Here is a 144,179-nt window from a genome sequence, read left to right on the forward strand (position 1 = left end):
AAAAGCAGACGAGGCACCACAGACCCTGTTTTGGGAAAAACCTCTGTTTTCCTCATGAAACCCCAGGAATTGGAAGTGGATAGATAGATCCCTCTCAAAGTCTAAGGCTTTGTTCTCTTTTGCATTATGTTATCTGACGTTTTTGATTTTGGGGGTTATCAGAAATTACTTTGCATTATGAGAGAGCTTTAGTGTGTAATAACTAGGTAGGAAATATGGTTTTGGGATGGGCTGATTCCCTCTTTTTTGGGGATCCAGCATCTGGTATAAAAATGGGACCCTTGGCCGGGTGCGGTGGCTCTCACCTGTAATCATAGCACTTTGGGAGGATGAGGCAGGCAGATCACCTGAGGTCAGGAGTTCAAAACCAGCCTGGTGAACATGGCAAAACCCCGTCTCTACTAAATATACAAAATTTAGCTGGACATGGTGGCAGGCACTTGTAATCCCAGCTACTCGGGAGGCTGAGGCAGGAGAATCGCTTGAACCCAGGAGTTGGAGGTTGCAGTGAGCTGAGATCATGCCACTGCATTCCAGCCTGGGCAACAGAGCAAGACTGTCTCAAAAAAAAAAAAAAAAAAAAAAAAAAAGAGGACCCCTAATTTTTGGAGATCTGTTTTTCCTTCCAACTGTGTTTGCTTATTAGGCCCTAAACACTGCATACTTTCCTGACCCTGTTACTCCAAAGGCTGCACCCTAAAGTCAGTAATCCAATTAACGAACTGGTGAATGAAAAATCTTACAACTACTGGATCTTGTTCTGTCTGCCTGTGTATTTATATGTATTATGTGTATGATGTTTATATATGAAAGAGCTTTAATTGGCTTAAAAATAATAACCAATTAAGTATTTTGTGAGAAAAGTAAAAAGTGTAATGCCTTTTGGTTCACACGGATTTAGTAATCTTTGGGAAATAAAAATAGTTTTAAAGATTATTGGTAAAAGTTGCTAAGAATTAACATTATACCACGTAACTGAGACTACTGAAGAAACAGTTTTACATGCAAGGTATGTAAAGAAAATGAAATGTGTTTTTGTAAAAGATTATAAGAAGGCATGGAAATGTGGATTTTTTTTTTTTTTTTTTTTTTGCCTAGATTAAAAGGTTAAAGGATTGTTTTAAGTTAGATAGAATAAAGCTGAAGGTTTGAGCAAATTGTGAAAAGTTTGTGAAAAATTAATCTTGTAAAAAAATTCTGTGTGTGAACATACCGGCTAAAGCTAAAGGGGTATTACTCAGTTTTTCCATAAATTGAGCCGTGGACTAAAAGCACAACAAGGTTTTCTAAGAGTACTCATCTGCTCTTTATGAGAAATCTGTAAAGGGTTATAGAAGGTTTATAAAAATCTTATCTTATGGTCAAACTGATTAAGATTGGATAGATTTATGTATAAAGTTTTATTAAAAATTGGAGTTTAACATTAATAGTACACTAATGTAAAGGTGAAATTTGGCTTATTTGGTATAAAAGTCATACAGGAAGCAGTGTCAAATATGAAATGATGTTTGCTTTTCTTTGGGCTGTATTTGTATAAATGTGTTATTGGTCTGTGTTCCAAAATTATGAGAAACTCCTATAAATCTGATATGGCTTAATGTATGTTATTAATAATTATAATTGTTATATAAAATTGTTATATGCCACAGAAGTAACCAATATTTCCTTTTCAACTGTGGCTTTAATAGCAGCTCTCCTAAGACATTTTATCATCCATAGACAACTGTTGTCTTGTTTTGATCCTTTTTAAAAGCTGGTTTATAATCAGCCATAGGACTCTAACAGGTGTTATTAAATGCAGGTTTCTGATAACTTTGGTGATTGTGACATTAGAATAGAGAAAAAAACTTTCAGGGCTCTCATGGAAAGCCAGAATGTTCATGACTATCAAGCAGAATTGGAGTTAACTGAATGGACTAATGGAAGACTGAATTAACATTTTTTTACTTTTTGCTTAAAACGTTGCTGATCCTTCGCTCTGTTTTTCAGAGTCAAGAAAACTTTTATTTTGAGCTATTTCCAGCTCGTAGCAATTGAGTAAAGTATACTCCTGTGAACAAAATTTGGAGCATATTTGTTTCTCTCTTTACCTAATTTCTCCAGAATTTGAGAACTATTTGTGAGTATTTTTAACTTATGGCAATACAGTTCTTTGTATAAGTGCAATAAGAATCTGTTTCCTTTTGCAACAGGGCACAATTGGAGAAACTGGTTATTTTACAAAGGCTTTGACTGGAATGGCATGCTCACAGGATTCCTCAAGAATCCTGTGTTAAGTAAGGGACCTCAAGAGAAAAGGAATTTACCCAACTCACAGGTATTTGAGGGTACAAACCCACGGTTGGGCTTGACTTTAAAAAAGTCTTATCTAAAATTCCTTCTATGGAACAAAGTTCCATCAAAGCCAATTTAAAAAGCCTATGTGAAAAATAATTATTCTTGCTGCACTTTATACAAATAATCAGGCCAAGTATAAAACTAAGGCTTATATTTTCAAACAAATCAGTTCTATTATGATTTGCCTTTAGCAAAAATGGGAAACTGGAGAGAAAAAGTTACGTTTCAAGAACTATGGTACACCTGTTATTAGATTCTAGTTTTATCAGTTTTTTTTTAAGTTTTTTTCCTGCTTTTTAGGCTGACCTTGAGTATTCCTGTGAAGTAATCAGTGATCTCTGGCTGCTGCTGAAAAGAAACAAGAAAGATGGGTAATGTAAGAATCTGAACCAATATTCTAATTCTGGGCATATTGTAATCAGCTAGCAACTCTATAACAGCTTGGTTCCAACAGTAACCCAGTTCATAGAAAGCCTTCTAATTTAGTTTACTTGGATAATTTTACTTATTTTGCTTTACTGTTGTGGAATATATTGCTGTTGTACTCTATGTGTAGGAATGCAGGATAAGCTTACTCACCGTTTTCTTACATTGAGCGCTTATTAATCTTCCAGATATCACCTTTTGTCAGAACTCAAAAATTATAAGTGACCCTTGCCAACCATGGCTTTCTGACTGAGCTCCTTTCTATCCTGAATACAACAGACCCAATAGTTAGGTAGGAATATTATCACCCTTGTTCAGCATGAAGAAGTTACAGAAGACGGATCTTTGTCTCTCTACAACCCCTAAGATTAAGAGTTCTCCTGGGAGGTGGAGGTTGCAGTGAGCCAAGATTGCGCCACTGCACTCTAGCCTGGGTGACAGAGCAACACTGTCCCGGGAAAAAAAAAAGAAAATTCTCTTGTAAAAGAGAGGGGGGAATATGTCAGAGGCGTTTCAACCAGAGCAACTCCATCTTGGGTAGGAGGTGGGTAAAATAAGGCTGAGACCTACTGGGCTGCATTCCCAGACTGTTAAGCATTCCAAGTCACAGGATGAGATAGGAGGTCAACACCAGATATGGGTCATAAAGATCTTGCGGATAAAACAGGTTGCAGTAAAGAAGCCGGCCAAAACCCACCAAAACCAAGATGGTGATGAGAGACCTCTGGTCATCCTCACTGCTGCACTCTCACCAGCACCATGACAGTTTACAAATGCCATTGCAACATCAGGAAGTTACCCTGTATGGTCTAAAAAGGGGAGGCCTGAATAATCCACCCCTTGTTTAGCATACAATCAATAAACAACCATAAAAATGGGCAACCAACAGCCTTCAGGTTGCTGCCTATGAAGTAGCCATTCATATTATTATTATTTTTTTAGACAGAGTTTTGCTCTTGTTGCCCAGGCTGGAGTGCAATGGTGCGATCTTGGCTCACCGCAACCTCCGCCTTCTGGGTTCAAGTGATTCTCCTGCCTCAGCCTCCCGAGTAACTGAGATTACAGGCATGCGCCATCAAGACTGGCTAATTTTGTATTTTTAGTAGAGACGGGGTTTCGCCATATTAGCCATGCTGGTTTCTTGGCCAGGCTGGTCTCGAACTCCTGACCTCGTGATCTCCCTGCCTCGGCCTCCCAAAGTGCTGGGAATACAGGTGTGAGCCACCGCATCTGGCTTTATACATGAATTTTATCATTATCCTTGAGAATTTTAGCATCCATATAGAGATTTTACTGATATCCTTTCTTGGCATGATTTTGCTTCTTCTAAAAAAACTGCAACTGACACTAATGGTTAGGATGTGGAGAAAGAGGCAGAAAAGGAAAAAAAGGGGAGCAGGACCTCATCTCAAAGTTGTGATCTGAAGAGGTGAAATCCTTTTTGGATTGGTAGCAGAATTGACAACAGGCAAGTGGAAACCTGTTAAAGGATAATCATGTCTAGACAATTTTATCAAAAGTATCTAAAAAATACCTTCCCCCAAATGCACCATGAGCCATCCATCCCCAAATTAATACCTGATAGAATGAATTGGACAATCATGGTCAGAGTTTGGTTCAAATAGGTTGTAATTAAAGAGTGCCTATAATTATGGGGCCTCAAATAATCTAACATTGCATTTTTTTACAGCGTAATTGACACTTTGAGGTCTGCAGAGATGAGATGCCAACAGATGTGTTTCAATGGCTTCCAGGAATTAGTACGGGAGTGATAAGCCCCAATAGAGCTAGATTTGAAACTTAAGAGATAATGAGATGATGACAGAGTGTAGGTAAATGTTATCAACTAGGAAACCTGATGAAGAACTGGCATTGAGAGTGAGGAGGATGCTGAAGGAGAATGGGCACTATTGAGCTTCGTTAATCTCATGAATCAGCTGGGACAAAAAAATTCTTGACATGTTTACCACCATATTTGCTTTTCATGGCTAGGCCCATCTTTAGTAATCAATTATAACTTAGTGCCCTGTTCAGCATGTATGGGGCTTTTGAATGAATCTCTTTCAATCCAGCAAGCCAGGCAACTCAATCAATACATTAAAAGTGACATATAAGATAAAAACCCATTTCTTTACCTTAGACTAGATTATATGAAACAACCTTTACAGCATTAAAATTCTTTCATGTTTAACATGAAAAAAGTCTCAATGAGTCTTTCTCTGCTTTAGGAGATGATACAGACTGTAGCATATTATAATTAGGCCACTCACATGAAATTATTTCAAGTTCCAGAAAAAAAAGAAGATACAGACATTTGCTATCTTCAATCCATTTTTCAAAATTTTAAATATAGAAAACCGAAAAAGACATTTAAATTTAATTTTGTCAAGAGGAACGGGAAATTTCATTTTTGACATGTCTAACCACCACATTATCAGATATATAGATTTCAAGAAACCAACATTCAATTTTATGAGCTTTTTTCCTTTTCCATATATGTCATGTTGTAAATCAATTTTGAAGATATAATGAAAGTTGTTTTTTTTTCAAGATTTCATTGGATTTTTCTGAAACCAGAACCTAAATCTAGCTTTGAAAACAAAAGTAGTCTCAAAACACAAGACCAATTCTTCCCTCAAAGATCATCTCCATTTCTCCTCTTTGTACTGACAGAATGTGGCACTTTCCAAATTATCCATTGTGTTGGAAAATTGTACAGCAGGGGGGACACTTATTTGTTGTTGTTGTTGTTGTTTTAAAAGCTTATTAACCTGTCTTGAATAATTTTGCCACTCCTGATGACACCAAAGGTTGAAGAAATGTAAGGTAAGATACTAACGTTATGAATTTTATTCCACTGAACAATATTGAATAAACCAATATTGAATATATAGTTGAATTCTACGAAAATCTGATTGTCACACTTTTTTGTGTCATTTTACACTTTTAAAAATATACTCTTTGCCCTCTTCACAAATAAAATTAATGCTCCATGTGGAAGACTTGGAAAGACAGAAAACAAAGGAGAAAAATAATTCATATTTCTTTCACCCAAAGTTTCCAGGCTTATTATATTTCCATGTTTTGTCCTTTTTCCTCCCTCCCTCTCTCCCTGCCTGCCTATTTCCTTCCATCCTGCTGGCCCCATGAACTATCCATAGTTATTGCTTCTGTTTTACCTCCAGCACCATACTACGAAAACTATTTCCACAAAAAATGTACATCCCTTCTTTATAAGTTTTTAACATAAATGTTACTGTGAAACAGACGGTGCAATTTGATGAGATTTATAAATGTGTACAACCATGAGACCTACATTAAAATGCAGATCTAGAACTGTCCCACCTTCCAGTTAATTCCCAACACTAACCCCAAGATAACTAATGTTCAGTTTTTTCTGTTCTTGAATTTACTTAAATGGAATCATACAGTGTGTAGTGCTTTTGATTTGGCTTCTTTTGCTGAACATAATGCTTTTGAGATTTGTTCATGTTGTTGCACTAAGTAGTTCAATCTTTTTTTATTGCTGAGTAGAAATTTATTATATGACTATTCCACAATTTGGCTAGGTTATCTGTTCTCCTGTTGATGAACGTCTGAGTTATTTCCAGTTTTTGTCTATTTTGAGTGAAGCTGCTGGAAACATTTTAGTGCAAGTCTCTTATAGATATATGCATGATTTTCAGTGGTCACACAGTATACCACTGAATTTGTATGTTGTATATACTTAACCCAACCCCTGGTGTTGCTCAGTAAATTATTTTCTGTTTTAACAATCAGAAACAATGCTATCTTGTAAATCTGTATGAGCTTTATATTACTCTTTTTAAAAATAAATAAAATATAGATAACATAAAATTTACCAGTTTAACCATTTTAAGTGTACAGTCCAGTGGCATTAAGTACATTGTGCAACCATCACCACTATCCATCTCCAGAACTTTCTTGTCATCCCAAATAGAAACTCTACACTCATTAAAAACTCCCATTCACACCTCCCTCTAACCCCTGCTAACTACTATTTTATTTTCTGTCACTACGAATTTGAGTATTCTAGGTACCTCATGTAAGTGGAATGGTACAAAGTTTGTCTCTTTGTGTCAGGCTTATTTCACTTAGCATAATGTTTTTATTATTCATCTATTTTATAACATGTTTCAGAATTTTATTCCTTAATACTTAATATATGCATACAGTAATTTTGTTTATCCATTTGTCTGTTGATAGACATTTGTGTTGATTCTACTTTTTGTCTATCACGAATATTGCTGCTATGAACTTTGATGTACAAATATCTCTTCAAATCTCTGCTTTCAATTCTTTGGGGTCTTTATCTAGAAGTAGAATTGCTGGACCATATGGTATTTCTGTTTAATTTTTTTGAGAAGTCTTCATATTGTTCTCCATAGTGGCTACACAATCACATTCTCACTCCATGAAATGCATGAGGGTTCCAATTTCTTCACTTCCTCAACAGCACTTACTATTTTCTGTTTTGTTTTATTTTCTGATAATCATACTGGGTGTGAAGTGGCATCTCATCATGATTTTGATGTTGTGAATTTTTGTGCCTAACTTTGAATATATTCCTGATTATGTTTTAGGCAACATTTCTAGAAACATTGTGTGTCCAAAGTTATGTCCATTACGGTCCCATAATATGCAGAGCCACATTTCATTCCAGAAAGAGTATGCTACTTTATTCCATCAGCAGTGATATGAATTCTTTTTAGCTTGGTATTTCCTTTCTTTTTTGGACAACTCTAAATTATTCTAAACCATTTTCTTGACGGTTTCCAGTATCTGGGTATTTTGCCTTCATTGTGGCAATTATCCAGTTACTTGGAAATATTTTCATATTTTGCTTACTGGTGATCACCAATGTTTGTGCTAATGGCCACTAATTAACTATTATCTATGAAGAACTTGAAATTTTCTCATCAATTAACCTTTTTTTTTTTTTTTATGGACAGAATCTCACTATGTCATTCAGGCTGGAGTGTAGCAGCATGATCTCGGCTCACTGCAACATCTGCCTCCTGGGTTCAAGTGATTCTTTTACCTCAGCCTCCTGAGTAGCTGGGATTACAGGCACCTGCCATCAAGCCTGGCTAATTTTTGTATTTTTAGTAGAGACGGGGTCTCACCACGTTGGCCAGGTTGGTCTCGAACTGCTGACCTCAGGTGATCCACCCGCCTCAGTCTCCCAAAGTGCTGAGATTACAGGCGTGAGTCACTGCTCTCGGCCATCAGTTAACTATTATTAATCAATAATTTGTACATTGTGCTTTACTTGTTTCCCTGTTCTCCATATAGTACTTTGTCTTCTTAAGGGATCTTGCTATGGTCTGAATGTTTGTGTCCCCCAAACTCATATGTTCAAATTCGAATCCTCTAGATGATTGTATCAGAAGGTGGGGACTTTGAGAGGTGATTAGGTCTTGAGGCAGAGCCTCATAAATGTATCAGTGCCCATATAAAAGAGACCTCTGAGACATTCCTCACCCCTTCCATCATGTAAGGACACACTGAGAAGATCCCATCTATGAACCAAGAAATGATTCCCCACCAGACACTAAAGTTGTTGGCACCTTGATCTTGAACTTCCCAGCCACAAGAACTGTGAGCAATGAACTTCTCTTGCTTATAAGCTGCCCAGTTTATGGTATTAGGTTATAGCAGTCCAAACAGACTAAGACAGATCTTCACAAATTATAGTAACAATAATTATTTCTTGTATTTGCATACTGTTTTAACTATTTATGCTCTGTATTATTTAAACTCTTTCACACACATTATATTTCTAGAGTCTCATAACATCCCCTCTAGGAAGGTAGGAAATGTACTACTGTTATTATAGGTGAAGAGAGAGATGCAGAGAAGTTAACTGTAAGGCCAGCAAGCTAGTTAGTGACAGAGGCAGAAGTAGAGGCTGACTCTTCCAACTCCTATTTAAAGATCTTTCTTGGATACTATACAACCTTCCATAAATATATAAAAGGAGTCTTTTTTAAAAACACCATATGTATAACATTTAACATAAAAGAAGCGAGCTCAAATAGAATTTGCCACTTTGTCAGGCTCAACACACATAATTTTGATATGATGCCAGGATCTAATGAGGATAGGCATATAATTTCATCATTACACTGAAAATAGACATTTTGAAGCAAGCACAGTGGACAAATTAGCTCATCATGGACAGATGATAGTTGTTATTTTCAATTACTTCATGAGTATTTTTCTCAATAATGTTGTACAGTTGCAACTGTCTCATTTTATTTGGCGTCCAGTAAGACATGTGGCCTCTAGGGCAGGAAAAAAATCTCTGTGATGCTTTTTTAGTCACAGAAAACTTATTAATATGAAAGGGGTCATACCTTTAAAAACTAAAATATGAGGTTAAAAAACAGAACCGAAATTTTAAAACATTTTTTAAATAAAAAAATTAGAAATGATCACAGCTGAACAAAAGGCGAGAGTTTTCCAAACTCTGAGCCTAGCTTCCTTCTGTAGGAATGACATTCCTGCACAGGTGTCTGCCGACTCAGTTTTGGCTTTATACTTGGAAACCCTGCAGAGGTAAATAAATTCCTAGCTCATGGCTGTCAAACTTATTAAATCATTTTTTAAAAAGGAAGTCTTTATGGAATTCCAATGTAGGAAACTGAGAAAAGTGGAGCAACTCTAGTTAAAACACAGAGAGAGTTAAAGCAAAGAGAGGAGGCTGCGTCCCTATGCACCTCAAGATTTGTATTATTTCATATCATTGAGTTCTTGCTATGCTTGGTGATGGGGACCTACTGAAGGACAAAAGTAACAACGTCCCTGCTTTCATGAAACTTACAATCAATCAGTCTATTAGAGGAGACAGATAATCAAATTATCATGACATCAAGCATAAAACTACAACTTTGATGCTTATGCACAGAAGATGTGCACAATAAATTATAATGAAGAACATGGCCTAGTTGAAGAGGTCAGGGAAGTCTTCTCCAAGGAGGTAGTACTTGGGCTTGGAGCTGAAAGATTAATAAACATTTACTAAGTGAAAAGAGGAATTAAGAATATACTAAGAAGGGGGAAATGTATGTTATGAGAAAAGGCCTGCACCCAAAGGTAAATAAGAGGAATTGAAAAATTAAAAATTGGGCCTGGGCCAGGCACTGTGGCTCACACCTGTAATCCCAGTACTTTGGGTGGGCCAATGCGGGAGGATTGCTTGAGCTTAGGAGTTCAAGATCAGCCTGGGCACATGGCAAAACTCCATCTCTACAACAAATACAAAAATTAGGCAAGTGTAGTGGTGCATGCCTGTGGTCCCCAGCTTCTTAGGAGGCTGAGGCTGAAGTGGGAGGATTGCCTTGGGAGTGGGGGGTGCGAGGCTGCAGTGAGCCAAAGTCCTGCCACTGCACTCGAGCCTTGGTGACAGAGTGGCACACCTTGTCTCAAAAAAAAAAGGAAGGAAGGAAGGAAAGGAAGGAAGGAAGGAAGGAAGGAGGGCAGGCAGGCAGGCAAGAAGGAAAGAAATAAAGAGAAAGGAGACAGAAAAGAAAGACAGAAAGAAAGAAAGACAGAAAGACAAGAAAGAAAGAAAGAGAGAGAGAAAAAGGAAGAAAGAAAGAAAGAAAGAAAGAAAAAAAGGCAGGCAGGCAGGCAGGCAGGCAGGCAGGCTGTATGTGGGGAAAAGAAAGGAATGTATAGCACAGTAGAAGGTGAGGCTAGAGGGATAGGTACAGCTGAGCTATGTAAAGAGACGACTGGCTGTGTTAAGGAGTTTTGTCCTTGCCATAAAAACAATAGGAGGGGGCCGGGTGCTGTGACTCACGCCTGTAATCCCAGCACTTTGGGAAGCCGAGGCAGGTGGATCACGAGGTCAGGAGATCGAGACCATCCTGGCTAACACGATGAAACCCCGTCTCTACTAAAAATACAAAAAATTAGCCAGGCGTGGTGGCGGGCGCCTGTAGTCCCAGCTACACAAGAGGCTGAGGCAGGAGAATGGGGTGAACCAGGGAGGCAGAGCGTGCAGTGAGCTGAGATTGTGTCACTGCACTCCAGCCTGGGCAACAGAGCTAGATTCTGACTCAAAAAAAAAAAAAAAAAAAAAAAAAAAAAGAACAACGGAAGGTTAGTGAGAGTCAGTGGCATGGCTCAATGTGCGTTTTGAGAGGATCACTCTGCTGTGGTATATAGAGCACTCTGGGAAGGGGCTGACAGTGGATGGGAGTAGACAAGTCAGTAGACTAGTGCTGTGATCCAGGCAAAAGAGGATGAGTGGATGGATTATGCTTGTTTAGGAAGTAAAATTTGCAGGACTGAGAGGATATTAAGAGAGAGTCATGATAGGGAGGAAGATGTTATGTTAAATGCAGGATTTTGGCTGGTGTAATAGATAATGCAACTGATGGGGGATAATTCCTTTAGAGCAGGGGCCAGCAAACTGTGGCATATGGGACAGATCCTGCCTACTGCCTGTTTCTGAAATCCAGTTTTATTGGAACACAGCCATGCTCATTTGTTTATGTAGTGAGTATGGCTACTTTGTGCTGTAAATGCAGAGCTGAGTAGTTGCGACAGAGCCTGGCTCACAAAGCCTAAAAAACTTATTATCTATGTCTTTACAGAAAAAGTTTGCTGACCTGGCCCTAGAGAGAATATGTGTGTGTATGTGTGTGTATGTGAGTGTATGTGTGTGTGTGTGTGTGTGTGCATATATATATATATATATATATATATATATATACACACACATACATATTTATTTGATCCTTGTGATGGGCCATTCTTGCATTGTTATAAAGGAATACCTGAGACTGGCTAATTCATAGAGAAAAGAGGTTTAATTGGCTCACAGTCCTGGAGGCTGTATGGGAAGCATAGTGCCGGCATCTGCTTCTAGGGAGGCCTCAGGAAGCTTATAATCATGGCAGAAGGCAAGGGGGAACAGGCATCTCACATGGTGGCAGTGGGAGCAAGAGAGAGTGGGAAGTAGGTGCCACACTTTACAATAACCAGATGTCAGGGGGACTCACTCACTATCACGAAGACAGCACCAAGCCATGAGGAATCCACACCCATGACTCAAACACCTCCCTTCAGGTCCCACCTCCAACATTGAGGATTAAATTTCAATGTGAGATTTGGGCAAGGACAAATATCCAAACTATATATCAACCCTTGAACAACACAGATTTGCTGTGTGTGTGACATTTGATATGTCAAGACCAGCCTCTCCTTTTCTTCCTCCTCCTCAGCCTACTCAATGCAAAGATGAGAAGGATGAAGACCTTTATGAAGATCTACCTCCACCTAATGAATAGTCAATATATTTTATCTTCCTTATAATCTTCTTAATAACATTTTCTTTTTTCTAGCTTGCTTTATTGTAGAATACAGTATATAATACATATACAAAATACAAGTTAATTGTTTATGTCTTTGGTAGGCTTCTGATCAATAGTAGGCTATTAGCAGTTAAGTTTTTGTGGAGTCAAAACTTATATGTGGATTTTCAACTGCATAGGGGGTTGGTGCCCCTAACCTCCATGTTGCTTAAGTGTCAACTGTGTGTGTGTGTGTGTGTGTGTGTGTGTGTGTGTAAACATGAGATTGGGAGATAATGAGTTTGGTTTTGTTCGTATGTGTTTGAAGTGCTCTGAGAAAGCCAAGGGATGAAGTGAGTTAGGCGGTTACATATAGGACTTCAGAGGTGTTATCAATGTAGAAGTCAACTGTATGAAGGTTGAAATGGTAGTAATGAGTACAGATTAGACTACACAGGGGGAGATTAGAGTGAGAAAAAGAAGATGGCTAGGACAGAGCCTGGAGAAAGTTCATCATTTAAGAACCAGATAGAATAGTGATCAGAGAAAGTGTGAGGACAAAAATGTGGCAGTATGGAAGTCAAGTACATTTGTTTCCTAGGGCTGCAGCACCAAAATACCACAACTTAGTGGCTTAAAACAGAAATTTATTCCCACACAGTTCAGGAAGACAGAAGTCTGAAATCAAATTATCAGTAGGATTGGTTCCTTCTTGGGAGCTTATAAGGAGAATGTGAGTGCATTCCATGTCGGATTTAGCTACTGGTAATGCCATCAATCCTTGGCATTTTTTGGCTTATAGATACATCACTCCAATCTGTATGTCTATTGTCACATAGAGTTTTCCCTATATTCTGTCCCTGTGTTTCTTCTCTTCTTCTTATAAGGTCACTAGTCATATGGAATTAAGGACCCACCCTACTTCAGTGTGACCCTGTCCTAATTAATTGCATCTGGAATGACTCTATTTCCAAATAAGGTCATATTCTGAGGCTCCTGAAAAGGACATGATTTTGGGGAGACACTATTCAACCCACTACATTGGAGGAAAAGATAATTTCTAAGAGGAAGCAGTGTGAACAGCATCTGATGCTGTGGAGGTGTCCAGAGAATAGTTTTAAACTCATCCTGATTTATTGGAAAGTAGATACCCAAAGATGGAATTTAAGCAGGTTATACTTGCATCTGAATGTGCAGATTCCCTTCCTGTTTCCAGTCATCTGCAGTTTTATTGATGACTTGCATTGGAGAGCCTGTCTTAATTTTTGAGAGATGTCCCAGTTGGTGTCCCTCATGTGGCATAGGGGTCTTGGCTCTGGAGCAATGTGAGAGTAGACATGCCACCTTTGGAATTTCTCTTTTTGATCTTTGAAACCACTTTATTTCCCATGGAGATCTTTCCTTAAGTAATATCCAAGCCTGTTCCTATTTAGAGTGCACAAGGGCTAATGGGATCACTAGCTGAGGTGAAATGGTTGCAGATGGTAATGTGAAGACTAATTTATTTTCAGAGGCTTTTAGGAATTCATGTACTTTTAATGATAGCTTACTATAACCACAAATCCCTCATTTTCATTTTTTAAAGGGAAAGGATATTGCCCATTATTAACAACACAGGAAGACAGAGTAGGCAGCTAATTGACCCAGCTAAGCTAACACAATTGTGGTGGGGTTATGAAAGCCGAAGAGCTTTACTATGGTCCTAGGACTTTTGTCTCATTTTTTACATTGACTTCTCTGACCTCTCTACAAGCCATTTTCACCTGCTCGTCTCTTTTCCTCAGTCGAGCTTCCATCTGGCAGGCCCACAGTGAGGTCTGTTGGGTAGTGTTTTCTGTGATCCTTTCTTTTTTTATCAAAAAGCTGAAGCTGCCCGTGCCCCTGCCAATAGGATGGTGACTTTTTCTTGGAAAGGGCGAAAAGGGGTGGGATTACATCTTGTCCATCACTCTGCTCTGGGGTCCTATTATCTGCTGCTTCTTAAACCAAAAGGTGGGAATGACATGTTGGCTGACACTAGCCTGGGAGAGAAAAGGAGGGAAAAAGGAAGGATGGGAATAGAAATTATATATATATATATATATATGCGTGTGTGTGTGTGTATAAATATATATATATACACACATATATATGTGTATAAATATATATATACACACATGTGCATATATATATATTTCTTGACATGAAAGGAAAAAAATTAAGTCTTACATAGTCATAAATTGTTAATTCCAGGGGAGAATATATTAATTCCTTCCCTGGTGTTTGAAGAGAGCTGGATTGCTGATACTATAGATCTATAAATTTATAAAGGCCAGAGGCCTCCCAGACAGTCTGGCAGGGCTGGAGTTATCCTTTGCTGATCGCTTCTACTCCTTCTGCTCCCATCTCTTCTGATACTGGACTCTTGGCCCTGCTCCCAAAATTTAGGTCTGTCTCTGATGAGTTGTAGGCTTATTCTTAGTCTTTCCAGGTATTGAGGCTTGGGTTTTTTGGAGGGATTTTAACAAGGGTTGCACTCCTGGCTGTTATCCATGGCTCTATACTGCCTCACACTCCACCCATCCCACCCAAAAAAGCCCGATTGCTGACACAGGATAACAGTCTGGGTCTGAAACCTAGAGATCTTCATGGTTTAGGAAATGGCACATAATCATTCATGGTGGGAAAATTGTGGATTTTGAAGTCAGGCCCACCCAAGATGAAATATCAAGCTGTGATCACTTTTATTTTTACTTAAAAAAATTCCACTAAGTACATTCTAAAAACAATACAACAATGTTTATATATAAAATATACATCAAAAAACACGGGCTGAAGAATATGCATACAATGGATGATCGTTATTGCCCTGAGGTGAATCTGGAAACCAGGTAGTACAAGGCAGGGAACAAAGGAAACTTCAGGTTTTTCAGTAACAACTTAGGTCTTTTCTTTTTTTAAAAAAATCTGAAGCTATTAGGGCAAAAAGTTAACATTATAAAAAATTCTGATCTTGGGTTATGTTATTCTCTCTATTTTTCTACGCTGAGCATCCTTTCATAAATTTGTTTGCTGTTTTTGTTTTTCTATGAATTGTTTGTTCATAATCACCTTCTGTTCTTCTATTGGGCTGTTTATCCTTTCCACATTGCTTTGAAGTTATTTATATCAGTTGAATATGTGTATTGTAGCATCTGTCTATGGTTTATATTGCCTTTTGTTTTTCGAGTCTTTTGACAGGCGGTGAGTGATAGAAGAGATAACAGAAAATAACTTATTAAAACTTTTCCTTTATGCCTTGAGCTTTTGGTGTACTGCTTAAAATTCCTTCTTACCTTAAGTTCATAACGTTTGCTATTTTCATATGTTTTCTTCTGATAGAATTAAAGTTTTGTTTTTCCTATAAGTCTCTAATCAGTCTGGAATTAATATATTTTTGGCATGAGTAATTTACAGATTTAGTTTAATTTTTTTCTATTTGGAAGTCCAACTGTCCTAAAACTATTTAATGTTTGGTTACAGGAACACTGTTGATTTTGCATCCAAAATCATGCTGAATTCTCATACATTTTAACAACCATAGATTTTACTCAATTTTCCACGTAAATTAACCCCTAGTACTGCAAATAATGACAATTTTGTCTATTAGCCTCATATATCTTATTTCCTTCTCTGGCCTTATTGTAATATCAGAATCTCTAGTACAATGTTAAATAGTAGTGAAGATAATGGGCATCCATATCTCATTCTTGACATTAATAAAAATGCTTTCAAACTTTTACTACTAAGTAGAAGCTTGCTATAGGCTTTTGTTAGATATTCTTTTATCAAGTTAAAGAAGTTCCCTTATATTTCCAGTTTGCTGCAAATACATTTTTAAAAAATTATAAATGAATAGGACAAAGTTATGTCTTTCTTTCTCATGATGTGAATGCTTTAAACTGGTTGTTTGAACCTGCTTCTCCTTGAGGTCATTGAGGAGCCCAAATAACTGCTTTGCCTTTCCTTAGACCACTGTTCTCATTGGGGGAGCAGAGAAGAAAGACTTGGAGGAAGCATGAAGATCTGAAGACCCAGGCCCCAAAGTAGCATACAAAAATACTATTCTCATTCCATTGGGGGAGAATTTAGTCATAGGGTTATACATAACTGTAAAGGAAGCCAGAAATTGTAGTGTACAACCATCCCTGCCTAAAATATATATATCTTTTTTATTTTTTAAAAACTTTCTATTTCTAGTTATTTTTACTAACATCATTGCTTATTTGTGTTTATCAGAGACAGGAAAATACCAAAGTGTTTCTGATACCAGATGTGTAGGGGCTGTTTCCCCACACACCAATCAATTATTTAGCAGATCCTAGCTGGGCACCCTTTAATTCAAGTCAGTTATGACACCACATACCCGGAAATAGCATTAGGTCCCATGGGTTGAGTTCAGTTCCATGACTGGGCCCCTCCAGATGCCATCCACAAGCCCCCAGTTGTGATCTGTTCTTCTGACCAACCAGCTGTAAATCAGGGTTTCCACAATCCCCTTCCTCAGGTTCCACTAATTTGCTAGAGGGCCTCAAATAACTTAGGGAGACATTTTACTTATGTTTGCTGGTTTATTAATAAAGACTATAATAAAGGATAAAGATAAGCAGAGATACATTGGGTGAGTCTGGAAGGGTCCTGAGAGCAGGCATTTCTGTTCCCATGGAGTTGGGATGTGCCATCCTCCCAGCCCAGGGATGTGTTCACCAACCTGGAGGCTGTCTGAACCCCATAGTGCAGGATTAATCACATAGGCATTATCAATTATTAACTATTCACACCCCCTCTCTTCTCTCTGAAGAATGTGAGGGTGGGGCCAAAATCTCCAAGCTTATTATCATTGCTTGGTCTTTTTAGTGACCAGCCCTCAGCCAGGTGCCCACCAAGAGTCACCTCATTACAACAAAAGATGTTCTTATCATTCAGGAAATTCCAAGGAATTTAAGAGCTCTGTGTCAGATGCTCCTATCATTCAGGCAATTACAAAGACCTTAGGAGCTCCGTGTCAGGAATCAGGGTAAAAGACCAAATATTAGAATAAAATATTCTCCTAGCATCCCTGTCTACAAGGGTATTAGGAATTCTGTCTCAGGTACTGGGGCAGAGACCAAGTATTAGAACATTACAGGTGTGGTGACTCATACCTGTAATCCCAGCACTTTGGGAGGTCAAGGCAGGTGGATCATTTGAGGTCAGGAGTTTGAGACCAGCCTGACCAACATGGCGAAACCCCATCTCCACTAAAAATACAAAAATTAGCCGGGCATGGTGGCATGGGCCTGTAGTCCCAGCTACTTGGGAGGCTGAGGCAGGAGAATCGCTTAAACCGGGGAGGCAGAGGTTGCAGTGACCTGAGATCGCGCCACTGCACTCCAGCCTGGGAGACAGGATGAGACTCGTCTCAAAAAAAAAAAAAAGAAAAGAAAAGAAAAGAAAAAAAAAAGATTCTCCAGCATTGCTACAACTCAGGAAATTATGAGGGCTTTAGAAGCTCTGTGTCAGGGACTGGAGGACTGGAGACAGAGACATATATATATATATATATATATATATATATATATATATATATATACACATATATGTTTCTTATAATTTTATTGCTATTTTCTTCATGTATATAGACACATATGGAGAGAGAGAGAGAGAAAGAGAAAGAATCTTGCTCTGTTGCCCAGGCCAGAATACAGTGTCACAGTCACAGCTCACTGCAGCCTCAACCTCCTGGCTCAAGCAATCGTCCCACCTCGGCCTCCCAAGTAGCTAGGACTACAATCATGCACCACCATGCCCATCTATGTTTTTTTAAACAAATTTATAGAGGTGAGGTCTCACTGTGTTGCCCAGGCTGGTCTCAAACTCCTGGACTCAAGCAATTCTCCTACCTCAGTCTCCTAAAGTGCTGGAATTACAGGCATGAGCCACCATGTTCAGCTTCATTACGTTTTTTTCTCGATCAGTTGTTAAAGTTTTTTTTTTTTCCTCTTATAAACTCTGACAGTGAAAAAACTGACAAAAATCCAAACGAAGCCTGGAGTTTAGTTAATAGTAATACATACCAAAGTTGATTTCTCAGTTTGAAAACTGAATCATAATAGTGTTAGATGCTCACATTAGGGAAAACTGGTTGAGATACATAATTTTATCTCTGCAACTTTTCTCTAAAGCTAAAATTATTCCAAAATAAAATCATTCTTTTTAAAAAGCCTTCAGTTTTGTTGATCATTACTACTCTAGTCTTGTTTTCTTTTTCATTGATTTGTGTCTCTCTTGGTACCACCTCCTTCTTTCTAATTGCTTTGGGCCCAGTCTGTATTTCTAACTGTTAAGTTTGAAGGGGTGGGTCATGTTGCCTAAAGGCTGCTACTTGAGCCATATGAACTGTCTCAAATCATGTAATCTCTCTTAACCTGTTACTCCCTCTTTATATGAGTACCTATAAAATAAGGTAATAATGCCTTCCTTCTAAAGTGGATACAAGGTTAAATGAAAGCATACATTTAAAACACTCATAACATAGTAAGCAGTTAATAAATAATTGTTGCAATCATCATCATCATCATCACCATTATCATCATTCTTACAAGGAGAATCCATGACAAAGTGTTTTGGGTGTTTTGAACACATACAATGAAATTTGATGGGGTTAATTTTTGGGTAATACTAGTTTTATTACCTGCATGAACACATTGTTTATATTTTATTCACAATTCTTGTGCCATAAAATTCCTTAGAATGCTAATCAAAACTGATGACGAGTTATGTGAAGGGATGCAGAAATATGTTTGTAGGAAAAAAATAAGTAAAGAAATTGTATTTGCTTTTGGTCTTGTATGTTGTATTGGACATTCTCTATTTATCTTTCCATCCCATGCTCCACCCCTCTATACTTCTACATCCTGTTCTGCCTCCCTGGGAAGCTAATCCCTATTGACTGAGTCAACCGGATTCCCTATTCTTTCCCAAGGAGAGATGTCAGTAGGAGATTGGAAGGTGAGAAGAAGGAACATGTAGAGTGTTTTTTTCCCCTGGCTCCTCTGTTGAAGACCACAGCTCCTTTCAGGTAGTTCTCCTTACAATTACCACTATAGATGTCTCCAAATTCAGGAAACCTATTTTTTCCTTATTTCCTCTCCACTGGCTCTTCAGACCTGTGAATGATAACATCCTAGAGGTTGCTAGTATCAGGATATTTCATCCTTCCTTTCAGGTTTCTCTTAACCTTGCCAACACCTTTATGTTGAAATTATGAAATCACCCCTTCACTAAACTCTTCTCAGTTAACCTGTTTAAGTGTGCTACCAGTCTTATCACTAATGCATGTTTTTCACTATTTACAATTCAATTTGCCACCATAGCTGAATTTTGAAAACTGTTGTTAAAAACGGCACCCAAGGTCCAGAGGAAATTAGTCCAATATACTTACCTGCAAACCTGCAATTCCAAATATTAATAAATGAAAGCACTGAAGTGATGACCGCCTGCACTCATCTTTAGATATATTGACTTTTTTAAACTACTATTTCAATGCCTATTCCCAAGGATAATACAGGGTGCATGAAGACATAATTTAAATAGTCAACATTTCCAAGCATTTGCTATATTCCAGGTGTCCTTCTAAGCTATTTTAATCATTGAAATTGCCCCATGAGGTAGTTGCCACTAGTATCCATTCTGTTTTATAGATGAGAAAACTGAGATGTAGAAAAGTTAAGAAATTTGTTTAGGATCAGATGATAAGCAAGTGGTCAGGATGTGATTTCAACCCAAGCATTTGGATTCCCACACCAGCACTTGGAACCACTGAGTTGCAATTGGCCCAACAATGTAGTTGTGAGATGACTTTCAAGCCAATTTCAAAAGGTGCCAGTCAGAGTTTCAGCGTGAAATAGATGGCATACTGAAAACTGGCTATTTGAGGAGTATTTAATAAAGATCACATTACAGGGTTTAGGGAGACCAACAAGCGATGGTGCAATGCCTCAGGGCTAGTAATAGTGAGGAAATGTTACCATACCTAGTCCTAAAAGGACAAGAGGAGGAAATGAATGGTTGTTGGAATCCGGAATAGTTACTAGTTGTAGCTTTAGCTATAAGAGAAAGCTGCCAAGCAAGAGCTATGGCATTTGACTGAAAAATGCAGCCAATATTGCCATGACCATATAATGAAGGAGCCAGGAGAAGAAATACTTCCCTCTCATTTCTCTTCCATCTACCCATCTCCTGCTGATCTCTCTTACTGTTCAAACCCATTGTAAACCAGAGAGCCAGGAGCCCAAATGATATAATCTATAAAGCTTTCCCTCCCAGGGGCCAGAGGCCAGAGCAGGGTGGAGAATGGTATAGAGGGGAAACAGAAAATACCCAGTAGGGTGAAATTTTCTAATGAAGGAAATATTTTTGCTCCTGGGATAGTTTTATACAAGACTGAAATCTAAAATAAAATGGTCATATTCAACAAGGTGTTAACAAAGATTCCTTCTCCTCTTTATTTTAACTGCTTTTGAAAAGGAGTTAAGCTTTTGTGAATATCCACACATACTGTTTGTTTAGTTAAGTCTCTGTGGCAAAAATGTTTATATGTCTGTGAGTCTGTAGATATAACCCAGTGGATAGAAGCCACAGTTCGGTCTATTATCAACTCAGGAATAGCGATTCTCCTTTAGGCTACTGTGTAGCATTGTCACAATACATAAAGAAGTGCTATAGGCTAGAATAATTTAAACTCATTCACGTCTTTAATGCTGGAGCTTGGTAGATCCAATCATAGAAGTTTTCTGAAACTTCAGCAATGGTATGAACTTTCTGGATTATCTGTTTTAACTTCCCACTCATGGAGGGAATACTGTCCATAAGAAAATTCTAAAGGATCATTTTCCAATCTATAAATCAATTTTCCAAACCATGAACCCACAAATCAAGGAGACAGAACTTCCTGAAACTCTATAACACTACTGATCTGCAATTCTCACCTTTTTCAGAATGGGTTTTTTTCCCTCTCCCATTATTTTTTCTACCATATCCTACTTTACACTTAATTTTTTAAATTTTTCTTTAAGTTATCTATGTTTTTCGATAAACAGCAGTCAGACTACAGCAATGTGGAATGGAAGAGTGAATTAAAACTCTGTTCACCTATCTAAGCATTTTTCAGAGAAACAGAAAAAAAGTTAATATCTTATGCTTGGTGCAAGCTAGCATATTTACAAGGAAAGGCTTATGTGTATATCAGGGATTGTGTATTACATGCTTCATTTGACTTACACAATAAGGTAGATACTAACATGTCCATTTTTACAGGTATGAACATTAATTAATTTCCTATGAATAGACAGCTAGACCCAAGCCCTAATTCTGTCACTTTAACCAGTGTTTCTGAAGGAAGTAAAGAGAAAGAAGGAAAAATGCCTCTGGAGGGGATGCTTGAAAATATTTGTGGGCATTTTTTGAAATGTCACAATAATTGGGGAATGCTATTGGTGGCCAAGGGCAGCCTTAAGTATCCCGCAATGCTCTGGACAGTCTAACACAACAAAGAATTCATCTACACAATCATGCTCAATTAAGAAACACTGACCAATATCACCCTAAAATAAAATGGAAGAACACTGAAATTGTTTGTTTTTGAGGTAAAAATTAGAATGTTCCAGTATTTATTATCTTATGGAATTTGATTATGTATCTATGTCTTTTAAAAAATGTGATGGGGGAAGAAGTTAGATTTTCATAGAGAAATCTTATGAACATGGATGACGAAAGTGAAAGCTGAAGGAAAACTGTTATACTCTAAAGCAAATAGACGGCCATGTGACTGTAAAGTCACATTCTGGAAGCCTCATTTTACATCATGGTTAAAATTGGTATGAGAAAGGAAAGAACTATTATGTAGATTGACAGTATTTATTAGTGTTTCAGGCAATACTCTGTAAGCAGTTGAACTGGCTCTTGAAAAATGTTTCTGGGAAACCTTATTGTTAGCTCATCTCTTCTTTCCCAGTGGATAAGTTATGCCTCAGCCATTGGCTCGTGTGCTTTTTTGTTCATGTCAGATAAGGTAAATTGCTGGGAAAGTGGCGAACATTTTGAACTTGCTAAGAGGGCCTCCCTTTTGCTCTAATTAGAGAGGTGCAGACAAGAGAGGGATCTTCTTCAATGATTCAGCCGCCATAAATCTTCCCATTTTCAGGCCCTTCCTACTTCACGCCCACCTCCACACATGCAGGGACTCTCTACCACAGTGATTTTAAATTTGTATTCAGTGGCTACCACACATTTCCTTGGGTGTAGGGATTGGGGTGTAAATGAGGGGTAGAGGGAGTGTGGACTCCAGGCAGTCTGATTCCAGAACACCAGAGTGTATATCAGGTTCAACCCTAGCTCTACCACTTATTAGTTATGCAGCCTTCAGCTAGTTACTTAGCTTCTCCATACGTAAATTGGAGAGAAAATAGTAGCACTTACATCATGGAGTTGTTGTGAAAATTAAATGAAATGATGGGAATAAAAGTATCTGACCCATAATAAATAGTCAGTAAATGCAAACTATTAGTATTAATCATCTGACCCTATCCTATCTCCACAGCTTCAACTCCTTTACATTTCCTCGCCGTATACTTTGATTATATCAGATTAACTAGTTAGCATTTCCCAAATGTATTAGTCCATTCTCATGCTGCTAATAAACATATACCCAACACTGGGTAATTTATAAAGGAAAGAGGTTTAATGGACTCACAGTTCTGCAGGGCTGGGGAGACCTCAGGAAACTTCAGGAATCATAGCAAAGGGGAAGCAAACATGTCCTTCTTCACATGGCTGCAGCAAGAAGTGCAGAGCAAAGAGGGAAAATCCCCTTATAAAACCATCAGATCTTGTGAGAACTCACTCACTATCATAAGAACAGCAGCATGGGGGTAACCGCCCCTTCTATTCAATTACCTCCCACTGGGTCTCTCAGACGACACATGGAGATTATGGGAACTACAATTCAAGATGAGATTTGGGTGGAGACACAGTCAGACCATATCACCAAACTACCTTTCTGCTGTGGCTCGTGCTGCACTTCTTGTAAGAAATACCACTCTTCTCTTTGGGCACAACCCCACTGTCTTTTTAAGTTCAGCTAAAATGTCCACTAGGTTCACTTATCAGAATGAACTGCACTCTCTTGGCTTCTGTGTTAGGCACACAGCAAATATTCAGTCCCCAACTCCTCTTTTCTGACATAGCCCGACTTTGAGGCCCAATATGCCAAGCCCTAGGAAGGGTCATGCTTGCTTTATAGCAATTATTAGGTTGGTGCAAAAGTAACGCAGTTTATGCCATTAAAAGTAATGGCAACAATCTGTTTTCTCTGTTCCCAAACCCCACTGTACCTGAGAGTGCTCATGTGACTCATTTCTGACCAATAGGATATAAGGGCAGGGCGCTGGGACAATCTACCTGGAAACCTTTGCTTTCCTCTTAAAGAAACTGGCATGGCTGCAGTGCTTCTCACACCTCCCTTTCCTCTTTCCTTCATTGGAGATGGTAACTCCATAGCAGCAGTGGCTGTCCGTGACAATGGGCTGTAAACACGAGGGAAAAGTCAAGACAATTGATGAGAGGTTGGCTCGAACATGACTGAGTTGTTAACCAAGACTTGAAGCCACTTACCCTCATATTTATAAATATGTGAGAAGATCAGGCTTTATTTTTAAAAACGGTTGAAAGTCAAATTTTCTATTATTTGCAGCTAAATGAATTTCTACTTAAAGAAAAGTAAAATTCCTTAAAAATCAACACCTCAGATATTTTTCTGTTAATAAATATTATATATACTCATAGAAAATTTGTGAAGTACAGAAGGGTCTTTGGTAGATTATTTTTCTAAATATTTTGGGTCTCTCCTTATAGGGGGAATATGGTTCCTCCTCAAGAACATAGGATTTGGCAGTGTGGCTTGTTTTGATCAATGAAATGTGAGAGAAGGGACATGTGCCACTTTCAAGAAAAAGCCTTTATTTTATTAAACCTCTGTTACGAGACTGCAGTATCCCAAATCGAGGCGTATCCTTCAGGCATGAATAAGAGAGAAGAGAATGTAGAGCTGTTATATCCAGCCCCACAGTGGACATGAAGATGAGACAGAAATAAGATTTGGGATGATTTCTTTTTGAATCATAACTGAACCTAAGCTGACAGATTTAGAACAAGAAGAAGAAGGAGAAGGGGGAGAAGGAGGGGGAGAAAATGTGTGATTCCCCTAACAGGAAGCAAATACTATTAGTGATTTTCTTCATTAAAAATTACTGTTAGTAATTTGGTTAATTTACTAAGTTACTAATAGAAGCTATTATTCCTATTAGTACTAAATTACTATTAGTAATCTTATTGCATATTTTAAATATTTGAGATAGGCCATATTTTTCTCAAAAACCTATATAATTGTTTTCCCTTGCTATTAAAAATCTGTAGATTATACTTAATGATAACTTAATGTCTCATTGTTCAGAAACCCTTTTCACAGACCACAAAGAGGGCATTTGTTTTATCACTATTCGTGTGAACATAGAGTCCTCCCTAGAATGCCTTATTTATTTATGTAGTTAAGAACCCAGCAGAATACCTGTATATACGCTCTCAAAATTCTTTCTTTGAGAGAAGTAAATAAGAAACGAACAAAAATCATAAAGCAGACAGAGATACAACAGGAGGCATGGAAAAAGTGTCAACAATACATACCACATTTTGCCTGGTTCCCTGTTTCATTTTGGAGTTAATCATTTATAACTTCTGGGTCTATATTCCCATTATAGCCCATTTCTCACTACCTTGTGAATATTCATGAGAAGATTCCAGAGAACGAAGTGCTTAAAGGAGACTGGTTTTTGTTCATGTCATTAATTAAGTAATTTATTCATATATTTAGAGTAAATGCCTATTATGTGCCAGGCCATGTTCTAGGTCTGGCAGATACAGCAGGGAATATGACAGGCAAGATCTCTGCTTTTTGGAATTTTGCATTATGCTAGTGGTGGAGGGGAAGCAGAAAACAAAGAAGTTAAGAAATAAATGATGAATAATTTTGTATAGAGATAAGTGTTATGAAGAGACTAAAACAGGGAGTCATGAGAGCAAATGGGGAAGTAGGAAGGGAGTGGGTGGCTTTAGCTTGGGTGGTGAGGAAAGTCCTCTCTCAGGAGGTGACAATCGAGTTTTTGGCCTGCATGACAAGAAGTATGCAGCTACATGAAGATGTAAGGGATGAGTATGCCAAACAAGGAACAGCAGATTCACCCACAAAAAGAAAGAAGAATAATGTGATGAGTGAGGAGAGTAGGAAGAGATGAGCTGAGGTGGCCAAGAGTTCCCAGAGTTTGAAAGACCATGGTGAGGACTTCGGATTTATTTTAAGAGGAATGGAGAAGCCAGTGGAAGGATTTATGCATTGGAGCAAAATCAGAGTAAAGTCTGATTTGTATTCTAAAATGTTCACTTGGCTGCTGCATGGAACATGGGTTGCTGGAGAATAAGAATGGAAGCAGATAGACCATTTGGAACCATTGTCATTCTCCAGAGAAGGGACGATAGTGGCCTAGACTAGGGTGATGGTGGTGAGATGGAGAAAAATGAATGGGCTGGAAACATGTTTTGAAAGTAGAGCCAGCAGAACTTGTCGGTAGATTATAAATGTGTTGGGTCTCCTTTGTGATTTGTGCAGTGTTACTGGATGTGGACATTAGTGTCAAATGTCTCTGCTGGAATCCTGGCTCTACCACTTAACTAAAATTGGGCAAGTAATTAAACTGTTCTTCAGTTTGTGTATCTGTGAGAAACTTCATAGAGTTGAATAAATGCGTTAACGCATGTGAAATGTTTAGCACCTGGCCCACAGGCAGCATTTGATAAATTTTAACTATTACCATCATCATAGTTATTATTATTAAAACTGTGCAATCTATAGATTTTTTTATTCAGAAACAAGTGTACCTAAAGCACTTAGCTTTAAGTGGGTAGTGAATAGAGGACATGGAACAAGTAATGCAGATTTATCTCAGGAGACTCATGTCTCTCAAAGGGATAACTTCTCCAATTTTTCTCTACACTGAATGGATGGAGACTTATTTTCCTATGCCAGTGATAAGTCAGTGTGGGATATAAAACCTGTTCAGAATGAAGCATAATACTTTTTTTCATCTTTGGTAATTCCCCCTAAGATCTTCCTCTTTATTCCTGCACATTATTCATCTGTAATATAAAGGAGATAATATGGAAATTAAAGTGCTAATTTCAATTGTTATGGGAATCAGACCACAGTATGGGGATTAAGAAACAAAAGAACAGAAAACACACACACACACACAACACACACACACACACACACACGCACACACACACACCACCTTCCCAGAGAAGTTGCTTTGAGCCTGTGGATTTTTACGAACAATTTTCACAGCATTGAGTGGAAAAAAATCCCTTTATTGCTAAATTTCTTAACACCATAAGGTTTAGTGGTACTCACAGTAATTTGTGGTTCTATTCCTGGGTTTCTTAACCAATAGACTATGAGAAATGTTGGAGGCAAGGTATATACTTTGAAGTCTGTCTTATTGTTAGATTTTTTTCACTAATAGTAAAAGCTACCATATGTTGACTACTAACCATGTGCCAGACACTGTGCCAAGTTTCCCACATATCCGATCTTATTTAATTCTTACCATAACCCTGCAAGATAAAAATTGTTATTCCCATTTTGGAGAAGATAAAACTGAGGCTTAAGAAGTTAAGTAACTGGCTCAAAGTTACTCACAGTAGGTTGTAAAGCTGGGGACTTGAACCTAGATCCATCTCTAAATGCTATGCTCTTAACCACTGTGTTATAATACCTATACCTGCCAAATGTTTTATTGAACTTTATGTAAATTACATATGTGTTTTATGTGAAATAAAAATTCATGAAAATAAAAATATAGCTTTTTAGAGGAGTAAAGGCAAACAGATTTACATATGATAATTCAGGTTGCATAGGATACCTTGTTAGTAACTCAATTTTAGAATCACTATCTTAAATTGCTTACCCTGTGGTTTAAGCACAAATGTGTAAAACTTTATTCTTTTTTTCTAAGTTAAAAATCACTTGTCCTGCAGTTTGAAGACAAGTGGACACGGGAAATAAACCTTGAAATATTAGATTCACGTATGGCTTGGTTTTGTCTTCAAATCACTGTTCTAATCACTTCTGACCATGAACCTTGTCAATTTGACATTTTATTTATTTCAGAAAGAAATAATATAGACTGAAGTCATAATGTCAGGAGAGTGTATAAAAATCCTCCCCTACTCCATCTCATCCCAAGGAAAAGTGCAATAGTATTACCTTTCACAGATTAACTCCTTCAGTTCATAAGAGGAAAATATCCTAGGACTGCACTCTCCAAGATGGTAACATTAGCCTCACAGGGCTATTGAAATACAGCTAATCTGAACTGATATGTGCTCAAAAGTGCAAAATACACACCATATTTTGAAGAATTATAACAAAAAAGAACATAAAATATCTCAATCATTTGTATTGGTTACATGTTGAAATGATAGATAATACTTTAGAAACAGTGAGTCAAATAAAATAGATTATTAAAATTAATTTCACTTACTTCTTTTTCCATTTTTAATGTGAATACTAAAGAAGTGAAAATTTCCCATGGAGCTCACAGTATTTTTCTGCTTGATAGTGCTGTTCTACAGTCCTATATTTAGCATATTTATTTTGAAACCCATTTTGGAGGTTAATGAGGGAAGAATTCACACCTTCAGATACACAAAGAGAGCTTGTATAATGCTCCAATTCTGATATGGTGTAAAATCAATACCAGATCCTCATCTAATTGCTGAGGATAATAAACTCATCCTTAAGTTCCACAAAGCCAGATACCTTCTTGGAAACCCATGTGAATTATGGAAGGCATCTAGGCCTTGCAGTTAGGCAGGCTTGATTTGAAGTATTGAATAGTCATATGACCTCGGGCATTAGCCACCTCTGTGCATCACTGTATGTCTTCCTAGCCCCACCTTTTGCTACAGCCACTGCCGTCCTGGCCATTTCTGCACAGGCTTCAACCAGCTTTGCACGGATCAAATAGGTCAGTGCCTGCCTGACTCCACTCATATTTCTAGCTTCCTACCCTAGGGTTTAGACATGGGGTTCCCATGGGAACACTTTTGGCATTTGTACATGCAAATTTCAACGTGCAAGAGAGTAAGCAGCTGTGGGGCCACCTTGACCAGTCAGAGGTAGAAGACTAAAGATCAATGCTTCTCCCTTTTCTAATCCAGGTGCACAGTTATGTGCCACATATCACAAGCCGCCTAAGAAGGGATGAAGCTCTGTCACCTTCAGAAGTGGGCAGCTTTATAATACATCCATGTACTGGCTTTTCCTTCTCCCTGGTTCCTTTCCCTTTGTCCTGCTCCCTGGATCACATCCCAAATAAACTACTTGCACACAAACCTTGTGTGTCAGGCTTTGCTTTAGGGGGACTTAGGCTGATGTACTTTGGGAAAGTGCACCTTGGAAAATTAGGATATCAATTTTCTCGTATGTAATTGGGGATAATAATATTTATTTTGAATAATTGTGGGAATTAGAGATAATGTATAAAGCACCTAGCAGAAATCTTTGGTATCCGTTATTATTGTCTCCCTTGACATTTGTTAGGGTAAAATTTCACATCAATGGCAAAATAGGGCCCTGTATAGATAGATGTTCTTTCACGTGAGCCTTAGGAATGGCAGGGATTTTGAAGAGTTTTCTGATGGGAGTCTCTGCTTTACATTCAAAGATAACCTAAGTGTATTAGAAATAGAAATATATTCTTAAGGTAAAAAGATATGCTTGGGAAACTCCTCCATGTGGAAATGAAAGGGATAAGGAAATGATGACTTCATGGGACATGGCTCTGATCTGGGGTCTATCACCCTCCCCTTCTGTCTCTGAAGTATGAATATGGGAAATATAAGCACAGGAGAGATCATACACTCCCAATGGGTTTAGAGAAAAAAGTTGCTCTTGCTAGTTTGTTTTTAAAAAGTGTGAGAGCTTAATGTGCGTTAAATATAAATATCAGATATTTTTTGTATAAATATACCTAATTTTTATGTGTGGCCCCCAACTACTGATATTGGAAAATTAGTGTTAGTCAGTTCCAGGGAAACTCAGTTGATCTGGTGTTTTCTGTTTTTTTTTCTCCTTGATGTTATATCTAAGTTTATCGGGGGAAAGGAAAGGGAGCCAGGCGTTAAATATCACAAAGTCACTGGGGTCAGGAGAAAAGAGGATGTCTTGTGCTTGGATGTCACATTTCCATGCTGGCAGCTGCTGACATGTACATAGGTGTCCCTGGTACCTAGTTTTTCATTCTCACCCGCTGGTACACTGTATAAATCTCCTGCTGTATTTTCCTGAGTTTGATAGTATAAACTCTCTGGGTCCTTCAATATCTCATGCCCTGGCTCTGCTATTCTCAACTTCATGAGGAAAAACATTTTCTTATTCCCTGTGATGCCGTGGGCATTCTGTGAAGTTGTGCCAGGCATCACATACAGCTGTGGTAGTAAGAATAATGACCTCCTGAAGATGCCTATGTCCTGATCCCTAGAATCTGTGAATATGCTATGCTTCATGGCAGAAGGAAATTAAAGTTGCACATAGAATTAAGGTATTTAATCACTTGACCTTAAAACAGGAAGATCATCCTGGATTATCCAGTGGGCCTCATGTAATCACAAAAGCACTTAAAAGTGGAAGAGGGAAGCAGAAAAGTCAATGGTACAGTGATTCAGTGTGAGAAAGACTTGGCTGGTTATGGTTGACTTTGAAGATGGAAAGAGGACGACATGAGCAAAGAAATATGGAAACCACCAGAAGCTGGAGAAGGCAAGAAAACAAATTGTCCCCTAGAACCTCCAGAAAGGAATGTAATTCTGCCCACACCTTGATTTTAGCTCACTGAGACCCATTTTTGTCAACTCTGGACTGGGGAAAAACAATAACTCTGACCAGTTACATACTCTTTCAGATATACTAACTATGCCAAGACCCCTGCAAAATCCTCTTTAGCTGTATTTTCCTCCCCCAAGTCAGAAAGTTTGGAATGCCTTAGCTGCTGCTTGGATAGGAGAAGTGTCCAGAAATTAAAAAAAAAAAAAAGCAAAACAAAACAAAGATCCTCCAGTTAATAGATACACAATATTATTTTATTATATCAGCCAGTTATTATTTAAAATACTGTTTTGATTGAATTCAATGATTTTCATTTTGAATATGGATTGTATGCGTGTATGTGTGTTTCTATACAACACACAGAGGTGCAAATGTGCATATACTCATAAACAATGAAAGAAGGGGAGAGGAAGGGCAGGTAAGAGCAAGGCAGTGAAAAGAAGATAGAAGGCAGGAGGAACTCGAAAGATGACAGTTCAACAGGACAGAGAGAAAGAAGCAAGTCAGTGAGTGAGGATCTGCTAAACAGCTGCCCAGAGACACCTGCGCAAACCAGAACCAGACAACTCCTGGCTGAGGATAAGTAGGCTTCCCCAGGGTGTCCTCTAGGAAATAGTGACTCCCTCTTCCCACCAATTCATATGAATGCCTTGATATTTATCTTTTTGCTCAGATTTTCTACCTGTCTTCATTAATTTATTTTCCATAGCTTTCTAATCTTTATTCCCATTACTAAAATTTCCTAGGTATTCCACTGGAATTTTATAACAGTTGTCAACATTTAGGAAACATTTACATTTGTTGAACACCCCGTATGTGCCAGGTGTAGTGTTAAGTAGACAGTGGAGATGAGACACATGCTAATTTACTAAGTCAAGTAAGCAATGATAATTGTTTTTCTTACTAAATTCCTGTAAAGGGCAGAAATAATAATATAAATAGTCAAAAGAGACATAGAGCTATTTATCCCAGCATTTTTGCCACATTCAAAAAATTTATAGCTCTTTAATAAAGAAAATTATAATTTATTTATGCAATGTGACATATAGGTGAAATGTCTGCATAAGGGTTTACAGTTTATTCTATACAGAGTACTCTTACCAAATTTATGAGCTATTATTATTATCATTTTTCCAGTTGTGCAATAAAGAAAACTGAATCTCAAAGAAGTTAAATGTTTTGACCTGAGTCATTTGAAGCTGGGGCTTGAACCCAGGTCTTTAACTTCAAATTAGATGAGTATTTTACCATACCATATTACTATATCATATACCAGATTACTAAATAAATGTGAATTTTATTATGTACTGTATTTTATATTTTTTATAAGATGTTGAATTTATGTACATAGTTCATTCAGTAGCCATTATGTGTTTGGTAGTAGTTTTTACACAGACTGGAGCACTAGAACTAGTTTTAATGCAAAAGAGTTTACCTTTCCACATTTAATTGATAACAGATGCTCTTTCATTGGGTGCAAGGACAATTTCAAAGTTTTCCTATGTAAAATCTTCCACAGTGCAGAAGTGTGGATTGTCCTATGTCAAATAGTAAATTCCAAGCCTACTATTAAAAGACTAAAAATGTAAAAGCCACTGGTAAGATAGGGCCTGCGAGCAACCATTCTCAATGTCAGAAGTTTTCTAATTTGTCTTCATTGATTATATTGAAGAAAGAAAAATTTTATGAGAAAAAAGTGTGTACTTAAAAACTTCTGCATAAGATTGACTGATAGATTCATAACATTAAAAACTATAAATATTAAGAACATTATTGGGGGGTGGAGCCAAGATGGCCAAATAGGAACAGCTCCAGTCTACAGCTCCCAGCATGAGTGATGCAGAAGCCATGTAATTTCTGCATTTCCAACTGAGGTACCGGGTTCATCTCACTGGGGAGTGCCAGACAGTGGGTGCGGGACAGTGGGTGCAGCACACGGTGCGTGAGCTGAAGCAGGGCGAGGCATCGCCTCACCTGGGAAGCACAAGGGGTCAGGGAATTCCCTTTCCTAGTCAAAGAAAGGGATGACAGATGGAACCTGGAAAATCGGGTCACTCCACCCTAATACTGCGTTTTTCCAACGGGCTTCACAAACAGCACAACAGGAGATTATATCCCGCACAAGGCTCGGAGAGTCCTATGCCCACGGAGCCTCGCTCATTGCTAGCACAGCAGTCTGAGATCAAATTGCAAGGCGGCAGCTGGGGGAGGGGTGCCCGCCATTGCTCAGGCTTGAGTAGGTAAACAAAGTGGCCGGGAAGCTCAAACTGGGTGGAGCTCACCACAGCTCAAGGAGGCCTGCCTGCCTCTGTAGGCTCCATCTCTGGGGGGCAGGGCACGGACTAACACAAATAGAGCAGTAACCTCTGCAGACTTAAATGTCCCTCTCTGAAAGCTTTGAAGAGAGTAGTGGTTCTCTCAGCACACAGCTTGAGATCTGAGAATGGGCAGACTGCCTCCTCAAGTGGGTCCCTGACCCCCAAGTAGCCTAACCAGGAGGCATCCCCCAGTAGGGGCGGACTGACACCTCACATGGCCGGGTACTCCTCTGAGACAAAACTTCCAGAGGAATGATCAGGCAGCAGCATCTGCGGTTCACCAATATCCGCTGTTCTGCTGCCACCGCTGCTGATACCCAGGCAAACAGGGTCTGGAGTGGACCTCCAGTAAACTCCAACAGACCTGCAGCTGAGGGTCCTGACTGTTAGAAGGACAACTAACAAACAGAAAGGACACCCACACCAAAAACCCAGCTGTACATCACCATCATCAAAGACCAAATGTAGATAAAACCACAAAGATGGGAAAAAAACAGAGCAGAAAAACTGGAAACTCTAAAAATCAGAGCACCTCTCCTCCTCCAAAGGAACGCAGCTTCTCACCAGCAACGGAACAAAGCTGGATGGAGAACGACTTTGACGAGTTGAGAGAGGATGGCTTCAGAAGATCAAACTACTCCGAGCTAAAGGAGGAAGTTCAAACCAATGGCAAAGAAGTTAAAAACTTTGAAAAAAAATAGATGAATGGATAACTAGAATAATCAATGCAGAGAAGTCCTTAAAGGACCTGATGGAGCTGAAAACCATGGCACGAGGACTACGTGACGAATGCACAAGCCTCAGTAACTGATGCGATCAACTGGAAGAAAGGGTATCAGCGATGGAAGATGAAATGAATGAAATGAAGCATGAAGAGAAGTTTAGAGAAAAAAGAATAAAAAGAAACAAACAAAGCCTCCAAGAAATATGGGACTATGTGAAAAGACCAAATCTACGTCTCATTGGTATACCTGAAAGTGATGGGGAGGCTGGAACCAAGTTGGAAAACATTCTGCAGGATATTATCCAGGAGAAGTTCTCCAATCTAGGAAGGCAGGTCAACATTCAAATTCGGGAAATACAGAGAACACCACAAAGATACTCCTTGAGAAGAGCAGCTCCAAGACGCATAATTGTCAGATTCACCAAAGTTGAAATGAAGGAAAAAAATGTTAAGGGCAGCCAGAGAGAAAGGTCGGGTTACCCTCAAAGGGAAGCCCATCAGACTAACAGCTGATCTCTTGGCAGAAACTCTACAAGCCAGAAGAGAGTGGGGGCCAATATTCAACATTCTTAAAGAAAAGAATTTTCAACACAGAATTTCATATCCAGCCAAACTAAGCTTCAGAAGTGAAGGAGAAATAAAATACTTTACAGACAAGCAAATGCTGAGAGATTTTGTCACCACCAGGCCTGCCCTAAAAGAGCTCCTGAAGGAAGCACTAAACATGGAAAGGAACAACTGGTACCAGCCACTGCAAAAACATGCCAAATTGTAAAGACCATCAAGGCTAGGAAGAAACTGAATCAACTAACAAGCAAAATTACCAGCTAACATCATAATGACAGGATCAAATTCACACATAACAATACTAACCTTAAATGTAAATGGGCTAAATGCTCCAATTAAAAGGCACAGACTGGCAAATTGGATAAAGAGTCAAGACCCATCAGTGTGCTGTATTCAGGAAACCCATCTCACGTGCAGAGACACACATAGGCTCAAAATAAAGGGATGGAGGAAGGTCTACCAAGCAAATGGAAAACAAAAAAGGCAGGGGTTGCTATCCTAGTCTTGGATAAAACAGACTTTAAACCAACACAGATCAAAAGAAAAAAGAAGGCCATTACATAATGGTAAAGGGATCAATTCAACAAGAAGAACTAACTATCCTAAATATATATGCGCCCAATACAGGAGCACCCAGATTCATAAAGCAAGTCCTTAGTGACCTACAAAGAGACTTAGACTCCCACACAATAATAATGGGAGACTTTAACACCCCACTGTCAACATTAGACAGATCAATGAGACAGAAAGTTAACAAGGATATCCAGGAATTGAACTCAGCTCTGCACCAAGTGGACCTAATAGACATCTACAGAACTCTCCACCCCAAATCAACAGAATATACATTTTTTTCAGCACCACACCACACCTATTCCAAAATTGACCACATAGTTGGATGTAAAGCATTCCTCAGCAAATGTAAAATAACAGAAATTATAACAAACTATCTCTCAGACCACAGCGCAATCAAACTAGAACTCAGGATTAAGAAACTCACTCAAAAGCGCTCAACTACATGGAAACTGAACAACCTGCTCCTGAAGGACTACTGGGTACATAACGAAATGAAGGCAGAAATAAAGACGTTCTTTGAAACCAACAAGAACAAAGACACAACATACCAGAATCTGTGGGACACATTCAAAGCAGTGTGTAGAGGAATGGCCATACTGCCCAAGGTAATTTATAGATTCAATGCCATCCCCATCAAGCTATCAACGACTTTCTTCACAGAATTGGAAAAAACTACTTTAAAGTTCATATGGAACCAAAAAAGAGCCCATATTGCCAAGTCAATTCTAAGCCAAAAGAACAAAGCTGGAGGCATCACACTACCTGACTTCAAACTATACTACCAGGCTACAGTAACCAAAACAGCATGGTACTGGTACCAAAACAGAGATATAGACCAATGGAACAGAACAGAGCCCTCAGAAATAATGCCGCTTATCTACAACTATCTGATTTTTGAGAAACCTGACAAAAACAAGCCATGGGGAAAGGATTCCCTATTTAATAAATAGTGCTGGGAAAACTGGCTAGCCATATGTAGAAAGCTGAAACTGGATCCTTTCCTTGCACCTTAAACAAAAATTAATTCACGATGGATTAAAGACTTAAACGTTAGACCTAAAACCATAAAAACCCCAGAAGAAAACCTAGGCAATACCATTCAGGACATAGGCATGGGCAAGGACTTCATGTCTAAAACACCGAAAGCAATGGCAACAAAAGCCAAAATTGACAAATGGGATCTAATTAAACTAAGGAGCTTCTGCACAGCAAAAGAAACCACTATCAGAGTGAACAGGCAACCTACAGAACGGGAGAAAATTTTTGCAACCTACTCATCTGACAAAGGGCTAATATCAAGAATCTACAATGAACTCAAACAAACCCATCAAAAAGTGGGCGAAGGATGTGAACAGACACTTCTCAAAAGAAGACATTTATGCAGCCAAAAAACACATGAAAAAATGCTCATCATCACTGGCCATCAGAGAAATGCAAATCAAAACCACAATGAGATACCATCTCACACCAGTTAGAATGGCGATCATTAAAAAGTCAGGAAACAACAGGTGCTGGAGAGGATGTGGAGAAATAGGAACACTTTTACACTGTTGGTGGGACTGTAAACTAGTTCAACCATTGTGAAAGTCAGTGTGGCGATTCCTCAGGGATCTAGAACTAGAAATACCATTTGACCCAGCCATCCCATTACTGGGTGTATACCCAAAGGATTATAAATCATGCTGCTATAAAGACACATGCGCACGTATGTTGATAGCGGCACTATTCACAATAGCAAAGACTTGGAACCAACCCAAATGTCCAACAAAGATAGACTGGATTAAGAAAATGTGGCACATATACACCATGGAATACTATGCAGCCATAAAAAATGATGAGTTCATGTCCTTTGCAGGGACGTGGATGAAGCTGGAAACCATCATTCTCAGCAAACTATCACAAGGACAGAAAACCAAACACCGCATGTTCTCACTCATAGGTGGGAATTGAACAATGAGAACACTTGGACACAGGAAAGGGATCATCACACACTGGGGACTGTTGTGGGGTTGGGGGAGGGGGGAGGGATAGCATTAGGAGATATACCTAATGCTAAATGACGAGTTAATGGGTGCAGCACACAAACATGGCACATGTATACATATGTAACAAACCTGCACGTTGTGCACATGTATCCTAAAACTTAAAGTATAATAATAAAAAAAACTGTAAATTTTAAAATGTAAAATCTTTTCCAAAAATTTAAATTTTACTCTGAGTTCTCAACACTGGTCATCTGCAGACATCCTCTGACCCTGCTGAGGGAAGTGTTATGCCTGTGATGTTTTCCTCCCTGGAGAACTACTGGAAAACCCCTACTTTGTCAGTTACTATATCTAGGTCTTAGTCTAATCTCAGTCCCAATTTAGCCACGTGACTGTGAATGAATTACTTAATGTGTCTGGGACTCAGTTTCTTTATCTAGAATTTAATTTTGAGAACATATTTATTGAGCCTTTGTACGACTCTCATTGCGCTCTTACTATGTACCAGAATATTCTAAGTGCTTGATATGTGTATTTTTTGATTTCCAAAACACTGTGAGTTATGAGCTGTTATTATCATTTCAAATTTACAGATGAGGAAACTGATGCCCAGAAAGATTAAGTCACTTGCCCAAACTCACACAGCTAGTAGAAGTGCTACAACTAAGACTTGAACCTAAGAAGTTCAGCTCCAGCATTTGTTCAGTTAACCATCTCATTACATGTCAGTTAGGGTGGGTACAGCTGCAAAAAATAGGAAACTCAGCCAGAAGAAAGTTTACGATTAGAATATTCATTATCTTACAAGATTGAGATTCCAAAGGCTGGTGGTACCAGGGTTGACTTAATTGTTCCATGATATATCATCAAGGACCTGGACTATTCCCTGTCTTCCACTCTGCTTCCCTCAGCATGTTGGCTCTTGTCTCCCAAGCTTGACTCTTTCTGTTCAAAGGATAGCTAGTGTAACTGTAGGCACCACAAACTATTTTTACTGGGGAGGAAATCTTTCCCAGAAGCCTCCAAGAGACTGGTCAAAACTGGGTTATATGTCCATCGTTAAGCCAGTCACTAACAAAGGAGAATGAGATTATAATTTTGCTTACACCATTTAGGGTTAACCCTTGGGTCTTGGGCAGTGCCTGTCTTTATTGAGCACTTTTTCTCTGTGAGGATTTTATGAGTAAGAAGGGGTGAGATGCTTGGCTATTGGGTAGGGATAGGACAGTGACTGCCACTGTGGTTAAAAGCCAATTCCCATGTTCATTGGATTTACTATCTTCTCTCTTAGCTTCTTTCACCTCCTGGATCCAACAGTCACCAAGTCCTAATCAGACTATCCTCCAGATTTGCAAACATAGTATAGTTCTTCATCCACTAAAACATGAAGTCTAATCTTAAGAGAACACAGAAGGCCTGTCCTGCCTGGGTCTACAATCCCTTTACCTTTCTAGTAACAACAGTTTCGCCCCACCATGGTATATATAGCCAAAGTGGAGGAGAATTGCTTGGAGTTCCCTATGCACACAGAGACGCTGTATGTTTGTGTCTTCAATTCATACTGTTCCTTCTGCCTTGACTACCCTTCCTCTTTTGCCTCCCTACCTAACGGTTTGAACTGCTACCTAACGGTATCGTGTACAATTTAGTGAGAGATAGAGACTTTGGGAACAGGACAATCCATGTGCAAAACAATTTTTTATCATCTGAGAGATAGGGTGGGGAAGTGGATCCAAAAGGAGGTTTTATAGTACTCCCCTCCTCATCTGCAGTTTTGCTTTCCAAGGTTTCGGTTACATACCATCAACCATCAATCCAAAAATATTGAATGGAAAATTCCAGAAACAACCAATTCATTAAGTTTTCAATTGTGTGCTGTTCAGAGTAGCATGATGAAATGTGTCCTGCTCCACCTTTCCTATAACATAAATCATGCCTTTGTTCAGTGAATCCATGCTGTAGATGCTGCCTATCCATTAGTCACTTAGTAGCCTGACTTGATTATCAGATGGACTTTTGCAGTATTGCAGTGTTTGTTTTCAAGTCACCTTTATTTTGCTCCATAGTGGCCCGAAAGCACAAGAGTAAAGACCCTGGCAATTCAGCTTTGCCAAAGGGAAGCCATTAAGCGTTTCCTATAAGTGAAAAAGTGAAAGTTCTTGACTTAAGGAAAGAAAAAAAATTGTATGCTAAGGTTGCTAAGATCTACAGCAAGAATGAATCTCTTATCCGTAAAAAATTGTGAAGAAGGAGAAAAGAAATTTATTCCAGCTTTGTTATCACATCTCAAACTGCAAAAGTTACAGTTATGGTGTGTGAGAAGTATTTAGTTAATATAGAAAAGGCATTAAATTTGTGGGTGGAAGATATGAACAGAAATGTGTTCTGATTGACGGCAACGTGTTGTGCTAGAAAGCACTAGGCCTGTGTGAAGACTTAAGCAAGGGATCCCCTGAAATGAGTGACACCAAGCCATCTGCTGCAATTAAGAGATGGTTACACAGATTCAGTAATACAGAAGGCCAACTGGAGCCTCATGCTACATCACAATGCCTACCTCATTCACCTCACATCATCTCATCACATCGGCATTGTATCAGCTCACATCATCACAAGAAGAAGGGTGGTACAGTACAGTAAGATATTTTGAGAGACAGACCACATTCACATAATGTTTTTTCACAATATGTTGTTAGAATTGTTCTATTTTATTATTGTGTTGTTAATCTCTAACTATACCTTATTTAAAAATTAAAATTTGTCATAGATGTATATGTATAGGAGAAAACATAGTATATACATCCAAAGTTTCAGGCACCCACTGGAGGCCTTGGAATGTATCCCTTAAGGATAAGGGGGACTACTGTGTATTAAGAAGAATTTGCTGAATTAAAACTGACAAGTAGGAGGAAAGTGTGAAATTTGGTTGTCTTGGAGGATGGTGAGGCCAAATAACCAAATAGAGAGTGGACATGGAGGAAGGTCAGTTCTACTACGCACGTCTTGCAACTGAAGTAATCGTGGGACCACTGGGAGGAAATTGTCCATCAAGAGCTGAATGAGAGAATGTGAAGCTCAGAAGATAAGTTTGACCTAATGATTTAGAAGTCATACGATATGGTTTGGCTGTGTCCCCACCCAAATCTCATCTTGAATTCTAGCTCCCATAATTCCCACGTGTCATGGGAGGAACCCGGTAGGAGGTAATTGAATCATGAGGTTGGGTCTTTCCCATGCTGTTCTCATGATAGTAAATAAATCTCATGAGATCTGATGGTTTTATAAATGGGAGTTCTCCTGCATAAGCCGTCTTGCCTGCTGCCATTTAAGATGTGGCTTGCTCCTCCTTGCCTTCTGCCATGATTGTGAGGCACCCCCCAAGCCATGTAGAACTGTGAGTCAGTTAAACCTCTTTCTTTTATAATTACCCAGTCTCGGGTATGTCTTTATTAGCAGTGTGAGAACAGACTAATACATCATAGCATAGGTATGATAGATGGAGCCATTTTTCTGATTTTCTTCTCTTTACAGAGAGGATGACAAAAGTGGGCGTGTGTGAGTTCATGGAACTAGGCCAGGACATAGAAACAGCCCTTAGCAGAAGCAGTGGAACATGAGTCATTGGACCAGAATGGAAACTAAGATTAGAGAACAGCAAGGCCTGGTGGAAGAGTTAAGTCTAAAGTAGTTTAGAAAAGTTGAGAAGATAATAGGTCATTGGATGTGAGATAAAAGTGAAAAAAAATTCAAGAAGGGTCTGAAATGAGTATTGAAAGATGAAGTGTGAAGTTAAATAAAAATTGGAGTGCTAAGAAATTGAAATAAAGGAAAAAGAGTTTATAACATCAGGCAGAGGTAGTCTGAGTGACGTTGGCTTGAAGACATGGCCGGCGCCCACTGTAGAGCTTTGCCATTCTTGTTTGTGGGTGGATGGGTCAGGATTATTTCGAGGAGCAGAACTCATACAGATGCACAAGCAGGAACAATTTGGAAGTTACTCCTCAAAACTTGATAGGATAAAAAGAGAAAAAGAAAGAATACAAAAACCTGATGAACAACACACTTATAAGGTAGGCAAAAGAAGAAAAACCACAAAATATCCTAAAACAGGTCAATCACCATGTAAGAGAAAAAAGGTGGAGGGAAAGAATAAGATAGTATCTATGATCTCCTCTGGCTCTGATATTGTATGATTCTTACCTAGAAAGAGTTCAGAAAAAAAAGATTTAATTCATCTAATCCACTTATTAATTTATGGTTATCAGTAATAGATTTGGGGAGAGCAGGCATAGAGACATAATACTCCCTTTTGAAACCAAGAAAGAAATATGATCTGTAATTCTGAGCTTTTATGTAAAACAAAAATATCCTCAAATTTAGTATTTCTTCCCTGCTTCTCCAATGAGGGATAGCATGAGTGCTTGTTCTCCAGTGATAGTAAATAAAATGCTGGAATTCAGGGACTCCAGTTAGCAGCTCTAACTGCTTGTCTGCTTCTTCTGTAGGAAGGGAATTGGTGACATCTGTCTCAGTGAGCATCTGGTGACAGCCCAAGAACACACAGGCACTGAGAGGGACCACATCCTTCTGAATCCCTTTGGATTGAAGAGCTTGCCTCTGAAGGCCTTGGGAGTCAGAATCAGCTTGGAAGATTTTTATGAGGTAAAATGGCAGGCAAGTTTGGATGAATTAAAAGAAAGAGAATTTCACATGCCATGAAAACTTTTCTTTAAAATAACATATGACTTCATCATATGACATACCGTTGCATCCTGGTTTGATTCACAAACTTTGAAGAATAAGCTAACAGAGGGAGTGGCATAAATTTCTGGAAAAGGCTTCCCTGATTCCTCTCTGGCAGGGCTGCCTTATGACTTAGGTGGACCCCAGAAACATCTGCCTTCATGGGACCCTTCTGCCATTAAAAAAATAGAAAAATTATACTTTACAGCTGTGTTAGTATAAAGGCAAATCTAATACAGGCTGGGTTGATTACTACATATTCATTATTATTAGTGTCATTGTTTTTCTTCCGTGAGAGAAATAACAAAAGATGTTTGTGGATGCCTAAAAGTATTGGTGCTGGCCTGCTGTGCCTGTTTGGCCCCTGGGTGCCAGCCCGGTTGCTAGGAACACCTTTCTGCTTTTCCTGACCATGCTTGAGTCCCACTGCCAGACCCTGTTTCTCCACGGAGCCCTGCTTGACTGATCCTGCCTGTGGGAACGCCTTCAGTATTTATTGTCTGTCTGATTCATTATGCAATTAGTATAGTCTGTGATCTATTAGCATTTATCTTTTATGTATGAGTCCTTTTATCCCAAATAAATTTTAAGTTGTTTGAGCCCAGGGACCATGGCTTATACCCCTTCTTCTCCTTGGTATTTACCACATTCAGTGATAGCTGCCATTTATTGAGCACATGCCATGTGCCAGGCATAGTTCTGCTTACACATGGAATTATTCTCACTTTCCAGAAAAAATGCAGCTAATGGAAGAAAAGAAGCTTGCTCCAGGTCTCCCATCCAGACCCAGAATGTCAATCTAAGTTTCTCTGGTTCTGAAGTCAACCATTTTTCTACTCAATAATCTCCACGTGTGGGTTGTGGTGATGATGACGAAGATGAATGGGGGTGGGGAGAAGGGAAATAATATGAAATCAGTGTAAAATCTCAACAGGTACTTAAATTCTGTATAGTAAAGCAAATTTAAAGTGCAACTTGTTCAGCTCTAACAATTTTTTTCATAACTTACTTGAAATCTTTATTCTAAGTGTTTTTGATAAGAGGTATTCATTTACCACAGTGACAACAATGGGATAAGTCACTTGTCTTTGCCATAAGGAAATCCCTCATTTCAATATCTTGAAGTGAACATTTCAATATCTTGTCTCCTTCCTTTATTTTTTAAAAAGAGAGACTAGAAATAAAAGTAATTTCTTCCCAAGGACAATATGATCAGGTACTAATTCTTCCTTTAATACGTCATAATCGCACCCCATGTTTCAACGAATGTTGGGTGATGTCAGAGTTAAACCCAAAACATCTATTCCAGTAATTCCAAATTTGAAGCAATCAAACATCAGTATGTTCATATCTTATCTGCTTTCATTATAATTCATGGAGAGGCCTATGATCTTGCCATTTTGTCATGATGCCATATAGTAGCCAATGAATACTAAATTGTATGCTTCTTAGCTATTTTTCTACCACAGTTTCAAGTGGGAACAGATTTCACCCATGTGCTGCAGTTTGTCCATTTAAAATCTTACCTGCCTAGAATGTGTGAAATCACAGAAACCCAGAAGAGAACACTATTTTTACATACGCAAAGTTTGGTGTCATAGAAAGAGGATCCAAGTACATTTGGCCTTGGATCCTTCCTCTACCACTTAACGCTGGTGTGGCCTCAGGAGTGTCACTTGATTCCTTTTGTTCATAAATAAAGTAGTGATAAAAGTGTTTACCTTTACATGTTAATGGTAAGGCTAAGAGATTTGCTATGGAAAATACTTTGCCCAGTCTTTAGCATGTAGTAGGTGCTTACTAAATGCTAGTTCATTAATATCATTGCTATTATCATTACCGTCTCTGAATGGTGCCAAAGGACTAGTTAGAAAAGTTAAGATAAAAACAGCTCTTGAATTTATTCACTTGGGCCTTGATATAGACTGGGCCTTTTATGTTGCCAAAATAGCCAGGGAAATATAAGTGTAAAGTCACATTAAAATGTTTCATGCAGGGAAAAATAAGTGGTCTCCTAACTTGATTTTGCTCATTTATTTTTCCAGCAAGCATTAAACCATAATCAGGCCCTTACAACTGGAAACATCACATAGCAATTAGAATTTCACATGTCACAACTGAGGTCTTTGGGGAAAGAGATGCTACTGACATACCAGCCCATTCTGTCCTTTGCAACCTAATGTCCCCGTTGTTACAACCAGCATTTTGTAATACACTTTTACTATCCTGAAATGAAACTCATAGATAAAATAACCTATCTTCTCATTGGAGTTTTTAAAAAAAAATGCCCTAAGTATCTATCATTAGAGGAAAAATAAAAGGAAAGTAATATACAATTTAAAATAATCCAAAATGCTATGGCACAGCTACATTGGGGAACTTAATAAAGTTGTCAGACACTTTTGCTTAAAAATAATATCACCTTGACTGCAATATCTACAAATACAGATTGACACAGATGGCTGAACTGGCAACTCAGACACCAAGAGCTATATTGCATCTTTGATGCTATTTTCTAGAATGGTGAATGACTCTTGATAAGTTCCAAACACAGCAAAGCATGATCTTTCCTTAATTTATGTAATTGTGTCCCTGGAAAATTTAGTATGTATTAAAACTGTGCAAAAATATTTTGTGTTATATGTATATATGGAGTTAGGCTCTATGCCAAGACAGTTACAAAGAGGTTTTTCATTGACAAAAATGCCTGGAGGGACATCCCTAACTTGTCCAAACTTGAACTTGGGACAATTTTTCATTGTGTGCAATTGTCTTGCCCATTGCAGAACATCTAGCTCAGTGGCCCTTTATCATTTTAAGGCTAATAGTGCTTACTAATTACTGGGACCAAGAAAATTCCACAAAAATTTTTCAAAACATCCCCTAGGGATGTCCTGCTCCTGTTGAGACTACCGCTATAGTCATACTAAGCACTTGCAATTCTCTCAACAGCCAGCCTTTGCTTATTCTTTTTTTCTCTGCAGGAGATGCTCTTCCTCTACTTGGCCTTGCTATTAATGACTTAACCCTAAAGACCCACATCAGGTATCTCTAGTCTAGGAAGTCATCTGTAAAGCTCCAGTTGCCTTCCCTTTGTGTTCTCATAAGACCCTCTGCTTAAGGAATTTCGACTTTGATTGTACAGTATTATTTGTTTTCCTACATCATCTAAGAGCTCCTGAAGGCAGAATAAATCAGTCAATTTATTTTTCTTTATCTTTATTTACTTATTTTTACCTCTTTAAATTTAAATGTATTGGTTTCAGCCTGCTAGCTTTGAAGAATACAAGAAGTTCGGGCGAGGAGGGGTTCCCTGCAGCACAGCACAGCTGCCTTGCCAGATCATGGCCAGACTGCTTCTTTAAGCGGTACCTCAATCTATTCCTCTTCAGTGGGCAAGTCCTCCCTGCAGGGGCTTCAGCCACACAAGCAAGGGTTCTACAGACAAAGTTCTGATCTCTCCCTGGAATGAAGCTCACAGGGGAAGAGCAGCTGTCATCTCTGCAGTTTGGTAAACTCAGCCATTCCAGCCTGCCAACTTTGGAAAATACAAACGGTCCAGGCAAGGAAGGGTCTCCTGGCACCTACTCTACCAAAGGGCAGCCAGAGAGCTTCTTGGGGTGGGTCCCTGATCCCATTCCTCCCGAGTGAGCGGGACCTCCCAGCAGGGGTCTCCAGCCACCTCCTACAGGCATGTTCCCTCTGGCAACAGGTCAGTGCATCCCTGGGATGGGGCTTCCAGAGGAAGGAGCAGGCTGCCATCTTTACTGTTTTGCAGGCTTCACTGGCGATACCTCCAGGTACAGGGAAAAACTGAAGCAACTAAGGTCTGGAGTGGACCCCCAGTAAACTGCAGCAGCCCTATGGAAGAATAGCATAACTGTTAAAAGAAAAACAAACAGAAAACAACAACAACATCAACAAAAAAGACCCCACAAAAACCCCAGTCAAAGGACAGCAAACCTCAAAGATCAAAGGTAGATAAGCCCACAAAAATAAGAAAGAATCAATGCAGAAATCCTGAAAACTCAAAAAGCCAGAGTGCCTCTTCTCCTCCAAATGACAGCAACATCTCTCCAGTAAGGGCACAGAACTGAGCTAAGGCTGAGATGGCTGAACTGACAGAAGTAGGCTTTGAAAGGTGGGTAATGATGAACTTAGCTGAGCTAAAGGAGCATGTTGTAACCCAATGCAAAGAAACCAAAAATCATGAAAAAACAATACAGGAGCTGATAGCCAGAATAGCCAGTTTAGAGCAGAACATAACCAACCTGATGGTGCTGAAAAACACAGCACAAGAACTTCACAATGGAATCACAGGTATCAATAGCAGAATAGGCCAAGCAGAGGGAAGAATCTCAGAGCTTGAAGACTATCTTTCTGAAATAAGACAGGCAGATAAGAATAGAGAAAAAAGAATGAAAAGGAATGAACAAAACCTATGAGAAATATGGAATTATGTAAAAAGACCAAACGTACTACTGATTGGGATATCTGAAAGAGATGGGGAGATAGAACCAAGTTAGAAAACATACTTCAGGATATCATCTAGAAGAACTTCCCCAACCTAACAAGATAGGCCAACATTCAAATTGAGGAAATGCAGAGAACCCCAGTAAGATACTCCATGAGAAGATCAACCCCAAGACACAACATAATAAGATTCTCCAAGGTCAAAATGAAAGAAAAAATGTTAAGGGCAGCCAGAGAGAAAGGCCAGGTCACCTACAAAGGGAAACCTATCAAACTAACAGAAGACCTCTCAGTGGAAACCCTACAAGCCAGAAGAGACTGTGGCCAATCTTCAATTTTTTTTTTTTTTTTAAGACAGAGGCTTGCTGTATTGCCCAGGCTGGAGTGCAGTGGCATGATTTCGGTTCACTGCCACCTCCACCTCCCAGGTTTAAGTAATTCTCCTGCTTCAGAGATCCATCATGTGCAAAGACACACATAAGCTCAAAATAAAGGGATGGAGGAAAATTTACCAAGCAAATGGAAAACAGAAAAAAACAGGTGTTGCAATCCTAGTTTCTGAGAAGACAGACTTTAAACCAATAAAGATTTAAAAAGACAAAGAAGGACATTACATAATGGTAAAGGGTCAATTCAACAAGAAGAGCTAAGTATCCTAAATATATATGTACCCAATACAGGAGCACCCAGATTCATAAAGCATGTTTTCTTAGAGACCTACGAAGAGACATTAGGCATTAGACTCCCACACAATAATAATGGGACACCCCACTGTGAGAAAATAGACAGACAATTAATAAAGATATTCAGGACCTGAACGCAGTTCTGGATCAAGAGGACCTCACAGATATCTACAGAACTCTCCACCCCAAAACAACAGAATATACATTCTTCTCATTGCCACATGGCACTAAGTCTAAAATTGATCACATTGGAAGTAAAACGGTCCTCAGCAAATGCAAAAGAACTGAAATCATAACAGTCTCTCAGACCGATGCAATCAAATTAGAACTCAAGATTAAGAAATTCATTCAAAACCACACAACTACATGGAAATTGAACAACCTGCTCCTGAATGACTCTTGGGCAAATAATGAAATTAAGGCAGAAATCAGTAAGTTCTTTGAAACTAATAAGAACAGACAATGTACCAGAATCTCTGGGATGCTGCTAAAGCAGTGTAAAGAGGGAAACTTATAGCACTAAATGCCCACATCAAAAAGCTAGAAAGATTTCAACTTAACAGCTTAACATTTCAACTAAAATAACTAGAGAGCTAAGAGCAAACAAAACCCAAAACTAGCAGAAGACAAGAAATAACCAAGATCAGAGCTGAACTGAAGGAGATAAAGATGTGAAAAACCCTTCAAAAAATCAACAAATCCAGGAGCTGTTTTCTTGAAAAAAATTAATAAAATAGGCTGGGTGTGGTGGCTCACACGTGTAATCCCAGCACTTTGGGAGGCAGAGGCAGGCTGATCACCTGAGGTCAGGAGTTTGAGACCACCCTGGCCAAAGTGCTGAAATCCTGTCTCTACTAAAAATACAAAAATTAGCTGGATGTAGTGACGGGCACCTGTAATCCAAGCTACTCGGGAGGCTGAGGCAGGAGGATCACTTGAACCAGGGAGGTAGAGGTTGCAGTGAGCCAAGATTGTGCCATTGTACTCCAGCCTGGGTGACAAGAGCAAAACTCCATCAAAAAAAATAAAAAAAGACTGCTAGCTAGATTAATAAAAAAGGAAAGAGAAAAATCAAATAAACACAATCAGAAATGATAAGGGGGATATCACCGCTGACTCCACAAAAATACATACAACCCTCAGAGAATACTATAAACCCCTCTATGCACATAAACTAGAAAATCTAGAAGAAATGCAGAGATTTCTGAACACATACACCCTCTCAAGACCAAACCACAAAGAAATTGAATTGCAAATAGACCAATAACAAGTTCTGAAATTGAGGCAGTAATAAATAGCCTACCAATCAAAAAAAGGCCAGGACCAAATGGATTCACAGCCGAATTCTACCAGAGGTACAAAGAAGAGCTGGTACCATTTCTACTGAAACCCTTCCAGAAAATCAAAAAGGAGGGACTCCTTTCTAACTCATTCTATGAGGCCAGCATTATCCTTTTACTAAAACCTGGCAGAAATACAACAAAAAAAGAAAACTTCAAGCCAATATTCTTGAACATCAATGCCAAAAATTCTCAATAAAATACTGGCAAACCAAATCCAACAGCACATCAAAAAGCTTATCTACCACAACCAAGTAGGCTTTATCCGTGGGATGCAAGGTTGGTTCAACATACGCAAATCAATAAATGTGATTCCATCACATTAGCAGAACTAAAGACAAAAACTACATGATTATCTCAATAGATGCAGAAAAGGCCTTTTGTAAAATTCCACATCTTTTCATATTAAAGACTCTAAATAAAGTAGGCATTGAAGAAACATACCTCAAAATAATAAAAGCCATATATGACAACCCCATAGCCAATATTATACGGAATGGGCAAAAGCTGGAAGTATTCTTTTTCAAAACTTGCACAAGACAAGGATGCCCTCTCTCACCACTGCTATTCAACGTAGTATTGGAATTTCTGACCAGGGCAATCAGGCAAGAGAAAGAAATAAAGAGTATTCAAATAGGAAGAGAGGAAGTCAAATTGCCTTTGTTTGCAGCTGACATAACCCTATATCTAGAAACCCTCATCATCTCAGCCCCAAAGCTTCTTAAGTTGATAAGCAACTTCAACAAAGTCTCAAGATACAAAATCAATGTGCAAAAATTGTTAGCATTCCTATACACCAACAACAGACAAGCAGAGAGCGGAATCATAAATGAACTCCCATTCACAATTGCTACAAAAAGAATAAAGTACCTAGGAATACAGCTAACAAGGGAAGTGAAGGACCTCTTCAAGGAGAACTACAAAACATTGTTCAAAGAAATCAGAGAGGACACAAACAAATGGAAAAACATTCCAGGCTCACAGATAGGAAGAATAAATATTGTTAAAATTGACATACTGCTCTAAGTAATTTGTAGATTCAATGCTATTCCTATTAAATTACCATTGACATTCTTCACAGAATTAGAAAAAACTATTTTAAAATTCATACGGAATAAGTAAAGAGCCTGAATAGCCATGACAATCCTAAGCAAAAAGAACAAAACTGGAGGCATCATGATACCCAACTTCAAACTATACTATAAGTCTACGGTAACCAAAACAGCATGGTATGGGTACAAAAAGAGCATAGACCAATGTAACAGAATACAGAACTCAGAAAGAAGACCACACATCTACAATCATCTGATCTGCAACAAACCTGACAAAAACAAGCAATGGGAAAAAGATTCCCTGTTTAATAAATGGTGCTGGGAGAACTGGCTGGCCATATGCAGAAAATTGAAACTGGACCAATTGCTTACACCATATACAAAAATTAACTCAAGATGAATTAAACACTTAAATGTAAAACTCAAAACTATAAGAACCCTAGAAGAAAATCTAGGTAATACCATTCAAGACATAGGCACAGCCAAAGATTTCATGATGAAGATGCCAAAAGCAATTGCAACAAAAGCAAAAATTGACAAATGTGATCTAATTAAACTAAAGAGCTTCTGTACAGCAAAAGAAACAACCATCAGAGTGAACAGACAACCTACAGAATGGGAGAAAATTTTGTCGTCTATCTATCTGACAAAGGTCTAATATCCAGAGTCCACAAGGAACTTACAAGAATTACAAGAATTTACAAGAAAAAACAACCAACCTCATTAAAAAGTAGGTAAAGGACATTGACAGACACTTCTCAAAAGAAGACATACATGTGGCCAAGAAACATGAAAAAAAAGCTCAACATCACTAATCATTAGAGAAATGCAAATCAAAACCACAAGAAGATACCATCTCACGCCAGTCAGAATGGGTATTATTAAAAACTCAAAAAACAACAGATGCTGGTGAGGTTGTGGTGAAAAAGGAACACTTTTACACTGTTGGTGTGAGTGTAAATTAGTTCAATCATTGTGGAAGACAGTGTGGTAATTCATCAAAGACCTAGAGGCAGAAATACCATTTGACCCAGCAATCCCATTACTAGGTATATATCCAAAGGAATATAAATCATTTTATTATAAAGACACATACACATATGTGTTCACTGCAACACTGTTTACAATAGCAAAGACATGGAATCAACCCAAATGTCCACCAATAATAGACTGGGTAAAGAAAATATGGTACATATGTATCATGGAATACTATGCAGCCATAAAAGAATAAGATCATGTCCTTTGTGGGGACATGGATAAAGTTGGACATCACTATCCTTAGGAACAGAAAACCAAACACCACATGTTGTCCCCTGTAAGTGGGAGCTGAATGATGAGAACACATGGACACATTGCAGAGGAGCAACACACACTGGAACCCGTTTTTCTGAGGGGGCAGTGGAGGGAGGGAGAGCATCAGGAAGAATAGCTAATGGATGCTGGGCTTAATATCTAGGTGATGGGATGATCTGTGCAGCAAACTACCATGGCACACATTTACCTATGTAACAAACCTCCACATCTGGCACATGTACCCATGAACTTAAAAATAAACGTTAAAGAAAAAAAATTTAAATGTACCTCTTTATCGTTAGTGTCTGGCTCATGACTGTCACATGAGAAAGATAGATGGATGGGATGGATATTTGAAAAAATCAATAAATGACAATTTTTATCCCAAATATTAATTAAGTAGCTACTTTAAAATATATAATGTGACTGGCTCTCAGAGAGATAACTCAAAAGTGGATTCTGTTATCAACATGTTGGTAGATAAGGAGGGGACTTAGATCACTCATGGCCATTTTCAAAAAACAAGTATAAACCATAGCATGTTAATTAGATGTGGGTTGAAAGTAATCTACATGGTGCCATGTATTTTATTTAGAATTGGTGGAGAAAAATGCCTTTGTAAAGCTTTGAGTTTAGGAATCATTAATGTTATTTCAGGTGGATTAGGTAGGTTATTCTGATATGGAGCAGAACAGCACAGGACTGTTTTTAAAGAGCAGTTTTCATACTTGGAGTATTTTAAAGTACTTTAAAGTGCTTTACAAAGTAATGAGTTAAACATTGGTAGTGAGAAACTATGTATGCTAATGGGGAAACCCATTGTGCTCTTGACAGTAGCTCAAACGGGACTGTGGAAATTAGAAGCAGTTTTATTGATATTGGCCAGGATTTGGGATTAATCTTTGCTCCTTTTGAAAATTGCCATGGGATCTTTAAATTGCACTTGGATGGCCGCCGTGTTTAATAAGATTGTTTTCTAGACCTGAAACTCAACCAAAAAGTTTGTGCACAGACTTTCTACAAATAAAGCATATTTGGAGGTAGCAATTTTTTTCCATAATGAATTTGGATAATGATAGATTTTTATAGAAGCAGCAGCAGGAATAAAAGAATCCCCATGACCCTTTGCTAGCTTTTAGAAGTAATCTCATTGGAGATTCTGAAATATTCAGATAAATGTGTTCCAATTTTGCCTTTGCTCTTCAGGGTTCTGGCTGGGACTAATATAAAGGTGCCAAAAATCTAATGAGGAAGCCTGTTCATGAACAGGCTTTTAACATTTCCATACCACTTTTAACAGACTTGCAAGGTTAAGAAGGTCTGAATAAATATGCAAACTTTATGATATCCAATGGAATAATTTTTCCTGCCTTTGGCCTTTTAAAAATTTTGCACAAAATTCCATCCATATTCTATCCAAATATAAGTTGACAATTTAATTGGAAAGAGTGAAGCAATTTGAAGTTTAAAATTTATTTTAATATATTGTATCATCTGTTAAGTTAATACAAAATGAAAGGTCAATACTACTATTAGTATGTTAGAGAAATCCCCACTATAAGCCTACAATGAAATCTACAACATAAATGATAGATATTAAAACTAATCATTTACTAAAATTCTTTAACATTCTGTTTACATTTTGCTTGAAAACTATGTTACTATAATTCACTATTCATTCACCCAATAGAATTTGATTGGGACCGAGTGCTTCTAAGACAGAACTTAACTTGTATGTTAAGAAAGGAATCTTGGTAAAGACCCGGAAAGCAGAAGTTTATTGAATCCAGATTTTAGAGTTAGCAATAGTGAGACTATATATTGTTCTGGAATTTAAATTAATCTCCAAACTCTCAGCTTTTACTTATGAACTCTGTCTTTTCACATCATACAAAGGTTTAATACGCTGAAATCATTACCTTGATGTCTGCTTCATTTCCACACCTTTAAAATCCCTGCAGAATACATTCATCAAGCCAACTTTCAAGGAAAAACAAGAAGGAACTTGGTGTATCAATGTCCATGTTACTTGCCCTACTGTATGCAAAACAAAACAATACATTTTTTATAAGTAAAGTTACATAAGCTTGACCACAGATGAGCTTGCCTTACCCATCATAAGCAACATAAGCAAAAGATTGAGCTTGACAGTGCTTAGGGCTCACAACGTGAGTTAGCCCCAGTGTGAGTTTTAGAAGTTGGGGATGGTGAAGGGGCAAGTGCTTCCCCCTTGTCAATATTTCAATGTAACCCCAAAACTTTTCAGAGGTGGAAGCCAGTAAGGAATTATAACTATTGCAAATGTAACAGACTTTTCAAGAACATGGGAAAATCTGAAGGATAAATATTATTTTAAAAGAATATACAATTCATATATTTTACTTGTAAAATTATTTATAAAAATTAAAAGTAAACTGTGAGGGCCATCCCATGGTAAAATCTACCTCTATGACATTCCCCTTGCCTGCAGTTTCAGACGTTGTAGTGATGATATGTCTTTCTCAAGGATTGTAATGATAACCCAAACTAAGGCAAAAGCTGCATATTAGAATAGCAGGAACTCTGATTTAGGACATAATTCAGTTTGCATAATCTTACTTCTCCCATGAACCCTGACTTCCCGTGAGATTATAAAGGCAAGGCTCAGTCTGTCGTATTTGCCACAGTATTCTCAGTGCCTCATGCATCGAGTATGGGTGCCCCTTAAATATTTTTTGAATGAATAACAATGTTTTGGCTTTGACTTCTGTCTCAACCATTTCATTTGTAAAATAAGTGGGTTAGGCTAGATGATCTTCATGTCCCCTTCCAGTCTAGGACACTGTTTCTTAACTACCAGCCCTTGTTAACAATACAGATTTCAGGACCAAAATCAAAGTCTCTGGGGATGGGGCCTAGGCAATTGCCCTTTTAATGCTTCACAGATGCTTCTTTTGTACAAGAAATTTGTTCTAGGACCATACAAGTATCTTAAAATAAGTTTAGAAGTAGAAATTTTGACCACATCAAAGTACTTATATATAAAGAGCAAGCAGATAGTGAAGGTGACCATCTTGATGATTTGGTTCTCTAATTCCCCATACTCTTAACTTAGAGATTATGAAATTTTTGTAAGGCCTTTCTACCCAGAGAATTTCCTTCATTCTTGATGGAGGTGGACAAAGATATAGTATTTCCAGATTTAGTTGAAAAGCTATAACTTTTAAATAAAGCACTCTATTCTTTCTTTCTTCATGAAGATATAATTTTCAAGCTGTTAATCTTTCTATATACAAATATATCACTAAACTAGGTTTTGAAATATTATATTATAAACACAGAAAAATCTCTTTAACTGACAGACCAAAATGTAATTGGCTTTCTTAATATTCAAACACATCAATCTTTTAAAATGTTAATTGACATCTACTTTCCTGGATAAGTGTTTTCTTTTATAAAAGTGTAATTTTAAAAATCCTAAATTTAAAAGATGGCATTGGTAGGTATAAATTTTTCATATTGACAACAGAAAAGACAACTTTTTCTACTCTAATTCCTACTAGCCACAGAAAATACCAACAAAACATGATTAATAAAACAACCTTAAGTCTTTTCATGGACATTCCCAAAAACCAAAACTAACAGTTGGGTTTAGGATGCTCAATTGCTTCTTTGTTCTTCCAAACTTCATATTCTTGATGAGGTGTAGATTGATATGACTCAAGAGAAGCCAAAGCAAAGATATTTGGTTTATGTATCTGAACTCTAGTGAAAGCCAAATAGGTAGGCTTTTAAGGTAGACTGAGAGGCCAGATTTTCAGACATCACTCAAGCAGAACTCGTGCTGGGCTCCCTCTCGTTTCAATGAGTTGTCCAAACCAAACACAGCCAGTCAATTCCAGTTTTTTCCAACAGTTTGCATAGTTTCCAACTGCGGAAAGGGAGAGACAATTTTCGTGATTCCATGTCAGATGTCAGGCCTGCTGACCTTCAAGGAAAGCTGAGCTTGACAATGGTGAACATTGCCCAGAGTACACAAAGTTAAAATATTTGTTCCTTTGCCAGAAATACAGATGGATGTAAAAATAGGAACATTTTAAAGGTTTAAATTTAAACAGTGTTCTTTAAAGAACACATTATTTTGAATTTTTTTTTATTCCAGAGCTATCATATATTTTAATTTAGGTGCAAAGAGTATTACACTTTGATTTCCAGTACATATTGTTACACTAAAAAGCAAAGCACAAAAGAATATCTATAATACGCTACTCTTCAAATAAGAAAAAAGAAATTTGAAAAAATATCAACTTCTTTGTGTAGAAGAGATACAGAGAGGGTAAAGCAGAAACTAAAGAGATTGGTTACGTGATGGAGTAAGATGAGAAAAGGATGGAAAGAATGGAGGAATCAAAACAGGTTAGCATGGATGAGGAGGGCATGACATTTTTCTAAGTATATATATTTAAGAGCTGTTACCCTTAGAATCATAGTAATGTTTCACGTATCCATCACATACCCAAAATAATAAACAATAACCAAGCAGGATCCAGGGGAAGCCCAAACTGGAGCAGAAACAAGAACACATGATCTGCCCATAGTGCAAATAAATAATATAACCATATTCAAGGGAATGGGGAAGAAAAGAACTAGGTTTGGAGAACACTGTCTTGATGGATATTGTAAGGCTAAAGACACAAAGAACAATTATGCATGCATAAATCCTGTAATATTACAAGTAAATGTGTTTCTCAAAGGTTTATGGTTTGACAATTCTGAAACAATGGGTATGCTAAAATTGAACAAATAGGTAAATATACTGAAGATAATAAGAAATGGGTTTCTCACTGCCAGGGAAAGAATTTAAAAATAAGGAAAGAGTAAAAACTAAAGCAGTAGTCCCCAACCATTTTGGCACCAGGGACCGGTTTCATGGAAGACAGTTTTTCCATGAATGGGGTGGGGTAAGGGGTTGGTTTTGGGATGAAACTGTCCCAGCTCAGATCATCAGGCATTAGATTCCCATAAGGAGCACACAACCTAGATCCCTCACATGTGCAGTTCACAATAGGGTTCGTGCTGCTATGAGAAGCTAATGCCACCCCTAATCTGACAGGACGTGGAGCTCAGGTGGTAATGCTCCCTCACCTCCTGCTGTGTGGCTCAGTTCCTAACAGGCCATGGACAGGGCACCAATCAAAGGCCCAGGGGTTGGGGAGCCCTGGACTACAGAGAACACTGCAGTGTTGTACTGGAATCTGACGTATCAGCATAAACTCATGGCTAGATAGACAGATAGAGATGTAGATGTAGATAGATATAGATATGATTGATAGATATATAGAGAACTACAGATATGGTATGTATATGGCTTAAAGTACACAAATATCTTTTCTAACATATAGATAGATATAGACAGATACATACATACATACATACATATATACATAGATACACAGATAGAGAACTACAGATATGGCATGTATGTGGGTTAAAGTACACAAATATCTTTCCTAACTCTGTCTGCTAAGGGGGCTTAGAAATAATGGCATCCCAGTAGTAATGCACATGCAGCACTCAGATCTTGGTTTCTAAACACCATTCCCCAATGAAAGGAACCAGGGCCCCCAGGAGAAGTGGTTAGTTCCAGGGCTAAGGTCAGAAAAATACAAAATGAACCTGAATATCTTGTGCTAGCAGAATGTAAGGAAATGTTCACTAAAAGATGGGGGCTGACTGAAAAAACAAGAGCCAAATCTAGAACAATTTGAGTAATGAAATAAATGACAATATTGGATTATAACCTACGGAATACCCCAAATATCTATAAGTCCACACTAACATAAATAAATGCTTGGTTAAATAAATAAATGAGAAATAAAGGAAAACTCTTCCTTACTGTAGAAATACAGTTAATAAAGGTACAAGAGAAAGGAAATAGACAATTACAATTAAGCAAACACCATAGTAATAATTGTGTGTCATAAAAACAAGATCCATCAATGAATGTCAAAATTCATAGGTGAAAGTTTGAAGAGAAACACTTTCTATAGCTTCAAAATGTGTCCCCTAAGATCTTTACCAACTACAAAGGAATGATAGTAAGTTTACAGTGGTGAAATGCAGCAGACACCAACTTAACCAAGTAAAGTCAAAATCATATATATATATGGAATCTAAAAAAGTCAAATATATAGAAAAACAGAAAAGAATAATGGTTATCAGGGGTGGAATGTAGGGGGAATATGGGGAGATGTAGGTCAAAGGATACAGAGTTAAACATATATATATATACATACACACACACACATATATATATTTAAATTGTATATATTTAAGGTGTACAACATGATATTTTGATATAGACATATACAGTGAAATGATTATGACCACCAAGCAAATTAACTTATACATCACCTTACATAGTTACTTTTTTTCTTGTAGTAAGAACACCTAAAATCCACTCCTTTAGCAAATTTCCAGTATAAGATATAATATTATTAGCTATAGTCACCATGCTGTTCATTATAGTCACCATGCTGTTCATTAGATTTCTAGACTTATTCATCCTGCATAACTATAACTCTGTATCCTTTGACCTACATCTCCATATATTCCCCCTACATTCCACCCCTGGTACCATTATTCTTTTCTCTGTTTCTATATATTCAACTTTTTTAGATTCCACATATAAGTGAGATCACGCAGTGTTTTTCATTCTCTGTCTGGCTAATTTCATTTAGTGCGATGTCTCCCATTTTGTTGCAAATGGCAGGATTTCCTTTTTGAAGGCCGAATAAAATTCCATTGCATATATATACTCATTGAAATGTCGACAGACACTTAGGTTCTTTCCATAGCTTGACTATTATGCATAATGCTGCAACGAACATGGAAGCAAAGTTATCTATCTCTGAGGTCTGATTCATGTCCATGGGGTATATATCCAGACTGCTTGGTCATATGGTAGTTCTGTTTTTAGTTTTTAAAGGAACCTCCCTACTGTTTTCCATAATGGCTATACCAATTAACATTTCCTATTTCTGTGGTATTTGTGCCAAAATCCATAACTTCATTCCTATCATGAGAAAACATCAGACAACTCCAAGTTGGGAGACATTTGACAAAATATCTGACCAATATTTTTCAAAATTTCAAGGTCAAAAAAGACAAAAAAGAAACCCTTAAAAATGTGAAGTGCAGCAACTAAGGAAAAAGAAGAACCAAATGCAATGTAGTATCCCAAGTAAGACCCTGGACAAGATCCTGAACTTAAAAAAACAACATGAATGGGAAAACGAATAAGATTCAAATAAAACCTGTAGCTTATTTAATAGTGTTGAGTTAGTGTTTGTATTAGTCCGTTCTGACCCTGCTAATAAAGATATACCTGAGACTGGGTAATTTATAAAGGAAAAGGGGTTTAATTGACTCACATTTCCACAGGGCTGGGGAGGCCTCAGGAAACTTATGATGGCAGAAGGGGAAGCAAAGGTATTCTTCCTCATATGGCAGCAGGAAGGAGAAGTGCCAAGCAAAAGGGGGAAAAGCCCCTTATAAAACCATCAGATCTCATGAAAACTCACTCACTATCACAAGAACAGCAGCATGAGGGTAACCACCCCAATAGATGATTCAATTACCTTCCACCGGGTCCCTTCCAAGACACATGGGGACTATGAGAACTACAATTCAAGATGAGATTTGGGTGGGGACACAGCCAAACCATATCATTGTTAATTTCCTGGTTCTGATCATTGTACTGTGGTTATGTCGGATATGGACAGGAGAAGCTGGATGTGGGCTATATGGAAAGTCTCTCCGCAATTGTTGAAACTTTTCTGTAAGTCTGAAATGTGTTCAAAATAAAAAGTTAAAAAACATGAAATACAAGGTGATGTGTAAAAATTGTTTTAAAGATAACTTTTAGATCTTTTTAAAGGTTTTTGAAGGAATGATATAGTTCAGACTCTTTACCCTGAACTGCAAAGATTTGCACCAGGAGCTCACTCTTACCACTCCTATGTCATTTCCAACCCTCTGCCACCCATGCTGGCTTTTTTCTTTTCCTTGAGCATGTCAGATGAATTCTCAACTACACACACATACAAACACACACACACACACACACACACACACACACACACACACACACACACATGTCTTCCCCTGATCTTCTCAAAATTGGCTCCTTCTCATTGTTCAGCAGAATTTCTTAGTCAGCTCAGACCAGGTTATTCTGTATCTCAAAAATATACTTTTATTTCTCATGTATGCTACATGGCCCATCCGTTAACTCCGAGTCAGCTGTGGATCTGCTCCCTATGTCTTCTTCATTCCAGGAGTCAGGCTCGAAGAGAAAACCCAGTATGGAATTTGCTGAGGGAAGAGAACAAGCCAGCTTTCAATAGCAAATGATGGCTCTCAGGGCTTCTCTGTGGAGCTGGCAGGCTGGTGCTCATGCTCACATTTCATTGGTTGAAGCATGTCACCTGGCTAAGCCTGGTGTTGACGTGATAGGGAAGGAAACTTCTCCTATAGAAGACACTGCAAGTCACATGGTAAGGATGTGTAATCTTCCAGGAAAGAGAGCAAGAATTTGGGAACAATAAATAATCTATTATAAAACTCCTTGAAACTTTCTCAGAGGAACTTTCTTGTACCACCTGCATGTAAAGTTATCCCTCTTCCCCAGGTTACTTAACATTCTATTATTTTGTTTTATTTTCTTATCACTTTCTAGAATTATCTTACTTTGTTAAGGTTTCCTTTTATGACTGGTCTTTCCACCAGAATGTAAATTCTAAGAAAGCAGATAATTTATCTAAGTTACTCATCACTCTGTCCATTAGTTCCTTGCTCATATTTAAGTGCTCAATAAATATTTGTTGGATAAAAGAAGGGCACAGCCTGGAACTCTCCAATTTCCATGTTTTTATACAGTACATCATATACAATGTCTCACTAAGAGCAGGCACTGATAAATGTTCGTTAAATAAATAAATGAATGCATATTTATATTGAATGAAATTAAAGATGAAAAAATATACATATATTTATATACACATTTTGATAATGATTATGGCTACAACTAAGAAAAAAGAATTTCCTTATTAAGAAGGGACATTTCTATGCATTGACTTTTTCTCCTAGTGTACTTGGAAGAAGTAGATTAAATTTGATTTTTCTCATGTAGTTCCAGCTAACCTCACCTATAAATGAATAAAGCATTTGAGGATTCAGTCTGGCAAATGCAGAGCAGGTCTGCAGAACAGACATATTAACAAATTGTTTTGGAAGTGGAGCAGCAGCAGGATGGGAGATTGAAAGGGGTTGGGATATAGGCGACAAACAGCACAGACACACTGGTGTTGCAAGTGCTTTTTCCTTCTCTTGACTGGTAAGAGCTTCTATTGATAGCTCATTTTAATAAATGGTACTTTCTTGCAAAATTCTCTATCTTCCTTTTTCATGAGAGCTAGGAAAGTTCCGTATCAATTCCTTGTTTGGACTTCCACTTCCTCCCCCAAAGGGCAAAATTATGATCTAATTTATTTAAATGAGCATTACCCAATAAGGTTGGCTCTGTTTAGCATGACTGTTTGCAGTCTCAAAGTATTCACAGACCTGCTCAGTTTTAGCCTTAGGGATAGATGGAGTCAGGGCTATGACTGCAGAAATCAGGATAGATGTTGCCTTCCCTGATCATAGATTTCCACTATTAATTGTTCATTACTGTAGCTTTAAACTAGATAACCCACAATTTAAAGGTTGCTTTTCCTCTTAAATTAAAAAAAAAAAAATTAAGATGAAAAATAGTGTGATTCTTTTCTTTACAATTTTTAAATTAGGTCCCAAGGAAAATGTGCTAGAGATGGGTGTCATTGTTGGGAAATGGGAAATGGAAAAGCACGGGAGAAACAGAACTATGTAGCTAAAAAGTTTAATTTCCCAAGTTTACCTTGAGCTGGCTTTGACCTTAGGGTAAATTACCCACGGTTGTCGCTGTAAACCTGCAACCCATTACTGCACAGACTGAATTAAGATGAGGTCTGTAATAAACTCTGCTCAAGGAGGTTCAGTTAAGAAAGGTGAGCAATGGACCAGTTATTCCAGCAGTCTTTCAGGGATACATTTTCATAGCATAGAGACCATTAGAGTGAGTTTCTACAATATTTACTTCTTTTCAATCTTTCTCAAATGTAGAGTTTAATGATTCCAGACAGTAAACAATACTCACAATGGTACTGATGAATTGTAAATTTTTGTACTGAGGTATTCTGAGAGTTAAATTTTAGTCTGCCATCTGTCAGCTATGTATTATTGAGCAAGATACTTAACCTCTCTGAGCCTCAGTTTCTTCATCTGGAAACGACTACACTAATGCTATCTATTTTAGGGCATATTGTAAAGATTAAATGAAAACGTGTATGTGCAATGTCAGGATATCATGAGTTGAAGGTCCCCCAAAAAATCCAACTCTAACAAAAACGCAAAGGAAATGTATTAATTCATGCAACAGGAAATTGAAAGTGAAAGGCTGGCTTTACATATGGTTGGATAAAGATGTTCAATAAATGTATTCAAAATTTGCCTTTTCTCCAACTCTTGACTGAGCTGTTCTTTGGATAGGCTTTAATCTCAAGTAGTTTCTCTTCATGTGTTGGCAAAGACGATCACCAGAACCTAAAAAACAGTACTTCTTTTTCATAGTTCCAGAAAAAGTCCCAAGACTGAATCTCATTTGTAACTCCTGGGTCATGTACTCTAGACTGAGACCAAGAGAAAGAATTCTCAGATTGGCTTGATCCTGGAGGAAGTTGGTTGTGTCAGCCTCACTCAAATAGTATGGACAGAAAAAGGGTGAAGGGCAGCACCTTTCAAGCAAAAAAGGTGATGTTACATCACTACAAAAAAAAAATTGAGAGTGGGCAAAACAACAGCTGAATGTATTTAAAGTGCAGCACAATGCTTGACAAAGATCAAGCCATCCATGAATATTTGCTGTTATTAATGTCACCAATTTTCTGGAGAAGGAAATAGATGGTGACCTTAGGCAGATATCACCAGGGGAGAATCTGGGTGACTAAATGCTAACCAAGGATGTGAAATATGAGAGCATGACCAATTCTTCTTAAACTTTTCATTCCCAGTACCAGCAGAGTAGTTGGCACATAACACTGCTCATAAATGCATGACGAGTGAATGAATATGTGCTAGGAATCCTGCTAAGTTCTTCTCATCCAATGGCCATTATAATAGGAACATAAGTATTTCTTGGTCTGTTGTCCCAATAGACTCTTTCTTCTGAGAGGTTTCTTGTAGGGTGCTCTAAACTTGAAAGTGCATGTGAATTACCTGTGATCAATGCAGATTCTGGCTGGGCATGGTGGCTCAAGCCTGTAATCCCAACACTCTGGGAGGCTGAGGTGGGTGGATCACTTGAGGTCAGGAGTTCAAGACCAGCCTAGCCAACATGGTGAAACCCTGTCTCTACTAAAAATACAAAAATTAGCTGGGCGTGGTGGCACACAACTGTAATCCCAGCTACTTGGGAGGCTGAGGCAAGAGAATCACTTGAGCCTAGAAGGCTGCAGTGAGATCACACCACTGCACTCCAGCTTGGGTGACAGAGTGAGACTCAGTCTCAAAAAAAAAAAAAAGAAAAAAAAAGAAAAGAAACGATGAATGGAGATTCTGATGGAGTGAGGCTGAAATGAGGCCTGAGAAATTACATTTCTAACAAGCTCATAGGTGGTGATATTTCTGCTGGCGTGCAGACAACCCCTTGAATAGTGTCTTAGTCCGTTCAGGCTGTTAAACAAAATACCATAAACTGTGGTGCTTATAAACAACAGAAATGTGTTTCTTACAGTTCTGGAGCTGGGAAGTTCAAATTTTCAGGGCTGGCAGATTCAGTGTCTGGTGAGGGCCTCAGCTTCTCGCTGTGTCCTCACATGGTGGAAGGGACAAGGCCACTCCCTGGGATCTCTTTTATAAGAGCACTAATCCCAATCAAGAGGGCTCCACTTTCATCACCCCATCACCTCCCAAAAGGCCCCACCCCCTACTACCATCACATTGGGGGTTGGGATTTCAACCAATGAATTTAGGGGGTACACAAACATTCAGATTATAACAAATAACTAGGCTCTAAAGCTCCAAACTATTTCCAGGTGGGAACTGACATAAAGCTTTTACCAAGTTATTCAACCCCACTGTTCAGTAGAGACCCTGCTTTAGGGTGTTCTTGTACATGTCATTTCCTTCGTGGGTAAGGAGGCAAAAAGGAAGTAACAGAGAATTTAGGCTTAGAGTAGTTCTCCTAAAAATCTGTGAAAATGGAGTAAACCATGTAAAATGTACTTTTAAATAGATTAGTGAATCAGTTTCTAGCTCTTAATCTCTATATTTTAATTTATCATACAGACTACTCTAAAAATGTTAGAAAATGCACCCATAGCTGTTTTTAAAACCAGGCATCATGAATTTTAACCCTTATTTCCTTTAGCACTTTATGGTGTGCAAAGCATTTTGGCATTTATTGCCTTATCTGATTTGGCTAGTCTGAGATAAAAGCTGACCTTCTAAAATAAAATAGTGAAGATGCTGCGTCAGTTTGTCTGAATAGCCGTATTTTCTCTTTTGGCCATATATCTCATTTTAATTCACTTATTATCATCCTCAATCTTTCCTCCATCAACTCCATTTCTAGGATTTAGAATTCTTGGCTCCACACCTGAGATTCATAATTGCTTCCTTCTGTTTATGCAGCTGCAAGAAGTTCACATGAAAACAGTCTCCTTCCTCTCTCTGTAGCCATGACATTGAACATACATTTTCCCTCCTCAGCAATTACATGGAGGTTACATAACCTACTTGTTGAATTGAAGTAGCATATCTAGACTAATAAAATTTAACCATTGACAGATCCTTACAGGTGATCTGTGGGTAGACGAATCAGAAAGACATATTTGCAAATGTAACATAGCTAAGCAGAAAGATTTAAATGGATCTAGACATAGGAATCCAAGCAGAAAACAAAGTTACTCTAAAGCACACTTGGCCTCTCCAAAGCATGTCCAGGGCAACAGGAGTGCCCTCAGGGAGCTAGTGGCTGTTATGGGAGTTTCTGTCCAAATGTGATTATGCAAAGCTCAGACACTGGCAAGCTAGTAAATAGATAGCCTTGTGTCTGCAACACCCTTTCTAACAAAGAAGAGCTATAAATCCAGCTCTGATGCAAAAACCGCCATAGACAATATGTAAATGAATGGTTGTGGTTGTCTTCCAATAAAACTTTATTTACAAACACAGATGGCAGATGAGATTTGGCCTACAGACTGTAATTTGTCCACCTTTGAAATAGGCAATGCTAAGATGACATTCTTGTACATGACATCAATAATTATTTCTGTAGAATAAATTCTTAGTAATGGAATTATGGGTGAATAGGGATGCACGTTTTTAAAGGTCTTAATATATATTATTAAATTTGTTTCCCAAAATAATGCAACAATTATACTTCTTACTGAATATAAATGTCCTTATTTTGCCATGCATTCACCAACATGGACTATAACCATTTTAATGAATCGATTTGACAGAAACAAATTAGTGGTATTTCACTAATTTGACTTGTTGTTTTATTACCATGTTTACAATGTTCCTGCATATTGTATATTTATTTTCTGTGTGTTCAAAATATTTTGTGACATATAGGTGATTTTTGTTTCATGTCTTTCAATTTTCTTAAAATTCATTATTAAAAATCCATTATAACACTAAATTTAAGGGAGATACAACCAGAGGTTGAATATAAATGGATAGAATTAATCTGAGTAAATTAATTGTTATAAGAGTTAATCTGAATCCTTGAATCTCAAGAGTTTAATATAATAAAAGGTTATTTCTCACTCATGATACAGTTCAACACAGTTTTTGGTGACTCTGCTATATGATGTCATCCAATGACTGAGGATGACAAAGCTCTGCCATCCTCAACACATTTTGTCCCTGCACATAGGAATCCAGCTTGCAGTTTGGAAACCACTGTGTGGAGGAGATGGGCCTTGCTTGACTGTTTGAGCCTGAAAGTGACACAGGACCTTCACTCATCTCCTGCTGGTGATAATTCATCACACGACCTTACCCAAGAGGGAGAAATGATGTTGTCTTTCTCAGGGCATTATATCTGGGTTCATAATATTAATGTCTTTATTACCAGTGATGTTGACTTTGATTGCTTGGTTAAGTTGGTGTCTGCTGCATTTCACGACTGTAAACTTACTATCTTTCTCTTTGTAGTTACTAAAGATCTTAGAGGACACATTTTGAAGCTATAGAAAGTGTTTCTCTTCAAACTTTCACCTACTGATTTTGGCATTCATTGATGGATCTTGTTTTTATGACACACAATTATTACTATGGTGTTTGCTTAATTGTAATTGTCTATTTCCTTTCTCTTGTACCTTTATTAACTGTATTTCTACAGTAAGGAAGAGTTTTCCTTTATCTTATTCCTACACCCAGGAAGAGGAAATGGGTTTGGTGAGCATCTAGCCCATCTTGTCACAAAATTAAAATTTAAGTACTAGATTTCAGGATTTTTTTTTTAGTTCTTCTAATATTTATGGCAAAGACTAGTATCATTTTATTTAAAAATTTGGCTGATGAAGAAACGTAAATAAAAACTACAAAAAGGTATCATCTTACTCCAGTTAAAATGGCTTTTATCCAAAAGACAGACAATAACGAATGCTGGCATGGATGTGGAGAAAGGGGAACCCTCATACACTGTTAGTGGGAATATAAATTACTGTAGCCACTAATCCACTATGGAAAATAGCATGGAGTTTCTTCAAAAACTAAAAATAGACCCCCCATATTATCCAATCGTCCCACTGCTAGGTATGTATCAAAAAGAAAAGAAATTAGTGTATCAAAGTGATATCCACGCTCCCATGTTTGTTTGCAGCCCTATTTACAATAGCCAAAATATAATCAACTTAAGTGTCCATCAATGGATGAATGAATGAAGAAAAGGTGGCATATATACACAATGGAATACTATTCAGCTATAAAAAGAATGAAATCCTGTCATTTGCAGCAACACGGATGGAATGGAAGATCATTATATTAAGTGAAACAGGCCAGGCACAAAAAGTCAAATATTGCATGTTCACACTCAAATGTGCGAGCTAAAAAACAAAACAACAATTGAGCTAATGGAGATAGAGACTAGAAAGATGGTTACTGGAGGCTGGGAAAGGTAGCAAGGAGGGGGAGATAAAAAACAAAAGGATGATCAATAGGTACAAAAATGCAGTTAGAATGAATAAGATTTAGTATTCAGTAGCACAGTAGGGTGACTATATGACTATAGTTAACAATAATTTATTGTATATTTTAAAATAACTAAAATAATAAAATTGGAATATTCCTCACCTAATGAAATGATCAATCCTTGAGGTGATGGATACCCCAATTACCCTGATTTGATCATTACATATTGTATGCCTGCATGAAAACATCACAAGTACTCCATAAATATATATAACTATGATGTACCCATAATAATTAAAAGTAAACTCATTTTAAAGAAAGCAAAGCTAGGCATGCTTGCTTTTTTCTTTCTTTCTTTTTTTCTTTTTTTTTTTTTTTCGGAATCTTGCTCTGTTACCCAGACTGGAGTGCAGTTTTTGTATTTTTAGTAGACATGGGGTTTCATCATGTTGGCCAGGCTAGTCTCGAACTCCTGGCCTTAAGTGATCCACCCACCTTGGCTCCTAAAGTGCTGGGATTGCAGGTGTGAGCCACCATGCCTGGCCTATTTATTTTTTATTTTTTTCTTTCCCTCCCTTCCTCCCTCCCTCCCTCCCTTCCTTCCTTTCTTCCTTCCTTCCTTCGCCTTCTTTCTTTCTTTCTTTCTTTCTTTCTTTCTTTCTTTCTTTCTTTCTTTCTTTCTTTTTTTTCTCTCTCTCTCTCTCTCTTTCTTTCTTTCTTTCAGACAGAGTCTCACTCTGTTGCCCAGGCTAGAATGCAATGGCACAATCACAGCTCACTGAAGCCTCGAACTCTGGGCTCAAGTGATCCTCCTGTTTCAGCCTCCTAAGTAGCTCAGACTACAGGTATGCACTACCACACTCAGCTGATTTTTAAACATTTTTGCAGAGACAGGGTCTCACTATGTTGCTCAGGCTGGTCTCAAACTCGTGACTTCAAGTGATCTTCTTGCCTCGGCCTCTTATAATTATGTTTTCTTTAAAAACATTTTAGCTGATGATTACTGATATAAAACACATACTTTATAACAAAAACCAAAGAGCCAATGATAAAACTATAAACACTTTGCTTTTCGGTTCTTTACACTTAAAAGGTGTATCTGCTTGCATTTGTAACTAATCCCATGCTATTATAACAATATCCAAAATTTGCATTAATTTTGCTAATTTTCTCAAGATTAACAAAAATTAGATCATGAAGCCAAATAGAAAATTAGTAGGTTAAATAGCAAGAAAAGTGGCAATAATCAATAGTTTACCAACCAAAAAGAGTCCAGGACCAGATGGATTCACAGCTGAATTCTACCAGAGGTACAAGGAGGAACTGGTACCATTGCTTCTGAAACTATTCCAATCAATAGAAAAAGAGGGAATCCTCCCTAACTCATTTTATGAGGCCAGCATCATTCTGATACCAAAGCCGGGCAGAGACACAACCAAAAAAGAGAATTTTAGACCAATATCCTTGATGAACATTGATGCAAAAATCCTCAATAAAATACTGGCAAACTGAATCCAGCAGCACATCAAAAAGCTTATCCACCATGATCAAGTGGGCTTCATCCCTGGGATGCAAGGCTGGTTCAATATACGCAAATCAATAAATGAAATCCAGCATATAAACAGAGCCAAAGACAAAAACCACATGATTATCTCAATAGATGCAGAAAAAGCCTTTGACAAAATTCAACAACCCTTCATGCTAAAAACTCTCAATAAATTAGGTATTGATGGGATGTATTTCAAAATAATAAGAGCTATCTGTGACAAACCCACAGCCAATATCATACTGAATGGGCAAAAACTGGAAGCATTCCCTTTGAAAACTGGCACAAGACAGGGATGCCCTCTCTCACCACTCCTATTCAACATAGTGTTGGAAGTTCTGGCCAGGGCAATTAGGCAGGAGAAGGAAATAAAGGGTATTCAATTAGGAAAAGAGGAAGTCAAATTGTCCCTGTTTGCAGACGACATGATTGTATATCTAGAAAACCCCATTGTCTCAGCCCAAAATCTCCTTAAGCTGGTAAGCAACTTCAGCAAAGTCTCAGGATAGAAAATCAATGTACAAAAATCACAAGCATTCTTATACACCAACAACAGACAAACAGAGAGCCAAATCATGAGTGAACTCCCATTCACAATTGCTTCAAAGAGAATAAAATACCTAGAAATCCAACTTACAAGGGATGTGAAGGACCTCTTCAAGGAGAACTACAAACCACTGCTCAAGGAAATAAAAGAGGATACAAACAAATGGAAGAACATTCCATGCTCATGGGTAGGAAGAATCAATATCATGAAAATGGCCATACTGCCCAAGGTAATTTACAGATTCAATGCCATCCCCATCAAGCTACCAATATCTTTCTTCACAGAATTGGAAAAAACTGCTTTGAAGTTCATATGGAACCAAAAAAGAGCTCGCATCGCCAAGTCAATCCTAAGCCAAAAGAACAAAGCTGGAGGCATCACACTACCTGACTTCAAACTATACTACAAGGCTACAGTAACCAAAACGGCATGGTACTGGTACCAAAACAGAGATATAGATCAATGGAACAGAACAGAGCCCTCAGAAATAACGCCGCATACCTACAACTATCTGATCTTTGACAAACCTGAGAAAAACAAGCAATGGGGAAAGGATTCCCTATTTAATAAATGGTGCTGGGAAAACAGGCTAGCCATATGTAGAAAGCTGAAACTGGATCCCTTCCTTACACCTTATACAAAAATCAATTCAAGATGGATTAAAGATTTAAACGTTAGACCTAAAACCATAAAAACCCTAGAAGAAAACCTAGGCATTGCCATTCAGGACATAGGCATGGGCAAGGACTTCATGTCCAAAACACCAAAAGCAATGGCAACAAAAGCCAAAATTGACAAATGGGATCTAATTAAACTAAAGAGCTTCTGCACAGCAAAAGAAACTACCATCAGAGTGAACAGGCAACCTACAAAATGGGAGAAAATTTTCACAACCTACTCATCTGACAAAGGGCTAATATCCAGAATCTACAATGAACTCAAACAAATTTATAAGAAAAAAACAAACAACCCCATCAAAAAGTGGGCGAAGGACATGAACAGACACTTCTCAAAAGAAGACATTTATGCAGCCAAAAAACACATGAAAAAATGGTCATCATCACTAGCCATCAGAGAAATGCAAATCAAAACCACAATGAGATACCATCTCACACCAGTTAGAATGGCAATCATTAAAAAGTCAGGAAACAACAGGTGCTGGAGAGGATGTGGAGAAATAGGAACACTTTTACACTGTTGATGGGACTGTAAACTAGTTCAACCATTGTGGAAGTCAGTGTGGCGATTCCTCAGGGATCTAGAACTAAAAATACCATTTGACCCAGCCATCCCATTACTGGGTATATACCCAAATGACTATAAATCATGCTGCTATAAAGACACATGCACACGTATGTTTATTGCAGCATTATTCACAATAGCAAAGACTTGGAACCAACCCAAATGTCCAACAATGATAGTCTGGATTAAGAAAATGTGGCACATATACACCATGGAATACTATGCAGCCATAAAAAATGATGAGTTCATGTCCTTTGTAGGGACATGGATGAAATTGGAAATCATCATTCTCAGTAAACTATCGCAAGAACAAAAAACCAAACACCGCATATTCTCACTCATAGGTGGGAATTGAACAATGAGATCACATGGACACAGGAAGGGGAATATCACACTCTGGGGACTGTTGTGGGGTGGGGGGAGGGGGGAGGGATAGCATTGGGAGATATACCTAATGCTAGATGACGAGTTAGTGGGTGCAGCGCACCAGCATGGCACATGTATACATATGTAACTAACCTGCACAATGTGCACATGTACCCTAAAACTTAAAGTATAATTAAAAAAAAAGAAAAAGAAAAAAAAATAGCAAGAAAAGAAAGCATCTTTGAAGAGAAAATTCAAATATATTTCAAAACAATTTTTATAATTAATTACCATTAAATAAAAAAGAATAACATCACGCTTAACACACTAATACAGTCTTCCTGGTATTGAACTCAGACAAACATAAGCAAGGGAAAAGAGATCACTAGAAATCAATGCACAAAGTGAGTGTGAGAAAACTCTAACGTTTTTTCTTAGGTAATTTAGAATGCAAATGGAAATCAAGTTCTTATTCCTTTGATGCTTATGTATGATCTTCTTATTGAGAAAACTCAAAAGAATCAGATCACTGTATTCCTCCTTATTTTAGGATGTTTATATTAATGCAGGATAACCTGGCCAGAAAAGCAAAGGGAAGTGAAGAGGCTGTTTAATGAAGGGAGTTTAGCACCAGAAATTCCAAAAGAATAGATTAACATTGTCTGCCTCTAAACTCTTCAAAGAAAAACATAATTGTGCCTTTTATATCTTACCCCGTGCTCCAACTGCAGAATTCCTTAACTCCCAGGAGGAGCCTCATAGAGATGCTGTGCTGTTTGATTTGGCACTATTCACAAACCTTGGCAGATGATCAAATAGAGGGCACAGAAGTGCAGGAAAAGCCTTAAGAAACTGTCTTCGCTGTTGTCGTTACTGCCTTCATGAATTGAAATCTCAATGGTAAGCATAAAAAAGCCATAGATATTAACCGAGCGTGCATAACTCCAATTTAGATGTTTAACACACCTTGGCTTGGAGAAAGCATGCACGTTTAGAACTCTGTATGCTCTCCCTTGAGTTGTAGTTGTCTCATCTTTCAAATAAACATGGTTTCTTAAAATAATTAGGTCTTTTTGCCCCAGAACTCTTGAACTAAGTGTGTAGACATGATAAAATGAGTGAGTCTTGTCTTAGAGCTCAAAAGATCTGGGTTCTAGTTCTGATGCTACCAGTTCCTAGCTCTTTAACCTTGGGCAAGTTGCTTAACTCCACTGAGCCTTAGCCCATAGGTCTATTAAATAAATACTGCTCACTTCGCTGATTTTCTGTTAGAAGCAAATGAAAATTATATTTAGGATCACATAAAAATAATGTATAGAAGCATTTGGTAAAATATAAATAGCAATGCTGTTGTGAGAAATTATTACTGTGATGAAGTAGAATTGTGCAGCAATGCAAAGTGTCATTAAAGGACAGGTATTTTAAAGAATTGATTTATAACGAAAGGATAAAATCCAGGAGAGAATCTACTAGATTTTTACTGAGTTTAAAATATAAATGTAGACCGTACTTTTAAAAAAGGAAAAGAAAAAAGAAAAGAAAACGGTCACAAAATCAAAAAAAGTTATGCTAACTATGGAAATGATTGGCAAAATAGTGGAATTTCTAAGGCATGAAATTCTTTAAAATAGATTAATTATATATTTGGGAGAGTTTTTGAAATGGATTTCATGTCTCTAGATGATTTCTCTCAGCTTATATTCATTCCTTCTTCCATTCATAGAATGTAAGGTCTTTGGGTTGTGTTCCCTAACTTATTATGAGAGTACAGAGTGGGTGCTCATTAACTATTCGTGGATCAAATGAACTCATGAATTAATGAGATCATTAATTCACAATTTTCTGTGGTATTCATTGTGCTAGTTGTTAGAGGTGAAAGAATTCTATAGAGACAGTTTCTGCTCCCTGGGAGCAGAATATATATATGTGTGTGTATATATATATTTTATATATATGTGTATATATATTATATATATATGTATATATATATTTTATATATATTATATATATGTATATATATATTTTATATATATTATATATCTATATATATATTTTATATGTGTGTGTATATATAAACATATATATTTATATACATATACACATATATGTATATATGTATGTGTATATATACATACATGTATGCGTACATATACATACACACATATATGTATGCGTACATATACATACATATATGTATGCGTACATATACATACACACATATATGTATGCGTACATATACATACACACATATATGTATGCGTACATATACATACACACATATATGTATGCGTACATATACATACACACATATATGTATGCGTACATATACATACACACATATATGTATGCGTACATATACATACACACATACATATGTATGCGTACATATACATACACACATATATGTATGCGTACATATACATACACACATATATGTATGCGTACATATACATACACACATACATATGTATGCGTATATATACATTCACACATATATGTATGCGTATATATACATACACACATATATGTATGCGTATATGTACATACACACATATATGTATGCGTATATGTACATACACACATATATGTATGCGTATATGTACATACACACATATATATGTATGCGTATATGTACATACACACATATATATGTATGCGTATATGTACATACACACATATATATGTATGCGTATATGTACATACACACATATATATGTATGCGTATATGTACATACACACATATATATGTATGTGTATATGTACATACACACATCCATATGTGTATATGTACATATACACATCCATATGTGTATATGTACATATACACATCCATATGTGTATATGTACATATACACGTCTATATGTGTATATATACATATACACATATACACATCTGTATGTGTATATATACATATACACATCTGTATGTGTGTATATACATATACACATATACACATCTGTATGTGTATATATACATATACACACATCTGTATGTGTATATTTACATATACACACATCTGTATGTGTATATGTACACATATACACACACATATGTATGTGTATATATGTATATATACACACACATATGTATGTGTATATATACATATATACACATACATATGTGTGTGTATATATACATATATACACATACATATGTGTGTGTATATATACATATATACACATACATATGTGTGTGTATATACGTATATATACACATACATATGTGTGTGCATATACACATATATACACATATATATGTATGTGTATATACACATATATACACATATATATGTATGTGTATATACACATATATACATAAATGTATGTGTATATACACATATATACATATGTATGTGTATATATACATATATACGTGTGTATGTATACGTAGATAGACATATATACGTGTGTGTGTATACGTAGATAGACATATATACGTGTGTGTGTATACGTAGATAGACATATATACGTGTGTGTGTGTATACGTAGATAGACATATATACGTGTGTGTGTGTATACGTAGATAGACATATATACGTGTGTGTGTGTATACGTAGATAGACATATATACGTGTGTGTGTGCGCGTAGATAGACATATATACGTGTGTGTGTGCGCGTAGATAGACATATATACGTGTGTGTGTGCGCGTAGATAGACATATATACGTGTGTGTGTGTGCGCGTAGATAGACATATATACGTGTGTGTGTGTGCGCGTAGATAGACATATATACGTGTGTGTGTGTGCGCGTAGATAGACATATATACGTGTGTGTGTGTGCGCGTAGATAGACATATATACGTCTGTGTGTGTGCGCGTAGATAGACATATATACGTGTGTGTGTGCGCGTAGATAGACATATATACGTGTGTGTGTGTTTGTAGATAGACATATATACGTGTGTGTGTGTGTGCGTATATAGACATACATACGTGTGTGTGTGTGCTTATATAGACATATATACGTGTGTGTGTGTGTACGTATATACACATATATACGTGTGTGTGTGTGTACGTATATAGACATATATACGTGTGTGTGTGTACGTATATAGACATATATACCTGTGTGTGTGTACGTATATAGACATATATACGTGTGTGTGTATACGTATATAGACATATATACGTGTGTGTGTGTATACGTATATAGACATATATACGTGTGTGTGTGTATACGTATATAGACATATATATGTATGTACACCCACATGCATTATTGTTTTTCAAGTGTATGTTAATTAAAATAATAGCATACAATATACTATTCTAAAACTTTCTTTCCCTCCACAACATTTATTGGAAACCTATTCATATTAGTACATTTCAATCTAGTTCATTCTTTAAAATGTTGCAATAGTGGCCACAACGGGGCCATCATTTGCACGTGGTACCCTATGGAGTTATGTAGTAAACAGCCTGTACACTTGTTTGTGGCTGCTCTCTGCCCTGTTTAGATAAATAACAGCTACACCGTAGCTCATCTAGTTGTTCCTCTATTGCTAGATAGACACATAGGTTGTTTCCAGTTTTTCAATATTATCAACTACCTTTTAATGAATATTTTTGTACAACTTATAATAACTGAAATATCCAAACAATGTAATGAAATTCTTCATCTATTTTAAATCCTAGACTTGAGATCAGAAATTCCTTCTTGAACTCTATGTATTGTGTGCACACTTAGCAGCAGAACTATTAAAAACCAAAACAAAATAGCCTTTTGAGAAAATGGGAGGGACGAATAAACCTCTTTTACTCTTTAAACGCCGAAGCTTGCAGAGATTAAAGCCCTCTCTCTTTATTTGGGTATTCAGTAGGCACAGAAATTAAACTATTCAGACTCAGTCTTTTTGCCTCACACTGATTTGATTTAGTTGTAGGATTCTGAAGATGTAATATGTATGCACCATTTCAGGCAAGCTGGGGCTTTATGTGTTTTTGAATGGCAACATTTCTTTTCCACAAAAGATAACTTTATGACAAGTTACATTTATATTGAACTGCTTTGACATTGTGTAAGAACAGATTCATAGAGCTTGATACATTCGGCAGAGATAGATGTTTCCTCTATAATGCCTTTGATCTCTTTTCTGTGCAGAATGCTTTTGAATATTGAGAGGGCTGTTTGTCCTGAGGCACAGCCACTTGTAAACACATAGACACCCCTGAGGAGCTATGTATTACTCAGGTAATTGTTGCAGGGACCTGTTCTGTCTGGTGCCAAAGACAGCCTTTAGTGCAGACCTCTTAAGGAAACACAGGCTAATGAAACTGACTTAATGAAATTGCTAGGCATTAGAAATAGCATTTTCACAAGGGGAGCAAATGGACAAGAGCCTCCTTGTTGTCATTTGGGCAGTGATTTGTGGTATTGATTCTGGCCTTTGGCTGGAGCTTGAACTAAGTACAGCAGAGGTCCGACTGCCTTGACCTTGAATGGAATGTTTACTCCATCACAGAAGGAGCTGGCTTCCTGTATTTGAAGAGAGGACGGTGGCATAGAGATTGGGAGGAAGAGAAGGCCAGAGAAAGCAATAGAAGCCAATCCCCAGGCCTGAGGGTCAAAAGACACACTCAAGGGCCAGATGAGGCTGCCTCCTTGATAGGGGACCTGATAAGCTGACCTCATCTGCAGTTTTCTTTCCAGATGTTTGGTGGAGGATTCTAAGGCTAAAAGCAAGTCTTCTCACAGTGGCATTGCCAGATCCCCTGGGGCTGGTTCTGTGGCATGAGCAGCCTGGACTGCCTTGGCAGGTCAAAGCACTCATGTCTCCTTTTAGGTTTGCATAAATACATATGACTCAACTTGTTCCTCCACTTAGAGTTATGGATTTTTCAAACTGGAAATGAGCATAAAGATTACCTATCAAAATCTCCTTCACTTGGAAGATGAGGATGCCAATCTCCAAAGTGGAAGGAGTGGCCTCTGCTGCTAGGTCATTCACCTCATTAGTGATTTTACCAATCGATTTCCCTCTCAACAATTTGAGGATTCCTGACAATGGCTCCTCCTCTTCTTCCTCCTCTCCCAGTTATCACCACTATCATCGCCATCATCATCATCTTGAGATTCCTTGAATGTGCTCTCCATATCTTCTGCTTAATAGCTACAGTTCCATGAGCATTCAGTGTGAAGGACCCAGCAGCATTTGTCCTTGTTGCATAATGAAAAGAGCTCTGGATTCGGAAGCAGACACACTTGAATTTAAAAACAGACCTAACTCTTTACTTTCATTTGCATGACCTTGACAGCCATTTTATTCCTCTGAGCTTCTTTCCTCATTTATAATATGAAGGCAATAATGTCTGCTTTAGAGTTTCTATGAAGCTGAAGTGAGGATGTTATCATTATTGTCTACTGCCTGTACAGGATAGGTCCTCAGTAGATGGGTACCTGGGATACTAGTATTGCTATTATTTCCCAGAGGCTTGGCTTCTTATATATTTGAAGAGATGCTCTGAAAGTTATCACAGATGCTCTCAAACTTAGTCCTGACTCAATTGTCTAAGCTTGAGCAAGTTAGTTTCTCTCTTGGCCAGGCCAGGTGGCTCACATCTGTAATCCCAGCACTTTGGGAGGACAAGGTGGTACGATCACTTTCACTTGAGCCTAGGAGTTCGAGACCAGCCTGAGAAACATATTGAGATCCTGTCTCTACAAAAAAAATAGAAAAATTAGCAAGGTGTGGTGGCATGTGCCTGTAGTCCGAGCTACTTGGGAAGCTGAGGTGGGAGGATCACCTGAGCCTGGGAGGCAGAGGTTGCAGTGAGCCAGGATGGCGCTAGAAGGGTGAAAGAGTGAGACATTGTCCAAAAAAAAAAAAAAAAAAAAAGGAGAGAGAGAGAGATAGTGCCTCATTTATAAACTGAGGAGTTGCACCAGATCCTTTCTAAAGCTCAGTGCATACATTTTTTGACATAGCATGATGCAGTGGTTCTCCAGCATTGGTGAACATTCCAGTCACCTGGGGTTTCATGCCTAGAGATTCTAATTTAGTAGGTCTGGAAGAAAGACCCAAGAATCTGTATTTCTTAAAAAAGACACCAAATCTTAGTTTTCTCTTGCTATGACTGAGAAAAGTAATAATATCCATGTGGTAGGAAAATGGTGAGAAGCAAATGAAATAATGTCTATAAAGCACTTAGCATAGTTTCTAGCATACAACAATGGCCCAGTAAATATTAGGTGTTATTCCTCTTTCCCTTTGTAACTTTGGATAGCACATATTTGTAGTTGGTAGGCTAAATTTGGCTGATAAACAGGACTTTCCATATGTGAATTAGACACAAATATTTGCAATTAGGGGATTTCTAGCTTCTCTTGAAAAACAAAGAGACCTAGCAACACCAAGCCAGAAACAATTTACAGTGGCTGCGTCTGGACATTGGCTGTTCCTTTAGCTGTGGGTTCTCCGTTTAAAACAGTCCTCACTCAATCGGCTTCACCGATCTATACTTCTTGTTTGGCTCCCACAGGCATTTGGGTTTGTAGACTTCTGTTGTATGCCCTAATTAAGCCTCTCTATCCAGAGTTTTAGAGGAGCTAAGAGACTATTCTTTCATGTTTTATTCTAGCTATTCTAGATCAATTAACAGTTGTCCATGGGCAGAGGCACAGCCCCCATCACAGCTCCCTCTTAACTTAGCAGAAGTGGTAGAGGGAGTAGCTTGTCTTTATAACTTTTATGATTTAGGGGCATAATTTAGGATGAGTTCCAAGGGGCAGTATTATGAAAGTCTACTGGAATACTTTGCCAGGGAACCTAACCCAAGCTGAGATGTTGCCCAACAGAATCAAAGCAGGGTTTAAAGTCAGCTGCTGCCTTTATTACACATTTAAAACTTGGCAAAGGAAGTTCTTTGGGTTGAGACCACATGAAAGAAATCAAGGCAGGTGAAGGGTGGTTCAAGAGAACAGATGGACTTGGACATCTTAAACCATTGGAGTGATGCTACAACTTCCAAAGATACCTGCTTGGATGCTCTGAAAGTTATCACAATCTTTGTATTTTTTTTTCTCTAGCTACGGGTGTCACACATGAAAAAAAATATGAGGCAAGAAAGGACTTTATACAAAGGTATTGAGGCCACATTTGTCAAACCCAGAATCCCACGCAGATTTGGGAACTATGTTTCAAGCTGAGTTTAAAACTTTCAACTCTCAAAAGTGCTACTTACCCCAAGTAAAAGGCAATTTTCCAGCTCAAAGAATGGCAGTTCTGCAAGGTTCAGGAAAAAAGGTCAGAAGACTCCTTGTACATCAATCAGCTCTTGGAAAACAACATGTCAATGAGTTAAGTGAACACGAATCAGGCACATATGGATTGAATTTCCCTTGAAATACTCCTGGGGTCCAAGTTTAAGGGGTGGAGTGGAGGAGGGGTGAAAATTCTTAGGAAAATCTGCAGACCCCAAATGCTTGAAAATACTTCCAAGATGTCAACTGGCTATGCTGCAAGTCCTGCTGGCCTGAATCAATTCTGAGCCCAGCTGACCTTTGCTTTCTGGAGATGAGAATGGATCTAAGGCCCATATAACAGTCAAGGACTTCCCTACCCTTGATCTAAACTTCATTCCATGGCACAAAAATAGGGAGATCTGGTAGAGAATGGCTTTGAAAACACAAACCGTAAGAAATGTTCAAGGTTACCAGCTATTATTGCTAGTGGACTATGTTTTTAAGCAAGCAAATCAGTCTTTCTATGTTTTCTTCCTTCCTGGAATTATAAGAAAAGCAACTTGGAAATTATATAGATGTGGGGAAAAAAAGCAAATACAGGAATATTTCCCTAACACCATTCTGCATGGAAATGTGTGGCATAGTGAAAATATTCTTTGTAAACAGAGGTTCTTATAAAATCTTAAGAAAGAGATCAGTGCAACATTGTGGTCTATTCTAACCCAAAACACAAAACAATAAATGTAGTAAGAAAAAAACATTTAGATTTTGCATTCAGCATAGGATTCATAGATGTTGGGACTACTTAAATTTTATTTTAGGGTGAAATTGAAAGAATTCAGTATCAAGGACAACCTAGTTCAGTATATCCATATATGATCTAAAATTAGTTAGTACTAAATCCTTTCCCAAGAAAGCAACAAAGGATACTTAGAGTAGAATGGGATACATACATTTTAAGCTCTGTAAAAGGAAACCTGTTAAGAAACAATAAGATATATTTCATTTTTTGTTTTATAGGGTATTTTGTAGTTGAACTATAATTTAAGTGCAAGAAAAGTACAAAACTTCTTGGTGGCAGAGGAATTGTTATGGCATTTTTTCCCCTGTTCTTTTTCTTCCCTTTTTTTTTTTTTAAGGCAGGAGGTAATCAGGGATAAATGTTAATGGGATTTTTTTTTTAAAACAAATGATGCACTGTCAAGGGAAAATTTTTTCACAATTGTCAAATTGTGTAGACAGTGTTCAAATGGATCATTCATTATTAGCAGCACCACCAAGTTGAAAACCTACTTTTTCTGGTCTGCAGCTGATTGATGTACATTACTCATATCAGGCTAATGGCACTTTATTTTCCAACAGTAGCAAGTAATGAGTGACCTTGAGTGCATATTGTTTTCCTGAAAGGGTTTGTTGCTCTGCTTCCTTCATAAGCACCCCAAGGAAACAAGGCCTCTGTATTGGTGTTTTGCAGCAAACCTCATTTCTTTCATGGCTTTCTGTAAAAGAATTTGATACAGGGATAGAAGCTAACCTCAGTGAGTAAATGAAATATTGATCCATGCTACTCTGGCCTTGCCTTCACCTTGTCCCAGGGCGGTGAGTTACTGACTTTTCCGTTTTGGCTGTAATAGGAATTATTACAACAGGCCTGTGCAAGTAATTACTTGGCATGGTAAAAAAGGAGGGTCCATCATATATTTCTGTAGAGATGTTAGTTCCCATCAGCCCAGCAGTCTGCTTTTTTGGCTCTGTCTTTCCTACTCTTGATTCAATTCTTTTAACCATCATTAATCACACTCCTTGTCAGCAGAAGTTTATCAAAAGTATTAAGTGAGCAAGGTTGCCTGGCCTCCTTAAAAAAAATCAGCCAACATGGGGCAGTAAATTTCGAAATATGGAAGGTTGGTTCCGTGATATATATGAGTGTCTCTTCAGCTAGAATGAGCCGTTTGTTTTAGTGATAGATATTGTAGTTTGAGCTGTGATAGAATCCTTCTCAGGTTTATATGTCGTGGGCTATCGTTTATGAGAGACCATGTGTTTCTAAATGGTGAAGGTCATGGCTGATGGCAAAAGTAAAAGCAGTGGTGATTCATTAAAAATAGTTAATAGGGCCTGCGGCTGACAGGGATAAATCGGAACATGTGGCTTGCTAACCCACCAGCACCTAAGATGACATTGTGTTTCTTCAGTCCCAACCTGCCACTTGCAATTGCCAGACAGCTGTGAGCCGAGAGACAGGCGGAAACAAGATCACTTACTTCTTGTTAACAGATTTGGAAAAACTTTTTGGAAAGAGAGAGAACCCTCTTCTCTTCAGTTTGACCTGGCTGACATGTATTTTAAAGTTGTTACTGCTTTTTTGCTGATCATAAATATGTTTATTACTTAAAATTCAAATATTATAGAAACACACGATGTGAAAAAATGAAGAGTCTTTATTATGTCTGAAATGTTAATTTCCTTTTAAAAAATGACATGACACAAAATATGACATAATGTTAAGATTTGATAAAGCTGAGAGGTGGTTCTGTGAGTGTTTCTTATGGTGGTCTGTATTCTATTCCTGGCGATCTGAAATAGTTCACGACTAAATTTTTTTTCCATTTTCACATCTAAAAGGAAGCCCACCACTGAATCCCATCTCCCAGAAAGAATCACTTTTATCATGTTGTATATTTCTGTATACCCCTCTAGACTTTTTTTCACTATATATATATATATATATATACACACACACACATATATAGACACAAATAAACACTTGTGGCATATATAGTAAAGAAAAATATGTTCAATATAATAATAATTAAATACATAAAATATATATTAAATATTAGATTATGCTATAATACCCGTTTGCAACGTGCTTTAAAAAATTCCAAGATTTAAATATGAATATTTGATTAAATTCATGGACTCATTCACTCATTCAGAACATATAGCAACTGTCAACCAACCTATAGCAAAATATTCACATCCCTGGAGGGGAACATATGGCCAGAGTTCTACTTCCAGCTTTCATTCAGAATTTATCTAATAAATGTTTCTGTTCCTGGGTCTTACTATAACAAATATCCTCTTTGAAAACTTTCTGGCTAAATTTCAAGACTCCTAAGAATGAGAAAACTAAAAGGATTTTGCTGACTACAATTAATAGAGTTTGATGATCCATTTAAGACTTGTAGATCAACAAAGGAATGTATGGAAATGGATGCAGCCCTTAGGCAATTTCCAAATAAGCAAATATGGATTTTCTATGTTATGTCTAATGAAGATGGTTTTAAAAACAACAGTGTTTGGGGATTTGATTTTTGTTTTGTTTTGTTTTGTTTTTGGTGTGTTTTTTTCTCTCTCTTTCCAATTTGAGAAGTCAGTGAAGAATAGCACAGTGGCTTGAAATAATACTGGGAGACAAACATCTTCACTTTTCACTTTGGATTGCCTCTTTTCCTTAGAAAACAAATTGGCTAATAGTTAGAGAGGGTTTGCTACCTCCGGATGGAAAAGGATAATAACCAAGCTGCATAGGAAAAACAGTTCCTGAATATAAGGAAATATGTAAGTAGAAAAGAAAAGAAAAAAAAGTTGTTTTTGTTTGTTTGTTTGTTTGTCTCCTTGCAACCAGAGCCTTTGCCTTTGCCTGCAAAATCTGAGTTGGTAACTCCAGGCATCTCTGCCTGCATTTGCAGTCTGGACAACAACCCTGCCTGGAGAACATCAATCTCACAAGAAGAACTGTCTCTTTCCATGATTTCAAAAGACACAGGTAATTCAACAGTACAAAGAGGTTTGAGTTTTGCAAACTGTGTCTTCAACTTAGCTTTGAGTTTTTTCATTTGTTGACAGTTTAGACTTTGGGGCCACCATTATCACAACAAAACTGCCTGGGCAACAGCAGTGCATTCCGTTGAGAAGTACTCGGTGAGAAGACAGAACAGCATTGCAAATTAACATGTTTACAGGGAAAAGCACTTAGCCTCAAATTAGCGAGGGAGGACAGGAGAAATGTGTTGTGCTTAATTCAAGGCCAAGTGACGATGGGCACAGAGGATGTTTCTGGTTACCATCATCTTGAAGAAGACATTCACAGTGGTTACAAATTGACTTTTTATGGAGAAACTAAGACTGTTTCTAACCTATTGCACCGATATTATATTTAGTTAATATTTTATGAAAGAAAGTCCTCCCATTAGAGGTGGCAAATTGCTTTATAATTATAGTACTTTACAGAACAGACTGTCTGCTCCATTTTATGGCAAAAGCACAAAAATACAGCTGCCTTTTCCGTGTAACTTCTTTGCAGAGTCCTTGTGGTAAGTGACTACCCCTCCCATGATTGTTTTTCTTCATTTCAAATATTAGTTTAATTTGCACAGAAAGTCATGTTGCATGCTTGGTATGAGTTAATGAAATATTGATGCAGAAATTTCAATGAAGCAGGCCTGGAACACACTAGGGACCAGAGGTGAACAAAGATACCTCCTCGCTCTTCTAAACTCTTGTCTGACTCCATGCCACTCTCATAGTGACTACCAGCCATTAAACATGATGGCTATTTAGTAATGATGACTATAATGAATTGGTAGGCAGAGCAGCATCAAATTTTCATCAGAGAGTATAGATTGAATGGGAATGGAGGCTGGGCTATTTTCCCTTACTTCTTCCTTCTTCTTTCTCTTCTTTTGTCCTTGTTCTTCAATGAGAAGTAACAGATCTAAGTTCCTAGCAGACAAGGAACATGTTTTATTTATTTTGTATTCCAGAGTATATCACAATGTTGGCACTAAATAAATGTTTCCATGAAAAAACTTTCCTTTGATTGAAATGTGCTATGTAGCAGAAGCTGTTAGTGCCCTGACATGTCGTGTTAGAACCCCTCACTCCCGTGCACACCAGTGAAGTCTTACTGAGGCACCTGGTACTTACTGAAGGTGCTTTCCCTGACCACTACAGCAGGCTCCACTTGCACAGGGGCCCTGGGAAATTAATGCCCAAAGAACAGCTCTCAACCAGTGATGAATGGAAATTGGTAGATAAATATCCCTCAGGCCAGACAACTCAAAGGTGTATTCAACAGACTTTTTCCAGAAGTCCCCAGTGGAACTGAACTCCAATTACCCACACAGGAATGAACAGTCCTGGTCTTCACTTTCTTTCCTTCCTTGTCTCACTTCCTCGTGTCCCCATCAACACTTCCAGGGATCACATCCCAAATTAACTACTTGCCCTCAAATCCTTATCTCAGGTTGGGCTTCTGGGGAATATAACCTAAGACATCTTCTGACACCAGGATAATCAATTGATAAGAATTGATGGAGAGTTTTCCATGTGCCTAACCTTGTGCTATGCACTATGGGACTATTAAGGCATTTAAAATATTTACATTTACACTGCTCAGAAATTTCTCATTTTGTTAATTTCTATTTCAATGGTTTTTGGGGTCCAGGTGGTATTTGGTTACATGGATAAGTTCTTTATAAATTACGTTGGAAGATAAGACATACACATTTAAAACAATTATTGGACCAGACAGCATTATACAGGGATATAATAAAGTCTAAAGTGTGTATTACAGATAATTGGAGACAAGGAAAGTGGAACAAGGTTCTACATGTACAGTCAGGACAAAAGTCATAAAAACAGTTGCTTGACTTGCGGATGCTCATGGGAGCTGAGGTGGATAACTCAAGGAGGATGGTACACTTAGCACACTGGATGGTAGGTCTCCAAGCCTACTATTCTGCATGCAATGATGGCTCAATAAATACTTTGAGAAATGAAAAATGAACAGGAAAATGAGTCAGTCATGAAAACTCAGATGAGCTACACTACGTATTCTACCAAATTTTTGAATTAAATAAATACATAAGTGTAATAATCTCTTACATAGTGGGGTTTTAAGTATTTGACTTTCTATTTTTCATCTTTTTTCCTATTTCACCTACATCAACTTGGTTCTGTCCCCAAGAAATCTGCTATTTGGTAGCTGGGTGACCACAGGCAAGTTAATTAATCTCTTTAGTTTCAGGTTCCATACCTGTAGAATATTCAAAGGTTGACTGTGACTCTGGGACATGATTTATTTGGCTAGTCCCTCAACTTCCAAGGAAAAAAAAAGTCCCAACTTTCCACTATTGCTTTATCTCTGGCCCCCTCCTATATACTTTTAATACTAAGCTCCTGAAAATATTAGGTGTTTGCCGTTCCTGAATTAGATAACATATATTTTTTTTAACTTTAACAAAGCATTTTTAAACAAGCAAAATGTTTGGACCTAAGACTGTGTGACTTTGAAGAAGTCATTTAATCTGAGGATCAATTTCCATTTTCCAAAAATGAGGCTATTGCTTTTTTACTATAGATAATTATGTAAAGCACTTGGTTCAATGAACGATCAAAAAAATTGTACTTTTTTTATCAACTGAATTGAGATACAATTTACATATTATAAATGCATGCATTTTAAGGACACAGTTTGATGAGTTCTGGAAAATGTGTACACCCATATGACCACACCAATCAATGTATGGAACATCTCTGTCACCTTGAAAGGTTCTCTTGTACCTCCTTGCAGCCAATCTACCACTTCACCCCCAGCTCCAAGTAAGCACTGATCTGCTTTCTGTCCCTCTACATTAGATGTGTCTCTTTCTAGAGTTTTATATAAATAGACTCATGTAGCATGTGCTCTTTTGTGTCTGGCTTGTGTTGCTGAGCGTTTTTGAGATTCATTCATGTTTGTGTGTGTGTCTGTGGTTTGTTTCTTTGTAATGAGTGGTAGGTCTTCTTTTACTAATCTAGCAAGAAAGTTATTTCTTTCTAGGGGCCTTTAGACATTATAGTATTTTGCAGTTATAACTGAGGAAGGATGAATCATAAATAGATTTAAATGATATGATACCTAAGATATTTTTTCTAAATAATTTAACAATAATAATAGCCAATATTTATTAAATACATGTTTTATAATGAGCATAAAACAGAAAATAAGAGGTGTATTAATTTTCCACTGCTGTGGCTTAAAAGAATAAGCATTTATTATATCAAAGTTTCTATGGGCCAGGAATTCAGAACTTGCTTTGGTTGATGATTCTGGCTCAAGATCTATTAGGAAGTTGCAGTGAAGATGATGGTTTGAGGTACCATCAACTGAAGGCTTACTAAAAGTTGGAGGATCAGCTTGGATGGCTCACTTATGTGACTAGCAAGTTGGTGCCAGATGTTGACAGGAGGTTTCTCCCCAGCACCTGTGAATGTGATCTTATTTGGAAGCAAAGTGTTTGCAGACGTAATCAAGTTAAGATGAGGTCATACTGGATATGGTGGGCCTTAAGTCCAATGGTTGGTGTTCTTATAAGAAGAGAGAGACTTGGAGACAGACACACAGGGAAGAGAGCCATGTGAACATAGAGGCAGAGACTACAGGCATGCATCTACCAACCAAAGAGTGTCAAGGATTGTAGGCGGCCATCAGCTACAAGCAGCAAGGAAGAACTCTTCCCTAAAGCCATTGGAGGAAGTATGGTCTTGCCAACACTTTTATTTTGCGCTTCTAGCTTCCAGAACTGTGATAAAATAAATTTCTGTTGTTTTGAGCCATTTGGTTTGTGGTAACTTGTTATGACAGCCCTTGGACACTGATACGGGGACTAAACAACGGCATGAATACCAGGAGGTGGGGATCATTGAGGACCACCTTGGAGGCTGGCTACCACAGGAAGGGGGAAACTACTTTGATGGAGTAATTAGGGAATGTGATAAAGTTTAAGCTGTTAACTGAAAATGACAAAGAACCAACTAGGTGAAGTAGGTGAAAAAGCATTTCAGGCAGATGAAACACCTTGTAAAGACTTTATGGCCAGGAAAAGTTTGGTGTATTTGAGGCATGGAAAGGAGGCCAAATTTGCCTATTCTCTATTGGGTAATGGAGAGATTCAAAATAGACTGGAATAATCAGCAGAGGCTGGATCCCTCCCCATTTGAGGGAGTTTGAATTTTATACAAAGGACAGTGGGTGGTGTTTTAAGCAGGGGAGTGGCATGGTTTTGTTCGTGATTTTAGAAGATGACCCTGGCTGCCATGTGGACAATAGATTGAAGAGAAACAAGATTTAAATGAGAAGACCAACTAGGAGACTACTGCAATAGTCCAAGCAAGAGGTATTATTGCCTTAACAGGGGGAATTAAGATGAAAGGAAATAGATAAGACTATTAGAGATATATGTTGGAGCTCAAGTTATAGGGCTTAGTCATTATATGTGGCATATAGGCGTAAGAAAAAAGAAAGAATCAAGGATAATGCCCACTAAATGCAGAATGTTCTTTCCCAAGTAATTGAAACTCCTACGAATTTTAAATGAGCTTTACCTGTTGTGAAATCTTCATGCTTAGAACTCTTTGTCATTCCCTATTATAAAGGCTACGCTACTTAGCTTGGCACAGGGATGGCCTCAATAAGTCTTTTGCCTGAACAGCCAGCCTCATCTCTTCACCTACGTCTATCACACTGAGCTGCTCATTCTTCTGGGAACATGGCATGATGACAAAACACATCCCCTTCCCTCTGCCTGGAATATCTTTCCAGCTCACCTCCATGAAGTCTTCCACATTGGCAAGGTGTTTCATCACTTCTCCTACTTTGTTCTCATAGCATCCTGCTGACCCCTTTCTTTCTTCTTATCTCACCATATGTTAGTGATCCATCCCACCATATGTTGTATATCTGTATGTCCCATTAACCATGGGCCTCCTGAGAGCCAAAAACTCATCTAATTCTTATTTCATATCTCTGTCTGCTCCTAGCATAATCATAAGCACATGGTAGAGACTCAATTAATGATTGTCAAGTGAATAACAGAGATAACAGAGGTGACTGGAAGTGTTTGACAGTTATTAGTAGATACACTTATTTCTGATGAATATCAAGATATCATGATTTCTCTCTAAGTTAGAATCAAAGAATCCCAAACGCCCACCAGAAAAGACAGAAATGTGATTCATACACTTATGAAATCATTCATTTGACAAATACTGAGCACCTATTATGTGTCATGGTTCCAAGTGTCAGGGACATAGCAGGAAATAGGGTGGACAGGCCTCAGTTCTCATGGATATTACATTCTTTTGAGAGAAACAAATGATAATTAAATGTACAAAAAAGTGAATAAGGTAACTTCACATGGCTGTGACCACAATAAAACAGAATAACCTGATTGAGTCTGAGTGGGGATCTCTGAAAGGTGCTTAGAGAAGAGATCTGTTAACCAGTAACATAATAACAGGAGAGAAAAGTTTCCAGGCAGATACTCTAACTACAAGTCCCAGAGTTAGAAAGAAAGAAAGACAAAGAAAGAAGAAAGAAAGAAAGAAAGAAGGAAAGAAAGAAAGAAAGAAAGAAAGAAAGAAAGAAAGAAAGAAAGAAAGAAAGAAAGAAAGAAAGAGGGAGGGAGGGAGGGAGGGAAGGAGGGAAGGAAGGAAGGAAGGAAGGAAGGAAGGAAGGAAGGAAGGAAGGAAGGAAGGAAAGAAGGAAAGAAGGAAGGAAAAAAGAAGCCTAGGCCGGGTGTGGTGACTCATGCCTGTGATCCAGCACTTTGGGAGGCCAAGGCAGGTGGATCACCTGAAGTCAGGATTTCGAGACCAGCCTGGCCAACATGGTGAAAACCTGTCCCTACTAAAAATACAAAAAAATTAACCAAACATAGTGGCAGGCGCCTATAATCCCAGCTACTTGGGAGGCTGAGACAAGAGAATCGCTTGAACCCAGGACGCGGAAGTTGCGGTGAGCTGAGATGGCACCATTGCACTCCAGCCTGGGCAACAGAGCGAGACTTCATCTCAAAAAAAAAAAAAAAAAAAAAGAAGAAGAAGCCTATGATATATCCTAAGCTCTACTTTCAAATGCCATGTCAGGTTTTATATTGTAAAAAAATCAAAGCAAACAAAATCATCAATATGTTTTTAAACAAGTTTAAAATTTCAGGGAAATCATACTTTACATACATATCTGTAACCTACTTGCCTTTATTAACTTCATATCTTTTATTGTCATTAAATTTGTTCTACAAAAATTTGTAATAGCTATGTAGTATTTCTACACAGATGTAACATAGTTTAGGTAATCAAACCTCTATTTTTGTCCATTTATATCGTTTTCAATTTCTCATAAGTAACAGGAAGGTAAACATCTTTAACTGTAAATACTTTGTAAATACATGATTTTTTGGCATGTGTGACAAATTCTTAGGAGAAAAACTGCTGAGTCAAATATTTTCATCCACATGTCCAATTTGTCCTGAGAAGTTTTGTAACCATTTGCTATCCCACCATGAGCAAGCGGAGGTTAGATGCCTGATTAGAATTAGCTTGTTTTGTATCATATGAACAAAAGGAGAATTGTGCAACTTATTCCTAAGAAAGGCCACCAACGTGGTTGGAACAGCCATCTGAAACCTTCAAGGACAACATTCCAGTAGCAGTTGTTTCTACAATCATCAGGACTGTAGGTGCAGCCCTTACCCATTTGAAGTAGTTAAAAATCATCCACACTATTCTCAGTGGGCAGAATGAGAGGATTTCCATCTACTGAAACACGACATGGCTGATTTCTGATTTAACTATCAATGGTCTTCAAGCATCTAACCTAGAAAAAATCTAAGAGTTCCTAAGGTTTACCAAACTGATCACCAATTTCAATAGGAAATTGACAATTTACGAGAAAAATCACTGAGACTTCAGACTTCAAAGGAACAGCCATTGCTAAATCTACCAGCTTCTGCTTTTCAAAGACTATCTCAACAAAACATTCAGGGCAGTCACCATTTCTGCCAGGAAAAAAAAAAAAAAGCAACACATAAGTACATTGTATGACTGGGGAAAAGGTAATCTAAATGCATTGCTCCTGCAACTTTTAAAAATTAATAAGTCATTTAAATTGTCTCTTGTAATCATTGAAATTTACAACTGGAAGGGTTTTGAGATATGACCTTGACTTATGATTTCTTACCTTTGAAGAAACAGAGGCCCAATTTTGATGTAAAAATATTTTTGAGAGTCCCAACTTAATAATAAACTTTTTTAGTTTACTGTTTGAGAACATAATCATGACAATGAATCTATGAATCCAGAAATAATTTTTAAGTTTATTTTGATATCCCCAAAACAAACCTACACACCTGTAAAATAGGAACACATATATAAGCAAAACACATGATTTATTTAGTCAGTGGATCACTTGCAATGAACTCCAAGCACATTGCTTGCTCCTTCCCCACCTCAGGAGTTTGTCTACTACAGATTAGGAATTACTGAGCTTATAATATTAGCAGTGAGGAAACTAAAGTGCACGAAAGTCATGTGAATTATCCAAACCATAGAATTAGCAAAGGAGCTAAAACTGGAGCCAGAGCACCTGATTTTTCCTCTAAAACTCTTTCCTGAGCTGAGTTGGGACTACAGCTAAACTAAGGGTGTCCAGTCTTTTGGCTTCCCTGGGCTACATTAGGAGAAGATTTGCCTTGTGCCACACATAAAATACACTAACACTAACAATAGCTGATAAGCTTGAAAAATTGCAAAAAAAAAAAAAAATCTCATAATGTTTCAAGAAAGTTTACAAATTTCTGTTGGGCCACATTCAAAGCTGTCCTGGGCTGCATGTGGCCTGCTGGCTATGGGTTGGACAAGCTTGAGCTAAATCATTTACCACTGTGATCTTGAAAGTCACCTCACCTTGCTAAGCCTCAATACCCTAATCCATGCAGTGAATAATTATATAATTCATGTAGGTGCTTCCTCTGAAAGCCCAGTTTCTGACACAGAGCAGGTGCTCTGTACACATTAGCTATTTTCATTATTGTTATCTTGATTATTTCCATTTCCACAACATCTTTGCTTTAGACTTTATCACAAACAAGTGAAAGTGCACCAAACCTTTACAATTTATCTGCCAGGGCTCTCTGCTTATCAATTCTTCAATTACCTAATGCAACCCCATGTCATTCAGGGCTTCAGAAATGCCTTCCCATTTTGATTGGAGAAGTGGTTCCTGCTCTGTAACTTATCAACTAACCTTGCCTCTTGGGTATTTACATAAAGAATGGGAATTTATTTGAAAAGAAACTGTGGGAATAAATTGCCCTTAACTATTCTCCCACAACTATGTGCTATGAATTTGCATCATTCATTTCTATCTCTCTGCAGGCTGATACACAGTTTGTTTATAAAAAGTGAGATCTTGTGTCTTGACTAGTAAGATCATGAACTCTGCTGAAAAAATGCTATTATTTCTGCTATGAAATTGGTTTATTTAATGGATTTTCATTTAAATGCATTGTTAAGCTAAAACAAACAAAGAAAATAAGAAAGCGACATCCTGATTTCCCAACATGATAATTAGAGCATAGAGAAATTCAAAGATCCTCCTTTCCTCTCTCTTGTCTTTTTTGCTGTGTGGTTATTAGGCCTATAGCATACTCAAGATGTTACTCTAAAGCAGACTTCATCAGGAAATAAGGAATTTGCTATATTTTGCAAAGGACTATCATAAGTATTTCAAATTGTTTTTCTATAGTGCACAAATGACAGCACATTTGATGCTTTTCTTGCCAGACCATACGTACATATCACAAATTATCACATACATTGGATATATGCTTGTCCGAGACAAAAATAGGAATGGGAAAGAGAAGTTTTTACTATTCCTTTGATGTAAATCTTAAACCAGACTGACATTAGTTATATTGGCTAAAAGCTTCCTGAATCTGCTGCAATAAAAAAATTGTTTGCTAACATAGGACTTGATGATCACCACAGTGACTGAGTCAAAAACTGAGTCAAGGCTGGGCACGGTGGCTCACGCCTGTAATCCCAGCACTTTGCGAGGCTGAGACAGGTGGATCACGAGGTCAGGAGTTCGAGACCAGCCTTGCCAAGATGGTGAAACCCCATTTCTACTAAAAATACAAAACAAAACAAAACAGAACAAATCAGCCTGCCACAGTGGTGGGCACCTGTAATCCCAGCTACTAGAGAGGCTGAGGCAGGAGAAACGCTTGAACCTAGGAGGTGGAGGTTGCTGTGAGCCGAGATCATGCCACTGCATTTTAGCCTTATCCTGGGCAACAGAGCAAGACTCCATCTCAAAAAAGAAAAAAACAAAAACAAGCAAAAAAGAAAAAAAAACTGAGTCAAGTGAGGAAGAAAAAGAAAAGAGAATGTGAGTTGGGGGAGAAAATGTCCTTGCTGCACATTTACAAGACAAAGTCAGAGTCTTGGCTCAAACACTGATAACTTGATTTTGGACAAATCACCTAACCTCTTTAAGCAGTTTTCCTCATTTTATAAAGTGGAAATAATAATAATCTTAGCCAGTTTATCTATCAGGGTTGTGATGAGAATCAAACCAGCTGATGATCATAAAAAGATTTTGTAAATTGTTAAATGTTTACAAAATACATGAGTAAAGTTATAGCTTTTTCAGTCTCTCTTCATTTGTTTTCACATACCATGGAAGAAATTAGGTAAGACATAAAAGTAGACAGCTTTAGTTCTTTATTTTCACACTTAGTGAAGTGCCTATCATCTGAGAGAGCAAACAATGCTTTTATTCTTGCATCATAAAAAAAACAAAAGTGAGATCTCTCCTTGAACATTGTGATCTAATCATGCTTTGTTGTATTTCACTTCCTGTAGAGTGGACAGTCTTATCTGACTATCAAACGTTAGGGTCACAATGTTGAAACTCCATATTCACTTTTATCTCCCACCTCTCTAACAATCTGCTTGATGCAATCAGTATCAAGACTGCCTTATCTGCCCTCTAAAATATTTTTCTGTTAATCACCAGGTAATTCAATTGAGACAGTGATTGTGTCTTAAAAATAACTGAATGTATACAGTTTCCTTTTTGATGTACTAATTCCCTAGTGGCAAATTTTATCTTTTTGTATATATCTCTCTGTGACCTTTTAGAAATTACCAGCAGCTTTAAAAACATCATTTTAACGTATTTTGAACACAAATCATCTAAACCAACACAATAATAAAATATGTATTATTCTCTTATTTTAAACTTAAAAAAAGTTTTCCACACATATGAATAAGATATAGTAAGGAATGGTTCTTTTTAAAAAGTTGGGGTGTTTGAAAACAGGAATATTATTTGTTCTTTATAGGCAAATCTGTATTTTTTCCTATTCACTACTATCATCAATTATATTTAATTTAAAGCTCTGGTTAATATCCAGGGCCACTTGTCCCTGGGGGAAAGTTATATTCTGAAGATTGTTTTAGAAAGATTCTAGTGCCTATGTTGTCACCGCTGAGCAAAAGGGAAGATTGAAGAGTGAAGTTTTGCAGATGGGTTCCCTAAGAAAGCAAAGACACATGCGTGTTTTCTTAGTGACGCTCATATGTTTTAGTTCACCTTGTGACACCTGCGGCTGCTCTATATCAGACAGCATGTGTCTGGTGGCAGCACCCAAATGTTAAAATCCAGCATGCAAAGCCAAAATCATCAACATGTGATTTACCAGTGAATCAGCCTGAATTTGCTCCCTTCAAGAAGAATGGTGCCTGTATGTAAAAATCACGAAGCATGCACCGTTGGTGGCACTTGGTGGCTTATTCATTATTCTGTTTGGTAGACTGGAGAGGAAGAAGAATAAAAAGAGTTATTGTTCTCATTTCCATGTGATTTGACTCAGGCATGTTTAAAGAGTAGCTCTTGTACCAGGGAAATGAAGATTTGATCCTGCACTGCTCTTAAGGTAAATATTTTTACTTAATTTGATCTAAATGAACATTGGACTCTACCCTTACTTTTTTCTCCTGGTATTTTCTCTTCTCATTAAAATCTCTGACGCTGCTTTGTCACAGTTCCACTGACAACAGGGTCTCATGCTCATTATATGCTGGCTCTGAGTTTTGGGACAAAGGTCACTTAAAGAAGAGAAAATCATGTTAAAGAAACCTTGGAGAGAAAATTTGAATATGGCAACAACTATAAATCTGTTGTAAATATAATGAGTTTTGACTACTTTTTCTCTAGAGAAAAACTCAAGCCATCAAAGAAAATTTCTTAAGCAGTAAACTTTCATTCTACAAAATATTGTCTTTTAACTTCTTACTGATGTATCTTCTTTTGGAAATGTAAGCGCTTAATGACATATTGACTCTTGCTGAAGCCACAGCCAATTACTCATCCTTCCAAATAGACTTTTTTTCATGGAGTGATGGGGATGGGAACATGTAGAAGAAGATAGAAATAAAATTAAAAATTCATCGGGAAAACAGAATAAGAACCATTTAAACATGAACTCAATTGTAAGTGACAAGGTATAAAAAATGAGGTGTTTTATAGAATCAAATATAAAAACTTGACTAGAATAATAGGAAAGATGTGTTAGCAAAACCATGGCAATATGATAACACCATTGTTATTTATTGAACACTTTCTATGTGTTAGGCATGTGCTAAATATAGTAGCTAAATATAGTATTTATCTCATTATGGTTGTACCCAGAGATAAGCCCATTTGGGATGTATAATGTCTCAACTTCTGGATCCATTTCATTTAATATCCTTGTTCTAGAATGTGAAGTATGTATGTTATTTGCATTGACAAAGACTGACCTGAATGCTGCATAGCTCACAAAGTGCTGAGGGTTGGAAGGGGAGCTACCATCACATCTGTACTCTTCTAAAGTTGGATCACATGAAGTTCTCCTCCCAGAAAGCTCTGGTTTAGTATCCCAGGCAATTCCATAAATCCGTAACATAATTTGGTTCATGATTTCTTTTTGTACAGCTATGCCTTTGTTTATTTTTTACGCATTAAATGTGAATTACTTAAACATTACTATGTGTGTTTTGTATTAGTGTAATCTTATGAATATAGTGTACAACGGCTATGAAAGAATTTAACTAGAAAAAATGGCAAAATTTTAAAACAATTGATGAAACTAATAACTTGTTAGTTGTATAATGCTAATCAATATCAACCATTGAAGAAATTATGTCCATTATTATGAGTTTTGGTGTTCTTTTGGGATAAGTCAGTGTTAGCATTCAGAATACATAAAATCAAATTTTTTGAAATTTTTAGGGATTCCACTTATTTCTCATAATGAATTCTTTAAGGCATTTTTCAGGCACAAACTCTAAGTATAATTATTCTCATTTTACTATATAAGAAACTAATATCAACAAGTTTAATGATCTGCCCAAGGACATACATACGATGAAGTTGGAGTATAAACTGTCTGACTGTTATAGCTTGTTATCAATGTTGAAACTAATGTTATCAAACCCTGTTACTATAGGACAATGCTTGCCTAACAAAGAACTAGCTCACCAAATGAGAATTTATATGCTTCTTCTAAGAGTTATGCCATTGTTTAGAATATTTTTTGAAGTTATCTTTAAGTCATGTCCTTGGAGACTATTTATGGAGCTCACAAAATAATGTTTCAGTACTTTGCAGTCATCTTTCAACACAACTTGACCATCTATCTTATTGATAAGAGCTTTTCCTGACTGCAACTTGAAAAACTTCTAAAAAGGCCAAGATGTTGGCACCATTGCTACTTTTTTAAAAAAGTGAGATACAGTCCCTAGGTGCTGAAAGTGGAGTCTCTAAACTGGCTTGGAAAATGATAATATTATTGCTTCCCAACTAATATTGTACATCTGTTAAAAATATAGTTTTGTCAATCATAGACTCAAAGATCTTAGCATTTAGAGGATTTTGAGAGACTCTGAGATTCAGAAAAGATAACATAGGCTCCTGTAATCTCAGCACTTTGGGAGGCTAAGGAGGGTGGATCGCCTGAGCTCAGGAGTTCAAGACCAGCCTGGCCAACATGGCTAAACCCCAACTCTACCAAAAATACAAAAAAATTAGCCAGGCGTGGTTGTGTTCACCTGTAGTCCCAGCTACTTGGAAGGCTGAGGTGGGAGGATTGCTTGAGCCCAGGAGGTCGAGACTGCTGTGAGCCAAGATTGTGCCACTGAACTGCAGCCTGGGTGACAGAGGAAGACCCTGTCAAAAAAAATAAAAATAAAAAAAACATAGGGAAATTAGGAGATTTTTGTTTTGCCGAAAAAAAAAAGTTTCTGAAGGGTAAATTCAACAGGGGAGAGTGGAATAATATATTCAAAGTACTAAAGGAAAATAGCTATGAACCTAGAACTCTATGCCCAGTTTAATTATCATTTAAGTAGAATTTAAGACCCTTCTTTTTGGCAAGATCAAAGTGGCAGGTAGAGGGTTAGAAGTTGAAGACAGCAACATTCTAATACAAAATGCTTGTTGAAGGAAAAGATTTCTAAGAGAGCTTTCCTGAGACCATGGCAGTCACAAATACCTTGTCATTTGCGATGAGTTCTTTAGAAACATTTTTACAACACAGTACTCACAGATTTCTACTTACAAAATCAAGCAACAAGAATCCCATAAAAAGATGAGCTCACAATAAAATTTTTTTAATGAAATGAAAGTACCATAGAGCCAGTGAATGCAGCAAACAAAAGAATTAGCACTTCTGAAAAATGAACAGATAAATTCACAAAAACTCCAATATAATTACATTTTCATTGAAATTAAAAAAAAAAGGTACATACAAACACAACAGTTTACTTCTGAGAAGGGAAACCAAGGGAAAGGGGACAGGAGTAGGGTGGAAACTTACATTATGCACACACTGTCTTTTAATAAAATGTTAGGATTTTTACAGCATACGCTTTTAAAAATACACTTAAAAAGCAGTCTGGTACTATGATATTATCATTGGATAAAATAGTCTTTCAGGAAGAAAATGAAGATGATCTTTTTTGATCATTAAATTCTTTTTAACAATAGAGATAGAACCATCTTGTTTCTGAGTGCTCTAAAAATACAGTTTCGAAATACATAAAGAAAGAACTAGACAAATACAGTATCATAATAAAGATGTTTGAATTATACCCTCTAGAAATTGGTAAGTGGAGTGAACAAAAATCAATTAGGCATACAGAAAATGCAAACAACACAATCAACAACTTTGATCTGATTGACATATGTAATCCCGTACTCAAAGGAGAATATGTTTTCTTCTTGAGACCACTTGTATACACAAAAATTGAGTAGTATCCTTGGCAAAGGAATCTCAACAGATACTGAAGAATTATTATCCTGTAGTCCACACTGTATGATGCAAAAACATCAACAATCAACTATAAAAAGAAGGACGAATCCCAAATAGTTGGAAACATAAAGTCCTTCTTGTAAATAATTCATGGGTTAATATAGAAATCTTAAGGGAATTTGTGACATGCTTGGAACTGAATGACAGTGAAATCACTACATATCTAAACTGTCAGGATGCAGCTAGAAAAGGACTTAAAGGGAATATTGTAGTCTTAAATGCACACATTTTAAAACAGGAAATATTGAAAATGAGTAAAGCAATCAGCTCAAGGAGGTAGATGAAAACAGTATTGCACACTTGAAGTAAATGGAAAGAAACAGTAAGTGCAGAAAATAATAACATAGAAAACAAAAAAAGAAGAGAAGAAATGAAAGTTAAAAGCTGAGTCTTTGTAAAGACTAATGCAATATATAAACTGACAAGATTGATCATGGGGAAAAGAAACAGTACATAGACAAACAATATTAGGAATGAAAAAAGAGGATAACTTTAGATGCATTGAAGATGGTAAGACCATAAGAAAATATGAGCAACTCTATTCCAGTACTATTGCAATCTTACATAAAGCAGATAATTTACTTTAAAAAAACCATGAGTTATTACCAAAGTTAAATCAAGAAGAAACAGATTATTGTAATGTACATCTAATAAGTGAAGAACCTAAATTAACAATGAGAACTTTATTCACCAAAAGAAAGTATCAGACCCAGACAGGTGTCTTTAATATTGACACATAAGCTTTATACGAATTATTCCAGAAATTAGACTGAGAAGAAAAGCTGCCCATCCACTGTTATGAGTCTATCAAAACTAGACAAAAAAGCATTTAGTGGGAAGATTATGGATCTCACTCACCAATGAATACAGGTGCAAAAAACTTAAATAATATATTAGCAGAATAAATACAATATTGTATTTAAAATACATGGTGAACAAGTAGTATCTATTTCAACAATAGAAAAACATGGTTATCATGGAAATGTTGTCAGTTAGAAAGATGTCCAAGTTCAAGCAACAGGAAACTTGTTTAAAATGGCTTGCACAAGTAGGCATTTATTTTACTCACATAAAAAGAAATCTGGAGGTAGTCAGTGGCCGGTATTTGTTCAGTGGCTCACCAGTATCAGGAGTGATTATTCTTTACTCTTTTACCCATGCTTATACAGGGACTGCTGGCAGCTCTGACGTTAGACAAAGGTTAGAAAAAGGAAAAAGGAGGATGGGTGAAGGGTTCCATCTGCCATGTTTTTCTCTTTTATTTTTCCTGGAGTCTTCCTGGCAGAATTCCACTTAACAGATCATCGGCCAGACTGGCCAGAATGCCACCTGTAGCTGAAAGGGAGGTTGTAAAAGCAGTGAAAATATAATTATAATTAGCTTCCACCACTGATGCCCTGAACAAAATCAACATTCTGTTAGCAAGAGAAATGGGGAAGAATAATTATTTTATAGTCAGCAAGTAGTGTCTGCCTTAAAAACCTAGCAGAGAAATTCACTATGTTAACAGATTAAAAGAGAAAATTGATATGATTATCTCATTAGATGCAAAAAAAGCATTTAGTAAAACAATAACTACTAACAAACTAGAAATTTCAGGAAATTTTGTCAACACAATAGAGAGTATATGTGAAAAACTTCTGGCAAACAATACTTAGTGCTGAAACTTTAGAAATATTATCTTTAAAGTGAGAAACAAAAGGAGGATACCATTATATCTGATAAACACACTAAAATATAATTACATATTATATATATGTACTTGTATACATATATGATATACAAATATAGACAAATAAATTATAGCATATTCATTCATTTAGTGATACGCTATCGATCAATTAAAATGTTAAATGAATGCACTAGATCTTTACCTATCAACACTGATATATGTCAAACATATATCAAAATACTGAGTAGCCAAAGGATATATACCGTATATTGCCACTGATGTAAATTTGAAAACCTTGAAACTACTACTATATATTATTTATTAACACCTGAATTTGTAATAAACATAGAAGCCATACCACCACTTCATCTAGAAAAAGAAGGAAGGAAAGGAGATAGATAAGGGATACAAGAAGGCTTCTACTGTTTAGAAATTCTTATCTTAAAAAAAAAGAGACTAAAACAAATATGTCAAAATGTCAGAATGTGTCAAATCTGATTATGGGTACATGATTCTGTTTTGTGTTCTTTTTTGCACACTCTAAAATGTTTCACGTATTTCATAAGGGTAAAAACCTCAAGAATATCTTTTGTCTCTGATGTCCCCAGTCTGTGACAAGTTCTAGAACCCCAAGAATTTTCCAGTGGTTTGTCTAATGTCCCACATGAGGGAGCCAGACCCTAAAGCTGCAAGTGTGCTGACCTCAATCATTCTGTAGGTTTCCTGGGCTCTTTGGTTCTCACCTCCCACCCTGGACTAGCACCTGCTGAGGTCTCTAAACCAAAAGCCTGTTGGTCCTGATCCTTGCTGCTTTTATGGAGCCCTGCAATAGTTTTCCTAGGTGGGAGGAAGACAGGCATCCCTCAGTTTCACTCCTAGATGAGCAACTTTTAGCCAAAACTCATTGTTTCAGGCCCCAAGTATGATGGCCCTGTTCTATGTAACATATAGGTCTACCCTTCTCCTTTCCTGCCATGCTGGAACAGCTTCAATAGCAATGCAATGTGCCTGAAATCAGCCATACCCTTTCATCTGCCATGACCCCAAGATCCCTGAAATGACCCTGTTCTCACTGTGGGCAAGTGAGTACTGGTTCTTCTCTACTTTTAGGTGTTCCTTGAGGCTATGGCTTCCCACATCTGTTATCATCACTGCTAGTTCTCATCAGGGAATTGAGGGGTAGGTCAGGGAAAGGGTAGGAGAAACTGGAGATTCTGTGGAATTATTTGCACCTGACAGGCCTGGTTACATAATTTTTGGGGCCCCATGCAAAATTAAAATGTGGGGTTTTTTGTTTACGAACCAATTGTGGAGCCCTGTGTGACTGCATGGGTCACACATCTATGAAGCTGGCTCTGGCACCTAGCCTACTTCCTCAGCTGTGGTAAGTTCTCTTGCCTCCTCAAAAATAGTCCCTCTAACCTACCTTTGCCTACCAGCCAGATACCTCAAAGGATAAAATCTCTCCATCCTCATTCACAAGGACCACTTCATAAGCAGTGAATGATTGGCTGTACAAATACCCATGATCTTTGTTTCCATGGTTAATAATAGGAAACGAAGAAGGAAAATAGTCTAAAGCTGATGTATTTCCCAAGGTCTAGGCTAGCTATCATACGTTGAGCATTTACTATGCACCAGAAACTGAACTAAAAACTTCATAAACATTATCTCATTTAATTCTTATAGAACCTTTGTATATAGATATTATTATATTCTAATTTTAAAGATAAAGAAACAAAGATTACAGAACTGTATGTTTTTTTTAGCACAGTTTTGTTTTACCTGAATTCCTATCTCTCATTCCCTTTTCTAGACAAGAGAAGAATCTGAGTGGTCCATTGACTCAGGATATGATTGGTTAACGTTGAACAATATTGATTAAAGACCCACTGTTCAGAGGACTAGATACTACGAGAAAAGCCACAAGACTTAAATTTCTCATGAAGTTTGTACATGCCCTGAGGACATGGCACTTGTAAGTATACATGTCAATACATTGTGTGGTGGGCATTAGGACTGTTGACAGATATTCTGTTTTTTTTCTGGCACACGATAGGACTGTACTGTACCGCCTACTTATGACCACGTGACTTGCTTTTTTCAATAGAATGTGAATCAGAAGTGATGTGTGTTATTTAATAGAAGAAGCATTAAGACTCTATTTCTCTGCTACATATCTTTCCCTCTCCCAAGGAGATCAATAGCACTATGGATTGTGACTGCTCTGTTATCTGGGTCTCCAAAGTGAGAATAACAACAATGTAGAGCAAAGCTCCTAGATGACCTGTGGCAGACATCTAGTATTGTGAAATAATCCTTTGTTGTTTGAAGACTTTGAGGATTTGGGTATTGCTTGTTATTACAGCATAACCTAATCTATCCTGATTCATATGAAAGGAACCAGTGCTAAGGGGAAGCAGTCCTATCATATCATTTATTGCATTAGAAAATGAAATAGCTGCAGATAGCCTGACCAGAAACACAAAATCAACTGTCCATAATTGACTTATCTTTCAACTTCCAACCAAAATATGATAACAATAGTAAAACACATATCCAGTGTTTACTATAGGCCACTGTTCAAAATGTTTCATGAATATTTACTCATTTAGTCCTCATGACAACCCTGTAAATAAGGTATTTTTATCTTCCTTTTATAGAGAAGGAAACTAAGCACAGAGAGATTAAATTGCCCAAGATCATACAGCTAATAAGCAAGGGGAGCTGGAATTTGAACTTCAGGAGTCTGATTCCCAAATGCATACCTTTGACTACAAAGTTCTACTTACTCTGTGTAACTCAAAACTTAAACAAATTCCGGGAGCACAAAAGCTGCTTCAGAGTTGTAGAGAATATAGATTGCTCACCTCTTCCTCATACAAGTCATCCCTCTCCTCCCTGTCCCTTTGCATCCAGAAATAGTACTCTGATTCCTTTGAGTAATTCCCTCTCCTCCACTTTCAGCCAACATGGCTTGGATGGGGTTGACACAAGTCCTGCTCTAAGGATACATCTGGATTGCCTTAAACCAGCCAGCCTGTTTTGTCTCTTGGATTGGTTTGGGGATTAGAGTCAGTGTGAAGAGAGGTTAGCTGGTGTTTCTAGGGAAAGGAAGGTTTCTTTCTCTACTATTGTAATTGGCAGAGTATGAGTGTGAAGCCTGCATCTGTAGCCACCTTAAAGCTCTGAGGGACATGATGGAAATTCACAGAGCTTGAAATGGAACCAACCCACAGGAAGCAAAGCCAAGAGCCAGATGCTACTGTCACTGTTTGAACCCTGAATCAAGCCACACCTGAAGGCAGCTGTACCTGTGTACTTTTGAGTTTTATGAGCCAATTAATTTCTGTTTTTACCTTAATCCATTTTGAGTTGGTTTTCCTGTCACTTACAGCAAAAAAATAAAAATAAAAAATCTGAACCTATGGAAAAGTAAACAAAATGAACAAGAGCAACAGTAAAACACACAAAAATCTATGAGAGCTATAAACTATTCATTTCTGCTTAAGGGGTGAAGATCAATCTGAATTATCAAAATGACTGAATCCAACATTATTAAACAGCAAGACAAATAACAAAACAGCAACTCCATTTCATCGACTTCAGGAAATCTCTAAAAATGTATTCAATTGCAAAGGGAGGCACCCTGTAGATCTTAAATAACTTGCTATATCTTTTTTAAAAAAGCAAATGTCTAAGAATTATTTCTAACTGTTCACCTTTAGTCATTGTTGGAATACAAAAAACACTGTTCAAGCACTGTTTTAAAATTTGCTGGGTTTACTTCTTAGGATGGCTAAGATGCATCCTGTTACATCATTAGGCCTTCTTTGTAAAAAAAAAAAAATAATAATTCTAGAGACCCTTTCATGGCAGAAATTATTATTTGTTGGTCAAATGACCCAAAGTGCGTATGAATTTAATACAGTCTTTAAGTAATTTTTAATTTTATCTATCACAATAGCATTCATGTACATTTGGAAATTAGTCACATAAGGATGTACTGGCTCGGTTCACAGTTATGCTTACCCTCCATATGGATCCTCAGGGCATTAAATAACTGTAATATTCCCTCCCCAGCTGATGCTGAAGCCCAGTTTCTTTCTAAGCTTTCCAATTATTGCAGTTGCTGATTTGGTATGATCTACAACAGGAGTTGGAAAATATTTTCTCTACAGGCCCACATAGTAAATAGTTTATGCTTCATGGGTCATATTGCAACCACTCAACTCCATTGTTACAGCCTGAAAGCAACCATAGGCAACACATGAACAAGCAAGCATGGCTGTTCTCCAAAGAATGCTTATTTCCAAAAACAGGTGGCTTGCCAGGTTTGGCTCAGAGGCCATGGTCTGTCTACACCTTATCTAAAATAACAACATTGTACTATTTTAGATGTGTTGAGAAGTTTCCTCAAACCTTGAGATTCTTGCTCCCTAAGTTGGAGTGGTTTTATGTGGCCAGACCATTTGACTTGGGGAAGAAAGCAAATATCTTGAATCGTACATCTTATGTCTTCCAGTTAGTGTTAACTATGATTACTAATCATTGTCAAATGAAGAGAGTATAAAAATAACAATTTAACATGTGCCAGAACTGTGCTGTCGGCTTTATTTATATGACATCCTTGAGTACTTACAACACCACCAGAAAAGAGGAATATGTGGAGATAGAAAACCCTCATGGGAAAAAGAAAATTTGTAGGTGTGAGACAATGAGTGCAATGGAAAGAACATGAATTTTGGACAGATAAGACTTGATTTCAAGTCCTGGCTTCACTCCTCCATTCCATGTGACCTTGGCCAGATTTTATACCTCTCTTGAGTTTCTTCATTCATAATTGAAAATATAAAACTATATGAGAAAATTATGTTGTAATTGTAATTTATAATATTACCTATCTTTTAGAGAAATGGTAAGGGTTTTTGAAGTGAGCAAAAAAATCATGTAGCACTGGAACATGGTAAGCACTCATTAAACCTGAGCCATTCCATGTGCTACACATAATGATAAAGTGACTTGCTGAAGGTCACATAGTAGTATGGGTGGAATTAGGATTGGCACTCCACCCCGACTGACTTCAAAGCTTGTGAACTTGCTACTGCATTGCACCGCCTCCCAGCTATAAATTTGAAGTGGTGCTATTCGACTCATGCATGGAAATTGCTCAGTGTATTAAAATATGAAATCTCCAAAGCCAGTCACATGAGGTGAGTCATCTCTGTTGGGCCATGGAAGCTGGGTGCATGTTTCTGGAAGTAAACATGATGTATCCAGCATATCATGTGGCTGACACTGCCATGTAATACTCGATTTGTCTTTCCTCCGCACGCCGACACTATGGGAAATACTCGTAACTTCTAAGTCTAGTTCAGATTCTCTTGGCTGCCAAATTCCGAAACAGCCATAAAATGTGATTTGCACTCCTAGCCGCTCAGGAATCTCTCCGTTACCTCAGAGAATCTGGCCACAAACAGGACTCAGAGTGGAAATTGCCCAACCTCTCTGCTATCACTCTCTTGAAAGAGACAGATCCGATCAGCATCTCTCAACTGTGAGGTATTTTTGGCTATGTCAAGAACATTCTCAAACAAGGTACGTTTAATGTATACATTTTAGAGTTGGAAATGAATGGAGAGAACATCTAGATCTACACCCTCATTTTTCAAATGTGAAAATCAAGGCTCAGGGAAGTTAAATAACAAATCCAACACTTCTAGATTCCAGTCCCTGATCATTTTCCCACCCCAAATATAATCTGGGGTGGGGAGAGGGAGAGAGACACTTAAACCAGGGTTACCAGATTTAGCAAATAAAACTACAGGAAGCCCAGTTAAATTTGAATTTCAGTAAAATAACAAATACTTTAAAAATATAAACATGTCCCATGCAATAGTTGGGACAATGTTTGCAACATATTTATACTAAATAATTATTCTTTATCTGAAATTCAAATTTAACTGGGCATCCTGTATTTCACCTGGCACCTAGTCCAATCAAATAAGCAATGCCAAATTTCTACCTTCTGAAAAATATTTGAAAGTGTCAAGTTAGAATCTGGCTTAAGTGGAAGGATAGAAAAAAAATAAAAAAGAAAGTAAAGAAAAACCCTGAGTAGACAGGAAGAACTCAGGTGAAAATAATCAATGACTAGAAATGAAGTTAATGAAACCTAAGAAGAATAAGGAAGAAAGAAGAAAAGGAGGAAGGCAGAAAAAAACAGACCCCCTAGAAGGTGATGCTCTCTCCTTTATCTGAATCAGCTTGACAAAATAATGTTCAACCTACTGTCTTTTTTTGCGTCCCCCATTCGCCACTTGTCCTTCCTGCTCCAGTGTTACTTTCCCTGCTATATACAACTACCTTCCTTCTTCTCTGCTAAAATTGTATTATATTTAAGTTGTAAATTTTAAGTCAAAGCCGTACATTTAGATAATTTAAAACTCAAAGAGTACTGAAAAGCTTAAAAAGAAAAGCTCTAGTCCTTTTCCCCACCTCTAGGTTCTTTTGAGGAACCTAAATTAGGGTAGCCAGATTTGGCAAATAAAGATACAAAATGCTCAGTTAAATTTGAATTGCAGGTAAATAATAAATACCTTTAAATATAAACATGTTCCATGCAATAGTTGGGACAATGTTTACAATGTACTTATACTGAATAATGATTCTTTATCTGAAATTCAAATTTAAGTAGGTATCCTGCATTTTATCTGTCAAACCTACCCTAAATCAAATAAGCCATGCTAAGATTTCTGTCTTCCAAAAATATTTGAAAAACTACTTTTAAACTTCGTATCTGTTTCAAAGGTGACCAGCAGTTCCTGTTTCCCCATAACTGAAGTGTTTCCTGAGATGGGGGACTGTTGGTGGTAAAACCGAGACAGTCTTAGATAAACACGTATTATTCGTTGGTCACCTCATTTCTTATGTTAAAGATATTTCCATCTCACTCAACAATAAACCTTATTTTTGCTTATCAGTTTGAGACATTATCGTTAATTTCCTACTTTGAGAAGTGAGTATCTGTTTTGGTTATTTTTAAACGGTTGGTACAAAACCGTTTCCACATAGCACAAGTTCACCAATTTGGCCTAAAAGCCTTAAGAGAGTAGCTTCAGGGAGAATGTGTTTTCTCTAATCAGAGAAAACAAGAATTACGTTGTGTGAGTGTCAAGTTGCCATTTTATTGTCCCACTGAAATGCTTTCCCCCACCTAGGAATCCTTTTAAATTTTCTTAACTTTAATTGCCTTTTTCCCCCCACAAAGAAGTCAATTTAAATTAAACAGAATCCATCACTGTGATAATTTTTTAATGAGTAAAGATAATGTACTCTACAGAAATTGAAATGAGGTGTTCCCAGGATCATTTGTGAAGTCTCACAAAGTCCTCCTAAGAGTCAGCTGAAATTAATGAATCTCAGTCTCAGGACCGTCAATGCCATGTAACTGAGGGCTAGGTTCAATGGAAAAAAACCACACACAATAATAATAGTTACACTTTCCAATTTGAGCATTTAGCTCCTTTCGTTCCAAGATCCTGAGGAATTTTATAAACATTAATTAAGCTCTCAGGTGTGATTTATTAGATTAACTCACTGATAGACATCAAGGACTTTTTAATAAAGCTGGATTAAAAAGAGGAATAAATTAACATCCCAGGAAGATTTCCATGCTGGGGTGGAGCCCCCAGTATTGGAGGGAAGGTCAAGAAAAGAGATGTGCTCCTTAGCTCAAATTTCTTGAACTAACTCTGGTCTCAATACACAGTGACCACAGTTTGATGCGTCCTAATCTCCATTGAAAAATACCCCCTCCACAGCTTATTTGAGCTTCTCTTTATTGCTTCATCCTCATTCTTCCACTGGGTTTCAAAGACAAACAATGGCTTGTGAAACAGGTGACCTTCAGTTCAACAAGAGAAGTTTCTATGCTTTGTGGAAATCTGAACACATGTTTAGTGATGCTTTTAGGGTAGAAGAGGTAGTCGTGGTACTGATCCAAATACTAGGTTTTATTTTATAGGTTACTCAAGCCCTTCTTGGGTGGAGGGTAGGGTAGGGAAAAGATTTTTGGTCCTGTACTGTGGGCAATATGTTGTCCTGATAGATTCCTTTGTCTTAAGAAGGCAAACGGCTGCAAATTAAAATAAATTCTCAATAATAGTTTTCAATAATAGATTGAGTTTACGGAGATACAAAGAATTTCCATTATCCACCCTGTGAATTGAAGGGATGGATTAGCAAGGATAATACAAGAACAGTAAGCTAAGTGATGTTTTATTGTCTTGTTTTAGCAAGCCCTGAATCAAGAGGGGATCAAATGTGAGGAGATTGGGGAATTGGAAACCCAACTTCTCATAAGGTATGAGATTCTAAAATAGAGCTAGAACCCTAGACTTTAATCTTTTTCCTCCAGTATGAGCAAATTCAATCCCCTCACTATACAGATGATACATTTGAGTTCTGGAGAATTAAAGTGACTCGAATAATTTAAGAAAGCTAATTAGTGGCAGATCCAGGATGTGAGCCCATGCCTCTCACCTAATTCCTATACCTCTGCTATAAAACCACATGGACATGTCGGCTCTTTCCTTCTAACATTACATTGGCTGAAAGCATTTTCTGGAGACAGAAACAAGAAGCAAGTTTGCTTATCTGACAGACATAAAACAAGGGGAACAATTAGTGTAGCTTTCTTGGGAAGGTGACAGTGATTTTAAAAAACAGCCTATTAAATATGCAAAGCAATGGAGGAAGGCAGCCAAATGTCACAGGTAATCCAGAAGGAGAATAATTCACTTTTGGGCAACAGAATTTGCTATTATCTGTAATGTTTAAGCCAATGTTCAACATGAGATATCAATTCCCACATTTTTAGCTATCTAAGAGGCTTAGATGGCTATATTCTTAGAAAAAAAAAAGGGTAACAGGAATTATAATATTTAAGGAAACACTAGGTTGATCTTGGGAGAAAGATGGAAATAGTAAAGGCTCATGAATAATAATAGTAAAGGCTCATGAACTCTGGATTTGAAGAACCCTAAGCAGAAATTCCATCTACAATCCCCTTAGCAAATAACCATCCAACTACAGATCAACTCCACAAAAATAGGGAACTTACTAATTTAGGTGGCAGGCCTTTCCTTGTTAGGCAGGTTGTATCATAAGCATGCTCTTCAGTACACTGAGCCAATATGCTGCTCCCCTATGATAACTGTCGGTGAATAACTGTTGTTCTATAGTTCAGCCCTACAAATATTTGAGGTCTCTTATTTTCCAGGTTGTACTGAATTTTCTCTATTGATTCCCCTTCCTGAACACAGTCCATGGTCCATTCTCTGCCTTGTACGCCCTAGTAGAGGCTCCAGGAAGCTAAACCTTATAGAGAGAAACACAGGCTCTCTTGCCACCTGATTCTCATGTGGGTTTGGTCAAGAGGAAGGACCAAGAGGAACTTGGAGATCAGAAGGAAAAAGAGGTAGGGAATTTCCTTCTTGCTCTTTACTGGTGTCTACATTTTTGGTTGTGTTTATGTCCTTTTGTGACTATGGTTCCTGTCCAATAGTCCTTCCTCCATGAATCCCTTAACCTTGTCTACACCTTTGTAAGCAGCCACTTCATTAAAGTCCCTTGAACTATCTGAGCTGGATTCTGTTTCCTGCTAAGACTCTTGTTGATATACAGGTTAAAGAAGCATTCTGTGTTTCTGGAACTTCTCCTCAATTAACATGTTTTTCGGACATTCTCATTATTTTGGCTGCTTTCATTTGGTCACAGTCTAATTGTTCAAGTCCTGCCTAAAGAGTTTCATCCATAGTGTGGGCCACAGCATTTCATATTTAGTCTATTGTGCATCACTTTAATCTCCCTTGCCAATGATGTCCTTTCTCTGTTAATTCATGTTGTATCTTTCTTTTCTTTTTTTTTTTTTTTTTTTTTTTGCTATCTTACACGGGTGCCTCACCTGGAGCTTGCATTCAATACAACGCCTAGATCTTTTTTTTTTTTTATGTGATTTTTCTATTAAGCCAGGTCTCTCTCATGTTCTATATTTTACTCCTTGTCAGGAGACTGAATTATTTAAAAGGCCTGGCCCTGGTATTAACATGCTGGTCCTGAATGGTGACAGAGCACAGGGACACACTATTTTAAAAACACTGTTAGGATAGAACATTTTAGTTTCTCTTGTCCTAGACTCTGTTTGTTCTCAGACACTACGTCATAAAATTTTCATGGACATTAACTTCCTTTGACTTCCATGGCCTTGTCTCTCCTGGGCCCTGTCTCTTCTTGATTGTCTTGGGTTTTGTTAACTACTTTTTCTTTTTCTCCTCCTTTAGTTTAAGTATTTCCCAACATTCTCTCTAAGGCTTTTGCCACTTCTTTGCAGAACAAAGAATGCACACCTACCAAAGGGCTACTTTGCACTCAGCACTGGGTAAGTCACTTTCCAATCAATCATCCCAAAAACCATCTGAAATATTTGTGTTCTTACTTGATCGATGAGGAACTTGACCTTATGCAGTGAAGAATCTAAGAAGAGAGAGGTTCTACCTCATAGAAGTGAGCCAGACCATGTAGATGGTGGGCTCTCAGGGCAGGTTGGCCAGGGGATCCGTAATGACCTCTCTGTTTATATCGCTATGCAGTAAAAAGAGATGAATCTAAAGGAAACACGTTGTACGTGTAGAAAGTAGAATGGCTTCCCAAGAGGGACACTAAGTTACCTTTATTGCTATTACTGACCAGCATTGTCATTTTATAAGTAGATTTGTCTGAGGGCCTTAATGGTAATATAGTTGGGCACAGGGTTGATTACTTATATTTCATGAGAATAGATGATTAAACATTCTCAACCTAAAGAAATGTTATTATCTTTACTACATTAATATTTTGTTAAAGAAAGAGGATTACAGCATTATTTACAGTTACTGATCTGTGGATTAATAGGAAACACTGCTCTTTAAATACAGTAATAACATGTTAGTTACCAAGAAAACTGAGACCTGAGAGGTAGAGAAATTCTGATGAACATAAACAAATTGGGTATAAGAATGGAAAGCAAATCATTTTTACGGCAAATGCATCTGAGCAAACCTGGAATAATACTATTTTCTAATTGTCAATAACTGTCACCCCTTGATTAACAGATGTTTATAATACATGATAGAAATATATACTATATATTGCCCATTAAAATTGGCAAGCAAAATAGAAGCTCCAATATTTCAGAATTTCTTGAAAAGAAAATTGGGGGAAGGGGAGAATACACACACATACACACACACACACAGACACACTCACAAAATAAAACATACTATGCCAAGCCCACACTGTAATTTATCAACTGGGAAGGAAATTGACATGTCTTTTCCTGCTGATTTATTGGTTTATTCCAACAATTCATTGTAGAAAAGGCCACCAATGAATTACAGTGTGGGAGAAAAATTAAGCGGAGCATTTAGAAAGGTGTTTCAGAATACAGCCTTTAGAAACAACTTACATAGCTATTTTATAGCCAGTCCCAAAGCAATTGGTGCATGTGAAATGCAGTATACAGTTACAGAAAATACACCAGAAAATGCCGTGCATACTGCTTCCCATATTTAGAAGAATATGCCACGTCACATGAAGATTAGACTTCTCCTTTATCTTTAAGCTAGAATCATGTAACATTAGATCTCTCTTACTATTTGTTGTAGAAATCATGTTGGAAGGGCAGTAACAAACATGAACTATGTTAGCAAAGTCAGTGATGGACACTGCTTTAGTGATAGAGACATTCGTCTTTTAGTCCAAAGGGGATAGAAACTTTCATGGGGTAGAACAAAATGCTGAAATCTTGCATTACAAAAATCAGGATACACTACCATCCATCCTGTGTCCCAGCCCTAACCCCAAGGATCTAAGGCTAATAGAAGAAAGGAATTTCTCCATTAACAATTCCATTTCTAACTTCTCAAACCTGGTTTAATCAGCTGATTGCCCCTCTTTGTTTTCAAAGAGGAGTCTCTTTGAAATGATTAAAGATACGTGTGATGGTTAATTTTATGCATCCGCTTGGCTGGGTCTTAGAGCACAGATATTTGGCCAAACATTATTCTAGATGTTTCTCTGAGGTTTTTTTTGTTTTTGTTTTTTGGATGAGGTTTATATTTAAACTGGTAGATTTTGACTGAAGTAGATTACCCTTCATAGTATGAATGGACCTCATCCAATCAGTTGAAGGCCTGAATAGAACAAAAGACTGACCTCCCTGAGCAAAAGAGAATTCTGTGGCAGGCTGCCTTTGGACTTCAACTGCAACATCAGCTCTTCCCTGGGTCTCCCACTTGACAGCCTTTGAACTTGAACTGTAGCATCGGCTCATCCTGGGACTCCAATCTGCCAGACCACTGCAGATTTTGGACTTGCCAGCCTCTATAATCACATGAGCCAATTCCTTAAAATAAATATCTCTCTCCAGACCCACACATTTTATTGGTTCTGTTTCTCTGGAGAACCTTGACTAATACGATGTGCGAAGTAAATTGTTGCTTAAAACTGTAGAAAACATTGTGGATGTAATTTATAGAGTTAATGTAGGAAGGCAGGAGTAATACACTCTTCATAGTCTTCTTCTTGTTATTATTCTTCAGTGGGAAAGGAGGATAAGAGCAAGTATATACTGAGTGCTTACTATGTGCCAAACATTATGTTTATTTATTTACTTGTTTGTTTATTTTTAGAGACACCATTGGCTCCTCACAATATCTCTATGAAAAAGGTATTATCTCTAACATATAGATAAGAAAAAGGAGACCCAAGGGGATTAAGCTACTTTCCATTGGCCACATAGCTTGTGTGGAGCCTCTTTGGAGATGTCTGACTCCGAAGTCTATATATATTATGTTTATTTGAGTGAGTACTTTTTCTATTTTTATGCTGTTTTCTCATGTGACATGATAGATACTGCTAGAAGCACATCTATATACTAAAGTGCTCCTTTGTAGAGTGAAAACCACCATTTTTTTAGAGCTACTATGCACTAGGCACTGTGCCACTTTTCCTATATCATCTCTAATCCTCATTTTAACCCTGTCAGCGAGGTAAAAGCACTTCTATTTGACACCCAGGGACACTGAGGCTTAGAGAAATCATATAACAGACCCCAGGTTACACAGCCAAGCTGGGGTTCACCCCCGGGTTTATATGATTCCAAAATCCACCCTCTTAACTCCTACACTATGCCTCATGCTCATTTCCTAAGGATTCTGCATCAGTGTGCACCCCTAAGTCATAACCCTTGGTTTTCAGACAAAAGAGCTTCCATGTTGTCGAATTTTTTTCTCACTGGCTCAAGGAAACAGCAGAAGGGTTTCTATGCTGCAGCATGCTATTTTCTGAATGGAAAAGAAAAAAAAAACCAGAAATGTTTCCAAAAGAAAGTACAGAATATGTGCTATAAATTCTAACATGGACTTTCTATTGACAGCAGAGTCTAGGGTTGCCTGAGCCACAACACTCTACTTTATGTTGCAGCAGCAGAGACTTCACAGCAGGACTCCTTAAGTCTTTCTGGTTTGCTCCTACAAAGTGATCAATAAGCATCCTCTTTCCCTTTTTTTTGTCCCTTTTGGTTGTGTTTACTTGGTCTAAAAAACAAAGAAGGGGAAATAAGCCCCTTGTTGGGGGGTTTTCTCTTACTTGCCCTGTTTCCTAATCACACCAGGATGTTATTGTCCAAAGCCACATTCACATTTAGAAATAAAAGAGAAATGGAATAAAACTTCAAGAAAAAGATATGAAAATGATGCTGCAATAAACGTGAATTCCTGTGGATAGGCAAAATGTGGATACTCCTTCTGGATGTTTGTAAATGGACAGAGAAACCTGTCTTGCCTCAGAAACTCAGAAGCAATGATGTGCTTCTTGATGTATATGCCTCTGTAGACTTCAGGAAGGTGAGCCCATTTTTTTACTGAGGGAGAGTGACAGAAATCTATCAACCTGGCTTATCATCCCACAATTACAGCAATTTATAGTGTGCTTCTTGCAAGGTCACCTGCACCTGCAACCAAACAAAAGCACTCTCTCTGCCTTTGTTTCAAAGCGACCTAATGTGCTCACTGCAACTCAAGTTATCCAGGATATTTTTCAATTAATTTGCAGTCACTTAGGCTTAGCATCACACAAGCCTGGCATATATCACATTTTTCATTGGCTGGAAATACCGGAGTGTCTCAACCCCCCTGTTTCAGAAGAACTGCTTTTCCTTTTTCTTTTAAAGTCACTTCATTCAGCTTTTTCTTTTCTCTTGAGTTAAGGAACTTGTCGTGAGAAAAAAAAATTCTTTGTGATTTCAAGAAGGAGCTTTCCATTCTGATAAGCTGCCTATATTTTTCTATCACCGCCCGAAATTGTCTGAAGCAATTAAAAGCATGGCTAATTCTTCTGAAAGGAGGCTGAAACCTCTGCATTCAGAAGGAGACTCTTCTGATACAGCATCGGGCACCACAGTCTGGGTCTTCGACCCCCAGTGGGAATGTGTGGAGACAAGGACTGAAATTTTTAGATCAAAAATGCACTCATGGACATTTATTATAAGAGAAGGAACTAGAATGCTTAGTAGTAGGGCCTTTCCTTCTCCACCCTTGTCTGTCTTCAGTGTTTTGCTTTCCAGAAAATCTTTTTTTATGACAACTGGTTGCAGTGCCCGCCTGGCCTCCCTGTGCTGCTGGCTCCAGCGGCAGGAGCTTCTGGTCTGTTTTCCAAAGCGCTAAACTCATCTGATCATTTTCCATCTCACAGTGCAGGTTCTCAGAGACTCACAAATCCATCATCCTGTTGCCCTTCAGATACGAGCAGAAATGTGTCGTTCAAACACCTCCTTGCTGAGAAGCTTTTTCAATCTATTCGACCCACTGGGGCCACAAGGAAGGTTTTACTTTTTCTCTTTTCCAATCCCCAACCCCACCACTGTCCTGCCCCACTGTTCCCCTGTCCCCCACCACCCATTTCAACTTTGACTCACTTTCTCTGTGATTTTTTTCTGTCATCTTCTCTCAGCGTTTTGTGGGGAAGTGTAGCTGTGTGGTTTGGAGGCAGTATGGGCTATAATGTCAGACCCATCTGAATGTAAATCCTGGCTTCATGACTGAACTTCTGCCTTCTCTGTCTCACCATTTGTAACTGTTCCTTCTTCACAGCAAAGGTGAACTCAGATATGGAAAGTGCTTAGTACAAGACATACTCACATATTTTTAACAAACATAAATGGTAGAAATTAATCTTTACTCAGCCACTTTTCCTCTGATCTCTTTTCTTCCTCTGCTTTTTGTTTTATTTGCGTTTTTGTGAAATCACAGGTTGCATGCCCTGTTATTTAAATTAAAATACTTACCACTAGTGAAATGGATGCCAAAAATCTGGGAAACAAAGCACACTGTGCAATGTATGAGTTTCACAGTGGAGAAAACTGACACCCCTGGACATACCCTCAAGATCAGAGCTAGGTTTCTTTTCCTCTCTCCTGGGTCTTGTCAGATGGAGGCAACAATAGGACAGACTGTTTTGGAGTGTCTGGGATTGGCAGACCAGCTGTTCCTGTGAAATGTAATTGGTGCCACAGATCTGGATGAGCAATGAATGAAGTCCAGGGAGTTAGGTAGGCAGGGCTGGGGAAGGTGGGCAGCATCATGAGGTGGGCAGCATCCGGTTGCTGAAGTAAATCTTCCTTCCCTAAGCCAAGATGAGCAGACCTAAGGATCCTGATTGTTTGCTCTCATCTATGTTATTTTCTTTGGGTTATGTGCACTCCTAGCTCCATATGTGACCACAGTAGCCAGAAACTTTGCATATTTACAAGCATACACAGGTCTGCAGACAATCTATATTGCTAGTTAGATCCACCAGAAGCCCCATAGATGACTTCTCAGTGTCTGTGGATACTACGTTAAGAACTCCATCTAACTCTCAAGTAGTTACTCATTTACTAGTTTTTCATAGACAGGTTAAAATATCCCAAAGACTTTCTAATGTCCTTTCCCATTAATTTATACCAATCACACGACCTCTTCTTGACTAATTTCACTTCTCAGAGACATCAAAAAGATAAAAAGTATATTCTGGCTGAAGGAGAAATGTGTTGCCAGACAGTATACCACCATGCCCTATGCCTGTGCATGGCATTTTTTCCTTGCTGAATTTGGATCAGACTCAGTACCTTTTCCACCAGCTATCCAGGTATTTTTCTACAAATTGATTGGAGTTGTCATGTGACCATGCTCACCTAAATTTCATTTATTCTACTATTCCCAACTTCCCATGGACCAAACCCTAGGCCATATGGCTAGTTCTACCCCATGTATAATGAGTAGAAGTGATGTGTGTCACTTTTGGGCAAAGGCAATTGAAAGCTGATGTGCTTCCCCCATCTACTCTTTCTTTATTGTGACAATCTTAGAGGTCATGTGTTCCAGGATGCATGACTTAAAATGGAAGATGGCTGCTGTTTCTGAACCAAACTTGGTCTCTTTGCCCACGTGCAACAGAAAGTCCAACACCAAAGCACGAAGATTTTGTAGAAAGGCTTGTTGTGGGTTGACTGGCAAGGAGACAGGAGGCAACACCCAAATCTGTCCTACTGAGCTGGGTGGTGGGGCAGGTTTTGTAGGTAGAGGGTAGTGAGGCATGGTCTGATTGGATCCTGCAATGAAGTGATGCTGGGAGGTGTGATCTGACTGGATCTTACCGGAGGGTGATGCCAGGGCTCAATCTGATTGGATCATGGATCACGCCAGCATGTGGTGTTCGCGTCTTAACTCAAGCCCTGTTCCTTGGTCCAAGTACCTAGGTTCCGCCCGTGGCTGTGCACTTCACTCATCTGGGTATGCTCAGGTTACGTAACTTGCAACATGGGTTCCATGGCAACTGAAAAACAAGTCACCATTTTATTACACAAAATTGAACCAGATTAGGCTGGTTCTGCAGGTACACTGCCCCATGTGTGCAAATATTTTATATGATACACCTCTATTGGGAAACACCACTGAGCTTTAGGCTTTGTCCATTGGAGCAGAAGAATCAGACCTAATCTGATGAGTAAAACACGTAAGATAGACCTTTTTTGCTATTCCTCCTGGTTATTGAAAAGGTAAAGCAGCAAGCTTTAATTAACATGGTCAGCTGTGGGTAAACAGAGTCAGCTTTCTGGATCCAGAGTGCCAAGGACTCAAGTCTGGAGGCATCCTGTGTCCATCCATACTTGAAGTTCTGACTGCTTCCCTTGATGGATTCCTCTCTTTACTTTCAATAGGACTAATTTTCACAGATGAAGAAATGAGGCCCTGTGAGCTAAAATGGCTTGCCCAAGTTTATATAGATAGTGGATTAGTGGGTGAGCTAGAACCAGACTCCTGACTCCTGACCCAGGAATTCTTCCCTCTCCCTGTTGTTCCCTTTCCCTGCCTCCTGCCTCCCTCCATATTGATGATGGGGTAGCAAAGGGGGTTCCAGCCATAGATTTGCTTCCCTTGATAGTATGGAATAACCAGCAGGTAACCACAGTGCACACACTCTAAATTACAAGATCATTAGTCTTAGGAATTATCTTTAAATCTGCAAATTCTGCCTCCTAAGAAGGCCTCCTTGTTTTTTCAATCCTACCCTAAACTAGTCATTGAGTTTAGCAAGCAAAGATCCTCATTGTAGCATCAGACATGACTTTCCCTCCTCCTTGATTGATTGATTAATTAGTTATGCGTACTTGGGTCCAGCAGGGAGCCCAGTGACAGCAGTGACATGAAAATTACCAGAAAGTTACAAAAATATGTAGCAGTGTTGACTTGCTGAAATGTAGAATCAGGGATTGATTAGAAACAGACACGTATAATGATCACGTCTTGAAATTACCTGTCACTACTGAGGCCTTGAGAAGAATCCTTTTGGTTAGAATGAATTATTTTAGTTCCTATCTAATCACCTGCAAAGAAACTAGTGAATATTCTCTATTTTTATTTCAACTTTTTTTTTTTGGTCTGGAATCCTAGAGTTTAGAACAACAACTCCTGTAGAGACAAAACGATTTTTGAAAAACTCAAAACCCAGTCACATCATTCCCTGCTTAAAAATCCTCCAATGGTGTCCCATTGCTCTTAGAAATAAGACAAACTGCTGAACATGGTCTTTAAGGGCCCCATCCTGTTAGCCTTCAGCTTCCCCTCAGCCTCATCATGTATTCCCTTTCCTGCCCTCTGGCCACACTGATCCCTTCAGTTCTCACCACAGCCCACACTCACCACAGGGCCTTGGCACATGCTCTTTCCCCTTTCTGAAATTCTCTCCCTTATCAACTCTTTGCTATTCTTCAGGTCTTATGTCACCGTATTGAGAGTGCCTTCTCTTATCTCCAGATAGATCATATCTCTCTATTAAAGACTTTTTTGGTATCATGTGCCTCCCTTCACGGCACTGTCACAGCTATAATTTTACCGTGTGTGTGTGTGTGTGTGTGTGTGTGTGTGTGTGTATGTATGTTTACATTCATTCAGAGAATTAAATTTTTTCCCCTAATTGGAAAGTTAAGTTTCACAAGGACTGTGCCTTGCATCTGTTTTCTGCTTTCAATATTTTCCCCAGCAGTGTGTTCCCCTGGCACAGAGCAGGCCCTCAATTTATATTTGATGAATAAATGAATGAATAGTTAATTGACTGAAAACTATCGCCTGGTATAAATGTAGTAGAAATCACAACCAGGCATTTTTCTTGAACACTTTGAAAAAAGACAGTGCATAAGCAGACAAGAATCTTAAAAGAACCCAAAGCTTAGTATGATTTCTAAGCAGCAGATTTCCTGATGCACAAATAAAACAGCAACTAAAAGTTCCACCCTTCAGATTTCACCAGTGTGATTCTCAGCTGGTTTAGCAAACCTGAGGCATTCATAATTCAGAAGAATCTGAAAGTTGTCTGGTACCTTGCATGCTCAATAAAAGGATCACTTTTATGCTCAACAATTTTTTCTGGCTGCAATACTGCTATGAGCAAAGGGACACATATATTAATAATCTTCAGTTGCATCAGTCAGGGTCCCAGCAGGAAGCACTTGGCTCTCTCAAAAGGTATTAACTAGAGAACATTTAATGAAGAAACAATTTCAATAGACATGGGCAGGCTTCAGGGAACGAACAAAGCATGGTGAAGCACCCAGGAATTAGCAACAACTGGGAGCTGTTACTGTCCCAAGGCCCGGAAAAACAAGAGAAGGGAATGGCGTTAGAGAAATATGATGAAAATGGGTGCTCTAGAGAGGGGCTGCCTATCTGGAGCTGTTGCCATCCCAACTGTAGCCATAGAAGAACGCAGCCACTACCCGATCCCTAAAGGGAGCAGCAGAGACAAGGAGGAATAAATTCTGGAACATCTGTCTTTTCCAGCCCTACAATCTACTGGCAAACCCAACCGGAAGCCAGAGGTGAGGAAGTTGGGGAATGCAGTCTATAGAGGTCAGTTTCTGTGGGCCCCGAGCAAGGCAGAGAAATATGAGGATGGATTTATGAAGGGATAAGGAGGGCAAAGAGAAAATGGCCAGCATGCCTTTTATTTATAGAGCACTTACTATGTGCCACTGTTTTAAATTCTACATGTATTAATTCAAGCAGTCTTCACTGTAACCTCATGGGGTAAGCCCCAATATTTTTCCCCTATTATGGAGGAGGAAACTGAAACATAAAGAGGTTAACTAACTTGCCCAAAGCCACACAGCTTGTTAGTTGGTGATGAAACTAAAATTTAAACCCAGGCATTCCGACACCAGAGCCATTCACTTCACCAGTATGTGAGACTTCAGAAGAAGAATTCTAATTTGGGGGTGAAGATTTAAGGCTGTGCTTGTGCCAGGAACAAATCATCAGTGCAGGGGGCCTGGAAGAAACAGACTCAAACTTTTTCTCAGTACTAGAATAAATACTTTAGAGTTCGGGGGAAAAAAACCACACAATTTATTATTATACATCAGGATTTTTTTTTCAGTAAGTTGATGTTTGGGGTTACTAACTACTAACTGTAGTGGCCATATTCAAATATATAAACATTAATTAGGCAGGATGATGAAGGATGTAATTGAAGCTTAACTCAGAAAGAAAAATGTCTGCAAGTGTGTCAGCACCATCTAGCCAAATATTCATATTAGGGATGGAGTTAAAGAATTTTAAGTAGAAGGAAAGAACACATCCAAGGTTTGTAAGTCTCATATTCATCCGTTTGCTCCACAACTTTGATATTTTATCCAGAAGTGAGTAACACTGCTAATATCTGATGTAAGTTTGAGAGTTGAGTCTGAAAACAAAATAACATCAATCATATCTTGTTGCTACATTAAATAACTTACTGTTTTTAATTCTTTCTGCTGTACTTCTAGAAAATACAGATACACAAAAGAAAAAAATAAAAACCAACTACAATTGTATCACTTAGTGAAAAAATAACTGTGCGGTTGGAATGTCATCCTAGTCTTTTTTCTGTTTGTGTCTCTGTGTATTTACAAAGTTGAGATCATATTGAATGTATTGTTTTAAATTTTATTTTACCTATAGTGAAATGAAATTTCCATGTCATTTTTCCTTATTACTAATAATGAGGTTTTCTTTTATAGAGATAGACCACATTTTATCTACTCAACCCTCTACTGCTGGACATTTAGGTTGCTTTCAGTTTTTATGGTAAACAGCATGCTCACAACCAAACATTTGTACATGTAATTGTAGAGAAAATAACCATGAAGTTATATTTACTTTTTCTATTTGAACATTCCAGACACCCCTTCCCAAAAGACAGGGATTTTCTTTAGTATTTGGATGCCTTACATAGTTAGATTTGGAGGACGGCAGGCCTGAGAGAATTTGATGAAATTGGCTCGGCTCACCAATATACATCAGAAGCTTTAATATAAGCTCTAAAATCCGGTTACAAATATCAATTTCTTTCTTAGTTAACTGAAGTTAATACTGGATAATTTTCTTAAAGACCCTCAAATTTTGTTTTGAAAAAGCTCAGGTCAGAATCATCTTTCTTCTAGGAAAAAAAAAAAAACTACACACGGTAGACTGAGCATTTTTAGTTAAGGAAGTGTGGCTAATGAAAGCAGACCTCTTTGTTTCATTTGCCACATGATGCAGTAGCTAGCTGTATTAGGTTGCCAAGAAGAAAAAAAAAGGCTCACAGACCTGTAAGTCTATAAAAAGAATGTATCATGTACTGTGGTGGCTTCTATCTGAAGTCCTGAAGGCATTTTTAGATGCTTGAGCAGTTCAGTCATAAGATGAAAGGACGTTGATCTTTCCTGCTAACTTAGCATGAAAATAAATTTAAAAACTTGGCCCTTTATGATAATAGTATTAATTCTAAGCAAATGCACTGGCAAAATTCAGAGACACTCCAGGATTCTAAATTGTAAAATAAAATATACGGGTAGTGGCGAAAGGAAGAAGACATCTAATTTCTCAATCGAGAGACATCCAATTATCAAGGCAAAGGATACTTTCCCATTTGGTATAAACGCTGAGAAAAGATGTCCCTCCCAGATCCTGGTACAGGTTTCCTGTTTGTGGAACAGGGCTCAGGCTGTCTGTATGCTACTAATTACTACATTTCATTCCATTTCCTCATTTCAAAGACTCTCTGTCAAAGTCTTTTAGAAAAGCTTTGCTTGGCTAGCCACTATTTAAGATACAAAATGAGGAGCATGTCTTCCTCCAAGAAAAGTAAAATAATAAAAACCTACTGTGTGCTAGCTTTTGTATGAATCATGTCCTTAAGCCTATAAGGACAAAAGGAGAAAGAATTGTCTGAGAATCCCAGAGCTAAAAACACATCTGCCTGGTCACACAGCTAGAAAGTGGCAGAGCTAGGTTTTTAATAAAGTCTATCTGACCCTAAAGCTCATGATATTTTGAATACACTAGGTATACCACATAGTAACATATGTAGATGTACACCCTATTGTAATATAGTATTGTCGCAGACATTTGATCTTTATTTGGCTGTCTCGCATCTGATCACACTCCTCCCCAATTTCCTTTTGGGTGGAAGTCCTCTTTGAATGTCGATTTAATGGGAAGGCAGTTCTTATTACCTCCCACTATAGAAGTCTAGGAGATCATATTCCTTTTCAGCACCCCTGGTACAACTGGGAAACAGTGACCAAGGTGCCATTGTGATTCTTATTCTCAGAACTTTGGCTGTTTGGTGACTCAGTCAGAGGGAACGTTCAGAGGTTGTGTGCATCACAGCAGTAGGTGTGGCTTGAGGACCAGACATTTCCTTCGATAAGACATAGTTTCCTCTCCAGCCCCCAGAGTCACTTCATGTTGGTGTATTTTCTATGCTAGGTCCTCCAGCCTCCCATTGATTCTGTGACTTGCCCTTCCTTCCAATAAATCCTCATTTGCTAAGTAGCCAGTGTTGGTTTCTAAGGTTTCCAACCAAGAGTCTCAAGAGATACGAGTTTTTTTAGACTCAGTAACAGGCCAGAAAATAACCAGGAACCTTTACATGGCACTGAAATCTATAACATAGTTTCAAGGGACCCTCTGCAAATTATTTCTGGGATATTAACAGCAATATATCCATTCAGATCAATAAGAAGTAGACAAATTATTAGGGCCAAGTATGGTGTTAGTGATTACCTTCACACTTTAACCCATCATATTGGGGCTGTCCCCCTTGACCACTTAGAATTTTACAACTTTAAGGGACCCCGGTGATCATCTGGACTAACACCCTCATTTCCCTTTTATGAGGCCACTCCCTCATCAGCCGTAAGAAGGATATCACATTCTCTTTACCCTTTGGACTTCAATATTCACAGTGTCACTTCCAAGGCTTCCATTGTCCCTTTTGAACATTAGTCCAAAGTTATTAAGCTTAATGCACAGTTGCTTAATGCATAGAGAATGACAAAAGGGTCACAGAGGGAAATCTATGCTCCTCATTTGTTTTGTGAGACTTTACTTTCAAGTGGCCTTTCCTGCTAAGTCTGAAGAATTTTATTTAAAAATAATAATGAAAGGAGGGGAGGAATATGTCATCAAGAAAAAAAGCTGAGATAAAATCTGCAAATCATTTAAATGATTTAGAATGGCAAAAGATAACTAACTGAAAAACAGAGAAAACAGCAACAGTTTATAATTCTACCTGGCAGCCTAAGGCAGCCTGAAATATGGGTCTGACAAGCTGTCACAGAGGCTGATACTCTTGGGAACGCCTTATTAGGAGTTTACTATGAAATGATTATATGCTCCAGTTAAACAGTCTGCATGTGTCCACAGTCTGCATGTGTCCGCAGACTGCGATGGCGGGTGCACACTCAGGAGCCAGGCATGCTGGGAACGGGAAAGCCAAAGTTTCTGTTGACAACAGCAAAAGCGCCGGGACTGACCAGGAGAGGCTGGTTGAGATTTGGCAGCTGGTACTCATAAAAGCAGTTGTACAGTTTGAAACACGGTGTCCAAAGGATATTGTAAGCTTAGAAGCAGCGAGAGAACTGTTTGAGGGAGGCCAGAGTTGAAACTTTCAGGAAGGAAATTGTAACTGCCAATGAAGACAGAATTCTTCCCTGGATCTTGAGATTGTAGAGCATGCAGAAAGATTCCACTCTCAGGCTGAGGGTCTAAGAAGGGGTTAGCAGGCTATCAGGGACCCAGACAGTCAGATGAGATCCAAGTCAGAGTTTTTGTCCTAGAGACAGATGGGGTGCTAAGGACTGTAGGCCATTGGATTCAAACTCCATATTGGCCACTGATTAGGTGACTGGCTTTGGTACTATTTAATCCCTTTGAACATGAGTGTCCTCATCTGTAAAGTGGTAGTAACAACAGTGCTTACCTCATAGGGTTGTTATGAGGATTAAATGAAAGAAGCATATAAGATACTGAGCTCATAGTAAGTGTTTAAGAAATGTTAGCTATTATATTAGTGGGGAAGACTAAGGAAAGGGGTATAATTGTAAGTCCTTAAGTCTGTAGTCTTGGAGGAGGAAATATTATAACTCAGAGGCTTTAAAGACTTCTTGGGTTATCCCTGCTATGACAGCTAATGAGCTTGATTGACCATATAATCCAATTCTAAAGCCTCAGGCTGTATAAACTTCCTGCTCTATTTCTAATTAACCCAGACACGGGAAAAACCTGAGGCTGCTGCTCAGGTCTGTCAGGAAAAGCAGAAGAGACAGACAAGTCAAAAGTAGACCCCAAGTCAGGGCTCTAAGTGGTGCCACTATCATTTTTGTCTTTGGAGATAAAGGTAGCTTTGATCTGATTGTTTCAAATGGATAACCACACTAATACCTCACCTGCCACAATTAGTTCTAACATTTTATTTTTGTATTATAATTCATATCTAATTTTAATACATGATCATGTTAGACAAATAAATGTCATCTTCCCCACCAACGTGATACTGGTGGGCAATGGGTTAAAATTTCTCATCTGATGTGTTGACTGAGCTAGGTGAACTTGATCAGGCAATTTGTTAGGAGAGCTGAAATATAGTCAGGAACACTCTTGGCTTAGGGTTTGCATTTGTGTTTTCTTTTATCTTTTCCCCAGTCATAAATCTTGAATGGGAAAGAAAGTGAAAAGGGAATGAGGGGGAAAAAAATGAATCATGCAGAGGGATGTCTCACTGCCCATGCATCCATCCTCTGAGCTGGGCAGCAGAGATTACAAATCAATCATACTGTGCAAATCAAAAGTCTCTCACAGATTCCACAAAGGAAACCATTTCAGAAAGATATTCTTAGGATTCTGTTTTCCCCAAACACAGTCGGTCCAGCATGAATGGGCTCTACTCAGATTAACATGGCATTCTGGTTTGGGAATCAATGAGACATGATGGAAAGTATGACAATTTCCATTTATGGTGTTAGATGAAAATGACAGAGCCAGGAGTCAGAATCCTGTAGAATCCTTAGTCTACCTGACTTGCTGCCACTCTGGGCCTCAGCATCCCGATACATAAAATGAAAGAGTCAGCATGATGGACAGCAAATCGTCTCTGAATCCTTTCAGGCTATTATTTCACTTGATTTGTATATTATTTTACCTGATTTTTCTATGTTTCCCATTCAAAGTAGGTGTGTCCTTTTAATTAAGGTCTAAAAAGTATATAGTTGAATTTAATTCTGTTTAGTCTTACCATTTTGGTTTTTAAGTTGTAGTATTTAAAACACATATGATTCTTGGGTTTATCTTTATTTATTGACTGTCTCACTTGTTATTTTCTTTCTCCTCCTCTTTCTTAACTTCTTTTGGGTAAATCCAATGTTTGCAGTCTATATCTTGAAGCAGGCTAGTTATACTTTAGTTAGTTAGAACGTTGTTAGTTATACATTCTTTTAGAAACATACAGCCTTGATTTATATAAAAATGAATATTTTTAGCCATTCACAGATAACACAAGGGCTTTGGAATACTTTATCTCAATTTACTCACTTTGGGCTTTTCTGTTATTGTTATTATGTATTTTAATTCTGTGCATCTTAAGCCCCCCAAAGACATACTTATTGTTTTGTATGTTCAATAGTCATTTATATTTATCTAACTATTTAACCTTTACTTAGTTCTTCATTCGTTCTTATATTTTCACAGCTCCTTCTAGGATCATTTTCCATCTGTCCACTGGTGTTTCTTTCAGTCTCCTAATGATGAGTTCACTCAATTGTTGCCTGTCTCAAAACATCATTATTTGACCTTCAGTTTTAAAAATAGTTTTACCAAATATAAAATTGCGTTAACATTTTTCTTTCAGTTTGTTTTACTGTCTTCTGACTTCCATCATTTCTGTTGAGAAGGCAACTGTAAATTTTAATGTTTCTATTTTAAAAGCAATACATTAAAAAAATCTCTGGCTGCTTTTTTGTTTTCTTATTTATTTTCTTTCGGAAACATTATTATTCTGAGCTTAGGTGAGAAGATTTTTCTGCTTTGGTTTGGTTTATATTTTTTTGTTTCTTTGTTTACTTGGTTGGGTTTTTTGCCTGTGTGCTCTTTTGAAGTTCATAGGGATTCTTGTGGCCGATGTATTTGTCAGTCTTGGGAAATTTTTACGATTATCCTTTCAAATTTTTTTTTTATTTTTCTCTGAGCTTTTCACTATGTCCCATATGTCTCTATGATCTTTCCTATTTTCTATCATTTTAGCTCTCTGTGCTTTGGCCTGGATATTTTCTACCAATTTATCTTCCAATTTAGTAATCAACTTTTCTGCTATGTCTGATTTGCTGGTAAACCCATCTATTGAGTCTTAATTTCAAGTTTCAGCTATTATGGCTTAATTCCATAACTTCTATTTTGTTTTCAAAATAAAGGCCAGGTATCTAGTGAAATTCTCCATATTAACACCTGTTTTCTTGAACGTATTAAGTCCAACTACATTAAAGTCTATCCCTAATAACACTAAGAAACGTGTCATCTGCAGGTCTGTTTCTGTTGTCATTTTTTTCTCTTGGTTCTGTTTTTTGACATACCTGGATATATTTTTTACTAATAGCCATATATTGCTAAAATAAGTATTAGAGGCACTTAAAAATGCTATATTATCCTACACAGAGTTGATATTATCCTTCGGTAAGCAAATAGAATGGTAGCAGGCTCCTTTAAGCCACATGGGCACTGAGCTAATTCCAGGATGGATTGCGGTTTTCCAAAATTATGTATCTAGTTTGTCCATGCTCCTAGATTGTCATCCTCAGGGTTTTCCAACCAATATTCTGATGTATCTAGTAGGGCCCCCTCCCTAAAGTGGGTCCCAAGTACTCGAGTGTCACTTTTTTTTTGTCTTCCCAGAACCAAGAGAAAGTAGAAACACGTGCTTTATTATATGATTCTTATTCTCCTTTTCTGTAGAACCAGCAAATGTCTTAAGGGAAAACAGGCAGAGATCTGGGCTTACTTCTTTCTTCTAATCAGAATCTTGCCTCCACCTCCCCCACCCCATCACCAAATTCTGGCTATTGTGGCAGTTCCAAACTCTAATTTTTGGCTCTGTAGCCCTGTGAGATTGCCAAATTTTCCACTGACTTCTCTGCCTTTTAACAGAAGCTATATGTCCTGGCCCTCTGAGTGAATTCTTGGCTTCCCATTCAAAAATCAACAAATGCCCTGAAGAAAAAAAGTGGTTATAAAATCTCTCTGTGATTTCCTTCTCACTGGCATCTTAGCATTTCAAGATTATTTACATCAGCAGTTTCTTGATGGGCTCCTCTTCTTATTTAAAAAAAATTAATCTGATTTTTATGGTCATTCTCAGAAAGTGTACTAGTCTGTTACTGTGGTGGTAACACATGGTTGTAAATCCTTTTTGATCCCTTTTGAGAGGTGAGATCTTTGACCCCTATCCTTAAGTTTGGGCAGACTTAGAACTACTTCAACTAATGGATTACAGCAGAATTCATAAATGGCCATTCAACATCTGCTTTATGCTGCTGGAACACTTGCTCTTAAAGCCATAAAACATCATCTTAAAAGTCTACTTGGAGACTGCCATACTGAATTGACCACAGAGGTGGTCTTGTGAACAGTCCAATCTGAGCCTGTTCTTTAGAGATCCCTTCCAAGTTCCGTATATACAAGAGAAGAAGCATCATGGAAGTCAGTCCTTCAGCCTCAGCTCTTCTTGCTCTTCAGCTGTTTGAGCAATCCTAGCTGAGGCTCAAGGAGACATCAAGGAGTAGAGAAGAGCCATTTCCACCGTGTTTTTTCTGAATTCCTGATCCACAGAGTTTATGGACATTATAAAATGGTTGCTTTTTTACGTCACTAAGTTTTGGGGTGATTTGTGATACAACAGATATATGAAGTATCCCTAGGTATTCCAACAGAGCCAGACACAGAAGTCACATATAATTTACTTGATTTTTTTTTCATTATAAGAGAAACTATGAACCAAACTTGGACAAAAGAATGGAACAAGAATAGGATTGTAAATAGATGCAGAAAATCTTTTATAGTCATATCTGGTTTAACCTGAGAAATTAGAAAAAAAATGGATTTTTTTTTCTTTTTACATGCCATCCTCTTTGATGTACTAATTTTCCCACTGCTTCCATATCAGATTAGCCCTTCATCAAGACTTATACTCTTTGTGAATTACACAGGTCTTTAACTTCCTCTCCCTTCATTTCACTATATGGTCTAGTGAAAATATACCACCTTTGCTCCCATGGCTTCAGAACTGTATTCGCTGCTTCCCAGCTGTTAAACCAACCATGAATTAGAGGAATTTATGAATCACGGAATCTTCCGTAGAAATAAATACGATCTAGTCTAACTGCCAACCCTAAGCAGATATTCCCATCCCTGAGAGGTTGTTACCTAGCTCATGCCAAGCAATATATTTCTTTTAGCAAATTTAAATTAGGGAATTTCAAGAAAATGAAAGCCAATCAGCAAAGGATGTCACAAGAGTGATTCAGTAATATCTACCATGAAAAAGGTGTTGGAAAATAAAGTCGAATAAAACACAGTCATTGGCCTCAGGAGCATAACAATTTTTCAGGAAATAAACATACCACTAACTATTCTATAACGTTATGTGAGATTAAAATGCACCAAGAACAATGCATTGAAAAGGAGGAAATTATTCTAGTTAAGTATATGAGGATATTCTGGGAAAGTCCCACAGACAAAATGATATCTCAGCTGTGCTTTTTCCTCGGTTGATGTAGTTTCCAGGTTCTTCTGCATTCTGATTGCCACCATTCATCTGGACACTATCTAGTTTTTCAGTCTCTTTGGAAACACAATTTCCCTAATATTACTTAAATAGTCTACAGGTCAAGGGACAGTCACACCCCTTGACCTGAATGTGACACCTCTATTTATGAAACCTAAGATTTCCTCCTCGTTTTTATCAGCAAGGTCATATTATTGGATCCATATACTGCTTAACGTGTACTAAAATCTCTAGAATTTTTTCCACATGAGTTATTTTGAAATAAGGTTTTTATGCTGTTCATATTTTGAATCTGCATTCTCAAGACTTTATATTAATTCTTCATTTGAATCCAGTGTTTCAGCCTCTAGAGAATTTTGTTGTGGGGGAGGAGACAGGATGGGAAGGTCTGATCTCAGATTCTAACAAATGAGCTAGCTTTTCTAGGTCTGTGTCAGCTGCAAATTTAATGAGCAAACCTTGTGTATCTTTCTCCAAGGTGGTGATTAAAAATGTTGACCAAGACACAATCATGTAATCCGGGCTTGGACAATCATATATTAATGCATTTCTCCTATTAAGTGACTTATTTGCATTTTAACAGTGGCCTTCTGGAGAACAGATACTTTTACCCAAATAAATGATGAAGATGATAGGAATATTAGGCATCATAGAAGTCCACTTTGGGAGATTATTATTAGACGTGGGGTCCCTTCTATGCTTCTCAAATCAGACTATCTGGGATGCCTTCTATTTATTCCATTTTGAGGCCTCTCCTTCATTCTTAAACTTTCCTGCACACTGGAATCACCTGGAGAGGTTTTAAATATACAGATACCTGGGCCCCACTCCCAGAGTGGTGCTGCCTACATTTTGGGTGTTTGTGAAGCTACCCAGGTGATTCTAATGTTCAGTCAACGTAGAAAGCCACTGCTTTTGCAGAAAGTCATCAACTGCAGAAGAAAGAGTATAAGGTTAGAGGTCAAAGTGGGATAGACCCCAGCTCTTCGTGTAACAGTTTTGTGATTTGGACAAATTGCTTAATCTCTGAGCTTCTACTTTCTTATCTGAAAATTAGGGCTAATAATGATCTACAATGTGTTTAAAAGAGATCATGTACATTATCTCTGTTCATAGTAGGCAAATAGTGACTGTCATCCCTTCCCTCTGTTTTTCCTAAAGTCCCCTAAGTTGGTCTATAGAACAAGGTCAGCAATAGCTGAAGAGCAGATTTGACACATGAGCTCTCATCTCTGGTGTTCCTTCCAGGATCAGATAACTTCACCTTTGATGACCTATGGCTGAACTTTTCTGTCTTATAGAATGATTTAACATCATTTAAATGCACAAATGTAGCTTAGCTGGGAAATAAAACATATATGCAACTTTAAATTGCCAAATAGAAAAGAAATGTTTCATTTTCAAACTGTGGCTACGGAAGAACGTGCAACTGCTCAAGTTTCATCAATAAGCCTTTCAAATGTTTCCCTGTATTCTCAGTTTCTCATGTAAGACAACTTTTCATTAATATAGGACTTTTTTGAGGTGGAACTCAGCAAGAAAAATAAATACTAGATAATTTTTTTAGCTATTCTTTTTGGAAAATCCTAACCAAAATACTAGCTAGGTAAAATAAAAGTTTTTAACATCCGAACTATTAAATGATTGTTTAAAAGAACTTCTTAATTGGAATGAGGTACAGTACATGTAATACAAATTCATGTGTTGTTTTCCAAATGTGAAAATATATACCTAGAAGTCAGAGTAGAGCATTGAAATATCACTAAAATTTTAATGTCATGCAAGACTATTGTTCCATTTTCATTCTGCTTCCAGCCCAAAGATACAACAGTAATTTTTAAAATAATGTGAACAAACAAGCTTGAGTTTATCTCATCTCATCTCCTTTCCAGTCTTCTCTCCATGCTTCTCATCTCTCTTATTGTAAAACATTTATTGAGATGCTAGTGTTCATTAGGCATTACGAATATCACGACAAATGAGGTAAGTGATCCCAGACTTTGAGGAACTCACAATCTAGTGTAAAAAATAATTAAAACCCAACATAGTTAATGACAACTGAATAAGGTGTGTAGTCTAGTTAGCAGTATTGTACCAACGCGAGTTTTCCAGTTTTGATTTTGTATCATAGTCATGTAAGATGTCAACATTGGAGGAAGCTGAGAGAAGGGTACACGATACTATTTATGTAACTTTTGGTGTAATTGTAATTGTTTAAAAATAATAAAGTTTTGGCCAGGTGCAGTAGCTCACGCCTGTAATCCCAGCACTTTGGGAGGCCGAGGCGGGCAGATCACGAGGTCAGGAGATCAAGACCATCCTGGCTAACATGGTGAAACCCCGTCTCTACTAAAAATACAAAAAATTAGCCGGGCGTGGTGGCGGGCGCCTGTAGCCCCAGCTACTTGGGAGGCTGAGGCAGGAGAATGGCGTGAACCTGGGAGGCGGAACTTCGAGTGAGCCGAGATCGTGCCACTGCACTCCAGCCTGGACGACAGAGCAAGACTCCGTCTCAAAAAATGATGATAATAATAATAATAATAATAATAAAGTTTTAAAGAATCTAATATAGTAGATTTTTAAATAATGTCCTACTAATGTAGGACAGATGTTTCAAGGAAACTGAATAAGGAGACATTATCCTGTATGAGGGAATAAGGGAAGGCTTTGCAGAGGAAATGGCATAAAATCCAGCTCTGAAGAGGTAATTCAAAATGTCCGTGGTGTTTTAGTTGCCCGTGGCTTCTGTAACAAGTTTCTACAATCTTGGTGGCTTAAAATAATATAAATGTATTCAGTTACAGTTCTGGAGGCCAGAGGTTCAAACACTAGTTTTACTGGGCTTGAGTCAAGGCATCAGTAGGGCTGGTTCCTTCCGGATATTCTAGGGGAGAAACAGTTTCCTTGCCTTTTCCAGCTTCTGGAGGCTTCCACATTCCTCAGCTTGTGACCCCTTCTTCCAATCACTCCAGCCTCTTGTTTCCATTATCACATTTCCTACCTCCTCTTTTGTAGTCAAATCTCCCTCTGCCTCCTTCTTATAAAGACTCCTGTGATTACATTTAGGGCCCACCTGGATTACCTAGGACGTTTTCTCCTTCTTAAGATCCTTAACTTGGCGGGGCACGGTGGCTCACACCTGTAATCCCAGCACTTTGGGAGGCCAAGGCAGGTGGTTCACCTGGGGTCGGGAGTTGGAGACCAACCTGACCAACATGGAAAAACCCCGTCTCTACTAAAAATACAAAGTTAGCCAGGCATGGTAGCGCATACTTGTAATCCCAGCTACTTGGGAGGCTGAGGCAGGAGAATCACTTGAACCCGGGAGGCAGGAGGCAGAGGTTGTGATGAGCCAAGATTGTGCCATTGCACTCCAGACTGGGCAACAAGAGCAAAACTCTGCCTCAAAAAAAAAAAAAAAAGAAAGAAAAAGAAAAAACCCTTAACTTATTCACAACTGCAAAGTCCCTTTTGCCATCTAGGTTAACACTCACAGGTTCCGATAATTAGGACCTGGATATCTTGGAGGGTACCTATTTAGCCTAACATATCTGCCATGGTAGTATTCCCTGAGGTTTCCAATTGTGAAAAACAACTTGTACAATTGAGGGATGGTGAATCATTGGTCATATTTGGGGTATTGGGAAGGGAAGTAATGGGATATACAGTTAGCAAGAACAACATATCACAGACTGGGTGGATTAAACAGCAGAGGTTTATTTCTCACAGTTCTGGAGTCTACAAGTCCAAGATCAAGCTGTTAGCGGGTTTATTTCTCCACAAGCCTCACTCCTGGGCTTGCATATTTCTGTCTTCTCTCCATGTCCTCGCATGGCCCTTTCTTGGTATATGCACGTCCCTGGAGTCTTTGCCTTCTTATATGGACACCAGTCATATCAGATGAGGGCCCACCCATACGACTTCAGTCAACCCATCTCAACAGTCACATGCTGAGATTCCTGGGCTTAGAACTTCCAACATACATATTTGAAGGGGACACAATTCAGTCCCTAATAATTGGGATTAAGTTTTGAGTGACTTTGTGACCTGGCTAATGACCTTGATCTTGAAAGTTATAGTAAGCCAAAGGAGGCTTTTAAGGACTGGAGTGACAAAAATCAGATCGTTTGTTAGTTTTTTATATCAGTAACTGAAAATGGAAACAAGGAAGTAGTAACTTGCAGCAGGGAGAACAGGTAGAAGCCCGGTACGGTACCCAAGCAGGACATATAAAAGGAAAGGTGAGGAAAAGTGTGGTGGCTCACGCCTGTAATCCCAGCACTTTGAAAGGCCAAGGCGGGCGGATCTCTTGAGGGCAGGAGTTCAAGACCAGCCTGGCCAACATGGTGAAATTCCGTCTCTACTAAAAATACAAAAATTAGCCAGGTGTGGTGGTGGGCACCTGTAATTCCAGCTACTGGGAGACTGAGGCACAAGAATCACTTGAACCCAGGAGCTGGAGGTTGCAGTGAGCCGAGATCATGCCACTGTACTCCAGCCTGGGCAACAGAGTGAGACTCCGTCCCCTAAAAAAAAAGAAAAAAGAAAAAAAAAAAGGAAAGGTGATGTTTGCAGAATCCTAAGACAAGGGTAATAGATATAGCAGAATTTTGCCTGTTTTCTCACACCACAAACTCATGGAATCTTGAATAAAATATTATAACAAACTACTCTTTTTGCCACATAGCTGAATTTAAAACAAATGTCCAGATGCCAGAACTGAAGCAAGAAATCAGAGCCGGAATGATGAGAAGGGACTGTTGGCACCATGTGGATATCAGACCAGATATTGGACCTGTGGTCTGGGAGTATTTTAAAGTCACATGAGAGATAGAACCACACCTATGGGCCCAAGGACCTCAAAGATCTGCCCAGCCTATAAAAAGGGGACTCGAAAAACTCTGACCTCTTATTCTGGGAAACCACAATGAAGTCTGCTGACTATCCCGAAATGTAGATGGTGTGGGGATGGAGGTGGTGCACAGTAATCTTTAAGAAGTGAAATCACTATCTTTACTTGAAAATACCTTTTTAAAATCTAAATTTTAGTCAAGGAAATCTCAAACTGAGGGATTAACTCAAAAATTGCTCTAGGACTGTTGAAAGCCCTACACCAAAAGGACTAAGAAATGCAAATAAAGAAAGAAGAAATAAGAACATTGGATGACCAAGCAACATCTGAATAACAGGAGAGTAAGAAGAGAGAATGGAGGAACACCTAGCCTCAAAGAAATACATCAAGACATTTTCCCCAATCCAAAGAGCATGGGTTCTCAGATTGAAGGAGTCCACCATGTGCCCAGAATAATACATTTCAAACACTAGAGACCAAAACAATTTTTTACAAGTTTTCAGAAAGAAAACAACAGAACTCGTACATATAACCAGAATGGGTTTAGAGAGAGAGTATGTGCGTGTGCTTGTGTGTGTGTATATATAAACACACGTGTGTCAAAGAGAATCCTCATTTTCCAAAGTTCAAAGTCAATAAGTAATGCCTAAAACTGTGAAGTTAAGAAGTGGCAACGTATGCATATTACTTAGAAATATAGAGTAAAATACCAAAAGCGAAGCAAACAAACTCATCAGAAAGTATGGAAAGAGTTTGCACTGGGGTCTGGAATTGAGGATTAGTGTTCTTGTTCCTTACTGCTATTTCTAGACCCTAGTCCCTTCCTTCACCCTCAAAACCCCTGGCCCCTGTGAAGCAGGTGACATTAAATGACCATTTGTTCTCTCCTCTTTTGCAATCTCCTGTCCCCTGGTCACTTCTCTCAACCTCTGAAATTTTAGCACTGGCTCACTGTCTTTCCCTCCACTGTTCTCCTGCCATTATTCCTGAGAATTTCGATGTTCACACCCTGCCCGTCATTACCCTGACCTCATTGCTTCCTACACACTTTAAGTCTATACCTCCCTCCCCCACCTTCCACGGTCTGACCCTAGGACTTTCCAAAAATCTTAATGCCAAATACCTCACACTCTAAACTTCAAAATCTTAATGAATAAATATTCACTTTCATGTTCCAAATTACCTACTCTACCAAACCCACTTCAGTCTACCCACTTTTACTACCTATCACCCTCTCTGGTCTCTCATTCCTCCTCACTCCTCATCCAGTTTAGATCCACCGTTGATGATCACAAAACTTTCTATATACCTTGTCTGTCTCCCCTCCCATCATGTTCTACTGGCAAATCCCAAAACCTATTTAATATTTATTGCTATATTTCATCAGTTAAATAGAACTATAGACAAAACAAAGCAATACAACACAAATGCATATAGACTGGTTTCATTTTAAATTTATGTTTATAATCTCAAGAAAATCTTCAGCACAGCCTGGAAATTCTGCATATTTCATTACTCACCTTGCTTGTCTGTTTTCTAAAATAATTATCTCAACTTGTCCTCTACTCTCCAAACTCCAAAATATTTTCTTTCCTTTCACTTTCAACTAATGGTGGCTCTTTTTTAGTTCACTCAAGTAAAAAACAAAAACAAAAAACAATCAAAAGAGGCAGGTTTAGTTCAAATGCCAGTTTTGCTACTCACTACCTGAGTGAATTCTGTGAGCCAGTTACTTATTTTCTCTGGGGCTCAGTTTCCTCATCTGTACAAGGGGTAGATAATAGCAGTAGTGTCCAGTTATGAATGACACATAGTTTCTGCTAATGTAATGTTCACTTAACGAGGGAAACTGAAAACTATCTCCTTTACACTATCAAATCTTCTGTCCTACCCAGGTATTTGAATATATCTGTGAACTCTGCCTTCCCTTCTTGTGCATACAGTTGTTTCAGGACCCCCATGAATACTAAAATCTGAGGATGCTCAAGTTCCTGACATAAAATGGAGTAGCATTTGCATAGAACCAATGCACATCCTCCATATACTTTAAGTCATCTCTAGATTATTTACTTTAAATCATCTCTGGATTATTTAAAATATAATACAATGTAAATTCTATGTAAACAATTGTTGTACCATACTGTTTTTAATTTGCATTATTTATGTTTTTGTTGTTGCATTGTTATTTTTTATTGTTCTTCCCCCTGGATTTTTTTGATCTGTGGTTGGTTGAATCCACAAATGTGGAACCCACAGACAGGGAGGCCAACTATGTCCTTAGCCCCCACCTCCCCTTCTGAAACAGTGGATGAACTGTTCCTGAATCTCATTTCAACCCCTCTATATGAGTGTTGGATCTCCTTCCCTCTCCCCTATTCAATGACTTTGTTCCTGCAGTTGTTCCTCTTCAATCATATCCTATGGTATTTCCTCTGTCTACTAAGTTATACCATCAGCATATAAACGTTGTGTATTATCTTCCATCTTAAAGGTCCTTCAGTGCTGTCATGGCTTAGTTCTTGATTCCTTTTGTAAGAAAACTTCTTGAAAGAGCTGTTTACTTTTGCTTTTATTTTCCCGACCTCTGCCCCCTTTTTTGAGTGAATTGGAATCTCACTCTTTCACCCAGGCTGGAGTACAGTGGCATAATTATAGCTCACTGCAGCCTTGAACTCCCAGGCAGTCCTCACACTTCAGCCCCCCCACGTAGTTGGAACTACAGGCATGTACCATCACACCTAGCTAAGAGTTTTTATTTTTATTTTTAGAGATGAGGGTGGTCTCACGATGTTGCCCAGGCTGGTCTTGAACTCCTGGCATCAAGCAAAACTCCTGCCTCAGCCTCCTGAGTCGATGGGATTACAGATGTGAGCCACCACACCTAGCCTTTTCATCACTCTTTTGAACCCATTGCAATACCTCTTGTCAAAGTTTATCTTTCCAAATTCTCAAGTACTCTGCCCTTCTTCATTAAACATCTCAGAAGCATTATTCTTCTAGGCTTCTAGACTTCATTTGGTGTCTTAGTCAGATTGGGCTGCCAAAACAAACACCAACAACTGGGTGCCTTACACAACGGAAATTTATTTTTTTACAGTTCTGAAGGCTGGGAAGTCCAAGATCAAGGTGGTGGCCAATGCTTTTTCTGGATTTTGGAGCAGACTGCTTTGGTTTAAATCCAGACTCCGTCATTTACAAACTTTGTGACCCTGAGCAAGACAGTTAACTACCAGTGCCTTGGTGTCCTCATCTGTAAAATGGGGATCATGATAATACACTCATCTAAGTTAAATAAGTTAAAATATGCAAAAAGCTAAGAATGTTGTCTGGTACAATTTAAGTTCTTAATAAATGTTAGCTATTACTTTATGATTCATATTTGTCCATTTTCCTCTTTAGAAAAAAAAAAAACTCCCAGAAGACAAGAACTTTCTGCCCTGCTGAAATACATGGTATCCCCAGTGCCTAGACCACTGCCTGATGTTCCACATACATTTGTTAAAAGAACAAAGGTGTAAATGAGTGCTTTCTTGGAAGGATTTTAAAACGTGTGGTTTACAGTGTCAAATGCTTCAGACAGCTTGGCAGATAAGGATGCAAGCCGTTTGTCAATCAAAAGGTCATTGGTGATTTGAGTAGTAGTAATAGCCATAATTTACTGAGCCACCTTGCTAAGTGTGCTAATCTACACAATGGCCCTACAAGGAAGCCATTATTATCACCATTTTATAGATGGAGAGCGTATCTGCAGCTCTATGGGACAGAAGTAAGACTGAAAAGGATTGAGAGATGAACGGGAATTAAAGATACACTATCAACTCTATTATAACTGGCAGCTTGTTTAAATATATTAACCTATAGGAGAAGAAATAAATTCAACTGGCCAGAAACATAATTTGTCAACCACTCTTATCAAAAAAACCAAGTATGAGTGAGTCAAGGGGAGTGGAGTGAGAAAAATATAAAATAAATCAAGGTTCTCAACTTTATACATATTTTTTTTCTCCTGGGTCATTTTAAATGCTACCTTGGTAATGATCTTCATTTAATTTATTCTTCAGATCCTCTGTGCTTGAAAATACAGAGATGATATGTAAAAAAAAAAAGTCACCATCTTTGTAAGAATCTTACTGAATAAGAAAGATCTTTTTTACAAATTAAGCTGCTGAAGAGATTTCAACTGGGTTTGGAATCCAGATCAACTCAATCTCTGGCAGAATATTTTCAGGAAAAAAAAAAAACCCTGGAACATTTGAGAATTACAGTTCTGTACCTCTGCAAAGATTTGTATATTCTTCCATTGGTGGGTGAGGGGGCAAGAGGAAATTCTCTGGGTAGGCTTACAAAAACAAGCTTTTTCAGCGCTTCTGATGATTCTGAGCTACATTTCTGGACTGGGATTTGAGTGTTTACGTCGCTGTTTCTTGGATAATTAAAGAGGTAGGTGTCTGTTTCAGAGAATCTGCTCTCTTCTACCTTGCTTTATTTGGGTGGTGTGACCTTGGCTCTTCTGTATATTCATCCTGCCTGTCACTTTTCAGAACCGAGTAAGGCAGCACCAGCAACGTAAAGATGTAATAGTCACTTTGGACACAGAATATTTAAAAGTTTTGTGTTTTATTTTAAATTGGAGGCTCAAATATCATTGTTTATTTTCAAGGCAGCAAAGGACCATAAGCAATTCTCCAATGGTGAAGATCGACCCCAGTCATGTAAAAATACGTACGTATTCATTAATGTGTACATTTCTTTTTCTGTGTTAGTTTTCCCAAGCTATTTCCCTCCTCAGCCCAGTCTCCCTGCTTCTGTTTTTTATTATCTTTTCATAGTTCTTTTTTCTTACTCCTTAGTCTTAGCTCTTTGGCTGTCGATAAAGATGGCTGGTAGGGATTGGCAGGGGCCAGTGAGTAGTTAGAAAATGTGATTTGCCAAAATAAGAATGATAATTTCATTATGCATATCTCACTTGGAGTATTTAAAATTAAAGCTTAAAAATAAAGCTAATCCCGTCTTTTTTTTTTTAAAGCTTCCATATTGCTGGGGTGACCTTTTCTGTTCTGTCCTGTGCTAACATCAACATATGAATTTTAAGTTCTCCCCTGCCCCTGTGGCTATGTTAGGTTGATAGTTAAGCCAGGACTCTGCCCTGAAGCACTGTGCTGTTCTCAGCTCCAGGCAGCAAAGGGTTAACAGAGTCTCCAGTGCCTACCGAGTTGTAAAAGGAACTGCTGAAGCTGATCAATGACCACTGTTAAGACCTGGAAACCAATTATAAACCTGAAATTTGTGATGAACAAAGCCCTGAAACACTGGGATGAAAACTACTGAATTAGTCCAGTTCATTAAAATCATTAATAGTCATGAAATGAAAACCACCAGAGTCCAAAAAGGCTTAATGCTCTATCCATATTAATTAGATGGGAGCAAATCTGAACTGAAAAGCAGCACATGCTTTGTAGAATTAGCAATTGGTCTCTACAGACTACACAGATCTCTATTAAAATTCAGTTTAATTAAAATTGATCACGTTAAGAAACTGATGTGGTTAATTAACTGAATTCCTGGACTTCTTTTCATACGTTTCACAGACACCTTTTACACTGCGTTTGTGGGTGACACTTCATGTTGCACAGAGCAAATCCAATTGCAAAGGTTAACTCTCTGTGTTCCTGGAGAGGATACAGACCACGGAGGAGGGGTGTGTGGGGGAGAGGCAGAAGAAACCCGCTTTATGGAGAGTCAAACCGCAGGTTAAACTTGAGGAAACTCCTTTAGAAAATTTGTCCCATTCATGGTGGATAAATGAATGTGTATCTATCAGTGACAAAGAGGTTCTCTCTCCCAAGCTGCCACCTCTAGAGGAACTGAGAAGTATTGCCAAAAATAAGAATCACTCTAACGTCAAAAGGAGGACAGTAGGCAGTTGGGTAAGTGTGGCTAATTCTGTACCAGGATTGCTGAAGGCATCTTAGTTTTATTGCCTACACACCTCCTTGTTCTGTTTGGCTCAGAAGTCATTTTCTGTTTTTTCCGTCTGCAGAATGGTATACTGACATTTCTAGATTTCACCAAGGCCTAAGATAACAGCAATAGTCCCTCTGCCTTGAGGCTGCTCTGCTACTCCTGGCCAAGTCTACCCCCCTTCCCAAGTCCACCAAGCATATTGCTGCTAACGCAGCCTTCCCAAGACTGCAGCTTATGGTGTCACCGACCTGCTCAGGACTCTGTAATGAGTGTGTTCTGTATACAGGACAAATTCTAAACTCCATAGATTTAAATCCAGAGCTCTTCATCATCTAGCCCAACATACTCTTACTTCCTTTGCCTCTTAGAGATGTACTTTGCCTATGAGATCTACTTCTTTGTTTCAGCCACACTGGCCAATTTACAAACTTTGAGTCCCTTATTTGCTTTACAGCCTGCACTCCTTTTTCCTCTTAGAAATTTGTTTCAATCCAGCCCATCCTTAAGAATTCCACTGGAATCCCATCACCATAAAGTAATTCTGTCATCAACCCTCACAAAAGATCTCTCCTTCCCCTGCCCTCTGGTAGTCGGTATGATCTCAACTGTCAATTGGCTCTTGTTCCCCAAAATCTGAAATAATTACTCACATGTACACATCAGCTCCTAAACATTTTAAGTTCTTATCAGGCAGAGGCCATATCTTATATTTCACTGAATCTGAACATGTGCCAGACACAATGTGTGCTCCATAGATGTTGTTTACAATGAGGGAATAACTTATCCTTTGATAGCTTCTGGCAATTTTTCTCAGCAAGGGAGGCTTGAGCTTCGTCTTATGATGAACTGGCAAAAAAATTTGAATGTGACATGCTAATAACAATAATAATAATAGATGATATTTATTAAACTCACATGTCAAACATTGTGCTAAAGACCTATTGTTTTACAAGGAAATCACCCTTTCCCTCTGTTTGTTGTCAGAGTTGCAAGTGCCTCTCCCAGCGTTTTGTTCATCTTTTGCATCTAGGACTGTGTCTTCCATCTCGTTTCTAATTCTTGTATATTTTTGTTCCTGTTTTTCTAACATAATTTGGCAATTCTTTGTGGGTTTTGTTGTTGTTGTTGTTGCTTGTTGTTCTAGTTGTTTTTCAGGTGTTTTCAAACAACCAGCTTTGAATATACACATTCTTTGTTTTTATCTTCATTGACTCAAATTTAGCTTTTATTTTAAATTTTTAATTTGCTATTTCTTGGCAGGTTTCGTTGTTTGCTTTTTCTCTTTCTTTTTTCTTTTTTTTTTTTTTTTTTTTTTTTTTTGAGACACAGTCTTGCTCTGTCACCAGGCTGGAGTAGAGTGGCACAATCTCGGCTCACTGCAACCTCCGCCTCCCGCCTCAGCCTTCTGAGTAGCTGGGACTACAGGCACCTGCCACCACACCCAGCTAATTTTTTGTATTTTTAGTAGAGACGGGATTTGTTGGCCAGGATGGTCTCGATGTCCTGACCTCATGATCCACCCACCTCAGCCTCCCAAAGTGCTGAGATTACAGGCATGAGCCACCGCGCCCAGCCGTTGTTTTTTTTTTTCTAATGCCTTAATAAGTTAAAAGTTTCTTAATAAGTATTTAATTCCATTTTCCCCCTTTTCCCTTTTTTGGTCTTTCTTCCTTAATAATAAAAGCATTAAGAACATACATTTTATCATAAACACAATTTTTATTGTGATGCTTAGATTTTTGATGAAGTATTTTTATTTTCACTTATTTCTATAAATCATTTATAATTTCAGATTTGATTTCTTTTTTCGATCTAACGTCTTTTATAAATTATTATTAGAGACTATTTTAAAAATTACTTATTCTTAACTTCATTATATTTTGATCAGAGAGCATGCCCTATATGGTTTCTTTGGTCAAGTATGGAATTAATTCTTATAAATATTCCACAGATATGTACACAATGTATTTTCCTATTTAAAAGTTACAGAATTATATTCTTCAATTATTTTATTTATATCCTTATTTTTTGGTCTAATTCAACTGTCCAGTTCTGAAATAGTCATATTAAAGAGTACCACTATATTGTATTTTAATTAAACTCTACTTATATATATATGCATTTTTGCTTTCTGTTCAGCTGCTATGTATTTTGATACAAAAAGGTGTAAAACAATTATATCTTATTTTTCTTAGAATTTTTTAATCCAAATTCATTATCTGATTTTAATGTTATCACTCTTTTTTTCTTATTGTTTGGCTTTGCCTGCTATCTCTTTGCCCATTCATTCACTCATAAATTTCTTTTCATTTTGGGGGGTCATATTTTTCTTCAAAATATATTTGTATGTAGGCTTTTTTAAAGGAAATGTATGCTACTTCTTGTTATAAAAGATTTTTTGAAAACATACACTATATCTTGTTATAAAACATATTTGAGGCAATTTACAAACTATATAGACTCTCAAAAAAATAAAATAAGATAGCTGGAAAAATTCGTGCTGGTAGAAATAAAAAAGAAAGTTCTGCCGGGCACGGTGGCTCATCCCTGTAATCCCAGCACTTTGGGAGGCCAAGGCGGGTGGATCATCTGAGGTCAGGAGTTCAAGACCAGCCTGGCCAACATGGTGAAACCCGTCTTTACTAAAAATACAAAAATTAGCCAGGCGTAGTGGCGGGCCCCTGTAGTCCCAGCTACTCAGGAGGCTGAGGCAGGAGAATTGCTTGAACTCAGGAAGTGGAGGTTGCATTGAGCTAAGATCGTGCCACTGCACTCCAGCCTGGGCGGCAGAGCAAGACTGTGTCTCAAAAAAAAAAAAAAAAGAAAGTTCCAAGCCAAAATGTTTGCTCAACTCTAAAATGCAAATTTTATGACACACATTTTGTATTTATTTTTATTAATTAATATTTCCTTTTTTCAAATCTTACCGTCCTTTGTATTTCAGTCATTGCAAAACTAAAAACAAGATTAATTAATGACTGGCTGTATCCATATGCCTTTCTCTTTTGTTCTTTGTTTCTGCTGATTTGATCAAGCGAACTATTCCAATCCCTCTACTCTCATCAGATCAATTAATTTAGAAGGGCAATTAACTGTATTTACCATTTCATTAGTGGTTAATTTCCCTTTCCTAAAATTCCTCATCAAACTAATATTTTTCTATTATTATATGAAAATAAAATACAACTCTTCTCTTCCCAACCTCCCTCAAGATTTATTGCCTCATTGGTTTGTCTGCTATTACTTATTCTTTCCCCCATCTCTACCACTTTGACAACTCAGGTTTTGCTAAGACAGTTAAAAACTTTTGGTTTCAATCCATAATTAGGTCTTCCCTTGAAATATGGCTCTTTCTTTTAAGAATACTTATATAGCTCACATATTATGCTCTCAGGCAATTTTTCTAGCTACATATTTTGCAAGTTTTATGGTTTCTTCTCCTCTTCCACTTCTTCTATGTTAAGATCTCTGTTCTGACTCATTATTATTTTTTTATAAAAGTCTTTTCCTCAAAAGGGGCTTATGGGAACTTGATTCCTCAAACTTTTTCTTATATACAAACATCTTTCCAACCTCCTGGTAGTTGAGTGATTTTCAGTCCTTCCCTATCAATCTTCTGTAGATGTTATTCCATAGTCAGAATGATTGTTTTCCTTTGCAAATCATTGTCATTTCCTCTCAAATAATACTTAGAATTAAATAAGGTATTTTACTTTCCAGACTCAAGTTTTTTTTTTAGCATAGAGAATTTAAATATTGCCATCTATTTATTTTTCTCCTTCTAGATCTTCTATTACTCACATTTAGTTATCTTCCAAGTCTTCTACCTTGTCCTTCATGATTCCCATCTTTTTGTATTTTTTGCAAGGTTTTGAAATACATATTCCATTTGATATTCTTGGATACTAATGAATTCTGTCATTCAATTTACAAATTAAACTTTTGTTTCAAACATAGAATCTTCTAGGTATTTGTATTACTTTTTGTGTATTGTTTTAGTAATTACCTGCCTCTTTTAACAGCTTTATTTAATCAAGAACCACCTTTTCCAGATGTTCTGAGTGTTCTTTCTCTGGCTGCTAGGATCCCTTACGTGGATTATAGTTTTCCTTTGCCTACTCTGCAGGCTCAGGCTGAGTTTATGGGGTACTCACTCTTGACGGTGGTGAGGCGCAAATATATCTCTGCCAGTGTGGCGAGTTCAGTACCAGCTGATAGGTGGTGGTAATTACCTGATTGAGGCTCTCAAGGGAAGGGGAAAACGAAATCCCCTTGAAATACTCTTCTGGGCACCACTCTTCTTCTTGGAATGCCACAGAGTTCCAAAACCTACGTTCTCTCCAAGACTGTGGTACAGTGATTTTTGCTCCAAAAATCTCTACAATTCCAGGCTGTGTCCAAAGCCAAAAGAAAAAGTCTGACATCACCTTTCTGTGTCTGGATCTGCAGAGCCCAAAGTCATATTCTTACCTTTCAATGCCCTGCCTGCCTGCCATATAGACTCAGGAGAGGAAGACTGCTGTTAGGAATTGAGATTTGAGAACAGCAGGGACACATTCAGGGTGCCATATTCCCAACATTCCCCTAAATACTTTTTAAATGTTTTAAAATGTGAAATATAACACTCATACAGAAATGTGCATAAATCATAAATATCAGTGTAATAAATGATTATAAAATAAATAATTGTGTAACTAATACCAAAGTCAAGACATAGAATATTGGCAGCAACCCAGAAAATGCCTGTGTCTTCCTCATTTAACACAATACTCTCTTTGCCCTTCTGAAGGTAAATCACTATTCTGTCTTTTATAGTAATTAGTTTTCTTGCCTCTTTAAAAAGGTCTTACATTTTTGTATGCTCAAAAAATGGAGTTTAGTTTTTACTTTTGAACTTTATACATATGGCATCATATAGTATGTACTCTTTTGTGTTTTGCTTCTTTTTGAACTTTATATATATGGTATCATACAGGATGTATTCTTTTATGTTTGCTTATAATATTTATTCATCTGTCTATAGCTCATTCCTTTTTATTCACTATAGAGTATTCCATTGAATGGATATGCCACATATCTTTGCTTATTCTCCCATCAATGAACATTTGGGTTGTTTCTAGTTTAATGCTATTTCAAAATATTGCTACTGTAAACATACACAATGCGTGCTCTGATTCACATGTACACAAGTTTATAACATATAATTAGGAGTAGAACTGATGTGATGGCTAATAAGGCTGCATATCTTTGATGTTATTAGATAATGCCAAGCTGTTTCCAAAGAGGTTGTATCAATTTTATTTTTTTATTTATTTATTTATTTATTTAATTTATTTATTTATTTTTGAGATGGAGTCTCGCTCGGTCAGCCAGGCTGGAGTGCAGTGGGATGATCTTAGCTCACTGCAACCTCCGCCTCCTGGGTTCAAGCGATTCTCCTGCCTCAGACCCCCGAGTAGCTGGGACTACAGGTGTGTGCCACCACGGCTGGCTAATTTTTGTGTTTTTAGTAGAGACGGGGTTTCACCATATTAGCCATGCTGGTCTTGAACTCCTGACCTCATGATCCACCCACCTCAGCCTCCCAAAGTGCTGGGATTACAAGCGTGAGCCACCACACCCAGCCTGGTTCTATCAATTTATAACAACGAGCCATTTATCACAGTTTATTAGCAGTTTATTAGTGTTCTCATTTTTTCATGTCCTTTACCAATCTGTTGAATATGTAATGTTATCTCATTTTGGTTTTAATTCACATTTCCCTGATTAGAAGTTAAGTATCATTTTTTATAAAAGAAAAAACAAACAATAAAGAGTCATTTACAAAATGAGAGTGAAAGTAACATAGCTGCACTCAATGTTTCACAGAGTGGTAATTCTCCTAACAATCTTGATTTAGGTAGTCTATTATAATCACTCCCATTTTACAGATGGGGAAGTTTTAGTTTTAATGAAGACATACAGCTAGTCAATAGCAAAGCTGAGATTTGAACCAGGCTTGAACTTCTCAGCACTGAGTCCCCTATGCTTTAAGAAGCTAAGTATAACAGCCATGTGGATAATAGTCTAGAGACAGAAGTTACTAATAGTAGTGAGAGCAGGCAGGAGCCTGTAGTACAGTATTTGATGAAAATGTTCAGAGGGTGAGTGAGTCACACAGGTGTAGCTTTAAAGCTTGTTAGCTAAGGCCTTAGGGGGAAAAAAGCAAAATGTCATATGAATTGAGATTACGCTTAATTATGCCGTAAAGATTTGAGTACTCATGGAACCCAACTGAGAATTATTTTTAATTTTAAGACTCAAAGCTATTTTTTTTTAAATTTTTTCCTGGCACAAAAAGGGATATATTTTATCTCTGATATAAGGGATAAAAATCACCCTTAATCTCACTACCCAGAGATAACCACTATTAATATTTTATTTTATCCTTCCAGCATTTTTGAGCCTGAAGAGATATATTACATTTAAACAAAGTTGAGATCAGACTGTATATGCTGTTTTATAACCTATTTGTCTTAAACAAAATATTGAGAACAACTTTCCTTGTCATTAAAATTTCTTTTGCACATGACTTTTAGCAGTAGTTCATTTTAAAGTTGTATCATAATTACTTTTTAAGTATTTCAGATACTACATGATAAGAATATTTGTAGATAAATCTTTGCCACACTTCTGATTATTATTTCTTTATGTAACATTTCTAAATGTGTGTGTGACTGTGGATCATAGTTCATAAACTCAGGTTTGCAAAATATATCTCACCTGTGTAATTTCCTTAGATCAATTCAAATTTGATCCCAACTTCCCTTATCTTAAACGCTTAAGATTTTTTAAGAATCTGAGAAGCTTATATGGTGCCTGGAATGAAGAGGAAAGATGCAATCACTCTAAGCATCTATAGTCAGTATGGACAACAGCAGTGGTCAAACTCCTGTTGTCCCTCAAAGTCATGTAACTCTCAGCTTCTATACCACTTGTGGGACAGGATGACTTTCCAAGCCTGAGAACCTCAGTGCCCATCATCCAGTCTCTCCAAGGACACTACACAACTGGTCCTCTCTGAGTTGCTGCCACCACCCTGAGTGCTCCCAAGATAAGGACATGGGTCAGTGACCGCTGCTTCCCTACCCAGTCTGGGAGAGAAAAGCCCTGTCCCTACCTTTGCATGTTCTCCAAGAGCCCTTTTCTCTCCATTTCTCTCTGGGATGATTTTAGGCTTTTATGTGAGATAGGACACATTCTTGACTCTAAGCAGCTTCAGCTTTCCAATGTGTAACAAACTTCTCTTGGGACAAAGGAACTTAAGGTTTTGCCACCTTCTTGAAAATGAGGAGGAGAAAATATGTAAGAATACCACCAGTCAAATTACCTGTGATCCTTTTCTTTATATGTTTCTAATATGTCCTCCTGTAATGTCTAAAACACTTGCCAAGGTGATTTCTGACTAGTGAAATAGATAGAAGGTAAAATGGTGAAAGATACCATATAAAAGGCATGGATAGAGTCTAATGAGATTAAAAGAACTCAGGGCATCAGCTCACAGAGGAAAAAAATAAAGCTTGAGAATGGGTAAATATTAGACATTTCAAGCAGAGAACAGAGGGATGAACAAAGGCACAAAAGTGGGAAATCGCAAGTGTGTTAAAAGCCTTGCTACTCAAAGTTTGGTCCATGGACCAGCAGCACTGGCGTGACCTAGCAACTCATTAGAAATGCAGACTCTTAGGACTTGCTCCCGACTGACTGAATCAGAATCTTCATTGTGACAGAACCACAGTGATTTGTAGGCAATTACGGTTTGAGCAGCTC

At 37.8% G+C, this 144,179-nt stretch overlaps 1 long non-coding RNA gene across 1 annotated transcript; it reads right to left on the bottom strand.

The window, feature by feature from the left end:
• Positions 1–43,013: 43,013 nt before the first annotated feature.
• On the bottom strand, positions 43,014–96,306 carry LOC134759283 (uncharacterized). Its single transcript, XR_010135376.1, has 4 exons — positions 96,239–96,306; positions 53,458–53,745; positions 51,755–51,872; positions 43,014–44,855 (listed from the first exon to the last, which is right to left on the bottom strand). It is a non-coding gene; the product is annotated as an uncharacterized lncRNA (long non-coding RNA).
• Between the last annotated feature and the right edge of the window lie 47,873 nt (positions 96,307–144,179).

This window comes from Gorilla gorilla, chromosome 9 (genome assembly GCF_029281585.2).
Source record: "Gorilla gorilla gorilla isolate KB3781 chromosome 9, NHGRI_mGorGor1-v2.1_pri, whole genome shotgun sequence".
Taxonomy (NCBI): domain Eukaryota; kingdom Metazoa; phylum Chordata; class Mammalia; order Primates; family Hominidae; genus Gorilla; species Gorilla gorilla.